Source organism: Oncorhynchus nerka, linkage group LG9b, assembly GCF_034236695.1.
Source record: "Oncorhynchus nerka isolate Pitt River linkage group LG9b, Oner_Uvic_2.0, whole genome shotgun sequence".
Classification (NCBI taxonomy): domain Eukaryota; kingdom Metazoa; phylum Chordata; class Actinopteri; order Salmoniformes; family Salmonidae; genus Oncorhynchus; species Oncorhynchus nerka.
In genome coordinates, this window is record NC_088424.1 from 1,643,973 (window position 1) to 1,788,151 (window position 144,179).

The following is a 144,179-nucleotide window of genomic DNA, read 5'->3' on the forward strand; positions in this document are numbered from 1 at the left end:
AGTGAATCCATGTATCCATGTATTGCAATCGTCTATTTGCATATAGGCCTACTGCAGCTCTGATTTGGTTATGGCAGACCCGTCTGTGTAGAGTTCAGGCCTGAGTCGTGCCTATCAATGCAATATAATTGTACTTCGATGGGTTCTGCCTTCATAGTTCATAGTCTTGCATAGGTAGTTTTGCATACTCAGTCTTGGATAGTTTGTTTTGTTTTGGTATGTTGCATTGAAAGTGGCAAATATTGCATTTTTTAATGTATATGTTATTTAGCCTTTAACTAGGCAAGTCAGTTAAGAACAAATTCTTATTCGACCACAATTCTCACAGTGAAGGGAAACATTGATAGTATTAACTAATGGTGAAAACTCTAGAAAGTTGAGTAAAGTTCAATATTGTGCTTCTCTGCACGGGCTGATATTTCTTCTGTGCATCAGTCCCGGGGGAGCTGTGTGCCAGTGCATATGCACAGTTTAGAGGGAACATTGACTATGACCCAGTAGGGGCTCCAGACGCACCCTCTAAACCACACCTCCAATATAATTTCCCAGTGTGCCTTACCTTTTCGAATGAATTGTAGAGTTACCACCTATGATTTTATTTGTTAGTGACCGAGACATAATTGTTGAAATTGTATATTTTCTGTCCTGTGGCCTTCGCTAAGTGAATATTCCTAGGCGAATATTATCATTATAGTTAAACTTTTTATGACAATACATCACACATCTCATAAGGCCTTTATTTTTAGGTTTAACTTTACCCTAATACAGTGGCCTGAAACTCATGGTTTTACAGGCCACTTCAGGCCTGCAAGTAGGGTAATTGTGTTAACTTTCCCAAAATTACCAGATAGAAAACCAAAAATTGTTTGGAGGATTTCCAGCAATCTTCCAACCATGATTCCTGGGAAAACCTGGAAAAAACAGAAGTTTGCAACGCTACCTTATGCTGGCTTGCAAATATAATTTATTTTGGAATCCAGACAGTTAGGATATCTAACAGTTGGAATTTTTATTTAACCGCATAATAACTGAAAGGATTAGGTACAGTAGTCTCATCTAGAACCATGTTTCCCTCAAACCGGAAGCCTGGGGATGTTCATGCCTCCTCGAACATGTTAACTTTCATGTGCCTTAATAACAAACTTGTAAACCATATGGAAATACAATAAAATTGTTAAATTACGAGCCTTGTTGGTTAAGCCACAGAAAAGTCAACAACCTTCCCACTAGCCATGATTGGCTGAGATAATGAGTGGGCAGGACATGCCGAGAGATCAGTTTGGATTGGTCTGCCATATAGAGGGCTTCTGTCTATTTGAGCTCATCAGTCTATGTTGGTAATCCTGTAGAACGCTGCTTTAAAAAATATATATATATATTTTGAAGTGTTGCTCTCCACTTTCTGGAGGATCAAGTTTTGAAATCAGTGTAATTAGAGTATGATAGCTAAAGAGATGGAGAAAACACCTGACTCTGGGTTACATCTTCAAACTAAGGGCAACTGTGGTATGGCATTCCTGACAGGGAGACACGTCCATCATGAATGAGGATGTATACAGGTAAGATAGTCTAGCGTTAGCTAGCTACATTTTCAGATATTACATGTTTCACATTTTGACAAAGTGATTTCATTTCAAGCTAAATTGTACTGTTAGCTAGCTAGATAACATTAGCTGGCTGGCTCCCTTGCTGACATTATTATTCATATCCCAGAGTTGTATTAATGCAGGTTAGTAACGACATTATTTGGCTCTGTGTTCATAGTTGTTTAACGTTAGCTGACTGGCTCGTTAGCTGACGTTACGTGACGTGTGTGATCTTAAACGTTGTTTACCTAGCTAGCTAGCTACATTTCTGAAGCTAAAGTGTACTGTTAGCTAGCTTCCCAGAGATGTTTTCTTTTCTAGTTAGAGCCTAATGTTAGTCAACTAACATTGAACTTAGTTGGTTAGCTCCCAGCTCTGTGGCATTGTTGGCACTGTTCATTGTTGATCAACTAGCTAACGTTAGCTTGCTTGCTCGTTAGCTAAAGTGTGTACAACACCCATTGAATATGGCTGGTGTCAGTAAATGTCTGCAAAAAAGCGTAATGAAATTGTTGCCAGCAGAGCTGATTACCGTAATTGCTGGACTATTAAGCGCACCCGAATATAAACCGCACCCACTGAATTATAAAAAAATATGTATTTTGTACATAAATAAGCCGCACATGTCTATAAGCCGCAGGTGCCTACCGGTACATTGAAACAAATTAACTTTACACAGCCTTTAAACGAAACATGGCTTGTAACAAAAATAAGTAGGCTTTAACGAAACACGGCTTGTAACAAAAATAAATAGGCTTTAACGAAACACGGCTTGTAACAAAAATAAATAGGCTTTAACGAAACACGGCTTGTAACAAAAATTAAACAGTGGCCTACCAGTAAAGTCATTGGTCACTATCTTCCTCCTCCTGTGCACTGAAACCACTGAAGTCATCTCCTTCGGTGTCGGAGTTGAATAGCCTCAGAATTGCTTCATCCGATGTTGGATCGTTTTCATTGTCGCTCTCGTCACTTTCATCCGGAGGCAAATACCCCGCTGAGCTCATGCTGCCCCTTCAACACGCAGCAGCCCAGCCTTTCGAAACCCGTTGATGATAGTGGATTTTTTAACAATGCTCCACGCTGTCAGCACCCACTGGCAGACTTGACCATAAGTTTCTCTTCGCATGCGGCCGTTTTAGTGAAGGATTTCTCCCCACTTGTCATCCAAGCCTCCCACTGAACATGGAGCGCCACCTTAAATGCACGATTTACACTGATGTCGAGTGGCTGCAAATACTTTGGGCCATCTGCTTTTCTTCCCTCTGAAAGGTTGGTTGTCTTTTTGCACTGAGTCAGTTCCTCACGCTGCTGTTTACAAAGTCTAATAATCGACTCATTAAGGCCAAGCTCCCATGCAGCAGCTCTATTTACTTTTCCAACAGCCAGATCGATCGCCTTCAACTTGAAAGCTGCATCATATGCATTTCTCCGTGTCTTTGCCATGGTGAGGGTGACAAAATTACTACCGTAATCAGAATGATGGGAAGTTTGAGCGCGCTCGATTTACGTCACATTATGTGACGGTGCTCAGTTTTTTGGCGGCATGAATCTTGTGAAAGCGGGAAAAATCCATAAATTAGCCGCGTCATTGTATAAACCGCGAGGTTCAAAGTGTGGGAATAAAGTAGCGGCTTATAGTCCGGAAATTACGGTAGGCTGTTTTCATGTTATCCAGAGGTAAACAAATCATCGGCCAGAGCGTCAAGTGTCCGCTCTGAGAGTGAAACGAGGGTGGGGCTAAAGCTTAATTAAGAGGGTGTGAACGATGCTGAATGGGTGTAGACAAAGAAGAGCTCTTCACTAGATACCAAAACATTCAAAGGCAATTTTCTCAAAACTGAGTTTACAAGTTGAATAACCTCTAGCGACGAGCGTAATCATAGCCTCAAGCGCATTACCATAACGCAACGTTTCCTATTCATGAAAATCGCAAATGAAATTAAATAAATATATTCAAACACAAGCTTAGCCTTTTGTTAACCTCTTGGTGCCACCCGACACGCTAGCGTCCCACCTTGCCAACAAGAAATGCAAATGCGCCACGCCAAATGCTAATAGCACTCGTTAAAACGCAAACTTTCATTAAAACACACATGCAAGGTACTCAATTAAAGCTACACTCGTTGTGAATCTAGCCAATAAGTCAGATTTTTAAAATGCTTTTCGGCGAAAGCATGAGAAGCTATTATCTGATAGCATGCAACACCCCGAAATACCTCAAGAGGACGTAAACAAAAGAATTAGCGTAGCTACACAAAACGCAGAAATAAAATATAAAACATTCATATTCAAACATCACTATTGGGTCTTTTTTCCCGATTTAAATCGGTCCATATATACCCAAAATGTCCATTTATGAAGACTGTGTGATCCAGGAAAAAACACAGTTTCAAAGCGCAACGTCATTTTTTTAAATTAAAAAAGTTGCCTAATAAACTTTGACAAAACACTTCAAACTACTTTTGTAATCCAACTTTAGGTATTAGTAAACGTTAATAATCTATCAAATTGATCACGGGGCGATGTGTATTCAATAGCTCCACGTCTTCAAATGATGGTCGAAAATCTGTCTTCCAAAACATCCTGTCGTGTACCGGATGACATTCATTTGACCAAGGATCAACCTCAAGGCAATTGTCAAGACTGGCGACATCGTGTGGAAGCTGTAGGACTTGTAAACTGGGAGCTATCTATTTTGCCTTGCCATAGACAATACAGGCAACTGGCGCATCAATATTTTTTTTCCTTTTTGGTGATCAGTTTTCCTTGGGCTTTTTCATGAAACACACGTTCTGTTATAATCACAGCCGTGATTTAACCAGTTTTAGAAACGTCAGAGTGTTTTCTATCCACACATACTAATCATATGCATATACTATATTCCTGGCATGAGTAGCAGGACGTTGAAATGTTGCGCGATTTTTAACAAAATGTTCAAAAAAGTAGGCCTAATGCTTAAGAGGTTTTAACAACAGTGTCATCTCAGATTTTCAAGATATGCTTTTCAACCAAAGCTACACAAGCATTTGTGTAAGAGTATTGATAGCCTAGCATAGCATTAAGCCTAGCATTCAGCAGGCAACATTTTCACAAAAACAAGAAAAGCATTCAAATAAAATAATTTACCTTTGAAGAACTTCGGATCTTTTCAATGAGGAGACTCAGTTAGATAGCAAATGTTCAGTTTTTCCAAAAATATTATTTGTGTCGGAACTTTTTTCCAAATTAACTCCATAATATCGACAGAAACATGGCAAACGTTGTTTAGATTCATCCTCAAGGTGTTTTTCACATATCTATTCGATGATAAGTCATTCGTGGCAGTTGGGTTTCTCCTCAGTAGCAAACGGAAAAGTACTGCAGCTGGAGATTACGCAATAATTGCAACGGAGGACACCAAGCGACCACCTGGTAAATGTAGTTTCTTATGGTCAATCTTCCAATGATATGCCTACAAATACGTCACAATGCTGCAGACACCTGGAAACGTGGAAAAGGTAAGCTGACTCCTAGCTCCTCCACAGCCATATAAGGAGTCATTGGCATGAGGCTGTTTCAAAAAATGCGGCACTTCCTGATTGGATCTTTATCTGGGTTTCGCCTGTAACATCAGTTCTGTGGCACTCACAGACAATATCTTTGCAGTTTTGGAAACGTCAGAGTGTTTTCTTTCCAAAGCTGTCAATTATATGCATAGTCGAGCATCTTTTCATGACAAAATATCTTGTTTAAAATGGGAACGTTTTTCATCCAAAAATTAAAATAGCGCCCCCTATATCCAAGAAGTTAACCAACACTGCAGTTCAAGAAAGAGTTAAGAAAATATTTACCGAATAAACTAGGAAGATGGTTTACGTTTCAACATGACAATGGCACAAAGCACACTGCCAATGCAACCGTGCAGTGACTGAAGGACAAGAAGGTCCTTGAGTGGCCTAGTCAGAGCCCTGACCTAAATCCCATCAAGAGTCTGTGGAATGACTTGAAGAGTGCAGTCCATGAGCGGTCACCATGCAATTTGACTGAGCTTGAACAATTCTGCAAGGAAGAATGGGCAAATATTGCACAATATAGGTACGCAAATATTGCAAAGTTAGTAGAGTTATATTCAAAGAGACTCATGGCTGTAATTAAGACAAAAGGTTGTTCCACCAAGTATTAACTCGGGGGTGGTCACTTATCCAAATAGGGTATTCTACTGTTTTTACTTTGAATACATTTTCAGATTTTATAAACATTTTTCACTTGGATATTTTGGGTTACTGTGTGTAAATAAAGCCGGAAAAAGTCACATTTTTATGTGTTTTCATTTTAGGCTGTAAGGCAACAAAAGGTGAACATTTTCAAAGGGGGTGGTGATGTTCTATACCCACTGTACATACAAGACATGTTTTTAGGATGTTCTTGGGATGATGTGTCATGGTCCCCTGGAGGTTTTGTTTAGTTCCCGGTTTGTCCCAGGGACATCCCAAAGGACATTTTTAGGACATAAGATCAGCATACCCCAAATCCAGATGTTGTGAGTTTAATCTCAGGTGGGGTCATATTGACAAGTCAGTTAGTGGTCATGCCAAATGTAATCATATTGCCATTGATTTAAGAGTTATACACTATATTTTAGCTGAACAGCGTACCACTTACCAATTACTTTACTTTATAATGGTTTGGCACACCTGGGACCATGAAGTGACAAAAACCTCCGGGGACCATGACACAACGTCTTAAAAACGTCTTTGGGGACGTTATTACACAAGGTCCTGATCACTTTAGGGGACCATTTCGTGACATTCCTGGGACGTCCTAACAACAAATGTTTGTTTGCAGAGACATTCCCTTGGGACCATCATGCAACATCCTAATGACTAGTAAAAATGAAAGTTCTGAGAACGTCCTACAATGGTCCGGACATAGTCCTCAGTGACGTTCTGGTAACTTAAAGGGCACTACTTACAGGGCACTAGACACTCCGACCAAACAGGGACCTGTATTGAATGTCCTCTTATGGTCCTGAGGTTGACTTTGTGTTTTAATGTTCCTAGAGTGGGATAACGTCTCGCCGAAACCTTTAAAGGGACCTAATGGGAACGTCATCCAATGTCCTTAGGACATCCTGTTTGCTGGGAACCCAGTTTTAGACTGAACTGAAACTTACCAGAGAGAGGGAGGCAATGCAAGAGTCATATCTTTGCCCTAAATCTGTCCGTGTTAAGCAGAGCCTTAATTATGAAGATGGTGAGATTTTTTTGTCAAGATTAACACAAATTACTATATGTGAGGCTTATTTGATCTAATATAAGTTGTGTAATACCTAGGTTGTGTACTAATATACGTGTGAGGCATGTGACATACTGGCAACTTTTTAAAAAACTAAACACTATCCCTGTTGAAATTCAAGACGGGCTATACATATCACGTCGATGAATTTAAAATGCCTTCGCCATATAATTCCTTATCAAATATTCAACACCCCCCTCATCTTTATATCAGAGTTGTGCCTGTTGTTCACATGCGTATCTATCCCCTCATTGTGGGAGGGGGGTGTTGACATGAGTCTGGTTCCATCTCCACTCTGTAAGGCAATGTGGTCTTAAAGAAAGGCCTTTTGAATATATTTGTGATCATTAATTAATCAATCATCAAATGTATCATTTGCAGTTATTACAATACTAGTTGTGACAGGGTTTACAGTGTGTAGAGGGTGAGGGAAAGGGAGATAAAGGGGAGGGCAGGGGAGGTAGCGAGACAGGGGTTAGAGGGAAAGGGAGATGGGCAGAGATTGAAAGGGAAAGAGAGCGAGGGAAGGAGAGAATAGCAGGGAGAGCGGGAATACCAGGAATTACCAAACTGTCAGCACCAGCCATCCAGCAAGAGAAAAAGTAGAGAGTGAGGAGAGAGCCAGAGCGACACAGAAGGACCAGCTCATCCTTCCACTGCACACACACACTAACGTGCATACATACACACAAACACATTAATGTGCTCCACAAACAAATAAATACACAAATTCACTCACTTAAACAACTTACCACACATACACACACTTTAAACAACTTACCACACATAAACACACTCTGAGTCAAACGCTCCGCTGCTCCACACTTTCCTTTTCTCTCTTCTGCAGCTGGCTGCTCTGAGTGAACTGAGACCAGGTCGCTACTATTTTTAGCCCCACGATGGAGGGGATGGATAAACGAATGGGTGGAGAAGAGTGGGGGTAGGAGAGAGGGACTTGTTTTTTAGAAGTTTTGCTACAGAGACCTTGCTGCTTTGCATGGGAGACTGTCAGAGTACTCTTACAAACTCGACATAAGCTGACATACCTTGGCTACTGGACAGTATTGAGATAGTTCTCAGCCAACCTCGGAATGCTGCCAGACAAACTAACAGTCCCTCAAAGCGCTTTCGTCTGGATTTATCCCTCTGATTCGACCATTGTGTAGGTTTCTTTTGATTTTTTTCCCTGTGTTGTGTCGAGGAACTAAAGGAGCTTATGTGGATTGCCCCGCGATGGAATGTAGCCTGGCTACAAAAGCTCACAAAGTTGACCTTTTCCTTTCCCGGGATTGGGATTCGGATCGGTGGACGCACAATGTTCCCCCTCCGGTGGTAGACCTGGGACTCCCGCTGCTCTGATACTGTCAGGCCACAGGAGAAGGCGCCTCTGAGGATTTAAAAACAGACATTCATACACGGAATTCGGGATGCGGCGTTTCGACAAGCTCAAAAAGTCGTTCCCTTTCCTGGCACACTTCCATGTGTACGGAGTAAGTCTACTTGTTTCCTCTCGTTGGCAAGTTGTTTTGATATTGGTGATATGGTAATGAAATTAATGGGTATAATCGTGGCTGGTCTGGTAATAGAATTGTGAGTGTATCCAAGGCATTTCTACCAAGGTGGAGGAAGTTGGGTGAAGATAAGGTTCCTCAAATGAAAGATTTTTGGGTCACCTATGCTTGTACTGGTCTATCCTATGTCAAAGTGTACGCACCTGACACAAACACATGCGTTCAGTGACATGTCTCAACATTGATATATGCAGTGGTAGGCTGAACCTGTTCACATCCAATGTATTTTGATATGTAAGATAAATTAACATTACTAAGCCTGGTTTCAGTGGCAATCATGTTTTAGTTAGAAGCCAGACAATTATTGGTTTCCTCCTGGAATTGCTAGAGCTGTGTTTGAAAACCGATACTAACATACTCTATACTACAAACTTAATGAGTATATACCACATACTATATACTATTAGTTAATTTTAGTATATTGTAAGCAAACGGTATCCTTTCAGTTGTGCGTACTATGGCTTTGCATGTCTACAGGAAGTTGATGCTGTTGCTATGCAACCTCTTGCTAGCTTGAAGCATAGCAAATTACTAACTAGACTTTGGGTGTGTTTGTCAATTCAATAAGGAGTGTCCTAGTGCGCCCTGGGCGTTCGTAAATTCAGGGCGTTGTCAGATTGTCAGTTGAAAAATTCGGAGCATTTTGCTCTCGGAGCATTCAGAGCGCACACTGGACGCTCTGGACAAGGAGTAGGAGGGTTGATCCGAGAGTTCTGACTGGCAGTCAAGCACCCAAGCTAACTTGCTAGCTACTTTCAGACACAAATGAGAGAACATCTCACTGACCATTTTACTCATCCTAACAGAGCTAGTTAGACTGTTTTTGTTATCCAGAGGGTATGGTTATTAACTGTTGTGTTTGTCAATAATTTAAATGTTTAAAAAATTCAGACGTTTACTGACACCGGCCACATTCAATGGGTGTTGAGCATTCGTAAATTCATCAGTTATTCTGCGCTCTGCCTCTGGCAGTCAGACGAGAGTGCTCTGAAATTGGAGTAGATAGCCAGAGCGAATTTATGAACGGGCCCGAACGACTAGACCACTTAGCTAAGCTATGAATGACGTGAATAATCTAGTCAATAAACATTGGGTAGGTAGTTAGCATAAAGTAAATATACTGGAAAGTTCAATGTACTAGTAACCAACTAACACCGTTACTGTAAGTAGGTGGCTAGCATACCCGGTACATACTGCTGCTGTAATGATATGCTGTGCAGTTCGTAAGGATAGCGTAGCTAACAAATTGTCAGCCAACGTGTAATTTACTTTATTACTTTATTCCATTGCTCAACAATTTCTTAACATTTGTCATAATTAGTTAAAGCAAAGAATTTGTATCCCTTCTCGTCAGACTTCGGCTGCATATTTTCCGCCATTTTCTTAAAAATCTGAAAACGTTGTGAAGCCAGAATTGCATTATGTGCCCTAAAAGCACGGAAATAGTGTCCACTGCGTGTATACTTCGTATTTTAATTAATTTAGTACTACATCCGGGAAATTTTGGCATACTAACTATATCCATACTATGAGCAATAAGCATACTATATACTTAATTTATGTCACAAATAGTACGGTTAGTGTGGTTAGTACACTATTCGTACACAGCTTAGATCTTTTGAACGTAGGCAAATCTCACTGTAGTTCTAGTGTATGGTTAATGTTGGCAGGGCTGGACAATATGGCCTTAAAATAATTTTTACTTATGGGCAATTTCACGATATACAAAATTATACAAAACATTAAGGACACCTGCTCTTTCCATGACGCATACTGATCAGGTGAATCCAGGTAATCCAGCTATGATCCCTTATGGATGGCACTTGTTAAATCCACTTCAATCAGTGTAGTTGAAGGGGAGGTGACTGCCTCTAATGACTCTCCATCCCGCATGAGGGAGCATAATCATTGCCTGACACTAATTAGCATAACGCAACGGACATAAATATTCCTAGAAAATATTCCTATTCATGAAAATCACAAATAAAATATATTGAGACACAGCTTAGCTGTTTGTTAATCACCCTGTCATCTTTTCAAAATATGCTTTACAGCCAAAGCTAGACAAGCATGTAAGTTTATCGATAGCCTAGCATAGCATTTGTCCAGCTAGCAGCAGGTAACTTGGTCACGGAAATCAGAAAAGCAATCAAATTAAATCGTTTACCTTTTGAGCTTCGGATGTTTTCACTCACGAGACTCCCAGTTAGATAGCAAATGTTCCTTTTTTCCCAAAATATTATTTTTGTAGGCGAAATAGCTCCGTTTGTTCTTCACGTTTGGCTGAGAAATCGCCCGGAAATTGCAGTCAGGAAAACGGCGAAAAATATTCCAAATTAGCTCCATAATATCGACAGAAACATGGCAAACGTTGTTTATAATCATTCCTCAAGGTGTTTTTCAAATATCTATTCGATAATATATCCATCGGGACAATTAGTTTTTCAGGAGGACCGATTGGAGTAATGGCTACCTCCTGTATTTTACGCGAGAATCTCTCTGGGAGCATCAGGTGACCACTTACCTTCGGGAATACGGAGAAAGAGTCATCTTTTTGATAGCCCATTCACTGCTCAATAGGGACGCAAAGGAACGCAGCGCTTTCAAAACATGAGGCACTTCCGGATTGGATTTTTCTCAGGCTTTCGCCTGCAACATCAGTTCTGTTATACTCACAGACAATATGTTTACAGTTTTGGAAACTTTAGTGTTTTCTATCCTAAGCTGTCAATTATTATGCATATTCTAGCATCTTGTCCTGACAAAATATACCTTTTACTACGGGAATGTTTTTTTTCCCAAAAATGAAAATACTGCCCCCTAGTCACAGGTTATTAAATAAGGATTTTTAAGCCTTGTTACAACTTGGACATGGATTGTTTATGTGCCATTCAAAGGTTGAATGGGCAAGACAAACAATATTTAAGTGTCTATGTAACTGGGTATGGTAGTAGGTGCCAGGTGCACCGGTTTGTGTCAAGAATTGCACTGCTGCTGGATTTTTCCACACTCAAGTTTCCCTTGTGTATCAAGAATGAAGGACATACCACCAACTTGACACAACTGTGGAAAGTATTGGAGTCAAAATGGGCCAGCATCCCTGTGGAACGCTTTTGACACCTTGTTACGTCCATGCCCCAACGAATTGAGGCTTTTCTGAGGGCAAAAGGGAGTGGTGCAAATCAATATTAGGAAGGTGGTGTTCCTAATGTTTGGTATGCTCAGTGTATATCTCGATTAAACACAAAAATATATTTTTCTTCTCTAAATAGGCTTTGTTTTATTTTTGCAATCACTGATCTGGGTTTTGAATTTTGTAGCAGGCATTATAGAAAATTAACACAGGTCTCATAAACAATCTCTCAAACCCAAGCCCACGTGCTAGTGAGTAGCCAGCTAATCTTTTTATATTTAAAATCCAGCCGTCTATTTGCTAGCTAACAAGGTAGAACAGTTTAATTTTTTTTTTTGGATTGCATAAATCCCTGACCCAAAGATGGTTTATTGCCAATGAAAACTCAAGTAACTTCTGCAGCTGGGTATTTTTGAAGCAACAGAGACACTCTGAGACAGACAACAGGTCATGGTGTTCATTGCTTCACTTTGCCAAATGTCAAAGCCCTTCCACATGACGTTCATTGTTTCACATTGCGAGGCCAATGCTAAATGCCTTTACCCAGTTATGAACTGCAATGATGAGTCAAAAAAACTTGCTTAATAATTTTCTCTGGCTTGACCAAACCTCACCACAACAGCTGTGCTTGCTCTTCTTGAGCTTAGGACGACATACTAACACAATCTTCCCACTAAATGTATTCTACTAAACACACAAATGAATACACTATATATACAAAAGTATGTGGACACAATTCAAATTAGTTGATTCATCTATTTCAGCCACACCCGTTGCTTCACAATCTGGCAGTCTGACGAACGAATCTGGGTTTGGTGGATGCCAGGAGAACGCTACCTGCCCGAATGCATAGTGCAAACTGTAAAGGTTGGTAGAGGAGGATTAATGGTCTGGGGCTGTTTTTCATGGTTCAGTCTAGGCCCCTTAGTTCCAGTGAAGGAAATCTTAACGCTAAGGCATACAATGACATTCTAGACGATTATGTGCTTCCAACTTTGTGGCAACAGTTTGGGTAAGGCCCTTTCCTGTTTCAGAATGACAATGTCCCCATGCACAAAGTGAGGTCCATACAGAAATGGTTTGTCATCGGTGTGGAAGAACTTGACTGGCCTGCACAGAGCCCTGAACTCAACCCCATCGAACACCTTTGGGATTAATTGTAACTCCAACTGCGAGCCAGGCCTAATCACCCAACATCAGTGCCCAACCTCACCAATGCTCTTGTGGCTGAATGGAAGCAAGTCCCCGCAGCATTGTTCCAACATCTAGTAGAAAGCCTTCCCAGAAGAGTGGAAGCTGTTATAGCAGCAATGCCAATGATTTTGGAAAGAGATGTTTTGAAGAGCAGGTGTCCACATACTTTTGGGTATGTAGTGTACAAGTCTAGACATCCTAAACAGTCTCCATGTCTCGATTAATTCTTGAGACGCTCTGACTTTAAGGCTAATGTTACAAGTGGTTGAAGTAGGCATCCACAGATCCAGTTGAGGAAAGCACTGCTTGCTTTTGCCTGGCTCTGTCTCTTTTTGTTGCCTGACTCATTTTGACTCAGGAACACTGAGACAAATTCCTCTGGGCTGACTTGTGGAGACTACAGGGAGGGTTTTTGCGCAGCATGTCTTGAGAGCAGTCCAGGACCTTTTGCATTTCTTCATTCCGACTAGGGGAATGAGTTCTGGCCAGAAGCATTTTTTTACCAGGGACTTCTTGTAGCTCTTCCAACTCCATTCCATTACTCCAAACCCTCACTCCTTTCTCCCTCCACTTGGAGGTGAAAGTTAGTGAGCTCAATCCTCAAGGAAAAGACAGCATTCTGAAAACTTGTGGTGGATTTGACATTATACTGCACTTCATATCCAATTGTTTCAGACCAGAAGGTGCAGATGAAAGAAAGGTGACAGAGACCTGACCAGTTTTTTTCATACCAGACACTGCAAGTCAAGGGAAGGAGACGAGCAGAGAAAGCCACTTTAGACCATTGAGATGCAGCCTTTTCTGTTGGCCAGCATTCCCCACCGCCCCGTGACAAGTGACACCTAGCAGCGGAACACCTCGTCCAGCTTCCACCCCTCGTGCCTCCTAAGCGCCAAATCCGTGTACACAACGTCAATATTTCTCTTTCTACTGCCAACTGCCTTGCTCCAAAAAGGTCCGTGGAAACTTTCTACCAGGGCACAAGACTGATACCATTTAGTGGCATTTTGCGACCCTTTGACTTGACTGTGTGACTTGCGATCGGTGTGAGTTGCACATTCTACATAGTCACCTCACTCAAATTGTCCTATTTTTAGGAGGCTAATGACATGATTTGGTCAAACAGTAAAGTGCATTATCCTCATGATTCCTGTAATGAAAGTGTCTGTCCTGAGTCAGATGCTGTGCCTGTTTCACTGGGGCCTGCTGCTGTGATGAGTGCGCTGCTCTCACTGCCTCTCCCATTGCGCTCCAGGAGAAAAAGAAAAGTGTCCTGATTTGTATAACATTTCAAAATCCAATAGTGGGAAAACACAACTTGTTTAATATTGGTTTGTTTAATGAAGAGATGTTCCTGAGTGTGGATGTTTGTGTGTGCGTGCTGACAGCTTCATGGAAGAGAGGAGGTTCTCAGCGTTCTGTAGGTATACCTTTGAGCTCTATTGCACCTATTTTACAACCAATCAATTTGATATGGCTTTGAGATACAGAGCATGCAAAATGCACGTTGGCTATTGTGTGTGTATGGGCCTCATTGGGTAGTATGCTACAACTGCAAAGTTTATTTTTAGGACATTACATTTACTGTTAGATTATTACATAGTTTATACCAGTGGGTATTACATTTAGTATGCAATCTAGCTAGTGTGTTTTGAGTTTCCGCTTACTCGGGTGGTGAATTAGGCCCAAATAAATTAGCCTATGATGAAAGATCTAGGCAAATTAATCTTGATTGAACAAAAGTCTGTAGTCCTATTTTTAACAGTAAAATATAACAAAAGCCTAATTGCCAACCCAAAATTCATGACAATCACTGGATTAGGTTGCACATCAATATATCTCGAGTCATGCATTCTTGCTTGAACTTGTTAGATGAAACGTATTTATTGAATACCATCTCTGTAGTCTATTACACTTTTTAAAGCACCGTGAATGACATAAAATGATTAGGCCTACTAATTCGTTCTATTCCCTGACGCCGTGAAAAAACTGAAAAGGTTAGTGGCACCAAGGGAATATGTTAGTCTGGAGCCCCAACAGTCTCCCCTCTTTCCTTTGACTCCTGCTTGTTCTCGTGTTGGACTGGACAGATGCTAAGATTGTTTAAACGTTTCAACCCCGACATTTAACCTCTTTAGGTATCAGCTCTGACAAGCCTGGCTGCCAGGCAAGGGATGTCTTAGGCACTGCCACGAGAGGTGACACTTTGGTTTCAACAGCTAAGCAGGGAAGTTTCAGCATCGTGACCAAAAGGAAGATTTACAGAAGTTAATGCATGAATAAAGTACCTTGTAGAGCAATTCTCATCTATTTATTTTTCCGTTTTCCACAATACAGCTTAGCATAGTGGCTTTTATTCAAACACCTGACTTCAGCGAATTAATTATCTGAGGATAGCACCCCAGTAAACAAAGAGAGAAAAGCATATTTAAACCCTGCAGGCGCGACACAAAACGTAGAAATAAAAATATAATTCATGCTTTACCTTTGACAAGCTTCTTCTGTTTGCTCTCTACTATGTCCCATAAACATCACAAATGGTCCTTTTGTTCGATTAATTCTGTCGATATATATATACAAAATGTCCTTTTATTTGGTGTGTTTGATCCAGAAAAACACCTGTACCAACTTGCGCAACGTGACTACAAAATATCTCAAAAGTTACCTGTAAGCATTGTCCAAACATTTCAAACTACTTTTGTAATAGGTATTTTTTTAACGTAAATAATCGATAAAATTGAAGACTGCATATACTGTGTTCAATACCGGAGGAAAACCAAAGCGGAGCGTGCTTTCAGGTCACGCGCCTCTAACAAAGAGTACACTTGCCTCGAGCCTCATTCTGAACAGTGTTACTTCTTCATTTCTCAAAGGAAACACCTCAACCAATTTCTAAAGACTGTTGACATCCAGTGGAAGCGATAGGACATGCAGGAAAGTCGATTAGAAATCTGGATTCTCAATGAAAACCCATTGAAAAGAGTGTCCTCAAAACAAAACAAAAAATCTGAATGGTTTCTCTTCGGGGGTTTCACCTGCCAAAGTTCTGTTATACTCACAGACATGATTTAAACAGTTTTAGAAACTTCAGTGTTTTCTATCCAAATATACTAATATGCATATCTTAGCTTCTGGGTCTGAGTAGCAGGCCGTTTACTTTGGACACGCTTTTCATCCGGACGTGAAAATACTGCCCCCTGTCCCAAAGACTACTTTCTACTTGGGTTTTGTCGAAGTGGATAAAGCCCTGTTGCCAGACAACTAAGAGGTGTGAAATTCCAAAGTGCTGCTTGGAACATTGAGACAGGAATATTACTGCATGTGACCTTGTAGTGGATTCGTATCAGGATGCAAACATCTGCTGTAACCATTTTGAAACACATTTGAATCAAAATAGAAGTAATCTCTTCTCATGTCACTCATTTGAGTGATGTGTCTATGTCTTGCTAGTTAGTGAAAGGTTTTTGGACTTGGTCATAAAGACCTGTGTGTGTACATGAGGGCATCCACACTTATGCACCATCAGGTGTGTGTCTGCAAAAATTATGAGTTGAGATTGTACTTTATTGTCTGCTTGACTGACTAATCGTAGACTCATTTTAACTATGAAACTAAAAGAAGCGACACTCCAGTCTCCAACCCAAACCCATTAACAGTTGAACTGGGAAAGAGGAAGCCATGACCCCCTTTGCTCCTTAACCTATGACCCTGCCTTGGTCAATACCGGAATCCCATCAGTCACAAAAGGCTGATTGAGTCCTCTGACCTAAATGACATACAACTTAATTAAAAACCTGGGTGACATCATATCATTTTGCAATGTCTAACTTTTTTGGTTAGTTTTGGAGATCTTAACTGCAAAGCTAGGGAAGTTGGTTTCATGTATGCTCGTGAGAATTGTTGTGAAGTTGCAATTTTATAGATCCGTTTCAGTACAACGGTTTTTGGGAAACCAATCAGATGCTACCAATGCGTGTGACATCAAGGAGTTGTCAACTTGTCATTGAGGAAACTTCCAGGCTTTTCACATAGCATTAGAAGTTTAAACAGTATAGCACAGGAGCTACTGTAGCATGATGTTGGTTTTTCTGCAGTAGACCACACACACACACCACACTTATGAGGCACTCACTGAGGCACTTAAAGACTTCCTGACACCCAGGTGACCCCTTGCTTGTCTTCTTATGGGGTCAGGTCTAGATGGGATACAGCTTTTGTCAAAAGCTGATTTTAAAAAATTAAAATGTATTCATTTATTTATTTTCTAAATTTTAGCTAAGCCTAACCCTTTTCCTAACCTTAACCTAATTCTCCTAACCTGCTGCGTCCCCCTCACTATCATCTCCGTTTCTGTCTGCCTGCCTGCCTGCCTGCCTCCCTCCCTCCCTCCCTCCCTCCCTCCCTCCCTCCCTCCCTCCCTCTGGCTAGATTGTCTGTTTGGATAGATTGACGGGGACTTTTTACTTTTTAGGGGTGTAATGTAGGCAGGCCTACAGTACATCATGGTACAATCTGATGAGCGGTGCACAGTAGGGTACGTGAAGCCTGTTGCGTATCATCTGGACAGCAGATGCTCGTTTTCTTTTCCTGTATCTATGTGTACTGATGTGTCTGTCTACCAATCCATGACAGTGCTAGTGTATTCTTGGGGAGGGACAACGGACGGACGACGACTGGTGTGGTAAATTGCTGTATCTGTGTCTGACTGTGAAGAAGTTGTGTAGTCTTCTAGTTTTGAGTGTTTGTTTTTTTGTACAGGTAATGTGTGCATGCGTGTGAGGAGGGCACATAATGGCTCAATGTTTAAACCCGGTTTCTCCTCCATTTTTCGTGTGTGTTATCCAGAAGCTAGGCAGTAATATGCAGTCGGAGGAGGGCACAGAATGGCTCCTGGAGCTGCTGATGGAGGTGCAGCTGCAGCAGTACTTCCTGCGTATCCGCGACGACCTCAACGTGACGCGACTCTCCCACTTCGACTACGTCAAGAACGAGGACCTGGAGAAGGTCGGCATGGGGCGGCCCGGTGAGTTTTATAGTGGGGGTGGATTGTGTGTGCATTCATGCTGTGCATTTTTCGTCCAAGTGCATTAATGTAGTATTTGTTTGTGTATATAAGGTGAGGACTCAACCAAGTGTGTGTGTGTGTGTGTCCACATTTTTCTTTTAGATACCCCTACCCGAAGTGTAACAAAACACAACCATGTTTTTCCATATGTCTAAGGTCTCCTATATATTAAATGGATGTTCTTTTTTTTTCTTTTTTTACTGCAAAAGTTGTAACATTTATATATATTGTGACACACCCCCTTAACTCAAACAGCACAGAATAATACCTGGCCGGAAGGGGAGTGGGCCACATAAGCTCACGTTACCTAATATCGCAAGCTCTGATATGGCAAAATGTTTAGTACACGTAGTCAATTGGCTGCTCTACATACAGAAATAAACAACATTATAGTATCTTAAAGCATTTTGGAAATATAAACCTGTAAACACACAGATACAATAAGCAGAAATATGAACTATAAATATTTATGGTGAATGTTAACTTCTCTTTTTGGTAGATGTTCAATTGACCACTTTCCAAGTCAATTTTGCTGTCATTCACTGCTGAATGCATACAGTTGCACGTTTAAAAAATATTTTGTGGCTATTGTTATTGGTTCCAAGGTACCCAAGTGGGCTCAGACATCGAAATCCAATTTTGGGGTCCAGGTTTCATTAAAGGGTTTTGTGTATGTAGCCCCTAAATACAGGGGCAATCACAGATATTTTATATTTTTTCTCAAATCCAATATGGTGTCCAAAGTCAAATATTTCTGCCATAATAACATTTGATGGAGGTTAAATGTGTGTGTGAGCCAGTGTGTGTGTGTGAGCCAGTGTGTGTGTGTGTGAGCCAGTGTGTGTGTGTGTGAGCCAGTGTGTGTGTGTGTGAGCCAGTGTGTGTGTGTGTGTGAGCCAGTGTGTGTGTGTGTGTGAGCCAGTGTGTGTGTGTGTGAGCCAGTGTGTGTGTGTGTGAGCCAGTGTGTGTGTGTGTGCCAGTGTGTGTGTGTGTGCCAGTGTGTGTGTGTGCCAGTGTGTGTGTGTGCCAGTGTGTGTGTGTGCCAGTGTGTGTGTGTGCCAGTGTGTGTGTGCCAGTGTGTGTGTGTGTGAGCCTGTGTGTGTGTGAGCCTGTGTGTGTGTGCCAGTGTGTGTGTGCCAGTGTGTGTGAGCCAGTGTGTGTGTGAGCCAGTGTGTGTGTGAGCCAGTGTGTGTGTGAGCCAGTGTGTGTGAGCCAGTGTGTGTGTGAGCCAGTGTGTGTGTGAGCCAGTGTGTGTGTGTGCCAGTGTGTGTGTGAGCCAGTGTGTGTGTGTGCCAGTGTGTGTGTGTGCCAGTGTGTGTGTGTGCCAGTGTGTGTGTGTGCCAGTGTGTGTGTGTGCCAGTGTGTGTGTGTGAGCCAGTGTGTGTGTGTGCCAGTGTGTGTGTGTGTGTGCCAGTGTGTGTGTGTGTGAGCCAGTGTGTGTGTGTGTGTGTGTGTGCCAGTGTGTGTGTGTGCCAGTGTGTGTGTGTGCCAGTGTGTGTGTGTGTGAGCCAGTGTGTGTGTGAGCCAGTGTGTGTGTGTGCCAGTGTGTGTGTGTGCCAGTGTGTGTGTGTGTGAGCCAGTGTGTGAGCCAGTGTGTGTGTGTGTGTGTGAGCCAGTGTGTGTGTGAGCCAGTGTGTGTGTGTGAGCCAGTGTGTGTGTGAGCCAGTGTGTGTGTGAGCCAGTGTGTGTGTGTGAGCCAGTGTGTGTGTGTGAGCCAGTGTGTGTGTGTGAGCCAGTGTGTGTGTGTGAGCCAGTGTGTGTGTGTGAGCCAGTGTGTGTGTGTGAGCCAGTGTGTGTGTGTGAGCCAGTGTGTGTGTGAGCCAGTGTGTGTGTGAGCCAGTGTGTGTGTGAGCCAGTGTGTGTGTGAGCCAGTGTGTGTGTGAGCCAGTGTGTGTGTGAGCCAGTGTGTGTGTGAGCCTGTGTGTGTGTGTGTGTGTGTGTGTGAGCCTGTGTGTGTGTGTGTGTGTGAGCCTGTGTGTGTGTGTGTGTGTGAGCCTGTGTGTGTGTGTGTGTGTGAGCCTGTGTGTGTGTGTGTGTGAGCCTGTGTGTGTGTGTGTGTGTGTGTGTGTGAGCCTATGTGTGTGTGTGTGTGTGTGAGCATGTTTGTGTGTGTGTGAGCCTGTCCGTGTGTGAGCCTGTCCGTGTGTGTGAGCATGTCCGTGTGTGTGTGAGCCTGTCCGTGTGTGAGCCTGTCCGTGTGTGTGAGCCTGTCCGTGTGTGTGAGCCTGTCCGTGTGTGTGAGCCTGTCCGTGTGTGTGAGCCTGTCCGTGTGTGTGAGCCTGTCCGTGTGTGTGAGCCTGTCCGTGTGTGTGAGCCTGTCCGTGTGTGTGAGCCTGTCCGTGTGTGAGCCTGTCCGTGTGTGTGAGCCTGTCCGTGTGTGTGTGAGCCTGTCCGTGTGTGTGAGCCTGTCCGTGTGTGAGCCTGTCCGTGTGTGAGCCTGTCCGTGTGTGAGCCTGTCCGTGTGTGAGCCTGTCCGTGTGTGAGCCTGTGAGTGTGAGCCTGTGTGTGTGTGTGTGTGTGTGCGTGTGAGCCTGTGTGTGTGTGTTAGCCAGTGTGTGAGCCTGTGTGTGTGTGAGCCAGTGTGTGTGTGTGTGAGCCTGTGTGTGTGTGTGTGAGCCTGTGTGTGTGTTAGCCAGTGTGTGTGTGTGTGAGCCTGTCCGTGTGTGAGCCTGTCCGTGTGTGAGCCTGTCCGTGTGTGAGCCTGTCCGTGTGTGAGCCTGTCCGTGTGTGTGAGCCTGTCCGTGTGTGTGAGCCTGTCCGTGTGTGAGCCTGTCCGTGTGTGAGCCTGTCCGTGTGTGAGCCTGTCCGTGTGTGAGCCTGTCCGTGTGTGAGCCTGTCCGTGTGTGAGCCTGTCCGTGTGTGTGAGCCTGTCCGTGTGTGTGAGCCTGTCCGTGTGTGTGAGCCTGTCCGTGTGAGTGTGAGCCTGTCCGTGTGAGTGTGAGCCTGTCCGTGTGAGTGTGAGCCTGTCCGTGTGAGTGTGAGCCTGTCCGTGTGAGTGTGAGCCTGTCCGTGTGAGTGTGAGCCTGTCCGTGTGAGTGTGAGCCTGTGCGTGTGTGTGTGTGTGAGCCTGTGCGTGTGTGTGTGTGAGCCTGTGCGTGTGTGTGTGTGAGCCTGTGCGTGTGTGTGTGTGAGCCTGTGCGTGAGTGTGTGTGTGAGCCTGTGCGTGTGTGTGTGTGTGTGAGAGCCTGTGTGTGTGTGTGTGTGTGTGTTAGCCTCTGTGTGTGTGAGAGCCTGTGTGTGTGTGTGTGTGTGTGTGTGTGTGTTAGCCTGTGTGTGTGTGAGAGCCTCTGTGTGTGTGAGAGCCTGTGTGTGTGTGTGTGAGCCTGTGTGTGTGTGTGTGTGTGTGTGTGTGAGCCTGTGTGTTTGTGTAAAGGGAAGGGGCCCGACCATAGCCTTCCAAAAAGCCACCACCAGTAAAACAAAAGGCCATATGCTGGTGTTAATCTCTGGGTTATACCAGTGTGTTAGGGCCTTTTGCCTCCAGTACGTGCCAGGCACACAACCAACCAAGGGAATGAATGGCAGCCTCAGGAAGAAGTAGAGAAATGCCAGGCAGGGGAAACTACACTAAACAAAAATATAAACGCAACATGTAAAGTGCTGGTCCTATGTTTAATTTGCTTAAGTAAAAGTTCACATACATTTTCCATACACACAAAAATATTATTTCTCTCACATTTTGTGCATGAATTTGTTACTTCCCTGTTAGTGAGCATTTTATCCTTTGGCAAGATAATCCCTTCACCTAACCGGTGTTCATATCAATAAGCTAATTAAACTGCACGATCATTACACAACTGCACCTTGTGCTGGGGACAATAAAAGGCCACTCTAAAATGTGCAGTTTTGTCACACAACACAATGCAACAGATGTCTCAAGTTTTGAGTGCAATTATTATGCTGAATGCAGGAATGTCCATCAGAGCTGTTTCCAGAAAATGTAATGTTAATTTCTCTACCAATAGCCGCCTCCAACATTGTTTTAGAGAATTTGACAATAATCCAACCGGTCTCACAACTGCACACCATGTGTAACCACACCAGCCCAGGACCTCCACATCCGGCTTCTGCACCTGCGGGATCGTCAGATGGTGGAGGACGGGGTGCTGAGGAGTATTTCTGTCTGTAATAAGGCCCTTTTGTGGGGAAATCTTTGAAATTGTTGCATGTTACTTTTTATATTTTTGTTATCAGTATTAAACAATGGCTAGCAGAGTACCATAATGAGTCAATCTTAAGACTAAAGCTTTTTTGTACGTTTAAATCTAAGGATACTTCAGCTAGTATAAGGGACTGCAGATTACATTTGGCTATGTAGCTAAAACTGGTGCAATGTTTGTACATGGTCCCTGTCGAATAAACAAATAAAACAAATAACTTCTCCCTCTAGTTAGCATTCGAATGGTAACAATATTTTATGGTTATTTATCTGATGCCTTCATCCAAAGCAGCAGTCAGTCAACAGAAGTGCCATGCATTATTACAATAACATTTGGGAGGCAAACAACAAATCTATAAACCATATTGTGATATCTCAAGGAGCCCTGCTGCCAAAGAGAAGCTTTGTCTTCAGTAGGCCACTCTCTTTCTGTCCTCTCTCTGCTTTGTCATATAATATTTTGTATTTGTCACATGCTTCATAAACAACAGGTGTAGACAGTGAATTGCTTACTTACGGGCCCTTCCCAACAATGCAGAGAGAAAAAATATAAAAACAATAACACAAGGAATAAATACACAACAAGTAACATAACTTGGCTATATACACAGGGTACCAGTACCAAGTCGATGTTCAGGGGTACAATGTAATTGAGATAGATACACTATATATACAAACGTATGTGGACAGGTGTATAAAATCGAGCACACAGCCATGCAATCTCCATAGACAAACATTGGCAGTAGAATGGCCTGACCGAAGAGCTCAGTGACTTTCAACGTGGCACCGTCATAAGATGCCACCTTTCAAATCAAATCTAACTTTATTTGTCACATGCGCCTAATACAACAAGTGTAGACCTTAACATGAAATGCTTACTTACAAGCCTTTAACCAACATTGCAGTTTAAGAAGAGTTGACAATATTTACCAAATAAACTAAAGTAAAAAATATATATTTTAAAGTAACAAAATAACATAACAATAACGAGGCTATATACAGGGGGTACTGGTACCGAGTGTGTGGGTTGGTACAGGTTATTTGAGGTAATTTTTATGTATGTAGGGGTGAAGTGACTGTGCATAGATAATGAACAGCAAGTAGCAGCAGTGTAATGTTCGTTAGCCATTTGACTAATTGTTCAGCAGTCTTTTGGCTTTGGGGTAGAAGCTGTTTAAGGAGCCTTTTGGTCCTATACTTGGCGCTCCGGTACTGCTTGCCGCGCGGTAGGTGAGAAAACAGTCTATGACTTGGGTGACTGGAGTCTCTGATAATTTTATGGCCTTTCCTCTGACACTGCCTATTATATAGGTCCTGGATTACAGGAGGCTTGGCCCCGGTGATGTACTGGGCCATACGCACTACCCTCTGTAGCGCCTTGCGGTCAGATGCCGAGCAGTTGCCATACCAGGCGGGGATGCAACCTGTCAGGATGCTCTCGATGGTGCCGCTGTATGAAGATCTGGGGACCCATCCAAATCTTTTCAGTCTCCTGAGGAAGAAAAGGTTTTGTTGTGCCCTCTTCACGACTGTCTTGGTGTGGAGGAGGAATAATGGTAATGGGGAATTTTTTCATGGTTCAGGCTAGGCCCCTTTGTTCCAGTGAAGGAAATCTTAACGCTACAGCGTACAATGACATTCTAGAAAATTCTGTGCTTTCAACTTTGTGGCAACAGTTTGGGGAAGGCCCTTTCTTGTTTCAGCATTACAATGCCTCCTTGCACAAAGTGTTGTCCATACAGAGATGCTTTGTCGAAATCGGTGTGGCCTGCACAGAGTCCTGACCTCAACCCCATTGAACACCTTTGGGATGAATTGGAACGCCGGCTGCGAGCCAGGCCTAATTGCGCGACATCAATGCCTGACCTCACTAATGCTATTGTGGCTGAATGGAAGCAGGTCCCCACAGCAATGTTCCAATATCTAGTTGACAGCCTTCCCAGAAGAGTGGAGGCTGTTATAGCAACAACCAAGGGACCAACTCCATATTAATGCCCATGATTTTGGAATGAGATGTTCGACGAGCAGGTGTCCACATACTTTAGGTCATGCAGTGTACATATGGGTAGGTATAAAGTGACTAGGCAACAGGCTAGATAATAAACAGTAACAGCAGCGTGTCTGAAGAGTGAAAAGATTTGATGCCAAAAGGGTCAACGCAGAGTCTGGGTAGCTATTGGTTAACGATTTAACTAACTATGTAGCAGTCTTATGGCTTGGGGGTAGAAGCTGTTCATTGTCCTGTTTGTTACAGACTTGATGTATCGGTACCGCTTGCCGTGCGGTAGGAGAGAGAACGGTCTATGACTTGGGTGGCTGGAGTCTTTTCACCGTTTTTAGGGACTTCCTTTGACACCGCCTGGTATAGAGCTCCTGGATGGCAGGGAGCTCGACCGCAGTGATGTACTGGGCCGTACGCACTACCCTCTGTAGTTCCTTGCAGTCGGATGCCAAGCAGTTGCCAAGCAGCGGTGTTGCAGCCAGTCAAGATGCTGTCAATGGTGCAGCTGTAGAACTGTTTGAGGATCTGAAGATCCATGCCGAATATTTTCAGGCTCCTGAGGGGGAAGAGGTGTTGTCGTGCCCACTTCACTCTGTTGTTGGTATGTGTAGACCAATATTAATTCCTTAGAGATTTGGACACCAAGGAACTTGAAGCTCTCGACCTGCTCCACTACAGCCCAGTCAATGTGGATGGGGGTGTGCTCTGTTTCCTGTTCCTTGCTAACGTTGAGGTTGTTATCCAGGCAACACAGTGCCAGGTCTCTGACCTCCCTATAGACTGTCTCATCATGGTCGGTAATCAGGCCTACCACTGTTGTTGTTTACAAACTTAATGATGGTGTTTGAGTCGTGCAGTTGTGGGTGAACAGGGAGTAGAGGGGACTAATGCACCCCTGACCCGCCCCCCGTGTTGAGGGTCAGCGTGGCGGTTGTGTTTTTGCCTACCCTCACCACCGGTGGTGACCTGCCGGGAAGTCCAGAACCCAGTTGCAGAGGGAGGTGTTTAATTTTAGGGTCCTTAGCTTAGAAATGAGCTTGGAGTGCACTATGTTGTTGAACGCTGAGCTGTAGTCAATTAACAGCCTTCTTTCATAGGTGTTATTTTTGTCCAGGTGGGAAAGGGCAGTGTGGAGTGCAATAGAGATTGCGTCATCTATGGATCTGTTGGGGCGGTATGCAAATTAGAGTGGGTCCATGGTATCTGGGATGATGTTGTGAGCCATGACCAACCGTTTCAAAGCATTTCATGGCTGCAGATGTGATTGCTACAGATAGTCATTTAGACCGATTATCTTGGTATTCTTGGGCACAGAGACTATGGTGGTCTGCTTGAAACGTAGGTATTAGAGACTGGGTAAGGGAGAAGTTGAAAATGTCAGTGAGGACAGTTGCCAGCTGGTCAGCGCATGCTCTGAGTATGCGTGCTGGTAATCTGCCCGTCCTAGTGAATGTTAACCTGTTTAAAGGTGTTAACCTCTCTACACACCGCTACATAAATAGTCATATTAAACATGAATGAAAATACAAGTGTCTCACATGTTTCCAAAGCCTAGAATCTTGCTAATCCAACTGTGTTGTCAGATTTTTAAAAAAGGATTTACTGCGAAAGAATACGACGCGATTATCTGAGGACAGAGCCCCATACCAAAATACTATTTCAACCAGCACAGGCGTAACATAATCACAAATTGCAATAAAATAAATAGTTTACCTTTGACGATCTTCCTCTGTTTGCAATTCCAATGCTCATTGTTACACAATGAATGATCTTTTGTTTGATACATTTTTTATAGCCTCACATGAAACATTTTGTGAACCGCCTGTGCCATGAATTCCGTCTCCATTAAATTTTCGACGACACATTCGATGTAAATACACACACTAAACGTGACTTTTCCAGTCATGTTTGGTTTCATTGCAATCAACTGGTTGTTTGTAACACAACCAAACGTGATGGGTCATTTCGCGGGACGTATTGACTGGAAGAAACCGATTTGAAGACGACAAGTAATGACATTGTGCTCCAATGATATGACCGCAGTTTCGTTGATTTGACTGTATTTTAACCCAATGACCACTGATTGTCTTGAAATCTAGCTAGGTCAATAGCCAATGAGCTGAGGTAAACGGCAATATGTAATGGTTATGTGTTGGAAGACCAACCCATGTAGTAAACTCCGGCGTAAAGAGGGTCATTCGCCATTGAAGATTCATTTCTGGAAGGAGCATGTTACGCACAGCACTATGTTGGAAAAGCGCATCTTCAGCTGTTTATATATCAATCAGTATGGCGACTAAGTCAGGGAAAGCTAAATCTAAGTCTAGATATACAGATGTACACACAATTTTAGAAGAAATTGATCGGGAAAGTGAGACAGATTGTTGGAGGACGATTAATTTAGCTAGCATAGCTTTGATTCCCAAATGGTGGAATATTTTTTGAACGGAGAGGACATCGTTTTGGACTGGTAAGTTCTTCTCATGCTAATGCCGTTGTTTGAAATTAATAATCTAAAATATTATTTGTGATTTTTTAAATGTTTAGTAGCAATATATAAAAGTGTAATCAAATGTGTAAAGTACACGTTGGCTATACATTGTGGGTGGGGGTATGTTTGTATGTATGTGTATGACTCATAGCCTATATTTGTGTGTGTGTATATATATATATACATATCGTGGATTAGAGGGAGCATGGCCGAGATGCGTGTGTCTGCCGCTCCACCCCACCCCACCCCTACATGAAATAGCCTATTTGAGGCTGTTGAGAGGAGGGCAGGCCCACAACAATGGCCAAAGTGAAATGGAGACAGTAAATACAGCTGGTCTGTTGTAAAATAATAAAGACAGTAGATGTAGCTGGTCTGTCATAATATAATAGAGACAGATCTAGCAGGTCTATAATAATATATTCAACCTTATGTTCCAAAAAAGTATTTAGTCAGCCACCAATTGTGCAAGTTCTCCCATTTAAAAAGATGAGAGGCCTGTAATTTTCATCATAGGTACACTTCAACTATGACAGACAAAGTGAGAAAAAAAATCCAGAAAATCACATTGTAGGATTTTTTTTTTTTTTTTTTTGCAAATTATGGTGGAAAATAAGTATTTGGTCAATAACAAAAGTTTATCTCAATACTTTGTTATATAACCTTTGTTGGCAATGACAGAGGTCAAACGTTTTCTGTAAGTCTCCACAAGGTCTTCACACACTGTTGCTGGTATTTTGGCCCATTCCTCCATGCAGATCTCCTCTAGAGCAGTGATGTTTTGGGGCTGTTGCTGGGCAACATGGACTTTCAACTCCCTCCAAAGATTTTCTATGGGGTTGAGATCTGGAGACTGGCTAGGCCAGTCGAAGCCACTCCTTCGTTGCCCGGGCGGTGTGTTTGGGATCATTGTCATGCTGAAAGACCCAGCCACGTTTCATCTTCAATGCCCTTGCTGATGGAAGGAGGTTTTCACTCAAAATCTCACGATACATGGCCCCATTCATTCTTTCCTTTACACGGATCAGTCGTCCTGGTCCCTTTGCAGAAAAACAGCCCCAAAGCATGATGTTTCCACCCCCATGCTTCACAGTAGGTATGGTGTTCTTTGGATGCAACTCAGCATTCTTTGTCCTCCAAACACGACGAGTTGAGTTTTTACCAAAAAGTTATATTTTGGTTTCATCTGACCATATGACATTCTCCCAATCTTCTTCTGGATCATCCAAATGCTCTCTAGCAAACTTCAGACGGGCCTGGACATATACTGGCTTAAGCAGGGGGACACGTCTGGCAATGCAGGATTTGAGTCCCTGGCGGCGTAGTGTGTTACTGATGGTAGGCTTTGTTACTTTGGTCCCAGCTCTCTGCAGGTCATTCACTACGTCCCCCCGTGTGGGATTTTTGCTCACCGTTCTTGAGATCATTTTGACCTCACGGGGTGAGATCTTGCGTGGAGCCCTAGATCGAGGGAGATTATCAGTGGTCTTGTATGTCTTCCATTTCCTAATAATTGCTCCCACAGTTGACTTCTTCAAACCAATCTGCTTACCTATTGCAGATTCAGTCTTCCCAGCCTGGTGCAGGTCTACAATTTTGTTTCTGGTGTCCTTTGACAGTTCTTTGGTCTTGGCCATAGTGGAGTTTGGAGTGTGACTGTTTGAGGTTGTGGACAGGTGTGTTTTATACTGATAACAAGTTCAAACAGGTGCCATTAATACAGGTAACGAGTGGAGGACAGTGGAGCCTCTTTAAAAAAAAAGGTTACAGGTCTGTGAGAGCCAGAAATCTTGTTTGTTTGTATGTGACCAAATACTTATTTTCCTCCATAATTTGCAAATAAATTCATTAAAAATTCTACAATGTGATTTTCTGGATTTTTTTTCTCATTTTGTCTGTCATAGTTGAAGTGTACCTATGATGAAAATTACAGGCCTCATCTTTTTAAGTGGGAGAACTTGCACAATTGGTGTCTGACTAAATACTTTTTTGCCCCACTGTATATCTGTTTATTATACCTGTTGATACGGGGCTCATATGTGAAACTATTCTAACTGAACATTTTCTTTCACAGTGACACTGACTCCGAATGGGAGCCCCAGTGCCAAGGTGTCCATCCCCACTGAAGCTGATTCATCCAGCCGGACACCTGTTGTCTCAGCGCTACTGGGGCATGGACCGCAAAAAATGTCCCCATTCCAACTGCAATAAAGGACTACATCAAGAGTATGGGAGGTGTGGACCTGTCAGATGTGCTGATAGGCTATTACAATGTTCTCCATAAGACGATGAAATGGTACAAGACCTTCTATAATTTCATTGACATTGCTGTGGTGAATGCATTCATCCTACACAAGGAAATGACTAAGAGCTGTGGAAAGCCCCCCATCTCACAGCTAGCCTTCAGAGAGCTGCTCATCAAGGAGCTACTGCACCACGTTCAGCTGCCCAAATGTATTTCTGCAGGCATGGATGTCTCTCAGGGCCAAAAGGGCACAGCATGGAGGCGTCGCTGTGTCCTTTGCAAAATGAAGTCCCCCATCACCTGCACCACATGCTTGGTGACCCTCTGCTTTACAGCAGAAAGAGACTGCTATGGCACCTGGCATCAGCAGCACAATATTGTGTAGTGGACTGAGGTTCTTCCAAATATTGAAAGTTTTATTTTGTAAATGTATATATATATTTTTTCATGTTTTTTCTCCATTATTTGGGGGGGTGTGTTAGAATACCATTTTGTTATTTTGTACATAGTTATTCCATTCAAAATGTATAACTTCACCAATTTGGCCACTTGGGTACATTTGGGCTACTTGTGTGGTACACCTGGGTGACTTCGTGATAAATGTAATGTAGCACACTCATTTTGGAAGTTATCATTCTGAAACTTTGCACATGTACTGTTGCCCTCTTATGTTTTTCACTGAAGTTGTCCCCATCATCCTATCTGAATGTTTGTTTTGTCTTGTTCATTTGAAAGATGATGATACAACAATAAAAATGAAACTACTTATGTTTTTTTCATTGTATTATCTAAACCAGATCTATTGTGTTATTCAATTCACATTTACACAAACTTCAGAGTGTTTTCTTTCAAATGAAACCAAGAATATGCATATCCTTGGTTCTGGGCCTGAGCTACAGGCAGTTAGATTTGGGTGTGTCTTCAGGCGGAAATTGAAAAAAGTAGGGGGGTAGGTGTAAGAGGTTAATAGGGAAGTGCTTCCCCTGTGGGAATCGAATTTGCGGAAATTTCAAGTGCACCACGCATAGTTTATGATAAAAATCAAAATTTCATAAAAATTGACATGCAATATACCAAATTAAAGCTACACTCGTTGTGAATCTATCCACCAAGTCAGATTTGTAAAATGCTTTTCGGGGAAAGCATGAGACGCTATTATCTGTACCATGCAGCCTCACATACTGCAACGTCACAAAACGACAGATTTTTCGTTAGTGCTCGCAAACAAAAAGGCTGAAATAAAATATAAAACATTCCTTACCTTTGACGAGCTTCATTCTTGGCACTCCTAGATGTCCCATAAACATCATTTAGGGTCTTTTTTCGATTAAAGCCGTCCATATATAGCCTAGATATCGAGCTAGGAATACCTTGGAATTAGAGGAAAAAATTAGCATTTCATAACGTAACGTCATTTTTTAAAATGCCAAAAGTCGACGATAAACTTTCACAAAACACTTCGAAATACTTTTGTAATGCAACTTTAGGTATTAGTACACGTTACTAAGCGATAAAATACCTCAGAAGGCGGTGTGAAAGCTTGTCCGTGGAGAAAAAGATGTTTGGAAATGGTCGTCCCAAAATCTGGCCGGTGCCAGTAGGAAAGTAGTTCCCTTGTTTCGGTTACACCAAGAATATATTGCGCAATAAATGACGTGACTTTAGACAAGCTGGGGACGCCGTAGCCAATGAAAACTCGTCTCTATGTAATTCTGTTCTCTTTAAACAATTGCCTGCCGGCGCGGAAGAATATGTTTTTACATTTTCAGTGAACAGATTTTCATGCACTATTCGACGGAAACGCACGTTCTGTAAATGGCACAGGCGTGATTTAAACAGTTTTGGAAACGTCTGAGTGTTTCCTATCCACACACACTAACCATATGAATGTACTATATTCCTGGCATGAATAGCAGGGCGCTGAAATGTTGCGCAATTTTTTTTTTAAACTCGCAAGATCCATCGACTACAAAGAGAGCGATCACACAATCGTCTGGAACAGCTGGTGCTCTCATGCATGGTTCAGTGTTGCTAGCCTCAAAATGAGCATAGAAGGCATTTTGCTCGTCTGGTAGGCTCGCATCACTGATGTCCAACGAGTGTCAGAGCCTGTGTAGGAAGATTCGATCTTGGTCCTGTATTGACACTGTCTGGTTTGATGGTTCGTCTGAGTGCGTTGAAGCACCTTTGGCAGTGATTACAGCATTGAGTTTTCTAGGATATGACATTACACTTTTGGCACACCTGTATTTGGGGAGATTCTCCCATTCTTCTTTGCAGATCCTCTCAAGCTCTGTCAGGTTGGATGGGGAGCGTTGCTGCACAGCTATTTTCAGGTCTCTCCAGAGATGTTCGATCGGGTTCAAGTCCGGGCTCTGGCTGGGCCACTCAAGGGCATTCAGAGACTTGTCCCGAAGCCAATCCTGCTTTGTCTTGGCTGTGTGCTTAGTGCGTTCTCCTGTTGGAAGGTGAACCTTCACCCCAATCTGAGGTCGTGAGCGCTCTAGAGCAGGTTTTCACAAGGGATCTCTCTCTACTTTGCTCCGTTCATCTTTCCCTCAATCCTAACTAGTTTCCCAGTCCCTGCCGCTGAAAAACATTCTCACCGCATGATGCTGCCACCACCGCGCATCCTCGTAGGGATGGTGTCAGGTTTCCTCCAGACGTGACGCTTGGCTTTCAGGCTAAAGAGTTCAATCTTGGTTTCATCAGACCAGAGAATCTTATTTCTCATGGTCTGGGAGTCTTTAGGTGCCTTTGGGCAAACTCCAAGCAGGCATTCATGTGCCTTTTACTGAGGATTGGCTTCCGTCTGGCCACTGCCATAAAGGCCTGATTGGTGGAATGCAGCAGAGATGCTTGTCCTTCTGGAAGGTTCTCCCATCTCCACAGAGGAACTCTCGAGCTCTGTCAGTGACCATCAGGTTCTTGGTCACCTCCCTGACCTAGGACCTTCTCCCCCAATTGCTCAGTTTGGCTGGGCGGCCAGCTCTAGGAAGAGTCTTGGGGGTTCCAACTAACTGTATTCTGTTAGGCTAGATTCCACTCTTTTGTCGTGGAGTTACGCAAACTTGGAAGTGAAACAGAATATCAATAGAGCAGATATTTTCTTTCCATCACAAATGCCCTTAATATCTTTTCACAATTCACATTTAACCGGTAATTACACCCTTAAAATGTAATTTCCCCTAACACGGGCGTGCGTCCTTAAGCACATTAGTGGGAGAGCAAAAAAAGTTGTCTTCCTCTCCATTTGTCACTCTCTAAGCCCCCCTCTCAATGCCTCTCTACTCACTCGGATTTCCATTGTCCTCCTTTTTCTCTCTTTTTTTCTGGTTTCACTCCTTTCATTTACATTGTCTGTAGCTGAGCTCAGAGTTGCAACCTGTGAGTTGATTCTTTAAAAAAAAGTTGTAAATCATGCATATACAGTGCCTTGCGAAATATTCAGCCCCCTTGAACTTTGCGACCTTTTGCCACATTTAAGGCTTCAAACATAAAGATATAAAACTGTATTTTTTTGTGAAGAATCAACAACAAGTGGGACACAATCATGAAGTGGAACGACATTTATTGGATATTTCAAACTTTTTTAACAAATCAAAAACTGAAAAATTGGACGTGCAAAATTATGCTCCCTCAAAACTTGAGACATCTGTGGCATTGTGTTGTGACAAAACTGCACATTTTAGAGTTGCCTTTTATTGGCCCTAGCACATATTGCACCTGGGTAATGATCATGCTGTTTAATCAGCTTCTTGATATGGCACACCTGTCAGGTGGATAGATTATCTTGGCAAAGGATAAATGCTCACTAACAGGGATGTAAACAAATTTGTAGACACAATATGAGAGAAATTAGCTTTTTCTAGGATCTTTTACTTTAACATTTCTGGGATCTTTTATTTCAGCTCATGAAACATGGGACCAACACTTGACCTTGGCATTTATATTTTTGTTCAGCATAGAATAGGATATTCACATATGAACAGGTACAGAGAGTTTAGCATTAGCATAACACTGATTGTTATGTAAGCAACTCAATGTTTGGTTTAGAACACTCTGCTTCCCATACATTTATGAATGATGATGAATTGAATATGACTATCACTATCACATGCCATAGTGATATCACTGTAGTTTGGGAGAAGTAGTTTCTGATTCTTGGTCTACATAGTCAGTGACATTATCCTTCTCGCCTCCTCCCTCTCTCTGTCGTGGGTGTCGCTACAGGGCAGAGACGGCTGTGGGAGGCGGTCAAGAGGAGGAAAGCCATGTGCAAGCGGAAGTCCTGGATGAGCAAGGTACAGTACACAAACGCATACATGCAGATACCCTACATACAAATATAATACATACAGTACACTCACTCTACAGTACAAACTATCTGTCTCGCACATGCACAATGACCCTAACATATTAACATGTGATCGTGTGTATATGTTCGTTTGCTCATACTGTGTCTTGATCCATCCTCTCGCACATTGTCAATATCTGTTCCTTGTGGACAATAGGACGTGTTATCTTTGGTCTGAATTAACTGTTCCCATAGCTTGGTTTTACATACGGAGTTCAATTGAGCTGAGCAGTTGTGTATACAATGGAGTTGTATGGGGAGGTTAGATGTCTGATTCATTTGTGTGAGCGCGCACATGTACAGGTAACTGCCAAAATAAAGGAAACACCAACAAAGTGTCTTTAAAGTGTCACACTGATCCTCAACATGGGGGAGCCCTTAGTCCCCTCCTGTACTCCCTGTTCACCCACGAATGCGTGGCCAAGCACGACGCCAACACCACCATTAAGTTTTCTGACGACACGACAATGGTAGGCCTGATCACCGACAACGATTAGACAGCCTATACGGAGGAGGTCGGAGACCTGGCAGTGTTCAAATCCCATTCATTTATATAGCCCTTCTTATATCAGCTGATATCTCAAAGTGCTGTACAGAAACCCAGCCTAAAACCCCAAACAGCAAGCAATATAGGTGTAGAAGCACGGTGGCTAGGAAAAACTCCCTAGAAAGGCCAAAACCTAGGAAGAAACCTAGAGAGGAACCAGGCTATGAGGGGTGGCCAGTCCTCTTCTTTCTGTACCAGGTGGAGATTATAACAGAACATGGCCAAGATGTTCAAATGTTCATAAATGTCAAATAATAACAACCACAGTAGTTGTCGAGGGTGCAGCAAGTCAGCACCTCAGGAGTAAATGTCAGTTGGCTTTTCATAGCCGATCATTAAGAGTATCTCTACCGCTCCTGCTGTCTCTAGAGAGTTGAAAACAGCAGGTCTGGGACAGGTAGCACATCTGGTGAAGAGGTCAGGTTTCCATAGCCGCAGGCAACACAGTTGAAACTGGAGCAGCAGCACGGCCAGGTGGACTGGGGACAGCAAGGAGTCATCATGCCAGGTAGTCTGAGGCATGGTCCTAGGGCTCAGCTCCTCCGAGAGAGAGAAAGAAAGAGAGAATTAGAGAGAGCATACTTAAATTCACACAGGACACCGGATAAGACAGGAGAAGTTCTCCAGATATAACTGACTGACCCTAGCTCCCCGACACATAAACTACTGCAGCATAAATACTGGAGGCTGAGATGGGAAGGGTCAGGAGACACTGTGGCCCCATCTGATGATACCCCCGGACAGGGCCAAACAGGTAGGATATAACCCCACCCACTTTACCAAAGCACAGCCCCCACACCACTAGAGGGATATCTTCAACCACCAACTTACCATCCTGAGACAAGGCTGAGTATAGCCCACAAAGATCTTCGCCACGGCACAACCCAAGGGGGGGGGGCAACCCAGACAGGAAGATCACGTCAGTGACTCAACCCACTCAAGTGATGTAAGCCAGTGACTCAGCCCCTGTAAAAGGGGCTGAGTCACTGTGGAGAGAGGGGAACCGGCCAGGCAGAGACAGCAAGGGCGGTTCGTTGCTCCAGAGCCTTTCCGTTCACCTTCACACTCCTGGGCCAGACCCACTGAAGAGATGAGTCTTCAGTAAACACTTAAAGGTTGAGACCGAGTCTGCGTCTCTCACATGGGTAGGCAGACCATTCCATAAAAAGTTAGCTCTATAGGAGAAAGCCCTGCCCTGTTTTTTTAGAAATTCTAGGGACAATTAGGAGGCCTGCGTCTTGTGACCGTAGCGTACGTGTAGGTATTTACGGCAGGACCAAATCGGAAAGATGGGTAGGAGCAAGCCCATGTAATGTTTTGTAGGTTAGCAGTAAAACCTTGAAATCAGCCCTTGCCTTAACAGTAAGCCAGTGTAGGGAGGCTAGCACTGGAGTAAAGGATCACAGTTTTTGGTTCTAGTCAGGATTTTAGCAGCCGTAGTTAGCACTAACTGAAGTTTATTTAGTGCTTTATCCGGGTAGCCGGAAAGTAGATCATTGCAGTAGTCTAACCTAGAAGTAACAAAAGGATGGATTAATTTTTCTGCATCATTTTTGGACAGAAAGTTTCTGATTTTTGCAATGTTACGTAGATGGAAAATAGCTGTCCTTGAAACAGTCTTGATATGTTTGTCAAAAGAGAGATCAGGGTCCAGAGTAACGCCAAGGTCCTTCAGTTTTATTTGAGACGACTGTACAACCGTCAAGATTAATTGTCAGATTCAACAGACGATCTCTTTGTTTCTTGGGACCTAGAACAAGCATCTCTGTTTTGTCCGAGTTTAAAAGTAAAAAGTTTGCTGCCATCCACTTCCTTATGTCTGAAACACAGGCTTCTAGTGAGGGCAATTTTGGGGCTTCACCATGTTTCATTGAAATGGACAGCCTTGTGTCATCCGCATAGCAATGAAAGTTAACATTATGTTTTCGAATGACATCCCCAAGAGGGAAAAATATATAGTGAAAACAATAGTGTTCCTAAAACAGAACCTTGAGGAACACCCACATTTACAGTTGGTTTGTCAGAGGACAAACCATTCACAGAGACAAACTGATATCTTTCTGACAGATAAGATCTAAACCAGGCCAGAACTTGTCCGTGTAGACCAATTTGGGTTTCCAATCTCTCCAAAAGAATGTGGTGATCGATGGTATCAAAAGCAGCACAAAGGTCTAGGAGCACGAGGACAGATGCAGAGCCTCGGTCTGACACCATTAAAAGGTCATTTACCACATTCACAAGTGCAGTCTCAGTGCTATGATGGGGTCTAAAACCAGACGGAAGCATTTCATATACATTGTTTGTCTTCAGGAAGGAAGTGAGTTGCTGTGCAACAGCTTTTTCTAAAATCTTTGAGAGGAATGGAAGATTAAATATAAGCTTGTTATAGTTTCTGGGTCAAGGTTTGGCTTTTTCAAGAGAGGCTTTATTACTGCCAATTTTAGTGAGTTTGGTACACATCTGGTGGATAGAGAGCCGTTTATTATGTTCAAGTGTTTTAGTACTATATCTCTTGACAATGATGAAAATAATCATGACCTCTAAACCAAGCACAGGAAGCAGCTATTTCAGTAGTTTAGTTGGAATAGGGTCCAGTATGCAGCTTGAAGGTTTAGAGGTCATGATTATTTTCATCATTGTGTCAAGAAAATATAGTACTAAAACACTTGAGCTTCTCTCTTGATCCTAGGTCCTGGCAGAGTTGTGCAGACTCAGGACAACTGAGCTTTGGAGGAATACGCAGATTTAAAGAAGAGACCGTAATTTGCTTTCTAATAATCATGATCTTTTCCTCAAAGAATTTAATGAATTTATTACTGCTGAAGTGAACTCCATCCTCTCTTGTGGAATGCTGCTTTTCAGTTAGCTTTGCGACAGTATCAAAAATGCATTTCGGATTGTTCTCATTTTCCTCAATTGGAAAAATAGGATGATCGAGCAGCAATGAGGGCTCTTCGATACTGCACGGTACTGTCTTTCCAAGCTAGTTGGAAGACTTCCAGTTTGGTGTGGCGCCATTTCCGTTGCAATTTTCTGGAAGCTTGCTTCAGAGCTCGGGTATTTTCTATATACCAGGGAGCTAGTTCATTATGACAAATGTTTTTGGTTTTTAGGGGTGCAACTGCATCTAGGGTATTGCGCAAGGTTAAATTGATTTCCCCAGTTAGGTGGTTAACTGATTTTTGTTCTCTGACGTCCTTGGGTAGGCAGAGGGAGTCTGGAAGGGCATCAAGGAATCTTTGGGTTGTCTGAGAATTTATAGCACAACTTTTGATGCTCCTTGGTTGGGGTCTGAGCAGATTATTTGTTGCGATTGCAAATGTAATAAAATGGTGGTCCGATAGTCCAGGATTATGAGGAAAAACATTAAGATCCACAACATTTATTCCATGGGACAAAACTAGGTCCAGAGTATGACTGTGACAGTGAGTAGGTCCAGAGACATGTTGGACCAAACCCAATGAGTCGATGATGACTCCAAAAGCCTTTGGAGTGGGTCTGTGGACTTTTCCATGTGAATATTAAAATTACCAAATATTAGAAAATGATCTGCTATGACTAGAAGGTCCGATAGGAATTCAGGGAACTCAGTGAGGAATGCTGTATATGGCCCAGGAGGCCTGTAACAGTAGCTATAAAAAGTGATTGAGTAGGCAGCATACGTTTCATTACTAGAAGCTCAAAAGACGAAAACGTCTTGAAATTCGCTATCGTAAAAATCCGCCTTTGCGGGATGCACGCGGGGTATGGTCACTAGTGTAACCAGGAGGTGAGGCCTCATTTAACACAATAAATTCATCAGGCTTAAGCCATGTTTCAGTCAGGCCAATCACATCAAGATTATGATCAGTGATTAGTTCATTGACTTTAGCTGCCTTTGAAGTGAGGGATCTAACATTAAGTAGCCCTATTTTGAGATGTGAGGTATCACAATCTCTTTCAATAATGGCAGGAATGGAGGAGGTCTTTATCCTAGTGAGATTTCTAAGGCGAACACCGCCATGTTTAGTTTTGCCTATCCTAGGTCGAGGCACAGACACGGTCTCAATGGGGATAGCTGAGCTGACTACACTGACTGTGCTAGTGGCAGGCTGGCTAACAGCCTGCTGCCTGGCCTGCACCCTATTTCATTGTGGAGCTAGAGGAGTTAGAGCCCTGTCTATGTTGGTAGATAAGATGAGAGCACCCCACCAGGGTTGCCAGGACAACAACTAAATGTGAGCAAGACAAAGTAGCTGATTGTGTACTACAGGAAAAGGAGGGCCGGATATGCCCGCATTCACATCGACGGGGCTATAGTGGAGCGGGTCGAGAGTTTCAAGTTCCTTGGTGTCCACATCACCAACAAACTATCATGGTCCAAACACACCAAGACACTAGTGATGAAGGCTTGACAATGCCATTTCCCCCTCAGGAGACTAAAAGGATTTGGCATGGGATCCTCAAAAAGTTATACAACTGCTCCATCCAGAGCATCCTGACCGGTTGCATCACCACCTGGTATGGTAGCTGCTCGACATCCGACCGTAAGGTGTTACAGAGGGTAGTACATACGGCCCAATACATCACTGGGGCCAAGCTTCCTGCCATCCAGGACCTATATACCAGGCGGTGTCAGAGGATACCATGTTCGAGACACTTAAATATTTTAAAGGGCACACATACACAATCCATGTCTCAATTGTCTCAATGCTTAAACATCCTTATTTAACCTGTCTCCTCCCCTTCATCTACACTGATTGAAACAGATTTAAAAGTGACATCAATAAGGGATCATCGCTTTCACATGGATTCACCTGGTCATTCTATGTCTTGGAAAGAGCACGTGTTCTTAATGTGTTGTACACTCAGTGTACACAGAACGCATAGAGACAGACTCTAGTATGCTCACAAACTTACAGTGCACATATACTAATGCATGCACACATACAGCTTGGCTGACTCTATCGTTGTCAATTGAGTTTGCATATGACCCCTGAGTCGGCTATAACTCTGAACTGTACCCCAAACTGTCTGCTGAATAACCACACACACACACACACACACTTACTCACTGCCATGTCACTCTCTGATGTCTAGTAGTAGGGAGCTGCAGGCCTCTGGGATGCAGACTGCAGTGTTGGCCGCTCCAGCCAGAATGCAGTGTTGGCCGCTCCAGCCAGACTGCAGTGTTGGCCGCTCCAGCCAGACTGCAGTGTTGGCCGCTCCAGCCAGACTGCAGTGTTGGCCGCTCCAGCCAGACTGCAGTGTTGGCCGCTCCAGCCAGACTGCAGTGTTGGCCGCTCCAGCCAGACTGCAGTGTTGCTCCAGCCAGACTGCTCCAGCCAGACTGCAGTGTTGGCCGCTCCAGCCAGACTGCAGTGTTGGCCGCTCCAGCCAGACTGCAGTGTTGGCCGCTCCAGCCAGACTGCAGTGTTGGCCGCTCCAGCCAGAATGCAGTGTTGGCCGCTCCAGCCAGAATGCAGTGTTGGCCGCTCCAGCCAGACTGCAGTGTTGGCCAGCCTGCCAGCCAGACTGCAGTGTTGGCCGCTCCAGCCAGACTGCAGTGTGTCCAGCCAGACTGCAGTGTTGGCCGCTCCAGCCAGAATGCAGTGTTCCAGCCCGCTCCAGCCAGAATGCAGTGTTGGCCGCTCCAGCCAGAATGCAGTGTTGGCCGCTCCAGCCAGAATGCAGTGTTGGCCGCTCCAGCCAGAATGCAGTGTTGGCCGCTCCAGCCAGAATGCAGTGTTGGCCGCTCCAGCCAGAATGCAGTGTTGGCCGCTCCAGCCAGACTGCAGTGTTGGCCGCTCCAGCCAGAATGCAGTGTTGGCCGCTCCAGCCAGAATGCAGTGTTGGCCGCTCCAGCCAGACTGCAGTGTTGGCCGCTCCAGCCAGAATGCAGCCAGGCTGAGGAGATGATAGCTTTCTAAAATTACACGTGTTTGTTTCCGCTTCTGGCACCAACCACCCGTCCAAATAATCTGCCTCCTCAGCCACTGACTGTGTTTGTGTGTGTGTGTGGGGGGGAGCTCGGAGTGTTTGTTTGTGTGTACGGCTATCTGTGTGCGTGGTTAGTTTAGGGTTTGGATGGTTTGCTGGTCTTCCATCTTCACTATTTAAAAAACTGTCCCATCCCCTATTTAGAACACCAGACTCACCACCGAGACATACACGCACACACTGAAAAAGACTCATTGAAATACACACCACACCACAGACATGTGGAGCTGTAAAAATCCCCTCAGCCAGTAATATCCAATTCCAGCTTTAGACACGGAGGAAAGGGGCTTGATTTTTGTTCCTACTCACTGACACTGGGCCTCCCTGCTACCTAAGACTTCAGCCCCTGCCTCCACTTTAACCAAGTCCAAGGCTTTAATCTAATAGGGTGCTCTAACGAATGCTCTTCCGATCGGCAGTCTAATTCTTGCCTTGTTCAATCAATCAAATGTATTTATCATCAGCTGATGTCACAAAGTGCTGTACAGAAACCCAGCCTAAAACCCCAAACAGCAAGCAATGCAGGTGTAGAAGTACGGTGGCTAGGAAAAACTCCCTAGAAAGGCCAGAACCTAGAAAGAAACCTAGAGGAACCAGGCTTAATAATGTTGCCTGTTGCTTGCTCTTAAGCCAGTTTTCAAGTTTCCTTCTTCCTCTCATAAAGATAATGGAACATTGTGGAGTTATTGGGGAATATAGCATTTTGTGTGTGCATGTGTGTTTGTTAATTCTGTGTTAACTAATGTGTGTCTGAGTTTTGATTTCATCCATGTGTCTTGCGTGCACGCTCGTGTATTTGTGTTAATGCGTGTGTAGTAATTGTGTGTTGGTTCATGTTTGTGGCAGTATTGTTTGTGGATGTGTTTAACTATTCTCCACAAGAATAGTAAACAAACAAAATCAAAAATGTGACTAACTGGGGACATTTTATTTGTCAAATGCTATTTCTAGGTTTTTTTGTAGGGTTAACGTTTGAATTAGTGTTAGGGTTAGAATTACAATAAGGGTTAGGAGGGTCAGTTTTAGGGTTAGTGTTAGGGTTAAAGGTTAGGTTTTTGGGTTAAGGTTAGGGTAAGAGTACGGGTTAGGTTTAGTGTTAGGGGTTAGGGAATATAGGATTTTGAATGGGACTGAATTGGGTGTCCCCACAAGGTTAGTTGTACAAGTGTGTGTGTGTGGATATGCATACACCCCTGCCCACACCACCCCCCATATAACGATAACAGGCTAGGGATCACTCTGCACCCTCCCTGCTGTGGCACCCCTGGCCAAGTGAGCCGACCGCGGGGCGCTGGACATAATTGAGCCCTGGCACTCCTCAACACACACCTGCTACAGCACACACACATTGGCTGGCAGGGGGAAGAAGGGGAGGGAGTGAAGAGAGAAAAGAGAGTGAGGAGAATAACCCTTCACACAACTGGGGCTGGGGAGAGGGCTAGGGAGAGGAAGAAACGAGATAGACGGAGATGGGTGGGGGGATCGTGATACAGAGACAGAAATGGGGGAGACGGAAAGAGGGAAGGCAATATCAGGCCCACTTCCCCCTCTACACAGCACAAGCCCGTGTCTCCCCTTTACAAAGTGCCTCAGCAGATAGCATGTCTTTCAACTCTAACGTTCATTGAGCTATCTCAACAACTAGGTGATGCGGTCCTACCACCCTGCCTCCACACAGACAACCAATGTTACTCTCCTTCTTTGAATACTGTACAACTAAATCAAACCAAATCATATTTTATTGGTCACGTACACATGGTTAGCAGATGTTAATGCGAGTGTAGCGAAATGCTTGTTCTTCTAGTTCCGACCGTGCAGTAATATCTATCAAGTAATCTACCAATTTCACAACAACTACCTTATACACACAAGTGTAAAGGAATGAATAAGAATATGTACATATAAATATATGGATGAGCGATGGCCGAACGGCATAGGCAAGATGCAGTAGATGTTATAGAGTACAGTATATACATATGAGATGAGTAATGTAGGTTATCTAAACATTATATAAACGTGGCATTGTTTAAAGTGACTAGTGATACATTTATTACATCCAATTTTTTATTATTAAAGTGGCTAGAGATTTGAGTCAGTATGTTGGCAGCAGCCACTCAATGTTAGTGATGGCCTTGAGATATGAGTTTTTCAGTCTCTCAGTCCCAGTTTTGATGCACCTGTACTGACCTCCCCTTCTGGATGATAGCGGGGTGAACAGGCAGTGGCTCGAGTGGTTGTTGTCCTTGATGATCTTTTTGGCCTTCCTGTGACATCGGGTGGTGTAGGTGTCCTGGAGGGCAGGTAGTTTGCCCCCGGTGATGCGTTGTACAGACCTCACAACCCTCTGCAGAGCCTTGCGGTTGTGGGCGGAGCAGTTGCCGTACCAGGCGGTGATACAGCCCGACAGGATGCTCTCGATTGTGTATCTGTAAAAGTTTGTCAGGGTTTCGGGTTTCGGTGACTAGCCAAATTTCTTCATCCTCCTGAGGTTGAAGAGGCGCTGTTGCATCTTCTTTACCACGCTGTCTGTGTGGGTGGACCATTTCAGTTTGTTTGTGATGTGTACGCCAAGGAACTTAAAACTTTCCACCTTCTCCACTACTGTCACATCGATGTGGATAGGGGGCTGCTCCCTCTGCTGTTTCCTGAAGTCCACGATCATCTCCTTTGTTTTGTTGACGTTTAGTGTGAGGTTATTTTCCTGACACCACACTCCGAGGGCCCTCACCTCCTGCCTGTAGGCCGTCTAGTCGTTGTTGGTAATCAAGCCTACCACTGTCGTTTCGTCTGCAAACTTGATGATTGAGTTGGAGGCGTGCATGGCCACGCAGTCATGGGTGAACAGGGAGTACAGGAGAGGGCTGAGCATGGGTGTTTCCTGTTTTAGTTTCTGTCTATAGGCTGGGAGCAACAAAATGGAGTCGTGGTCATATTTGCCGAAGGAGGGCGAGGGAGGGCTTTGTATGCATCGTGGAAGTTAGAGTAACAATGATCCAGAATCTTTCCATCTCGGGTCGCGCTTTCGATATGCTGATAAAAATTTAGGGAGCCTTGTTTTCAGATTAGCCTTGTTAAAATCCCCAACTACAATAAATGCAGCCTCAGGATATGTGGTTTCCACTTTACTTAGAGTCCAATGAAGTTCTTTCAGGGCCGTCGAGGTGTCTGCTTGGGGGAGGATATACAAGACTGTGATTATAATCGAAGAGAATTCTCTTGGTAGATAATGAGGTCGGCATTTTGTTGTAAGGAATTCTAGTTCAGGTGAACAAAAAGACCTGAGTTCCTTTATGTTGTTATGATCACACCATGTCTCGTTAATCATAAGGCATACACCCGCCCTTCTTCTTACCAGAGAGATGTTTGTTTCAGTCAGCGCGATGCGTGAAGAAACCAGGTGGCTGTACAGACACTGACAACTTATCCTGAGCGAGCCATGTTTTCCTGAAACAGAGAATGTTACAATCTCTGATGTCTCTCTGGAAGGCAACCATTGCTCGGTTTTCGTCTACCTTGTTGTCAAGAGACTGGACATTGGCGAGTAGTATACCTGGGAGAGGTGGACGATGTGTCCGTCTACGGAGCCTGAGCAGAAGACCACTCCGTCTGCCCCTTCTACGGCGCCATTGTTTTGGGGTTGCCTTCTGGGATCTGATCCATTGTCCTGGGTGGTGGACCAAACAGAGGATCCTCTTCGGGAAAGTCGTATTCCTGGTTGTAATGTTGGTAAGTTGACTTATTTCCAATAGTTCCTCCCAGCTGTATGTAATAAGACTTAAGATTTCCTGGGGTAACAGTCTAAGAAATAATACATTAAAAAACAAAATACTGCATTGTTTCCTAAGAACGCGAAGTGAGGCGGCCATCGCTGTCGGCGCTGGATGGTCAAAGGTCAAAGTGCAGGGCTGCCTTGGAAAAAAATAAGTTGTTCTCAATGGGACTCCCTGCTTTAATAATAAAATACAAATAAAGTAATACCTTGGCTGTCCACTAAAGTTAAACCTGCTCTTGTCTTTTGTGACTGTTCCATATGGATATACACTAGATACATCTAGTACCAGGCCGGACCCCCCTTTTCCTCCAGAACAGCCAGATTTCATCAGGGCATTCTACAAGGTGTCGGATGGCCTCAGCTAATTCTGTAGATTGGACAGCGGTACATTTACGCTACGAACAGCCCATTCCATCTCATCCCATAGATACTTTATTGGGTTGAGGTCTGGGGACTGCGCAGGCCACTCAGGTAAACTGAACTTGCTGTCATGTTCCAGAAAATATTTTTCCACTTCTCAGTTGTCCAGTGTCGGCCCACTGGAGCCCCTTCTTGTTTTTATCTGATAGGAGTGGAACCCGTCTGCTGCAATAGCCCGTCTGTGACAAGGATTGACGAGTTGTGTGTTCCGAGATTCCATTCTGCACGTCACTGTTTTACTGTGTCCCTCCTGTTAGCTTGCACGATTCTTGCCATTCTCCTTCGACCTCTCTCACGATCTGTTTTCACCCACTGGACTGCCGCTGACTGGATGTTTTTTGTTTGTTGCTCCATTCCCTGTAAATGCTAGATAGACACTGTTGCACTTGAAAAGCCCAGGAGGGCAGCTGTTTCTGAGATAATGGATCCGGTGCGCCAGGCACTGACGATCATACCACACTCAAAGTTGCTTAGGTCACTCATTTTGCCCATTCTAACGTTCAATCGACCAGTAACTAAATGCCTCAATGCATGTCTGCCTGCTTTATATAGCAAGCCACGGCTACAGACTCACTGTCTGTAGTAGCCATCAATTTTCGCGAACTCTGGCTGGTGAGTGTATATCTTAATGGTGAACAACAAATTATTCTCACTTGGAAAAGATGGCCAGCACTGCTAAATCAGATTAGGGCTTGTGTAAAAGTTGTCCACAAACAGTTTGTAGCCCATCCCCCGCAGTGTAAAATCCAATATTTCCATAATGGAATCATAACAAAGTCCATTACCCGTGGCTGAGATGAATTTCCCATCGTAAACAAGGACATTCCAAGTGTAGGCACACAGAATTCGGCCAAAACAGTTTGTAACCCCATATTGTTGGCTTGTTACGCATATATTGTTTCAGACCAATTCTAGCCTTTAAGACTACCATCCTCATCTATGGACAGGTTCTGGGCGGGCTGAAAATGGGTCTTGCAGGCCTCAACAATGCTGGAGTAGAGAGGTTTGATTTTGCAGAGCCTATCAAAGCTGGCTGTGCCTCTCTTTTTCTCATTGTTACTGTCAGCTTGTGAGTCCCCGATATGAAGTTCCCATGAAACAGTCAGAAACCTGTTAGAAGACATGACAGTGGTGGGGAAAGGCAGTTAGAGTCTTCAGCTTCTCCAGTAGTCGCCCCATGTAAATGACCAGTGAGATGTGGCAGTATAGTAATTGAATGGAAATGGGCTTCCATGCCTCTTTCTTGCCTACTTGCTTCTTAGCCCCATACTTGTTGGTGTTAGACACCAGCGAACCAAGAACTGACAAGGATAAAAACATCTGGAAAAGATGAAGGAAGGGGGCTGTACTTTCCAGTCATGTCCAGCTGAGGTCCTGGCTGCCTTTTAGGTCAAAATGTTGGTAGAAATGGCTCCACAGCATCCTCTAGCACAGTGTGCCAACAGTCCTCTCTTTTGGTGATAGTCACTGCTGTTGTACTGGCCCTCCTCCACTTCTGGGTTGGTCTCTTCCCACCTCTAGATGGCTGGGCGGGGTGGATGTGGAGCCTGAGACAGCAGCAGGGATCAGACTGGAGGAACCAGTTCCTATGTTTGAATGAGTGGGGGATGGAGGACTTGAATGTGGTCTCTTTGGAGTTGGCTCCCAGAGGTCATCTGAGTCAGTCTCTACCACTATTGAAGATTTTTATAATTCAGTTAGAACTATTACTTATTTTATTTAACCTTTTGCGTGTAGGGGGCAGTATTTTTGTTTTTGGCTAAAGAACGTACCAATTTGAAACTGCCTATTTCTCAGCCCCAGAAACTAGAATATGCATATAATTGTCAGATTAGGATAGAAAACACTCTAAAGTTTTCAAAACTGTAAAAATATTGTACATTTACATTTACATTTAAGTCATTTAGCAGACGCTCTTATCCAGAGCGACTTACAAATTGGTGCGTTCACCTTAAGACATCCAGTGGAACAGCCACTTTACAATAGTGCATCTAAATCTTTTAAGGGGGGGGGTGAGAAGGATTACTTTATCCTATCCTAGGTATTCCTGAAAGAGGTGGGGTTTCAGGTGTCTCCGGAAGGTGGTGATTGACTCCGCTGTCCTGGCGTCGTGAGGGAGTTTGTTCCATCATTGGGGGGCCAGAGCAGCGAACAGTTTTGACTGGGCTGCGCGGGAACTGTACTTCCTCAGTGGTAGGGAGGCGAGCAGGCCAGAGGTGGATGAACGCAGTGCCCTTGTTTGGGTGTAGGGCCTGATCAGAGCCTGGAGGTACTGAGGTGCCGTTCCCCTCACAGCTCCGTAGGCAAGCACCATGGTCTTGTAGCGGATACGAGCTTCAACTGGAAGCCAGTGGAGAGAGCGGAGGAGCGGGGTGACGTGAGAGAACTTGGGAAGGTTGAACACCAGACGGGCTGCGGCGTTCTGGATGAGTTGTAGGGGTTTAATGGCACAGGCAGGGAGCCCAGCCAACAGCGAGTTGCAGTAATCCAGACGGGAGATGACAAGTGCCTGGATTAGGACCTGCGCTGCTTCCTGTGTGAGGCAGGGTCGTACTCTGCGGATGTTGTAGAGCATGAACCTACAAGAACGGGCCACCGCCTTGATGTTAGTTGAGAACGACAGGGTGTTGTCCAGGATCACGCCAAGGTTCTTAGTGCTCTGGGAGGAGGATTGTATAACATTGTATAACAGAACTGATATTGCAGGCGAAAACCTGAGGAAAATCCAATCAGGAAGTGCCTCTTATTTTGAAACCCTTCTTTTCCTATGCATGCCTATCCTCCATTTAAAGGGATATCAACCAGATTCCTTTTTCTATGGCTTCCCTAAGGTGTCAACAGTCTTTAGACATAGTTTCAGGCTTTTATTTTGATGTAGGTAGCTACACATATTGGTAGCTACACAAGGTAAACATCTGTCATTCTGCCCCTGAACAAGGCCGTCATTGAAAATAAGAATGTGTTCTTAACTGACTTGCCTAGTTAAACTGGGAGGGCATTCTGATGAAGATCATCAAAGGTAAGTGAATATTTATAATGCTATTTCTGACTAATGTTGACTCCACAACATGGCGGATATTTCTTTGGCTGGTTTGGTCTCTGAGCGCCGTACTCAGATTATTGCATGGTGTGCTTTTTCCATAAAGTTTTTAAAAAATCTGACACAGCGGTTGCATTAAGGAGAAGTCTATCCTTAATTCTGTGAATAACACTTGTATCTTTTATCAATGTTTATTATGAGTATTTCTGGAAATTCATGTGGCTCTCTGCAAAATCACTGGATGTTTTGGAAGCAAAACATTACTGAACGTAATGCGCCAATGTAAACTGAGATTTTTGGATATAAATATGCACTTGTATTGTGTAACATGATGTCCTATGAGTGTCATCTGATGAAGATCATCAAAGGTTAGTGACTCATTTTATCTATATTTCTGCTTTTTGTGACTCCTCGCTTTGGCTGGGAAAATGGCTCTGTGTGTTTTTGTGACTTGACTCTGACCTAACATAATCATATAATGTGCTTTCGCTGTAAAGCCTTTTTGAAACCGGACACAATGGGTAGTTTAACTTGTAACTCCCATCCCGTGAACAGGGTCATTGTCATCATCTGACACTAATTAGCATAACTCAACGGACATAAATATTACTAGAAAATATTCCTATTCATGAAAATCACAAGTGAAATATATTGAAACACAGCTTAGCCTTTTGTTAATCACCCTGTCATCTCAGATTTTCAAAATATGCTTTACAGCCAAAGCAAGCATTTGTGTAAGTTTATCGATAGCCTAGCATAGCATTATGTCCAGCTAGCAGCAGGTAACTTGGTCACGAAAATCAGAAAAGCAATCAAATTAAATCGTTTACCTTTGATGAGCTTCGGATGTTTTCACTCACGAGACTCCCAGTTAGATAGCAAATGTTCCTTTTTTCCAAAAATATTATTTTTGTAGGCGAAATAGCTCCGTTTGTTCTTCACGTTTGGCTGAGAAATCGACCGTAAACGATCACGACAACGCCGAAAAATATTCCAAATTAGCTCCATAATATCGACAGAAACATGGCAAACGTTGCTTATAATCAATCCTCAAGGTGTTTTTCAACTATCTATTCGATAATATATCCACCGGGACAATTGGTTTTTCAGTAGGAGCGAGAGGAAAAATGGCTACCTCTGTATTTTACGCAAGAATCACTCTGAGAGCCATCAGGTGACCACTTGCGCAATGTAGCCGCTTACAGGTATTCTTCAACATAAAGGTGTGAAACTACGTCACAATGCTGTAGACACCTTGGGGAATACGCAGAAAAAGGAATCTGGTTGATAGCCCATTCACTGCTCAATAGGGAGTCATCGGAACGCAGAGCACTCAAAACATGAGTCACTTCCGGATTGGATTTTTCTCAGGCCTGCAATATCAGCAATATCAGTTCTGTTAAACTCACAGACAATATTTTTACAGTTTTGGAAACTTTAGAGTGTTGTCTATCCTAAGCTGTCAATTATATGCATATATGCATCTTGTCCTGACAAAATATCCCGTTTACTTTGGGAACGTTATTTTTCCAAAAATGAAAATACTGCCCCCTAGTCACAACAGGTTAACAATAATTGTATCTTTCATTTGGTGTATTGCACTTGTTAATGTGTGAAAGTTACATATTTCTAAAAAAATATTTTTGAATTTCTCGCGCTGCCTATGTTGTCGAGCCTAGCCATAAGAAGTTTTAAGAGAAAACAGCATGTGTTTGATAAAAGACTGTGCCTATTTAAATGGAGATATCAGGGAGGGCAGCTATTACACCTTGAGGAATTACAGACAAGAAATCCTCAACAGTTTTGGAGCCAAATAGATAAGTTAGGACCAAAACGACATAAGAAAATTCCAATGGAAGTCAGGGAAGAGCAGGGGGGGCTGAGTTCTGATTTTACACAGGTACTTAAGGAGTGGGAGAAGGGGTGTGCTAGTTTGTTCTCATTTGATAAAGTTCCCTGAGGACTAAACTGGAAAATACAATGTTAGAACCCTCTTATATATGTAACCCATACTTAAATGAGGAGCTGTCTGTGGCAGAATTTAAGAAGGTGATTGACCCTGCAAAAAATGGGGAATCATTTCATATTGATATTGATATTGATGAGGTTTTAAAATCCCCTAAATTAATTGACGTCCTATATAATTTGCTCCAAATATGTTTTGAGTACAGTATACTGCCATCCACTTGGTATAAGTTTATAGTGAATCCCATTCCCAAATCTTCAAAAAATGATCCGAGAGTGCCACTGAACTATAGTGGCATAAGTTTATTAAGTACAGTTTATAAATTATATTTATCCATCCTCAACAATAGGCTAATTACAATTTCATTACACCAAAACATTCTGGTGGAAGATAGATTACATGAAGAGAAGCCTATTTTGCATGTTTCATTGATTTCCAGAAAGCTTTTGATTTTGTAAATAGGGATCTTTTAGCCTATAGTTTGTTAAAGATGGGTTGATGAGAAATGTTATCAAGCAATCCAGTCTCTTTACAAAGTACCAGTTGCTTGTGTGCGTGTTAATGAATATTGTACAGATTGGTTTCCCACACCCTCGGGTGTAAAACAAGGAGACGCCTTATCACCGATTTTTGTTTGCTTTGTTTATAAATGATTTGGCAAAATAAATTAAACAGTTAAATATTGGAGTAAGATATGATGATGAAATGCTAAGTTTTCTTTTATTTGCTGATTATATTATTTTGATGGCAGACCCTGAACAAGACCTGCAGAACATGTTATTACGTGCAGTCAATTGGTGTAAAAGATGGAGACTCATGATTAACAGACAAAACACAGATAATGCATTTTTAGAAAACCAGCTACTAAGAGAAGTATTTTTCAGTTTTGTTTTGGTGAAGATAGCATTTATAAATATTTGGGTATTTTTATTGATGAACATACTACCTTTCTATACGGACCATCTGCCCTGGCCGACTCAGCAAGTAGAGCTCTTGGGGGAGTTATAGGAAAAACAAAAACACTCAAAGATATAGGTTATGCTGCGTATTCCAAACTTTATCAGACATGCGTGTGTCCCGTTCTGGACTATTCAGCACGAGTGTGGGGTGCCAAGAGGTATTTTAAAAACAAACATGTTCATGCAGAGCAGTAAGTTACTTTTTAGGTGTCCACAAGTTTGCACCTATACTTGCAATAACAGTGGGCATGGGCTGGGAATCCTGTGAGGTGAGATGGAAGGCGTGTATGGTGAGACGTTGAAATAGACTGTTGGATATGCCAACTGCCAGAATAGCTAGTGAAGTTTTGGATTTATCCATAGGGGAGCCTGGGCAACAGTCTGACTGTGAACATCTGTATGAAAACCAAATTAAGGGAGACAGAGATATGATTAAAAAACAACTGTTGATGCAATATGGGGGAAAAAATGGGTGGAGGAGATTAATCATAAACCCAAATTGAGAACATTTTGTTTGATTAAGGGTGAATAAGTGTGTGAGAGATATATTATGTATAACCTACCTAAAAACAAGGGATCGTTATGTGCACAAGTAAGATCAGGGATATTGCACAATAATGAAAAATATCTCAAATGAATATGAAACCATTAAATTAACTGCATTAGCATGAGAAGCAAAAACTTATTTTACTTGCTGATCTAAAAGTGGACCTTTTCCTTCCAAAAACATTTATTCCGCACTGGAATCAAAACTGTGCTCACTAATTCGTTCTCATCCATTCAGTTTCTGCAATAATCTCATCCAAATGTGTATATTTAGACTTCGATCGAGCTTTTCCACTAGTAGTAGCCATTTTGAACTTTTTCAGTTTTGAGAAAAGTTTGTAGAAGAGAACGAACAGCTGAACTACCATGCGTCCTGTTTGCTTTCACATGAAAATGAAACTGTTGCGCACAGCTCTAGCATGATGGATGTTTGTCGAACAAAGGGTGTTTACATACTTCTGGAAATCCCAGATCATTGGCTATCTAGCTAGCTATGTTTCAAAACGATAGGTGGTCATTGGACCAAGTGAACACTGTCAATCAAGTGAACACCACTCGACTCATTGGTGCGTAATAATGGCTGACCTTCATGGGCTAATTTGAAGTGTTGTGTAGCCAATACGTAATGTAGAATGATTAAACAAGTTTGGTTGGTCCTTTCTAGGGAGTTTTTCCTAGCCACCGTGCTTCTACACCTGCATTGCTTGCTGTTTGGGGTTTTAGCCTGGGTTTCTGTACAGCACTTTGAGATATCAGCTGATGTACGAAGGGCTATATAAATACATTTGATTTGATTTGATTTGGTTGCCTTCTAGAGTGTCTGAGGATTGCACAGAAACCGAACATAACCGGGTTAAACAACGTTTTGCCAATTTTTAGATTTAATTTTGTTGGAATTCACTCAAAACGCTGTATACAACATGGATCGGGTTAGGATATAAAAATGTATTTTATCAAACTAATCTATGCTACATTATATCTCTGGGACCCTCAGGATGACAAATCAGAGCAAGATTACTGAATATAAGTAGATTATTTACTGTCAGAGGTGAATGTATCGAACCAGTTGCCTTGATAAGTGTTTTGTTGTGCATTATCTTCAAACAATGGCATGGTATTTCTTCGCTGTAATAGCGACTGTAAATTGGACACTGCAGTTAGATGAACAGTAATTTTAAGCTTTCTGACGATATAAGACATGTCTATCCTGTCTATTTTGGGACACTGATCCTGTGGAGGATAACTCCTGAGCTAGAGCACCCAAAGACTCATTTACAGAATTTAGTAAGAGTGGAGCACATATTTTTGTTCATGTTGTATTAACACTCTCTTTCCCTCTCTTCTCTTTCTCCAGGTGTTCAGTGGGAAGCGTCCGGATGGCGGGGACTTCCAGCAGGCTGCGCCCACCTCCTCCTTCCGCAAGCTGTCCCCCATGCCACCCCCAGCGGTTGAGGGGGGTCCTCAGTCCCTGTACCAGCCCCCCCAGCACCAGGCCCTCACCTGTCTGATCAGCGAGAAGGACCTTGCTCTCTTCGAGAAGCTCGGCGACGGCTCCTTCGGGGTGGTCAAGAGGGGCGAGTGGTTCACGCCCGCCGGGAAAGTGGTGAGAGGGACTGGGGTGTGGGAGTGTAGTGTGTGGGTACTATATTGTTTGTGTGTGTATGTGTGTTGGAAAGGCCGGTAGTGGGAGAGGTATTGGTCTGCATCGTACCCCTATAGGCCCCCGTTTAGAAAACAGGGTCCCATCTAGACACACCTAATAACACACGTGCTTCTGGAACACTTCTGGAACGCTTGAGGTATACAGTAGTAGGGATCAGGATAGAAAGACAGAGGAAGAGAGGGAATAGGATATAAAAGTCCCTCACGATCACCCTGGGAAACAAAGTATCAGTGGGTTCAAAGTTCAAACCATGACAGCGTGTGAAAAAATGACCAAAACACCCTCCCTTCAACATCTGTTCTGGTCAAACCCTTATAACCCCTATAGATTTGACCTTGAGAGAGGGAAGGAGCAAGGGAGTGATGAAGAGAGAATCTTGTCCAAACACTCTCCAGCAGTTGACCACAACATGGCCAGATGGAAATAGTAAAGCCAGGTGCAGTGTCGCAACAGAACGGTATCCAAGGGAATAGTTTACAAAACATTTAAGAACAGGGTTATTCAAATCTTACCCTCTGAGGTCCGGAGCCTGCTTATTTTCTGTTCTATCTGATAATTAATTGCACCTACATGGTGACCCAGGTCTCAATCACTCCCTGATTTTGAAATGAATGAAAATAAGCAGTGGAACTGGCTTTGAGGTCCAGATTTGAATTTGAGGGCCATAGAACATCTAGTCCAGTGGCTAACCACCGATCTAATGGGAATAAGATCAGCTGATCTCCTATGTTATGCTGTAGTAGGACCTCCATTCCCGTCTTTTTTATCCTACTGCATAATTTAGAATAATTTACCTCATAATTTCAGCAAGTTGCCGCTGTCCTTAACAGCATTTAGATTAGCGTGTAGGGCAGGCCAACTTGTACAACAAACAATAAAATAAAAAATCATCTTGTTCAGGAAGTGCAACCTGGTGCTCTATTGAACAAGGAGACTGTTCTGCGGCCTCCAGACTGTTAGTAAGTGCAACTGGCTATCAATAGCTTTTCCTTTGGAATTTGATTTCGCATTTTGCTTAACATGGTCTCCCATCTTTCTCTCCAGTTGACTGTAGCGGTCAAGTGTCTGAAGACAGACATGCTGAGCCAGCCGGAGGCGTTGGACGACTTCATCTGCGAGGTCAATGCCATGCACTCCCTGGACCACCAGAACCTCATCAGGCTGTACGGAGTGGTGCTCACACAACCCATGAAGATGGTATGGACGGGCACACACAACACATGTTAAATACTTAATTTGAGTCCCCAAATCAGATTACATTTGCAAAGGATCATGGATACAAAATGCACCTTCCTCACCCATGGCAGCTGACACGGGGCGGTATCTTTCCAGCTGCTTTGTTTTTCTTTGTTTTGCTTTTTGTACATGCTTGTGTACATACCTAAATAGCAGCACCACCAGCTTACACTCAAAACCTATACTGTTCATAAGTGCAGACAATGTCACGTTTACAAACTGTGTGAACCCTTTAAATAATATCAAGGGCAGAATCTCAAGGCCTCCGGTCCACACCCGACAGAGCGATTGAGACAAAGGACAAAAATAAGGGCTGATGACGCTCTGTTCTTTTCATCTCTGCGTCATTACCTCCCAGTACTTCCTCAGTATTATTTTGTATTGATGTGGAGTACATTGTGTTTGGAGTCGACCAATAATGTTATTGTTGTCACCTCCTTACCCCTCCCCCGGCACTCTCCTCAGCACCACTCCCTGTAAAGCAGGGTTTCCCAAACCTCTCTTAAAGTACCACCAGCTGTTCTACTTATTTTGCGTATTGCCAGACTGGTAGCAGATTCAATCAGTCAACAAGCTCTTCATTAGTTGAATTTTGTGTGTTAGTTTAGGAATAAATCAAATACCTGGAGGTACTCGAGAAGAGGTTTGGGAAACACTGCTCTAAACTCTTGGAAGCTCACAGACATTACAGTTTTGTTCCAGCCCAGCACTAACAACACACCCTCCTTCTCCAGGTGACCGAACTAGCCCCGCTTGGCTCCCTCCTGGAGCGCCTGCGCTGCGTTCGGCCACAGGGCCCCATCCTCATCCACATGCTCTGCCAGTACGCCGTGCAGGTGGCGTGCGGCATGGCCTACCTGGAGCAGCGGCGCTTCATCCACCGTGACCTGGCCGCCCGCAACATCCTGCTGGCGTCGGCCCAGAGGGTAAAGATTGGCGACTTCGGTCTGATGCGGGCGCTGCCCAACAACCACGAACACTACGTCATGCAGGAGCACCGCAAGGTGCCGTTCGCGTGGTGAGTGGGATGGGGAAAGGGGGTGGTGGTTGAGGGGGAGAGTGCAGTGGGAAAGGGAGTGTGTGTGTTGCCACCGGAGGAGGAAAGGTTGGTGTGTATTTGTGTGTCGGTGTTATCAGGGCCACATTCAGTAGGCAAACGTTGTCTGACGTTGCAGATAGAATGCCACGAATAGAGTGGACATGATTCTGTTATTTTACATGCATGAGACATGTTTGTTCTAAGTAAAGTCTTTTTTATCTGAACATTCTACAACATTGTGCCCTGGGGAATAAGCCCCTGATGTGGCTATGCATAGTGTGTGTGTTTTTTCCACTTTCTCATCACCTTCTTAAGGTGTGTTTGCTGTGTGTGTCCTCTACCTCCAGGTGTGCCCCGGAGAGCCTGAAGACGCGGACATTCTCCCACGCCACAGACACCTGGATGTTCGGGGTGACGCTGTGGGAGATGTATACCCACGGACAGGAGCCCTGGCTGGGCCTCAATGGCAGCCAGGTACACGCATAAACACACACAAAATAAAAAATACTCATATTTTAGGGTTTTATGTCAATGGTTCAATTGAAGTATTTTGTGTATGTGTTTCAGATCTTACACAAGATTGACAAGGAGGGTGAGCGTCTACCCAAGCCAGAGGACTGTCCCCAGGACATCTACAACGTCATGCTGCAGTGCTGGGCCCAGAAACCTGATGACAGGCCCACCTTTGTCGCCCTCAGGGAGTTCCTGCTCGAGGTACCCATTTCCCTGTTTGTGTGTGTTGTTTTTTGTTTTGTTTTTTAACTAGGCAAGTCAGAAAATTATTATTTTCAGTGAACTGCCTGTTCAGGGGCAGAACGACCGATTTGTACCTTGTCAGCTCAGGGATTTGAACTTGCAACCTTTCGGTTACTAGTACAATGCTCTAACCACTAGGCTACCCTGCCGTGTGGGGGGTACATCAGTGTAGATATGTAGATTTTGGGCCCACATTTTGGGCCTACATTTTTATGTCTTGTGCCCCACTGTTGGGGTGTAGTGTTAGTTAAACGTACTCAAACTTGGTGTTTGTGTGCGTATGTATGTGTGTGTCCATTCCATTCCAGACCATGCCAACAGACATGTGCGCGCTGCAGGACTTTGAAGAGTCCGACAAGCTTCAGATTCAGGTCAATGACGTGATCACCATCATCGAGGGCAGGTATGTGTGATCAACTAATGAACTGTAAATCAATATTCTGTCATTGTGTTTTTCTATGCATGCTTGTGTATGTGCAGGTGTCTGCAACTTCTTGCATGCCTTTGGGAGTGTGTCTGTGTTAGTGGGTGTATGAGTGTGTGAAAGAGAAGAAGAAGAGAGCGAGAGATTGAAATAAATAAAGTACAACCACGGAGACGGACAAACAAATAAAAAGCAAAAAGGGACGAGTACAAGTCAGATTGGACTCATTGTGTAAACAAGTTTAGAAAAGACAGAATAAGAGGGAGCTCAACCACAAAAAAGATAAACCACAAAAGACAATACTTTAGCATAGTAGGTTGTTTAGGAATGGGACACTCACTTTTAGCTCTCCTGGTAGTGGAGTAGGCCAGGCAGCGTTGAGGTCCAACCCCAAGACATCTGGTGGGTCCATGGGGTTCCCTAGGTACAGGCTAGAAAGAGAGGAGGAGGGAAAGAGGGAGAGAGAGAAAGTGGGAGATAGTGGAAGAGAAAGGATGAGAGGAATAGCGGATGAGATCAATAGAGGGGGTAGAAAGGAAAGAGAGAGAGGGGACATTTATTGACTTACCTTACCAAGAGGTTCTCTACCCGAGTCTAGCCATAAATCAGGTGTACAGTGGTTCGCACCAGGTTTCACAACTGCTTATCCAACCTGCCTGTGTGTATAATATTAATATTTTATTAGGATCACCATCAGCTGTTGCTGAAGTAGCAACTGCTTTTCCTGGGGTCCACACAAAGCATAACACATGATATAATACAGAACATTAAAGGGGCAAACAGCAGTTGCTACATACTTTTTTCCCATACATTTTTAGTTCAACAGTCGTACCCCATCAGAACCCAAAATATAAGCTTGTTTATCTCCAATGTTTGTAAACAAAGTAAATGTAAACAAACACTATATAGCCTCAAAACATGGTTAAAACTATAATTGTGATATCATGGATGGTCAGTCCTTGCATCCATAGCTCCCTCTATTAATCCGAGAGTGGTTACGTTTCCCCAGCCCCATTCCTCAGCTTTTTACCAAAAAGAGTGGGGAGAAGCGTTTTGTTATAGTTTGTTATTGCCTATTTTTATGTCTATATGATTATATGACTGCTTGTGGTGGATGCGTGCGTGCCATGCGTATATATCTGCACCCACTTGTGTGTGTCTGTCTGTACCTGAATGTTTTCTCACATTCACCTGTACGTCGACCCACCTCCCTCTCTTTCTCAGAGCGGAGAACTACTGGTGGCGGGGCCAGAACAAGCGCACGCTGAAGTTGGGCCAGTTCCCCAGGAACGTGGTGACCTCGGTTGCAGGCCTGTCGGCCCATGACATCAGCAGACCCCTCAAACACAGCTTCATCCACACAGGCCATGGAGACACAGACCCACACCGCTGCTGGGGATTCCCGGACCGCATCGACGAGTAAGATATATCCTCAGAACTTGTGCTTCTATCTACTTGTAGCGATATGTGCCGCTTTACAGTGCACATTTTTTTGTAATTGTTTGTTATACTTGCAGGACCCACAGCCTTGGCAAAAAAAAGTAGAGTTGTTTTTTTACCACTAGAGGACAGTAGACTATTGTTCATATTACTGTCTATTCATGAAATTTCTATCTGCAACGTTCGACAACTGAACATGGCCCAGGGTTGGATAAGCAGATGTGAAACCTGGGGCGAGCCTCTGTACACCTGATTTATGGCTAGCCCCGGGTAGAGAACCTCTTGGTATGGTAAGTCAATAAATGTCCCCTCTCTCTCTCTCTGACTCGCTTGCTGCATCTCTCTCTCTCTTTCCTTTCTACCCCTTCTCTTGCTGTCATCCGCCATCTCTCTCATCCTCTCTCTCTATCACCCACTTTCTCTCTTTCCCTCCTCCTCTTTTTCTCTCTCGCTCTCATCCCCTCTCTCTTTCTAGTCTGTACCTAGGGAACCCCATGGACCCACCAGATGTCTTGGGGTTGGACCTCAATGCTGCCCGGCCTACTCAGCTACCAGGACGAGCAAAAAGTGAGTGGCCCATTCCTAAACAACCTACCATGCTAACTTTTTGTCGGTGACTCAAGCAATTATCGTCACAACGGCATGTTTTTCTTCGTGGTTTATCTTTTTTGGGGTTGATATTTTTTGGTTGAGCTGTTCTGAACTTGACTATTTACACAATGAGTCCAATCTGACTTGTACTCGTCCCTTTTTGCTTTTTATTTGATTGTCCATCTCCGTGGTTGTACTTTATTTACTCCATTCTCCCGCCCTCTCTTTTTCTCTTTCACACACTTTTGTGATCTCCCTCTATCGCTCTCTCCTGTACCCCTCTCCTTCTCTCTCTGGGGGTGGCATTTTCAGAGGAAGCACCTACTTGTCCCCCCCAGCCGTTGGTGCTTGTCAAGAGTAAGTGTAGTGTCTCACTCCAGCTCACCCATTGCTCCTGCCCTCTCTGTTATCTCCTAGCTCCAGTCTTCAAAGGTACACCATGTGCAATTGCTCCTCTCATCTCTCTCTCTCTCTCCCTCTTCTCCCCATCCCTCCCTTTTTCTCTTCCCTTCTCTTCCCAGTTACTCAATTCCTTTTCTTCCTCCCTAACCTTATTGTTTCTCCACCTCTCTCACTAACAGGTGTGCAGTCTGGGTTTCTGTGCATTGAGTGGTTAACACCTAACCAGAGAGTTGAGGAATTAAGCGTGTGTGGACCAACTTGTTGTGTATTGTAGCCTGGCTTAAAATCAATGTTATGGTTGTTTTTAAATGTTTGTGTATGATTCCATCACCAAAAATATTCTAATCTTCTCTGTAAGATGTTGTTTGTTTCCGTTCATGTACAATGTATGAAATGGAAACAATTTATTGATATCCACACATTACAAATAGACACACTGAGGATTATTACCTTTTCATTTCAGGGACAACTACAGAGTCATTCATTATGTACATAAATAAATATTGCATCAAAGGCAGGCATAAGGTTGATCACTCAAGGTAGACCGTTGGGGCATTGTGGATGGACTACAGTGCTACATGAGTAATGAGCAGTTACGGCGTAGAAGTATTGTAAAGTTGCCAAAGTCATTAGTTGCCAAAGTCTTTAAGTTGCATTTGTCTGTTTGTTTTTCCAGAGCCGTGCTACGACTTGGTGACTGAGGACGAGGAGCTGACCGCCTCAGGCCTCAAGGGGCTGTCGCTACTGAAAGTGGGCTCCATCAAAGGCCTCAAGCTGAAACCCGCCACATGTGTCTCCGCCTCCAAACAGGGGGGCCGTACTATGGGCTCAGGCCACACCCCCAGTGATGTGTCACTCATCGACTTTGGGGAGGAGGTTCCCCCGGCCGCATCCTCTCCCTCCCCGGTGGTGGAGCTCCAGGTGCCCTCGTTGGCCAAGCTGGCCCTGGACGCAGAGTTTATTCTGGATCGTACTCCTACCCAGAGCCCGTGGCGCTCGCTGCCCCGCCCCTTACACCCCACGCCAGTGGTGGACTGGGACGCCCGGCCCTTACCTCCACCTCCTGCATACGATGACGTGGCGCAGGACGAGGAGGACATGGAGGTGAGCTCCATCAACTGCCTGAATCAGCAGCAGGGGGGGGTGGGTGAGAGCCACAGCCCCACAGAGACCTTGCCGGCTGGTGAGGAGAAGGCCATGGCCGGTGCAGCCAACAAACCCCTGGAGGACAACCTCTTCCTGCCCTCTAAGCAGGGCCTGGCCTCCACATCCTTCTCTCAGTCAGCTGAGATCTTTCAGGAGCTCCAGCAGGAGTGCATGAGGAGGCTCAATGTGCCCACGGGAGGAGGTCCCCAGCCCCCTTGCTGTCCCCAATCTCCGGCCTCCAGTCAATGGACGTCCACCGCCAGATCATCTTGTTCTTCTCTGAGGACAAGCCCCAGATCCCTCCACGTGTACCCATCCCGCCTCGCCCTGTCAAAAGGGGGGACTACACCCGCTGGTCCGGTGACCTCTCCCTGTCCCTGACTCCAGCTTCTGAGGAAGTCCAGGACCGCCCCCCTCAGATCCCCCCACGGGACCCCCTGTCCCAGCCGGGCTCGCGCACCCCCAGTCCCATGGGCCAACAGGTGGGCTCCCCCCAGCAAAGGGCAATGGTTTTCCCCAGTGCACCTCCTCCGCCCACATACGGATCCTACCTCTCCACGTCCCCGGGGAAACTCATGCCCACCACACATAGCTTTGCCTTGGACCCCAAATATGCCGCACCCAAGGTCATCCAAGCACAAGCCCAGGGTAAGGACCTGGCCAAGGGGCCCTGCATCCTGCCCATTGTCCGCAACGGCCGCAAAATCAGTAACACGCACTACTACCTCCTGCCCGAGAGGCCGCCTTACCTGGACCGCTACGACCGCTTCTTCAGGGAAGCGGAAAATGTGCCGACTGGTGGCAGCGGTGGGATATGCGAGGAGAGGCGGCAGGCCAACACGGCCACGGTCAGGCCCATGATGGTGAACCAGCAGCCGCAGAACCAGGGGGGAGACCTCAAGCCCAACTTTTCCTCCAACAACAACACTAGCCTGGGCTTTCGGCTGGGCATGAAGTCCTCCCTCAGCCTGCCCAGGGTCAGCTCTGACGGGTCAGCCGGCAGGGCAGAGGGGGGAACCACAGCAGACGGGGTCAAGATGGTGAGTAGTACCAAAGGCTCCAGCCTCAGATTATTTATTTTTTAATCAGTAATCAGTTGATTTGATTTTCAATAACAAACGAACACAGGAAAGAACATGGCCTAATACACAAAATCAAAGGGGGGAGAAAACCACTACTGTTATATTACAAAAACTAGAATGAGTAATGAAGAACACAAGAAAAGGTATACAAAAAAAGTAGAAATAAATAAGAAATTGAGGATTTTTTTGCAGTATTTGTTTGTGCTGCGTTTGTAATTTTGTTCTGTGATGCCAAATCAAAGCGTTGGCTGTAGGGACTTTTATGATGTAAATAAACCACAGCAGGGCAGTGTATTCAAGTACTGAGATGTGGTCCGCAGACACGCCTTAACTTTTTGCAACAATGGGCAAAACTTTCTAACCAATCAATCTAAATCAACACTCTCAACCAATCAAGTATCCATCAAAGCTGATTTAAAAGATTACACTCTGGAATGACATTCTGAAAAATATTTGTTCTTTTTTAAAATTCAGGGAATATCCATTGAGACCAGGGTTTAATTCACAAGGGTGAATTAATCACAGTGAGACAACAATCAAATACAATCTGAAACCAAACAGCGATCAATACAATGTCAAATCAATTAAAAATACAGAACACAATGTAAGAATAGCATTCCTCAGCTACTATGTCCTCAATAGTTTTAAATTGGGTTCCCTAGGTACAGACTAGAAAGAAAGAGAATGAGAGAGAGAGTAAGAGAGTGGATGGAAAGGAACGAGAGAGATATACAGCATTCGGGTCAGAGAGAGAGAGAGAGAGGGGACATTTATTGACATACCATACCAAGAGGTTCTCTACCTGGGGCTAGCCATAAATCAGGTGTGGAGTGTACAATTGCGAGCGGCACTAATACAGTACATCTTTGCCCCCAACCCATGTCATTGGCACAGTCTTAAGGTAAGCTCTAGGAATACCACTCCTAAAGGCAAGTCTGTGGGTTAAGTTGCAATAAACACCTAAATTGAATATAATATTGTTGTGCTCTTGATCAATTGATGAAAGTATGACTGTGTCTGAAATGGCACCCCATCCCCAAAAGTAGGGCATTATATAGGGAAGAAGGTGTCATTTCAGACACCAATCCCAATCTGCCTTCAGAACGTGCCTTCAGAACGTGCCTTCAGAAAGTATTCACACGCCATTCACTTTTTCCACATTGTGTTACAGCCTGAATTTAAAATGTATGACATTTAAAAAAAAATGTAACTGGCCTACACACAATACACCATAATGTCAAAGTGTAATTATATATATATTTTTTTATACAAATGTAATAAAAATGTAAAGCTGAAATGTCTTTACTCAATAAGTATCCGACCCCTTTGTCATGGCAAGCCTTAATATAAGTTTAGGAGTAAAAATTAGCTGCATGGACTCAAGCTCACAGAACGGGGCCGCTGAAGCGCGTAGCGCCTAAAAATAATTCTGTGCTTGGTTGAAACACTCACTACCGAGTTCCAAACTGCCTCTGGAAGCAACATCAGCAGAAGCACTGTTCGTAGGGAGCGTCATGAAATGGGTTTCCATGACCAACCAGCTTCACACAAGACTGAGATCACCATGCGCAATGCCAAGCGTCGGCTGGAGTCGTGTAAAGCTCGCCGCCATTGGACTCTGGAGCAGTGGAAACGTGTTCTCTGAAGTGATGAATCATGTTTCACCATCTGGCAGTCCGATGGACAAATCTGGGTTTGGCTACTTGCCCGAATGCATAGTGCCCAACTGTAAAGTTTTGTGGAGGAGGAATAATGGTCTGGAGCTGTTTTTCATGGTTTGGGCTAGGCCCCTTAGTTCCAGTGAAGGGAAATCTTAATGCTACAGCATACAATGACATTCTTGACAATTCTGTGCTTCCACCATTGTGGCAACAGTTTGGGGAAGGCCCTATCTTGTTTCAGCATTACAATTCCCCCGTGCACAAAGCAAGGACAATACAGAAATGGTTTGTCGAGATCTGTGCGGAAGAACTTGACTGGCCTGCACAGAACCCTGACCTCAACCCCATTTGAACACTTATGGGATGATTTGGAACACTGACTGCGAGCCAGCCCTAATCGCCCAACCTCACTAATGTTCTTGTGGCTGAATGGAAGCAAGGCCCCGCAGCAATGTTCCAACATCTGGTGGAAAGCCTTCCCAGAAGAGTGGAGGCTGTTATAGCAGCAAAAGGGGGACCAACTCCTCCATATTAATGCCCGTGAATTTGGAATGAGATATTCGACAAGCAGGTGTCCACATACTTTTGGTCATGTAGTGTACCTCCCTGAAATCTCTGTACCTCTGTACCCCATAAGGTCCCTCAGTCGAGCAGTGAATTTCAAACACAGATTCCAGGGAGGTTTTCCAATGCCTCTCAAAGAAGGGCTCCTATTGGTAGATGGAGAAGGGAAAAAAAGACTATCCCTTTGAGCATGGTGAAGATATACAGTGCCTTGCGAAAGTATTCGGCCCCCTTGAACTTTGCATGGTTGGATGGAGAGCACTTGTGAACAGCAGTTTTCAGTTCTTTCCACAGATTCTCGATTGGATTCAGGTCTGGACTTTGACTTGGCCATTCTAACACCTGGATATGTTTATTTTTGAACCATTCCATTGTAGATTTTGCTTTATGTTTTGGATCATTGTCTTGTTGGAAGACAAATCTCCGTCCCAGTCTCAGGTCTTTTGCAGACTCCATCAGGTTTTCTTCCAGAATGGTCCTGTATTTGGCTCCATCCATCTTCCCATCAATTTTAACCATCTTCCCTGTCCCTGCTGAAGAAAAGCAGGCCCAAACCATGATGCTGCCACCAACATGTTTGGCAGTGGGGATGGTGTGTTCAGGGTGATGAGCTGTGTTGCTTTTTCGCCAAACATAACGTTTTGCATTGTTGCCAAAAAGTTCAATTTTGGTTTTATCTGACCAGAGCACCTTCTTCCACATGTTTGGTGTGTCTCCCAGGTGGCTTGTGGCAAACTTTAAACAACACTTTTTATGGATATCTTTAAGAAATGGCTTTCTTCTTGCCACTCTTCCATAAAGGCCAGATTTGTGCAATATATGACTGATTGTTGTCCTATGGACAGAGTCTCCCACCTCAGCTGTAGATCTCTGCAGTTCATGCAGAGTGATCATGGGCCTCTTGGCTGCATCTCTGATCAGTCTTCTCCTTGTATGAGCTGAAAGTTTAGAGGGACGGCCAGGTCTTGGTAGATTTGCAGTGGTCTGATACTCCTTCCATTTCAATATTATCGCTTGAACAGTGCTCCTTGGGATGTTTAAAGCTTGGGAAATATTTTTGTATACAAATCCGGCTTTAAACTTCTTCACAACAGTATCTCGGACCTGCCTGGTGTGTTCCTTGTTCTTCATGAGGCTCTCTGCGCTTTTAACGGACCTCTGAGACTATCACAGTGCAGGTGCATTTATACGGAGACTTGATTACACACAGGTGGAATGTATTTATCAGGTCAACATTGGATCATTCAGAGATCCTCACTGAACTTCCGGAGAGAGTTTGCTGCACTGAAAGTAAAGGGGCTGAATAATTTTGCACGCCCAATTTTGCAGTTTTTGATTTGTTAAAAAAGTTTGAAATATCCAATAAATGTCGTTCCACTTCATGATTGTGTCCCACTTGTTATTGATTCTTCGCAAAAAAATACAGTTTTATATCTTTGTTTGAAGCCTGAAATGTGGCAAAAGGTCGAAAAGTTCAAGGGGGCCGAATACTTTCGCAAGGCACTGTATAAATGACACTTTGGATGGTTTATCAATACACCCAGTCAATACAAAGATACAGCATCCTTCCTTACTCAGTTGCCGGAGAGGAAGGAAACCACTTGGGATTTCACCATGAGGCCAATGGGGACTTAAAACAGTTACATAAGTTTAGTGGCTGTGATAGGAGAACTGAGGATGAACAACATTGTAGTTACTCCACAATACTAAGGGACAGATAGGAATTTACAGAATGACTACCTGGAGGAAAATGGGGGAGGGTCCTGCTTTTTCAATTTCAGTCAAGGGGAAGGTTTAGTATTTAAATCTAGTCCAGGGGAGGGTCATGTAATTGAATTGATAAAATGTCAATATTTGTCAGTGTTAGTATTAGTTGCTTATTAGGCTATATATTGATGTGTGCCCGATACCGCCCCTCATCTCTGATTCTCCACTGGGCGCGTAATATCAATTGTTTAGTGTGGTCTCGATCAAATGATCCATAGAGTATGAAATACATGCTCAGAGAAGCATAGCGCAAAGTTATATTTCTAAGATAGCTGCTGGGAAGGTGTAAATAAAACTAGGTTGCATTACACACCAACCCTTAGCCCCCGGCCTTCTCTGTTCTTGCTGATCAAATACTTGTTTTGTGTGCTGCTTAACCAGGAGCAGAGTCAAACGTTTATTCTGATTTCATTTTTTTTGTTGATTAGGCCTAGTCCAAAAAATGCACCATCTTGCTCATGGACTAGCCTATGTTCTGTTCAATTTGACAAGGAGTGTGCGAAGATGAGAAGGTGGACCGGTGTTCAACTTTGATAGCTGCCTACTACTATAAATGAATTTATTAAAGACAATATGTTTTTTGCCCATTCATGTATTTATCAGAGTTATTGACCTTACAATAAGCCAGATTTGAGTAACTTGAAGCAGCAGCCGCAGCACAATCTATCGGAAAAGGACAGCTCATATATACTGAAAGTAGGCAAATTCAAGTAGGCATAATTCATTTCAACCATTCATTTTAATTAGACTTTACTAACAGCAAGTTGGCTTTGTGTTGGAGCATATTTCCTTCTATTTAAGAAATGAAAGGTATTCCTACCTGTTTGACAGATGAAATTAGGCTAATAGTCTAATAGCTCGGCTAGGGGTGAAAAATCCCCCAATTTGTGCCACAGTTTAGACTACCGATAGATGCTGCGGTCAGTCAGAGTTGAGTGTAGCCTAATGGCCAAAAAGGGCAAAGGTGCAATTTATTCAAGGTTTAAGTCATCTAAAGTTGTATATGTCTAACTCAATATCACAAACCTGATTTGCCCTAACAAAAAAAGCATCCCTACAAATATATAAATGTATTATAATCCACATAATTCAAACAAAATGAGCTGTAGCAAGAGGAGAGAGACACAATCAGAAAGAATGTGTCTTTAACCCTACATTATAATATAACTTATTTTGAACAAAAGCCAGGAATGAGTGAGTCACTCAGCCCCATGTTTCTGTTCCTGCATCTGCTGCCTATTTGAGTGTTTGTTTTTAATATCCTAGTGAATCTGTGATCACCAAGCCTCATGCAACTTCAAAATGTTGGATAAAGCAATTTCACAAGTCCATTTTTTTAATTTGTTGCTATTCTGTATTAAAGTTTTCTCATTAGAACAGACTCTCTGGTATTATTTCAGTTATTTAGTGTTGTTTACACTGTTCCAAATGGGCAGAAAAATAATATTGTAATCTAACAGCACCTAACAACACCATAATATTAATCAATTTAATTAAGCAGAATTTCTAACAGTATAAACAACAAAACAATACAATAATAATTTGCAAACAAATGGATAATCGATCCCATATGGTCTGTTCTAACAAAAAAAGTTTTTTAAAAGTCTCGTACAGCCAATATACAAACAGTCAAATGCATTTGTGAATTCATTCGCTTTACCCGACGTTGTGGTTTATTCAAAGCTCCCTTTATTATTTTATTTTATAACTAAAATGCTTGACTGTATTTAAAGACATGGATGACTGGTGTGCTGTGCAACGACGTGCCCAAATGAATGATTTGATTGATATACTGTATATTGTAGTAGGCCTTTATGCCAATAAGTAAGTTACGTTAAAACAGCTACAGTAAACAGGACTCTTAGGCCTACAGCTCCATGTAATTTCAATAACTTAACTTTAATAAAAACCTTGAACCCACCTGTCCCTGACATTTCCTAAATATTTATATGTTCCACTCTAGCAGTAGGCCTACATAGAGATAAATATGGTAAAACACTAAAACTTCCTGAGCATTTCATCCTCCAAGCACCATGAAGGTCTACTGCGCAATGTGGATATTAACAGTAGAATAGATGGGACTCGATGAGTAGCCTACCAATAGCCACCAGTATAATAAATTATTTAATATACACAATCACAAAGAAATCTTTTTTTTTTGTATAAGGAGGTCATAAAAAAAATGGTACTAAGACAATTTATTTCAAAATAACAGAATAGCATGTATGTATATGTGCTATAGTAGCTGAGTCTATGGCTACGCAATGTCAATGAAATGAACTTGTTAATTTAGCAGACATCACATGCTTATATTCCCCAGCCCGTTACAATATGAACATGATGGAATATAACAATTGTAACAGATTGTAATCAGTAGGCATGTAGCTGTGATTATTCGATGAAAACATTGTATTTTGAAAGAGAGACAATCTGTAAAACAATTTGTGTTTGGCAAAACTAGGTTAATTAAAAACCTTGGCATATGCTCTTTCGGATAGGGTATAGCAATCAAAGCATCTGACCAGCATGGACCTCTGTTGGATTATTTGGAAAAGTAAGCAAGCACCAACACGCTTCATGAAGACGCCCTCCAAGATCCCCCCTGGTGGTCGAACTAGCATTAATGGCAACAATGCTGACCGTAAAATACTATGACGTCACGCACGCCAACATACCATAACATTCCGCAGCATCCCGCAAGCTGTGCTGCTGTATGATGCAACTTTTAAATGAGGACCCACTGTATAAGCACAAGCAAAATCCTAGAGGAAAACCTGATTCACCAGACACTGGGAGATGATTCATCTTTCAGTAGGACAATAACCTAAAACACAAGGCCAAATCTACAGGAGTTTCTTACCAAGAGTTCAAGTGGGCTGAGTTACAGTTTTGACATAAATCTACTTGAAAATCTATGGCAAGACCTGAAAATGTATAGCAATGATCAACAACCAATTTGACAGATCTTGAAGGATTTTGAAAGGAATAATAGGAAAATGTTGCACAATCCAGGTGTTGGTTCTACTAAGTATTGACTCCGGGGTGTGAATACTTAAATTTGCAAACATTTCTAAAATCATGTTTTCACTTTGTATTGTATGTAGATGGGTGAGAAAAAATCTATTTAAGCAATTTTGAATTTAGGCTGTAACACAACAAAATGTGGAATAAGTCAAGGCGTATGAATACTGTATATTATAGGGAATAGAGTGCCATTTCAGACGCAGACGTTGTTTTGTTGTTGCATGTGCCATCATTGAACAGGAGGGGGCAACAGAAGGCAATTCTTGACCAGTCTTTACATAACATTAACTCCTGTTTAGGCACTGTTTTTGTGCTTACTGTTTTGTTTGCTGGCTTGCATCTACTCCTTACTGGTGGATTGATTGCTTCCTGACTAAACTGAAATTCAATATTACAAACTGTAACCAAATTGCAATTGATGTATAACAATATAATTTGTGCACAGAGACAACTTGGGTGATGGATATATACTGCGCAAAAGGCCTTGGAAAAGGATCAATAGGGAGTCTTGATTAAAGCAGTCTGTCAGTCACACAATCTCACTCATTAAAGATAGTGATGCACCGCTATGGCCAATGCCGATATCCAATATTTTCCTTGCCCCCCAAAAAACGATACCAATAATGATAACCGATATTTTTAAAAATGCGGCATTTTAAGCATTCTAGTACAGTTAAATAGTTAACACACACACACACGCGCACATGGACGCAGTGGTCTAAGGCACTGCATCTCAGTACAAGAGGCGTCAATACAGTCCCTAGTTCGAATCCAGGCTGTATCACATCCGGCCGTGATTGGAAGTCCCATAGGGCGACGCACAATTGGCCCAGTGTCGTCCGGGTTTGGCCGTGGTAGGCCGTCATTGTAAATAATAATTTGTTCCTAACTGACTTGCCTAGTTAAATAAAGGTTACACACACACCACACTGACCAAAACGTTATTTTGTTAATAACATAATAATTTAATGTGTTAATGCGTTCATACATTTTTTTATATAGTTATTACACATTGATTACACTATCACTCGTATTTCAAATTCACAACGATTCGTCGATAAGTATGCTGATACTGGTAAAGTTGTCTCGTGCACCTATAGTGCTGGTCATTAAAAAAGCTAGCTAGTTCATGGATGCCAATGTTCTTCCTCAAAAACATAGCAAAACGAAATTACTGTTCCAGTAGCTATATTTAGCGAGCTAAATATATAGCTAGGTGTCATCATCTAAAATAACCCTAATTTATAACATGGTTCTTATTTGATTAATGGTGGTCGCACCCATCTATGTGAAGCTAGCCATAATAAGGATTAGCCACAATAGCGGACTTTGCGGTTAGCTTTCAAAATAAAAGTGGGTCTTTGACAGTGATGTAAATGAATACAAATAGTAGAATTATCCCATAATTGAATAGATCATGCTAAATGAGGTTGGAATGTTTCTATATAAAATCAACAAGACAATTTATTAATTTGACACAATTATTTTGAAATCACACTGGATGTATTATACTTTAGAATTGCATTAGGGGCATACTTATTTCATTGTACAGCCTTACCCCATGTCATTGATCCACAATCCATAGGTATCAGTCTACTCCGTGACACCCAGAGAACATTAGCGTTGTAGCTCTTATTGCGGGACTCTGAAACAACTGTGAATTGAGCCACATTTATTGGCAACCTTTGTGTATTGAACACTATTCCCGAGGAAAAGCAATACTGCGTGGATGTTTTGGAGACTGATAACTCTGAGGACGTTGGGGGAAAAAATATATTGGGTATTGAGTAGACTGATACCCCATTTCTTCCCCAATCCTTAGGTAAAGCTGTACAGCGCAATATGAATGTAAATACACACAATATGTGTTATTTGATGTGTCACATTAAAAGCTTATTTAACGTGTCAAATAGTGTTATTGTAAAATAGTGTTATTGTAAAATAGTGTTATTTGACGTGTATCTTTTTTGACACGCAAAGTCCCAAACGCCGATATGTTCATTTAACAGCATTGGATTGGTGCAAGGATGGCTGCAGACACTTTCCACCATATTCCTCACACCAGTCTGTCTATTCCTTTTAAATCCATGAAGGGGAGTGTATGAGTGCACACTTCGGGATAAGGGTAGAGAAACATAATGTAGCCAATCACTCACACCAAAAGAATGACAAGACACTCAAAACTACATAATTGAATTACTCTTGATAAGTTTTTGTTTGTTGTTTTGATTGACAGCAGAGGTCTGCCGAGCTGATTGGTCAGTGTAGCAGCAACATTGACCTAATTTGTTGATTGTGTGGCATCCACAGGTGCAGGAGGCGGTCCATGGCGTGACTATAGAGGAGTGTCAGACAGCCCTCCAGAACCACAACTGGAACGTGCAGAAAGCTGTGCACTACCTCAAGGTAGGGGCCCTTGGCGGTAGTACCTTGCCACACTATTGAGCTGTACTTTGTTGGCCTGGTTACACATCCACTTTAATTGCTGAAACCGTACTGGAAAGGATCGTGCAGATGCAAAAAATCTGATCACGGCACAGTTTGAGTGGGCACAATAGTGTATAAAGGGTATGTTATACCAGTGATCACAACAGCCCTAGTAAACCTTCTACAAGTCAAGAGTAAATAATTAGATCTGAGCCTTAGGAAGTTGTGTGTAAAAAGCATGAGTTTGATCCACAATTGGAGAGTTGCTGAGTAAAGGAATAGTAAACTTATGAAAAAATATTCACATGCAAAAAAATCTCTCAATGATTTGTAAACAGGCAGTTGTAGATGTAGATTGTGTAACTTCATTTTTCATTAGGACCTTGTGCAAATAGAACAGCACTAGCTTAAAAACGGTATTGAAATATCTGATGATGGATACATAAGTTCTGATGGTGAGTTGTAACTGATCCTGTTGCTCTCAGGTTGAGCAGCTTTTCTGTCTTGGCCTGAAGACCAGGACGGAGTGTCTCAAGGTGCTGGAGATGTATGACTGGAACCTGGAGGTGGCCAGCACTCAGCTCCTGGACTCCTACGGCTCCATCCGGCAAAGGTAAAATAGGGACCCCATGGAACTTAGAGAATTTAGGAGAACCTAACCCTGCTGGGCAGGCTTTTGCTCCAGACAAGCAGGCATGTTCAGTAGGGCACACTCACTGTTACAAAATGTTTTTAAATTAAAAATGTAAATGAACTTTTCTTATTGGACACGTCAAGGTAGTCCCCATCTCAGTCAGTTTTATTCAGTTTGGTACAAGACACTGATTCTACTAATCAAGAATCAGTTAGTTGTGTGTTGCTGCTTGGTCCAGCCCTATGACCTCTGATATACTCTGTCTATCCACAACTTCAACTGTATTGACTCACGTTAATCTAGCACCAAATAAACTAGATGGAATTATGAATTTACTTTGATTTGTTTTCGAAACATCAATATAAACCTCTCCTCCGATTGCAGGCGGTGACCGATGTCACAAGGAGCAACGGCTGAGTCCGTTCAGAACTCTTTTCATTCATCAGCGGTCTTTGAAGGGGCGGAGTCTGCTCCCGTCTCTCCGTTACGATTTGCCAGATGCATCCAATATGCAGTCTTGCCCACACTGAGGACCTGGAAGCTAACCCGCACTAACACCGAATAGGAGCGGAAGTCTGCTTAGAACGCAAGGAGTGGAACCATACTCTTGAAGGGACCATGTTGTCTGCTGGTCCCTTACCTATAGCTCAGCACTGAAGGAAAAATGTCCTCTTTCGGTGCTGGTCTACCCAATTCAGTTATATCACTGCCACAATAGACCAACTTAGATTACCCCTTTGTGTTATTACTAACTTATATGAATCAGGGTCGTAATTGCATCCCTTTGAAAATCAACAGAAACGGCAGTACCATAGTAAAAGAGTAGACCTCTCCTCTACCAAAGCACTCCCCTACACCCCTACTGTATGTGTGCTGTGTTAGGCTCCTCAGTTTGGATAGGGACTTTGTTTTCGGGTTGTCAGCATCCTTCTGCTGCAATGCCCGCCTTCCCAGGCCTCCCAAGGTGCTCTACTGCGTTTCAGCAGAGGTCAAAGTTCAAAAAGCCCACCTGGAAGGAGAGAACGAACATTAAAGAGAACTAAACAATATGCATCTGGTCCACGTTTAAGTGGACTCCTTCTTTTATGTTCTGTTCTACAGAATTCTATTTGATTTATATTAAGGAGAGGAATTACATTTTTATGCACACATACAGTATATTATATATAAGAAGAGTTCAGATGTTTTGAGTTTATATATTTTCAGCGAATATGCGCTGAAATGTGGTGTTTTTTCTTTTTAGTTTTCTGTTCTTTCATATATTTTGCTTTTGAACCGGTCGTTTGAAAAGGGGGACATATTGAAAATGTTCAACTCTCTTGAGATGTTTTATTTTCATTTGATCAGTTTATGTCGTTTATGTTAGAATGTGCTCCCCCTGAATTGAGTTCACTTGTGGCTCTAAGTGCTATTAATTTGATCCACTCCAAATGTCCATTTAATCGTGCCCTACTGGTGAACAGAACGATTTGACACCTGACTCTTTTTTTGTGCTCCCTTACTATCTACTCTAAGCACTTTTCCCACACAAAACTACTGTTGAAAATGGCCCACTGGCTTGCTTATTTTCAAAGCACATTGATACTTAAATAATTCATTAAGAATGTTGCCAGTGCTCCAGGACAAAGATTTCCCCGAGTAGAGACAATACCCCCTAGTAACTTGTCTTTACCTCAACTATTAGGAGCTAAAACCTTTAGTCAGCACCAATAGGTTGCAGAGAATTTTGAGGGGAAGAAATGTCAGTACTGGCCCTAGTTGGTTACTCACATAAAGCACATGCAAGATCCAAAATGTCACAATACTGGATTAGACTCGGCCAATAAAGTATGCAGACCTCTCAAAACCTAGAACAAACTGTAATGTAAAATGTGAGTGTCTGTTTTCAATGTATTTTCTATACTGTGCTATCCTCTATATTCATCATAGACCAGTGGAGCAGAGATTCTGTAATGGTTGCACGCAACCTGCTGTTTTCCGTGTGTTATGATTCAAATTATGTTTTTGAACATTAAGATCTTTTATAGTTGATTCCAATTTGTAAATAAGTCTTACCTGAGAAGGCCTGAAAACTGACCTCAAATCAGTTAAAATTCCAGCACAGACCAACACGGTTAAACTGGCAGACTCCAAGTAGACCACTCCTACCAGTGTAGCGGGCTTGCAGGCTGGTCTTTCCCCAGTCTTTCTGTAGTCACTGTACCAATTTGGACGTTTGACTGGGTTTGTGCCTGTCTCTGTGTGTGAAACAGACTGTCTAGACATTCTCCAGTGTCTGTGAACAGTGTACTGTCTCATAAACACTTTGCTCATGTTACAAACTCAAACTTTGATTCGTTGCCCTGTTCTTTCAGTCGTTTGCCCTCGCAGATACGGTCTGGATGTGTTAAATCAATTTGACAGTACGCCACATAGCCTATTGCAGGATTTAATAGATTGAGGCGATCTGTCTTACCTATCCTCCCGTAAAGATTTATGCAAGCCAATCCTCAAAGGGCTGCGGTAAAGGGTACACGTTTTTGGTTTGGAACACAGCCATTGTAGAACTTTCTGTACGCAATAATAATTATCCTCTTCCAAACAGTCAAGGCCATCCAGCCGTGACAAAAAGAGAATGATTCCATTGCTGTGAACTCCTTGATATACATCAAAATCCATGTTGTAGTTCCATGTCCCCATGTCTTACACCGTTGATATATTTGATACCAAGCTGCTGTAGTTGTAGAAGGACTGAAGCGACCTTGTGGTATTATTACCCAAATTAATGTTCTCCTGTTCATGTTTTTAAATGTTTTATGGTTGTATTACCTTTTTGTTGGTTTGTTAGTTCAATCCGACGTACCTGTACCAATTTACTTTCCCAGAAAGTGTTTTATTTTCACATGGCTGTACAGTAGATTTCCCCCCTGGGTGTTCGGAATTGTGCAAGAGGGCAAATGCAAATTAATGCTGACGATCTCAAATGTATAAATGTATTTTTTATTAAAGAATTAACTTTTTTTTTTATACCTTGCTCTCATTATGTCTGATTCTTTCTCTTGGAACATCTTGATGACTGTTGACTGGGTAGCATTTAATGTACAGCGAGGAAAGTGCCAATTATCACGCTCTTAGTTTGAAGTCAGAAAAGCATCTTACACAACACTTAGAAGAATGTGCAGCTAATTACTCACCTAGGACTAATTAGCAATAACGAGCTAAAGGGTAGCCTGACAGCTCTGTATGCTCTTAATTTAGCTGAAAGAGATTCTGTAACTACATATTTTTATTAAAGCCTCAAATGAAATGCACTTAGCTATCATTGGGGCATCTTACTCAAGTCCCCTATGACATGTGCATCGTTTGTATGCACCTAAAGGACCAAATGGCCAAATCGATGGTTACGGTTTAATTTCAGTCTGCGTGCATGAAATGTGTGTACAGTAAAGTCCACCTTCTGTGTGTCTTGTTTGTGCGCGTATCCACCCTTTAATGGCCTTGGTTTGTGAGTGATCAATCTGAATCAATTAGGTTGATTGACTCAACCTCTTGACAGATGGCTTTGCTCTCTACAAGGACCCAGACCTTGATTTATATTGATCCTAGTTTTCCCATTATAAATTAGTATTTTTCTTATTATAAAATGATGCCACTTGTGTGAGTACATAAAGTGATCTTCCTTTATACAACTGATATGAAAATGTCCCATTTGTGTTTTATGATACAGTGGGATTCCTGATGATGATTTAAAATGACTCGCAGTCAATAAAAAGGAAAATGTAACTTTATTATGCAATAAATGTCAGTTATGTAGCTATGGAGTCTCTTGTTATAAATATTGGAGGTTGGCATTTCCAAAATAGAGGGCCTGAACATACTCTTTCTCATACACACGCACTGCCACTTTCTGGGCTGCTGAACTTTTGCTTACTAATGAAAAGTGCATGTCCTCCATTCGTCTTTGTGATGTCTGCACAGTATGGTTGCCGTTCCCAGGCAAAATTATTAATATCTGTCATCCCAATCATTATGGACTAGAGGAGGCATCGGTGTCAGAAGATTCCCCAGAGAAATTATTTTGTTTCTCGCAAATAAAAAGGGAGAAAAGGTAAGGATGGAGAGGAAAGATGTAGAAATAAATTGAATGCTTAGAAAAAAACTGGTGTAGATGAACAGTGAAATGCTTACTTGCAGACCCCTTCCCAACAATGCAGAGAAAAAAAGAGAAATAATAGAAAAATAATAACACGAGGAATAGCTAAATGCACAATGAGTAACGCTAACTTGGCTATTTTCATGGGCTACCAGTACTGAGTTGATGTGCAGGGGTATGAGGTAATTGAGCTAGATACAATGGGGCAAAAAAGTATTTAGTCAGCCACCAATTGTGCAAGTTCTCCCACTTAAAAAGATGAGAGGCCTGTAATTTTCATCACAGGTACACTTCAACTATGACAGACAAAATAAGAAAAAAATCCAGAAAATCACATTGTAGGATTTTTTAATGAATTTATTTGCAAATTATGGTGGAAAATAAGTATTTGGTCACCTACAAACAAGCAAGATTTCTGGCTCTCACAGACCTGTAACTTCTTCTTTAAGAGGCTCTTCTGTCCTCCACTCGTTACCTGTATTAATGGCACCTGTTTAAACTTGTTATCAGTATAAAAGACACCTGTCCACAACCTCAAACAGTCACACTCCAAACTCCACTATGGCCAAGACCAAAGAGCTGTCAAAGGACACCAGAAACAAACATGTAGACCTGCACCAGACTGGGACGTATTGAGACTTATTTTCCTCCATAATTTGCAAATAAATTCATTAAAAATCCTACAATGTGATTTTCTGGATTTTTTTTCTTCTCATTTTGTCTGTCATAGTTGAAGTGTACCTATGATGAAAATAACAGGCCTCTCTCATCTTCTTAAGTGGGAGAACTTGCACAATTGGTGGCTGACTAAATACTTTTTTGCCCCACTGTATGTACATATAGGTAGGGATAAAATGACTAGGCAACAAGATAGATATAATCAGCGTATGTGATGAGTTAGTGCAAAAAGAGTCAATGCAGATTGTCCCGGTAGCTATTGGTTAACTATTAAACTACCTATTTAGCAGTCTAATGGCTTGGGGGTACAGTAGAAGCTCTACATCGTCCTGTTGATTCCAGACTTGGAGCATCGCTACCGCTTGCCATGTGGTAGCAGAGGGAGAAATGTCTATGACTTGGGTGGTTGGAGTCTTTAACAATTTCTAGGGCCTTCCTCTGACACTGCTTGGTATAGAGGTCCTTGATGGCAGGGAGCTCGGCCCCAGTGATGTACTGAGCCGTACGCACCACCCTCTGTGGCGTCTTGCTTGGGTGCCAAGCATTTGCCATACCAAGCGTTGAAGCCACCAGTCAAGATGGTGTCAATGTTGCAGCTGTAGAACTTTTTGAAGATCTGAGGGCCCATGCCGAATATTTTTGATCTCCTGATTGGAAAGAAGCGTTGTCGTGCCTTCTTCACAACTGTGTTGGTGTGTGTTGACCATGATAATTCCTTAGTGATGTTAATTTGAGTGATGACCAGCTTTTAAAGCATTTTATGGCTACAGATGGGAGTGCTACAGGGCGGTGGTCATTTGGACAGGTTACCTTGACCTTCTTGGGCACATGGACTATGGTGGTCTGCTTGAAACATGTAGGTATTACAGACTGGGTCAGTGAGGTTGAAACAGTAACAAAATAAATCTCTCAAATCTTATTGTTCTCTTCTTTCCTCTCTATCTAATCCTGCGGATTTCTCATCTCCCCAAATGGTTGATTCAGTAATTCAGTCATCTGATCAAATCAAAGTTTATTTGTCACGTGCACCGAATACAACAGGTGTAGACCTTACAGTGAAATGCTTACTTACAGGCTCTAACCAATAGTGCAAAAAGGTATTAGGTGAATAGGTAGGTAAAGAAATAAAACAACAGTAAAAAGACAGGCTATATATAGTAGCGAGGCTATAAAAGTAGCGATGCTACACAGACACCAGTTAGTCAGGCTGATTGAGGTAGCATGTACATGTAGATATGGTTAAAGTGACTATGCATATATGATGAACAGAGCGTAGCAGTAGCGTAAAAGAGGGGTTGGCGTGTGGTGGGTGGGACACAATGCAGATAGCCCGGTTAGCCAATGTGCGGGAGCACTGGTTGGTCGGCCCAATTGAGGTAGTATGTACATCAGAACGCAAACCTGTGTGTAAAGCCATCATTGACATCATAAATGCATGGTTTGTGTGAAAATGTACGTGAAATGTACATACAGTGCCTTGCGAAAGTATTCGGCCCCCTTGAACTTTGCGACCTTTTGCCACATTTCAGGCTTCAAACATAAAGATATAAAACTGCGCCACCTGACATCAAGCCATCATATTGCTCTAAAAACAATGCCATCACTACCTAATGCTGGCAAAATAATGACAGACTGCTCTTGGGAATGGTTAGCTAAAATGTTGCGGTTGTCCCCAACGCTACTCAAACACTCAACCTTGTGATTGCTAGACAGTCACGGTATACGCTCAGCCATCCTCCCTGACCAACCACCCTACTTTATTTTCTGTCTAAAGTAACCAGACCATTACTACATACATTGATATTATCATAATCTTGGAGTTGCACAAAAATATGTATAATGTCCTTCACATGGCTCTGAAGCGGCAGCGTAGACTAGTGGTTAGAGCGTTGGACTAGTAACCGGAAGGTTGCAAGTTCAAACCCCTGAGCTGACAAGATACAAAACTGTCGTTCTGCCCCTGAACAGGCAGTTAACACACTGTTCCTAGGCCGTCTTTGAAAATAAGAATTTGTTCTTAACTGACTTGCCTAGTTAAATAAAGGTAAAATAAACATGGCTCTGAGGCCAGGCTGTTTATCTGGGAATGATCTGTCGATATTATTTAATGTAAATTACACTTTCAGTTCCTAATATCAGTCAAGTATGCATTCGTTGTATTTCAATTTACCTTGTCCCATTTAGATTACATTTACTTTGCAGACTCAAATACTTTTTTCAATACTTTTTTATTTAACCTTTATTTAACTATGCAAGTCAAATTGTTATTTACAATGACGGCCTACCCTGGTCAAACCAGGATAACGCTGGGCCAATTGTGCGCCAACCTATGGGACTCCCAATCACAGCCAGATGTGATACAGCCTGGATTCAAACCAGGGACTGTAGTGACACCTCTTGCACTGAGATGCAGTGCCTTATACCGCTGTTCCACTCAGGAGCGAGTTTACTGTTGGAGGCTCTCTCTCTTTATCTGTTTGTTTTGGTCTCTCACTCTCCTTTTCCCTCACTCTCTGTGCCTCTCCTCCTTTCATTTCTCTTTCCCTTGAAGCGCAGCCCTTCCGTAAAGAATCACCTTGTGACGTAGCCCCATGATCACTAGGCTGAGGATAGGAGGAGAGAGAGGCAGTTAGCTGTGAAATGGAACTAGTAGTCGACAGTGCTCAAAAACAATATTTTTTTTATATAGGCAGAGCAGATGATTTAGTGAGCGCAGTCACTACTTGCCAGCGCCACTTCCCCTCTTTATGATCCCTTTCTTATAACTCACAAAGTTCAGTCACCGGGCAGTCCCATGTGTCTTGCCGCTTGCTCTCTCTCTCTCCCTCACTGGCTATTTCTCTTTCTCTCCCTCTCCCTCTGTCATTTGCTATCTTTTGAGTAAAGTGTGTACAGTTCCTAAATGAACAATGGGATTGACTGTGGTGAAATTCTGTACACATCAGTAAACATCAGCATAGTCTACCGACTTTGTGGAGGAGTGGGTCTGCATGCATGTGTGTTTGTTTGTGATGTATACATGCAATCATTGCCTTTATTTGAGTGTGACAGGTGTGTGCGTGTGTGCAAGAAAATGTGTTATGGTCTGTGTGTGTCCGCCTGTCTGTGTGTGATTTGTCTGTTGTATTGTCTGGTGTGGGTGGCGGTAGGTAGTTGGGTGCACATACTCTTTCTAGCTTTCCACACAGTGACAGGCCACTACTGTGAGAACACACTTAGCGGAACGCTTAGACCACTTGGCCATCACCTACAGCATAATAGCATGATAAGTGAGGAAGTACTAATATAATGGACTGCCAGATCCAATCTCAAAATGTACTAAACATCAAGGTCAGAGGTACATTCAGTGGTCTTGAGGCCAGGTGGCTGTCTTCCAGCCATTACCCATTTAGTGCCAATGAAATGCCCGATTTAGCACTGGTATCGATCGCTCTCTCCGCTCCTCTTTCACACTCTCTCTTCCTCACTCTCCTCTCTTTCTCTACACCCCATTAAGGTTCTAAGATCCACAGTGAGTTCTCATCAGAGAGGCCCCAGGCTGGGAGCTGAACCGAAGAACTCACTGACAGAGGGAGAGATCCGAGAGAAGGAGGGATAAAGGAGGAGGAGGGAGGGAAATTTGATAAGCTTCATATGAGCACAGAGTAACTTTTCTCAATCCACAGACAGTGAGACACACAAACAAGCACAAACATATATTACATGACCAAAAGTATGTGGACACCTGCTCGTCGAACATCTCATTCCAAAATAATGGGCATTAATATGGAGTTGGTCCTGTGGGGACTTGCTTCCATTCAGTCACGAGCATTAGTGAGGTCGGGCACTGATGTTGAGCAATTAGGCCTGGCTCGCAGTCAGTGTTCAAATTCATCCCAATGGTTTTCGATAAGGTTGAGGTCAGGGCTCTGTGCAGGCCAGTCAAGTTCTTCCACACCGATCTCGACAAGCCATTTCTGTACGGACCTCACTTTGTGCATGGGGACATTGTCATCCTGAAACAGGAAAGGGCCTTCCCTATACTGTTGCCACAAAGTTGAACGCACAGAATGATCTAGAATGTCATTGTATGCAGTAGCGTTAAGGTTTACCTTCACTGGAACTAAGGGGCCTAACCCGAACTATGAAAAACAGCCTCAGACCATAATTCCTTCTCAAACAACCTTTACAGTTGGCACTATGCATTGGGGCAGGTAGTGTTCTCCTGGCATCCACCAAACCCAGAATCGTCCGCCAGACAGCCAGATGGTGAAGCGTGTTTCATCACTCCAGAGAACGCGTTTCCACTGCTCCATTGCGCATAGCAGTTACTCGGCCAAGGAAACCAATTTCATGAAGCTCCCAACGAACAGTTCTTGCGCTGACATTGCTTCCAGAGGAAGTTTGAAACTCGGTAGTGAGGGTTGATTTTTACGCGCTTCAGCACATTGGTAGACATAATGTGAGTAACCTAATTTATGTCCCCCTAAATGCCTCTGCTGATGCTACAGCTATTGTATGCAGTAATCATGTGCCTATAAACCAGAGTTATACTGTTAGCACTGAGGCAGTGTGCCCTAGAAGGAAGTCCACTGTGTGCAGCTCACCCTGCACTAACATAACATGAGCAAGTCAAGCATACCAGAAAAGTGCTAAAATAGCCCATGTTAAAATATGTAGCTTAAGAAACAAGGTTCATGAAATCAGTAACTTACTACTAACAGATTACATTCCTATTCTGACAATCAATCTCAAATTCTCTTTGATAATACAATGGTAGCATTACATGGTTATAACATCTACAGAAAATACAAAACTCCCAATGCTAGAGGTGTTGCTGTCTATATTCAGAACCACATTCCTGAAAGCTTAGAGAGGATCTTGTGTTAAATACTGTTGAAGTAATATGGCTACAGGTTCATCTGCCTCACCTAAAAGCCATTATTGTGGGAAGCTGCTATAGACCACCAAGTGCTAACAGTCAGTATTTGTATAACATGTATGAAATGCTTGATAATGTATGTGATATCAACAGAGAACTATATCTTCTGGGTGATTTAAATATTAACTGGCTCTCATCAAGCTGCCCACACAAGAAAAACCTTCAAACTGTAACCAGTGGCTGCAACCTGGTTTAGGTTATCAGTCAACCTACCAGGGTTACAAATAGCACAGGAATGAACTCATCAACACGTATTGATCACATCTTTTCTGATGCTGCAATTAATTTGCTTTAAAGCAGTATCTATATCCATCAGATGTCGTGATCACAATATAGTAGCCATGTCTAGGAAAACAAAAGTTCCAAATCCTGGGCCTGATATAATGTATGAGGTCATACAAGAGGTTCTGTAGTGATTCCTATGCTGTTGATGCAAATAATATTTGTTGGTCTGTGGTGTGTAATGCGGAGCAACTAGACGCTGCACTTGACGCGTTTATGAAATTGCATATTCCAGTTATTATTAAGCATGCACCCATTAAGGAAGTGACTGTAAAAACTGTTAAAATAAAAAAAATTGTATGGTTGAGAGGGATGAGGCAAAAAGAATGGCAAATAAAGTCTGGCTGCACAACCCATTGGCAAACGCACTGTGACTAAACTGAATAAAAAATAAACTATATTATGAAACAAAGATAAATTATATATGTATTGATAGAAAAAAGCTTTTTATCAATTTATAAATGAAACAATTTATAAAATTTCACCTCATTCAATGAATCGGATAGCTCATTCATCACAAAACCAACTCATATTGCCAATTACTTTATAATGATTTTTTCATTTGCAAGATTAGCACATTTAGGCATGACATGCCAGCAATAACCGCTGACACTACACATCAAATTATGAGACAAGCATTGTAATTTTGAATTCTGTAAAGTGAGTGTGGAAGAGGTGAAAAAGTTGTCTCTCAACAATGACAAGCCTCCGGCATCTGACAACTTGGATGGAAAATTACTGAGGATACTAGCGGATGATATTGTCACTCCTATTTGCCATATCTTCAATCTAAGCCTACTAGAACGTGTGTGCCCGCAGGCCCGGAGGGAAGCAAAAGTAATTCCGCTACCCAAGAATAGTAGAATCCCCTTTACTGGCTCAAATAGCCGACTAATCAGCCTGTTACCAACCCTTAGTAAACTTTTGGAAAAATGGTGTTTGACCAGATACAATGCTATTTTACTGTAAACAAATTGACAACAGACTTTCAGCATGCTTATTGGAAAGGACATTCAACAAGCACTGCACTTACACAAATGACTGATGATTGGCTGAGAGAAATTAATGATAAAAAAAAAGATTGTGGGAGCTATTTTGTTAGACTTCAATGCGGGTTTTGACATTATCGATCATAGTACGTCGCTGGAAAAAAGCATGTGTTATGGCTTTACATGCCTTTCTATATTGTGGATGAAGACCTGTCTAGCAGAACACAGAGGGTGTTCTTTAATGGAAGCCTCTGAAATAATCCAGGTGGAATCAGGAATTCCCCAGGGCAGCTGCCTAGGCCCCTTACTTTTTTTCAAACTTTACTAATGAAATGCAATTGGCTTTGAGTTAAGCCAGTGTGTCTATGTTTGCGGATGACTCAACACTATACATGTCAGCTACTACAACACTTAACCTCTTCCCTCTACTTTTTTGAACATTCTGTTAAAAATCGCGCAACATTTCAGCGCCCTGCTACTCATGCCAGGAATATAGTATATGCATTTGCTTAGTCTGTGTGGATAGAAAACACTCAGACGTTTATAAAACTGGTTAAATCACTGCTGTGGCTTTACCAGAACGGCATTTACATCGAAAAGCACAGGAAAAACTGATCACTGAAAATGGAAAAATATATCCATGCGCTACTTGAACCAATTGATAAAGGTGAACCACAATTAATTGACTGAGGTTGCAGTACCTACAGCTTCCACACGGTGTCTAGAGTCTTGTCATTTGCCTTCGAGTTTTTTCTTGGTCAAACACATGCAAGGCACCGTATTTCTTCAGGTCTAGGACCGGATATTTTGGTTGAGTTTCTAGCCGGACATTTTTCCAGATGGACAGCTAATGATTTTAACATCGCCTCCTGATGAATTTTATCGCTTATTAACGTTTACTAATACCTAAAGTTGCATTACAAAAGTATTTCGAAGTGTTTTGTGAAAGTTTATCGTCGACTTTTTGAATTTTAAAAAATGACGTTACGTTTTGAAACGATGTTTTTTTCGTTTATCACACAGTCTACATATAACGATATCTAGGCTTTATATGGACCGATTTAATCGAAATAAAGACCCAATAGTGTTTATGGGACATCTAGGAGTGCCAACAAAGAAGATGGTGAAAGGTAATGAATGTTTTCTATTTTATTGTGCGGTTTGTGTAACGCCGAAATGCTAATTATTTTGTTTACGTCCCCTGCGGGTCTTATGTGTTGTAGTGTATTGTTTCATGCTATCAGATAATAGCTTCTCATGCTTTCGCCGAAAAGCATTTTAAAAATCTGACTTGTTGCCTGGATTCACAACGAGTGTAGCTTTAATTCGATACCCTGCATGTGTATTTTAATGAACGTTTGAGTTTTAACTAATACTATTAGCATTTAGCGTAGCACATTTGCATTTCCAGAGCTCTAGTTGGGACGCAAGCGTCCCGAGTAGAGGGAAGAGGTTTTAACAAGGAACTGCAGTTAGTTTCAGAATGGGTCCTAAATAATTAAAAAACTAAAATTATTGTATTTGGGACTAATCATTCACTAAACCCTAAACCTCTAAATCAATTAACAATGTACAAATTGAGCTAGTTGAGATGACTCTGCTGCTTTTAGTAACCCTGAACTGTCATGGTCAAAACATGTTGATACAACAGTAGCTAAGCTGGGGAGAAGTCTGTCCATAATAAAGCGCTGCTGTGCCTTTTTAATCACACTATCAACATGGCAGGTACAACAGGTGTAGACCATTATAGTGAAATGCTTACTTACAAGCCCTTAATTAACCAACAATGCAGTTAAGAAAATACAAAAAAAGTAAGAAATAAAAGTAACACATAATTAAAATAACAATAGTGAGGCTATATACAGGGGGTACCGGTACAGTCAATGTGCGGGAGCACCGGTTAGTCGAGGTGATTGATATAATATATACATGTAGTTATTAAAGTGACTATGCATAGATAATAACAGAGAGTAGATGCAGTGTAAAAGGGGGTAGCAATGCAAATAGTCTAGGTAGCCATTGATTAGATGTTCAGGAGTCTTATGGCTTGCGGGTAGAAGCTTTTTAGAATCCTCTTGGACCTAGACTTGGCGCTCCGGTACCGCTTGCCCTGCGGTAGCAGAGAGAACAGTCTATGACTAGGGTGGCTGGAGTCTTTGACAATTTTTAGGGCCTTCCTCTGACAGCGCCTGGTATAGAGGTCCTGGGTGGCAGGAAGCTTGGCCCCAGTGATGTACTGGGACGTTCGCCTTGCAGTCTGAAGCCGAGCAGTTGCCATACAGTGATGCCACCAGTCAGGATGCTCTCGATGGTGCTGCTGTAGAACCTTTTGATGATCTGAGGACCCATGCCAAATCTTTTCAGTCTCCTGAGTGGGAATAGGTTTTGTCTTGCCCTGTTCACGACTGTCTTGGTGTGCTAGGACCATGTTAGTTTGTTGGTGATATGGACTCCAAGGAACTTGAAGCTCTCAACCTGCTCCACTACAGCCCGTCGATGAGAATGGGAGCATGCTCGATCCTACATGGAGAGCTAACATTAATAATATGCATGTAATTCTCTCATGGCTCAAGTGGAGGAGAGATTGACTTCATCACTACTCGTTTTTGTAAGAAGTGTTGACATGCTGAATGCGCTGAGGTGTCTGTTTGTTTAAACTACTAGCACACAGCTCATACACCCATGCATACCCCACAAGATATGCCACCAGAGGTCTCTTCACAATCCCCAAGTCAAGAGCAGGCTATGGGAGGCGCACAGTACTACACAGAGCCATGGCTACATGGTAATTCTATTCCACATCAGGTAACTGATGCAAGCAGTAGAATCAGATTTAAAAAGCAGATAAAAATACAATTTATGGAACAGCAAGGACTGTGAAGAGACGCAGACACGCTTACATATATACATGATAAGACGTACTACACACGTACACATGCATTTTGTATTGTAGATACATGTGTTAGTAGAGTAGTGTCCTGAAGGAGCACACTTAATGTGTTGTGAAAAGTGTTATGGAATGTAATGTAATATTTTAAATGATATAACTGCCTTAATGTTGCTGGACCCTGTCATGAAGGTAAAGGGCTACTACTTTGAAGAATCTCAAATATAAAATATATTTTGATTTGTTTAAAAAAAAATGGTTTACTATATGTGGCTTCCTTTCCTCTTGACCATAGCCACTGCCCTAGCCTGAAAGCGGGGTTGTTTTGTACACACACAGTCCACATTCAAAGTTTCCAAACGGCCAAAACTTTCAATGAGATCCAGGGATATGGTGCAACAAAAACGTTTATTCTCCTTATATCTAACAAAAAAATTATTCTCCAGTCAACTTAAGGCCCAACTACCTGCCTTTATCCTAACACACTTACCACAGTACAATGAATGGGCAAGAGGGGGGGGGGGGGCAAAAACTAAGTTACACTAATAACAAATTAATATATTTCAAACAGGTAAATATAAATCATAAAGGTACGTACCTAAAATTTCATCATATACATGCATATTTAATATATTTACACAAACGTACATGGGGCTCTGTATGTTCTGTCTTTTATACAAATATGTCCAAATCGGCTCTAACAGCATGATTCCGTGTGTGTTATTTCATAGTTTTGATGTCTTCACTATTATTCTACAATGTTGAAAATAGTAAAAAATAAAGAAAAACCCTTGAATGAGTAGGTGTGTCCAAACTTTTCGCTTATGAGAGACACCAAGGTGCCGATTCTGACCCAAGTTAAGCGTGTGTAAATGGAACACAATTCCCCTTTTATGTACTTTTCTCTCTGTATTCTGACTCTGCATTTAAGCATGAGAATATCAGTCTTCCGCTATTTCATCAGGGTTTAAGATCGAATAAATGAGGTGTTGCAGAGGTGTGTCTGCAGATATGCAGTATTCTGACCTTGGCGTAATTCCCAAATAATTACACCACCTTTACGCGTGAGGAAACCATGAATAAGGTCTAGCGAACCTACTGGTTCCAAGTGGAATAAGCATCTACTTATTTTTTTCTGATAGAAATAACACATTCTCCATGCACTGTAATTTACAACTTGCTATTGAAAAGCGCTAGGTAAATGAGTAATCCATTTGGATAAGGAAATAGAAATTACACTTGTTTTCAATCTATTTTGCCTTATAATCGCTGGAGACATGTGAAACCAGTCATATGGAAGCAAACTGAAAATCATATTAACATGACATGTATTGCGACACCTTTTCCACAGTGAAGTAGGCTAAAAATAGCTGTGCCGTTATTCAGAAGAAAAAAATGTGCACCCTCATAATTTGCCTGTAGACCCAATCTATAGGCTTCCGTAGGACTGAATCTGCCAAGTTGATGTATGCACTTCAGAATGTTTCAATTATATACCCGGCCCACTGGGCACACACTGGTTGAATCAACGTTGTTTACACATAATTTCAACAAAATTATGTTGAAATGACGTCTATGCCCATTGGGGGGCTTTTCTCCATTTTATTTTAAAAAATTGTATCACGTTAAATATTACCCACCTTCCGGAGCCACCGTCAGTAATACCCACATACATTTATAACCGTCACTTTAGTGTTCACTTACTTCAATTTCTAGCTTAGATTTGGCATCATTCCATTCCATTTATCTTTCTTTCCTCTGTCAAGTCTGTGCAGTTGTTCCTGAGGGTCGCTAGCATTAGTGGATCATATTAGGCTAGCATTGTGCAATAATTTGGGACATGTAGCCTATTTAAATCATTATGAAACTCAGACCACACATAGCAGGTTAAACATTACGTTATGACTATAACTACTGTTCCCTGAAGGAGGGAAATGTGGTACCGCATACTATGTGCCTACAAGGATCTACAATCATGCCTGTCAAGGCCAATGAAATCCACGCCTCGCTGGATGCCCCGCCTTCCACAGGTTATAAGCGTGAGGCTCGTATTAATTCCTTCAATTTAGTACCACTCTTCACCGAGCGCAGGAACGGACGGTGTGGGGCCAAACAGGTGTTGTACCTCTTGTCCCTCCTTAAGGGAACAGTAGTTATAGTAATACTGTTATGTTCCCTTTAGGCCAGTACAACATACTATGGGGAAATATAATCACCCTCCAAGCGGACCCCAACAGAAACTAAATGAAACGACCCATGGCAGACCACCTGCCAGATGTGGCAGTCTGGGTATTGTGCACACGGTGCGCTGCCTAGTGACTTTCGCCTTTCCCAGATGTAAGCACACTGTGTGCTATACTGCGAGCAGTGATAATCAAGCAATAAACCTCACAAAAGCGGCCCCACTCACCGCAGCACTAACATCTCATATAGTCAACATTTTAAACAACACCCAAGGCTCTACCAGACCGCTGGTGGAATGGATATGTACACTGCTAAGTAACCTTTGCCCCTTGCTGCTATATGCCAGGGAGATCTCTGCTCTCTCTGCTTAGAGAGTGCCCTGTCATGGAGCTGGATTAGCAAAACAGACAAAAGTTTGGTCACATTTGTCACACCCTGACCATAGTTTGCTTTGTATGTTTCTATGTTTTGGTTGGTCAGGGTGTGATCTGAGTGGGCATTCTATGTTGGTTGTCTTGTTTGTCTATTTCTATGTCTGGCCTGATATGGTTCTCAATCAGAGGCAGGTGTTAGTCATTGCCTCTGATTGGGAACCATATTTAGGTAGCCTGGGTTTCACTGTGTGTTTGTGGGTGATTGTTCCTGTCTCTGTGTTTTGCACCAGATAGGGCTGTTTTTGGGTTTCCATGTTTATTGTTTTTGTTAGTTTATTCATGTCTAGTGTCTTTATTAAAAAACATGAATAACCACCACGCTGCGATTTGATCCGCCTCTACTTCACCTAAGGAAAACCCTTACAACATTGTAGCAGTATTTATTAGAGAGGGGTAAAGAAAGATTTTGTTCGGGCGCCAGGCAGTTATTAACCATGCCGAAAGGAAAATAGAGAGAGTACAACTACCAGACCCACACACATCAGCAGAAGAGACTGCCTAGAGTGTAGCCTGTTTACCAAATAGCCAGTGGAGAGAAAAGAGAATACACACCATATAAACCCACATCACAGCACAGGGGTAACCCCAACAAGAATCCCTCATATAATAATAATAATAATAATAATGGCAGAGCAATTTAACAGCAACTTCATACAAGAAAGAACCCAGTCATCAACAGAGGATTTGCAATAATCTGTATCTTCCAGTGGATGAGTGCAGAGGGTATGAATGTGGGGGGTGTTCATAGTGGATGAGTGCAGAGGGTATGAATGTGGGGGCTGTTCATAGTGGAGGAGTGCAGAGGGTATGAATGTGGGGGCTGTTCATAGTGGAGGAGTGCAGAGGGTATGAATGTGGGGGCTGTTCATAGTGGAGGAGTGCAGAGGGTATGAATGTGGGGGTGTTCATAGTGGAGGAGTGCAGAGGGTATGAATGTGGGGGTGTTCATAGTGGAGGAGTGCAGAGGATATGAATGTGGGGGTGTTCATAGTGGAGGAGTGCAGAGGGTATGAATGTGGGGGCTGTTCATAGTGGAGGAGTGCAGAGGGTATGAATGTGGGGGCTGTTCATAGTGGAGGAGTGCAGAGGATATGAATGTGGGGGCTGTTCATAGTGGAGGAGTGCAGAGGGTATGAATGTGGGGGTGTTCATAGTGGAGGAGTGCAGAGGATATGAATGTGGGGGTATTCATAGTGGAGGAGTGCAGAGGGTATGAATGTGGGGGCTGTTCATAGTGGAGGAGTGCAGAGGATATGAATGTGGGGCTGTTCATAGTGGAGGAGTGCAGAGGGTATGAATGTGGGGGCTGTTCATAGTGGAGGAGTGCAGAGGGTATGAATGTGGGGGCTGTTCATAGTGGAGGAGTGCAGAGGGTATGAATGTGGGGGCTGTTCATAGTGGAGGAGTGCAGAGGGTATGAATGTGGGGGTGTTCATAGTGGAGGAGTGCAGAGGGTATGAATGTGGGGGTGTTCATAGTGGAGTGCAGAGGGTATGAATGTGGGGGGTGTTCATAGTGGATGAGTGCAGAGGGTATGAATGTGGGGGTGTTCATAGTGGAGGAGTGCAGAGGGTATGAATGTGGGGGTGTTCATAGTGGAGGAGTGCAGAGGGTATGAATGTGGGGGTGTTCATAGTGGAGGAGTGCAGAGGGTATGAATGTGGGGGTGTTCATAGTGGAGGAGTGCAGAGGGTATGAATGTGGGGGGTGTTCATAGTGGATGAGTGCAGAGGGTATGAATGTGGGGGTGTTCATAGTGGAGGAGTGCAGAGGGTATGAATGTGGGGGCTGTTCATAGTGGAGGAGTGCAGAGGGTATGAATGTGGGGGTGTTCATAGTGGAGGAGTGCAGAGGGTATGAATGTGGGGGCTGTTCATAGTGGAGGAGTGCAGAGGGTATGAATGTGGGGGGGTGTTCATAGTGGAGGAGTGCAGAGGGTATGAATGTGGGGGGTGTTCATAGTGGAGGAGTGCAGAGGGTATGAATGTGGGGGCTGTTCATAGTGGATGAGTGCAGAGGGTATGAATGTGGGGGGTGTTCATAGTGGAGGAGTGCAGAGGGTATGAATGTGGGGGCTGTTCATAGACACAACAAAGGCCTTAAAAATGTCCACAATCTTCTCGGCCACATGTCATTAGTACACCTCACCTCAATACAGTTCACATAACAATACACAACTTGCAAGCAACCTCCCTTTTAGCTACAATGTCCACCCAAATACTTCTGGCAGGGCAATAATAGTCCAGCTCTAATGAACTTCAATGGGAAGTGCATTTGAAAGATAGAGTCTGTTGCAGGGTAAAGCACTGGAACGATAGAGGGAAGAGAAAGAGAACAAGAGAGATATTAGCTGTGGTCTTCAGGCGTGCTGGTGTACTGTATGTTAAAGCTTCGCAAAAGGTTGCTACTAATCCATGCGATCCATAACAGGCGCGGTCCCAAATGAAAACAACCACGACCTAGAGCGATCACACCGATGATCGAGTTAAATACTTCATAAACTACACACGCTGAAAACAAACAAAACTTCTGCAGCACAGCACACACAATCAAACTGTCGCGCCACCCAAGAGCCCCTCCCCAAAGAGTTGAACGAGCTCTCTTTATTTCCTCCTTCTTTACTGCTCATGAACTCTTACAGTGGCAGCGCATGGTGAAGGCGCCGTGCAGATTTCGCCACAACATAACTGGATATCGTGGGCCCATTCTCTGTACTGCATAAAACTCACACCGGACACAGGGCATGTAACCACTGTTGCTCTTCAGAAGCAAAAGGAAGAGGCAAAAATGGAAAAAGCTCAAAAGCTAAGGACCAGTAGGACAAAGGACTTTCTGGGCGAAAGCCACATTTGGACACAATGTCACCTTAGAGTCGCCTGGAGCGATGTGAGTACAGGAAGGGTATACGGATAACGCTTGGAGGTCCCCAACACGTTTAGCCAAGGCCAAAGCCATGAGCAGGGAGGTTTTGTAGGAGAAGATCTTCAGATCCACCAACTACAGAGGCACACAGTGCCTACTAGACCAGTGCCAAGTCCCATGTGGGCACAATAGGTTAAAAGACTGGCCTGAGATGATGTATACATTTCAGAAACCGCACCACCAGGGAGTGAGCTTCCGTCAATTCCTACATGACACCCACATACAGTGGCCATGTACACTTTTAAAGTAGAGAATGCTTGAAAAGCTGCCGTAGGAACATAAGGATGTCCCTCACAGAGCACTGAAAAGAAACAAGTACTTTATCTTGGCACCAAACGCTTGCCACTTGTACGCATACAGCCTTCTCATGAAGGGTCCCCTTGCAGACTGAATGGTAGCAATAACATTCAGAGGTAAACCTCTAGCTATTGACTCTCTTAGGGGCCAGGTCCATAGGATCCAAATCTCTGGTGCGCCTGGGACAACAGGTCCCTGCGCAACTGAAGCTTCCATGGGTCCCCGCCTAAAAGGCAAATGATCTCCGTGAACCAAGGCTGCCTGGGTCAACGGGGAGTCACAAGAATCAACGGTAAGCCCTCCCGGTGCACCCACTCCAACGTGGGCTGAATCAGAACCACGGGACGGAAACATGCAAAGGAGGGTCTGAGGCCACTGGTGCACCAGTGCGTCCATTCCCAAAGGTGCACTCTCGTCCCTCATGAGAAAAATAGATGACACTGCTTGTTTTCTTGCGATGCGTAAATATCTACATTGGCCCTGCCGAAAATATCCCATACCTGGGAGAGCTTCCACTCGTGAGAGAGAGGGTCCCACCTGGATTAAAGATCTGCCCCCAAGTTGAAGCAACCGGGGAGATGCTTTGCCCAAAACGCACTGCTCCCCAACAATAGGGCACGAGCCAATGTTAGGAGACAGTCTCTCCCCATCTCTTGATGCACGCCACCACTGACATATTGTCGGTTCTTACTAGCACAAGCAAGCCTGCCAAAAACAGGGGAAAGCACCTGAGTGCCAGATTTCAAAAATGCTTTTCTGCGAAAGCAAACCAAGCGTTTATGTAAGGACATCTCTCTCAGCAGACAAAACATTACAAACAGCTAGCAGCAAAGTAGATTGGTCACGAAAGTCAGAAAAGCAATAAAATGAATCGCTTACCTTTGATGATCTTCGGATGTTTACACTCAAGAGACTCCCAGTTACACAATAAATGTTCCTTTTGTTCCATAAAGATTATTTTTATATCCAAAATACCTCTATTTGGTTGGTGCGTTATGTTCAGAAATCCACACGCTCGAGTGGTCACGCCTGGGCAGACAAAATTCCAAATAGTATCCGTAAAGTTCGTAGAAACATGTCAAACGTTTTTTATAATCAATACTCAGGTTGTTTTTACAATAAATAATCGATAATATTTCAACCGGACCGTAGCTTTTTCAATAGGAGAGAGAGAGAAAATGTCTGCTCCAAGCTGCTCGCGAATAAAAGGCTGAAACTATGTCTAAAGACTGTTCAGACCATGTGGAAGCCATATGGAAAGGAATCTGGTTGATATCCCTTTAAATGGAGGGAAGGCATGCAATGGAGCAGGGAGCTTTCAAAATAGAGGGCACTTCCTCTTTGGATTTTTGCATGCAATATTAGTTCTGTTATACTCACAGACAATGTTTTGGTAACTTTAGAGTGTTTTCTATCCTAATCTGACAATTATATGCATATTCTAGTTTCTGGGCCTGAGAAATAGGCAGTTTCATTTGGGTACTTTTTTCAACCAAACATCAAAATACTGCCCCTTACACTCAACAGGTTAACGGGATTGATATGACAATAGCCAGTGAAAGTGCAGAGCGCCAAATTCAAACAACAAAAATCTCATAATTAAAATTCCTCAAACATACATGTGTCTTATACAATTTTAAAGGTAATCTTGTTGTTAATCCAACCAAAGTGTCCGATTTCAAATAGGCTTTACAGCGAAAGCACCACAAACAATTATTTTAGGTCACCGCCAAGTCACAGAAATATTCAGCCATTTTTCCAGCCAAAGAGAGGAGTCACAAAAAGCACAAATAAAGATAAAATGAATCACTAACCTTTGATGATCTTCATCTGATGACACTCATAGGACTTCATGTTACACAATACATATACGTTTTGTTCAATAAAGTGCATGTTTATATAAAAAAATCTCAGTATACATTGGCGCGTCAAAAAGTTCTGTTACTGTTCGTAGAAACATGTCAAACGATGTATGGAATCAATCTGTAGGTTGTTTTTAACATAAAACTTAATTAATATTCCAACCGGAGAATTCCTTTGTCTTCAGAAAAGCAAAGGAACGGGAGATACCTCTCATGTGAAATGCGCGTGACCAGCGCGTGACTGCTGGCAGACCTCTGACTCAATTCCTCTCTCATTCGGTCCCACTTCACAGTAGAATCCTCAAACAAGTTTCTAAAGATGGTTGACATCTAGTGGAAGCCTTAGGAAGTGCAACATAACCAATATCCCACTGTGTATTCAATAGGGGCTGGGTTGAAAATCGACCTGCAGCCATAAGAAGTTATCGACTCGTGTTTTTTTCTTATGATTCATACTTTCCTAACCCTAAATGTGCCCAACTAATCTACAAGGTAAGAGTATTGTAAATCTACCAGTTAGTGCTGTAATAGAGACGAATATGCATATATTTAGATGGCTTTCTTTCATTGATCCTTGTATTATAATTCGTTTTGGAATGATTTTTTGTTTAATTTATTTTGGGGAAAAAACATACAACATGCACAATGCATTCCTAGAAAATAGCTCTTAAGAGTATTAAAACACTTGTTTTCATAGTGGTCCACGATGGAAGAATATTCTGTGACTGTTGAGGGACCCAGATAAGCGTTTTAAAATGGCCTTGCTTATTTGTTAGGAGGACTATATTCTTGTTTGCTAAATGTGCCGTGATTAGAGTTGGCTATCGGCTATGGTGGATCATTTTATATTCCATACAGTTAGATGATTTTGGGCTGTAAATATTGTTGTGAATAAATTACCACACTCCCATATATCACTCAAGTAAACACATGCTGTACAGTATGTCCAGATCTCTATGCTGTCAACATACCTGTAGATTGAAAATTATTTCTGAGATGTTGAAACATACTATAAGCTATGAGGAAAGTCTGATTGTGAAACATATTTTTGAATGCCATGTGATCTTGATTGTTTTTTAACTAAATACAAAATCCAGATGTATTTTACTGTGCTGTGTGTTGCACATGCTATTAGTGTAGTGGTACTGGTAATATTTCTGAACAGTGTCACGCCCTGACCATAGAGAGGCTTTTATTCTCTATTTTGGTTAGGCCAGGGTGTGACTAGGGTGGGCATTCTATGTTCAGTTTCTATGTTTTGTATTTCTTTGTTGTTTGGCCGGTGTGGTTCTCAATCAGAGGCAGCTGTCTATCATTGTCTCTGATTGAGAACCATACTTAGGTAGCTTTTTCCCACATGGGTTTTGTGGGTAGTTGTTTTCTGTTTTGTGTGTCTACACCAGATAGAACTGTTCTGTTTGTGCCGCTTTGAAAATGTTTGTTCTAGTGTTCGGTTATAATAAAAATCATGGAGCCGTTACAAACAGCTGCAAGTGGTCATTGTTTACATGTCTTGATCCCTAGACTCTGAACCCGGTTCTCTCAATGTATTCTAGTGAGTCTGTTGACAAAATTCAATTTAAAGGTACACAGTATTTAAAGGATGGCTTAAGATAAATGTACTGAAAACCCTATTGAATGAAAACTCCACAAGGAAATCTGTTGGTCAGCAAGTGGGAGGGTTTTCAGTGGTTGAATTGAATGTATTCAGCGCGTTCAAGAGAACCACCCTTGCAAAGACTGGTAAATCTGAATACCAACTACTGAGAAGTACGTAGAAAAGGCATGCATAGGAAAGTCAGAATCGGCCCCCAAGTCAGTAGATCTTAAGACCTTGAAAAGATCCAGCTGGTGGGGGAAAAAGATGTCAGTAATTTAAAGATCTGACTCAACTGTTACTTTTCTCCAAAACCTTCATAGCTAATGTGGCAAATCAGTTCTCTCGCACAGGAGAGAGAAAAGTAATGATTCTTAAATCCATGTTTGACGGTCAATCTTCTGTTCATGAATGAACAAGTGTCGTGGGCCCAAGGCATACAACTGTATTGCAACAACTGTCAAAATTTCACTTCTACTCTTTTTATTGCATGGCACAGGAAAAATGTAATTCCTGGAAAAACACACAACACCTGGAAAAGTTTAATTATTGGAAAACGAAATGCAGTGAAAAATGTATCTCTGTCGCGCGAGTGCAGTGTGCATTGGCCTTAAATCAATGGAAGTCTTTTGCTTTAAGACACTTCCTAAATCCAATACTCAATTCAGTAACCTGTCTTTCACTCTGGAAATAAGGGAAGCTACAAGTGTGTGCGTGTATGTGTGTGTGTGCATGTGCTCATATTTGTGCATATGCTTGTGTGCCTATGCATGTGTGTGTACACGTGAATGTGTGTGAGAGGTTTCCAGGGAAATATTTCTCTCCTGCTGCTTTCTGTGGCGCTAAATCGAACAGTCAATGTCCAAACACCAGTGCCTCTCGCTCTGCTGCACCTGTCCATGGTGTGACCAAAGAACTGGGATTAAAGCCGGTAGAGGATGCAGAGTGCCAGGTGAAAAAAGAAAGAAAGAAAAGTGTCATTGATGAATGCCTCAGGGAGTCGCATGTTTTCCTGCATCGAATGTTGGAAGACTCTGCCTTCAAGAGAAACAGTTTGAGCGATCTAAAGAAATCCTGCGTGCTTGTTCGTGTATCTTCTGAGGATGATGATGATTATGGTCAAGGTAGTGATGAGTATGTTATCGATGAGTACATTGATGATGACGATGAGGATGACATTGTTGTTACTGGTGATGAAGATGATATTTTCCACAATCCACATCTCTTCTTCCTGTTCCTCAGTCCTCACCTTTCATTTTAAGGGGTCCTTATTACAGTCTAATTAATTGTAATAATTCATAGTTACCCTGTACTAGTGGTAAGGACCCCTTACAACTAATACAGGGTAACTAGTGGTAATTACAGTCTGTAATTACAGAGGTGTAACAATGAATGCTTGTTACCATGCCTGTTACAAATGTTCAAGTTTCCAAAAGCATTCGAACACACCATCTTTCAGTCTGCACAAACCATGTTATAAGTTTTAGCCAGTTCAAAACCAACCAACTAACGTCATTCACACAACTCTGCTATAATGGACTCTGGAGTCTAATGCCCAGGTCCAGTTTCCATTTTAAATGCATGGAAGCTTGAGCACTATGGCAAAAACAGGTTTACATCTCCAATCCAAAATTAAAACCTAGAAATGGCTTCCTATTTTGCAACAAAGCCTCCTTCACGCATGCGGCCAAACACACCCTCGTAAAACTGACTATCCTACCGATCCTTGACTTCAGCGATGTCATTTACAAAATAGCCTCCAACACTCTACTCAGCAAATTGGATGTAGTCTATCACAGTGCCATCCATTTTGTCACCAAAGCCCCATATACTACTCACCACTGCGACCTGTATGCTCTCGTTGGCTGGCCCTTGCTTCATATCCGTCGCCAAACCCACTGGCTCCAGGTCATCTATAAGTCGTTGCTAGGTAAAGCCCCACCTTATCTCAGCTCACTGGTCACCATAGCAGCACCCACCCGCAGCACGTGCTCCAGCAGGTATATTTCACTGGTCACCCCCAAAGCCAATTCCTCCTTCGGCCGCCTTTCCTTCCAGTTCTCTGCTGCCAATGACTGGAACGAACTGTAAAAATCACTGAAGCTGGAGACTCATATCTCCCTCACTAGCTTAAATTAAGTACCAGCTGTCAGAGCAGCTCACATATCACTGCTCCTGTATATAGGCAATCTGTAAATAGCCCGTCCAACTACCTCATCACCATATTGTTATTTATTTTGCTCCTTTGCACCCCAGTATTGCTACTTGCACACTCATCTTCTGCACATCTATCACCCCAGTGTTTAATTTGCCATACTGTAATTATTTTGCCACTATGGCCTATTTATTGCCTCACCCCCTTATCCTACCTCATTTGCAAACACAGTATATAGACTTTCTCTATTGTATTATTGACTGTATGTTTGTTTATTCCATGTGTAACTCTTGTGTTGTTTGTGTCTCACTGCTTTGCTTTATCTTGGCCAGGTCGCAATTGTAAATGAGAACTTGTTCTCAACTAGTCTACAGTGCCTTGCGAAAGTATTCGGCCCCCTTGAACTTTGCGGCCTTTTGTCACATTTCAGGCTTCAAACATAAAGATATAAAACTGTATTTTTTTGTGAAGAATCAACAACAAGTGGGACACAATCATGAAGTTGAACGACATTTATTGGATATTTCAAACTTTTTTAACAAATCAAAAACTGAAAAATTGGGCGTGCAAAATTATTCGAGTTTGGAGGGTACTATGGTGTTAAATGCTGAGCTGTAGTCGATGAACAGCATTCTCACATAGGTATTCCTCTTGTCCAGATGGGTTAGGGCAGTGTGCAGTGTGGTTGCGATTGTGTTGTCTGTGGACCTATTTGGGCGGTAAGCAAATTGGAGTGGATCTAGGGTGTCAGGTAGGGTGGAGGTGATATGGTCCTTGACTAGTCTCTCAAAGCACTTCATGATGACGGAAGTGAGTGCTACGGGGCGGTAGTCAATTAGCTCAGTTACCTTAGCTTTCTTGGGAACAGGGACAATGGTGGCCTTCTTGAAGCATGTGGGAACAGCAGACTGGGATAAGGATTGATTGAATATGTCCGTAAACACACCAGCCAACCTTTTCTGCGCATGCTCTGAGGACTCGGCTGGGGATGCTGTCTGGGCATGCAGCCTTGCGAGGGTTAACACGTTTAATGTTTTACTCACGTCGGCTGCAGTGAAGGAGAGTTCGCAGGTTTTGGTAGAGGGCCATGTCAGTGGCACCTTATTGTTCTCAAAGCGGGCAAAAAAGTTATTTAGTCTGTCTGGGAGCAAGACATCCTGGTCCGCGGCGGGGCTGGTTTTCTTTTTGTAATCCGTGATTGACTGTAGACTCTGCCACATACCTCTTGTGTCTGAGCCGTTGAATTGCGACTCTACTTTGTCTCTATACTGACGCTTAGCTTGTTTGATTGCCTTGCGGAGGGAATAGCTACACTGTTTGCATTTCGGTCATGTTTCCGGTCACCTTGCCCTGGTTAAAAGCAGTGGTTCGCGCTTTAGGTTTCACGTGAATGCTGCCATCAATCCACGGTTTCTGGTTTGGGAATGTTTTAATCGTCGCTATGGGTATGACATCATCAATGCACTTTCTAATGAACTCGCTCACCGAATCAGCATATTCGTCAATGTTGTTGTTGACGCAATGCGGAACATATCCCAGTCCACGTGATCGAAGCAGGATTGAAGAGTGGAATCAGATTGGTCGGACCAGCGTTGAACAGACCTGAGCTTCCTGTTTTAGTCTCTGTCTGTAGGCTGGGAGCAACAAAATGGAGTCGTGGTCAGCTTTTTCCGAAAGGAGGGTGGGGGAGGTTCTTATATGCGTCACGGAAGTTAGAATAACAATGATCCAGGGTTTTGCCAGTCCGGGTCGTGCATTCAATATGCTGATAATATTTAGGGAGCCTGGTTTTCAGATTAGCCCTGTTAAAATCCCCAGCTACAATATATGCAGCCTCAGGATATGTGGTTTCCAGTTTACATAGATTTCAATTAAGTTCACAGTAAGCTAGTGTCACAAGCATGGTCTAGACGGCTAACATTAGTTAGCTGTACTGGTTTTCAATGGTTTTTATGACAGTGGCTAGCTAAAGTTACCACAGCCAGAGACAGTCGTTAGCTAGGACAACCTATTTAACCTGAATGAACATCAAATTCATAATGTTTGTTACATACCATTTTCATGGTTTTCAGTCAGCCAAAACACCCTTAGTCTGTCAAGATAACGTTAGCCGTTTTCCAGTCACTCAGTCGCACTAGAATGATAATACTTGCAAGTATGCTATTCATTGACTACAGCTCAGTGTTCAACACCATAGTTCCCTAAAAGCTCATCAATAAGCTAAGGACCCTGGGACTAAACAATGGACCCTGGGACTAAACACCTCCCTCTGCAACTGGATCCTGGACTTCCTGACGGGCTGCCCCCAGGTGGTAAGGGTAGGTAACAACACATCCGCCACGCTGATCCTCAACACAGGGGCCCCTCAGGGGTGCGTGCTCAGCCTCCTCCTGTACTCCCTGTTCACTCATGGCTGCATGGCCAGGCACAACTCAAACACCATCATTAAATTTGCTGATGACACAATAGTAGGAGGTCAGAGACCTGGCTGTGTGGTGCCAGGACAACAACCTCTCCCTCAACATGATCAAGACAAAGGAGATGATTGTGTACTAAAGGAAAAAGAGGACCGAGCACGCCCCCATTCTCATCAACAGGGCTGCAGTGAAGCAGGTTGAGAGCTTCAAGTTCCTTGGTGTCCACAACAACAAACTAACATGGTCCAAACACACCAAGACAGTCGTGAAGCAGGCACGACAAAACCTATTCCTCCTCAGGAGTGAAAAGATTTGGCATGAGTCCTCAGATCCTCAAAAGGTTCTACAGCTGCACCATCAAGAGCCGGTTGCATTACTGCCTGGTATGGCAACTGATCGGCCTCCGACCGCAAGGCACTACAGAGGGTAGTGCGAACGGGCCAAGCTTCCTGACATCCAGGACCTCTATACCAGGCGGTGTCAGAGGAAGGCCCTAAAAATTAAAAATGGCTACCCAAAAGTCTAATGGCTGCCCAGTCAAATGGCTACCCAGACTATTTGCATTGCACCCCCCTAACTCTGTACATACTGTACATGTACATACTACCTCAACTAACCGATGCCGCCGCACATCGACCCTGTACTGTATATATTGTTACTTTTTACTGCTGCTCTTTGATTATTTGTTACTTTTATCTCTTATTATTTTCTGTATTTTTTTTGTTGTATAAATTGCACTGTTGGTTAGAGGCTCATAAGTAAGCATTTCACTGTAAGATCTACACCTGTTGTATTCGGAGCATGTGACATTTGATTTGATTTAGGTGGACTTCACACGCTGGTGGCAGGAGAATTAACCCACTGGCTGGGGGAAATATCCATAGCCCAACCTTAATAACCCAGCACCAACAACCCAACCTCGCTGAATTTATAGAAAACAACCAGAAAACTACGACTATTGACCCAGTGCCTGCAACCCAGCAATTGTGTCATCCAAACACACCAACAATAATTTTGAGTGTAACTTGCATCTCAAAGCCATGCATAAAAGAAGCCTTGACCTGTCTGGTGTGCACATATTTCTCTGTCCTCAGTTTGATTGTATCAAACAATACTCAATCTGTATTTTTGCCTTGCAACTGATTGCTTCTAGAAAGAGAGAGGAACAACACATGCTCAAGATGAGCTAGCTACTAGTTTAAAGCAATGAAATATCTAATTGTTACAAATAATTAATGTATGGGCTACATTTATGAAGACAATACACTAATTTATCACTCAAAAGTGTTATGAGTAAGTGCACCACAAACATATTTCCATATTTCCAATACATCCTCTTCCAACACCATGGGTAGGTGAAGGGTATCCATCTGCAAAGTGAACTTTTGCTCTGATGTCAAATCAACTCATATAATTGCTAACAAGCTACTTTAGCTGTTGTGCTAGCTAACATGCTAATGGAACCGTGACACTAGCATCTTGACATGCATATTCGTATTAAAAGACAGCAATGTATTCACCTAAAAATGTAAGTGTTTAGACAAATCATTAGTTAGCTAGCTAACTAGCACATGAATTGTGCAAACGTTAGCTAACTACAGCAAGCACTAGCCAGTCAGTCGGTGGCACTGACAGAATGAAACTGGTATCAACAAAATGTGTTTCACTCTATCCTATAACACATGACATTGCTAACTAGGCGTCATTTAGCTAATAAAATGTTAAAGTTTATTAGGAAGTTTAAAACAAGTTAGACACTCACCGGACAACTTTGGTACTGTAAAAGAAATGCGTTCTCCCAAACCCAGAATAATCCGTCGGACTGACAGATGGTGAAGTGTGATTCATCACTCCAGAGAATGCATTTCCCACCTCTCCAGAGTCCAATGGCGGCGAGCTTTACACCACTCCAGCCGAAGCTTGGCATTACACATTGTGATCTTAGGCATGTGGGCTGCTGCTCGGCCACAGAAACCCATTTCTTGAAGCTCCCGACTAACAGTTATTGTGCTGATGTTACTTCCAGAAGCAGTTTGGATGTGATGTTTACCAACCAAGTTTATGCAGTAACTTCATGGCCATACGGTGATGAATATGACACAGCATGTTTTAACTTAGTGAATTGAAAGCAAAATGGCACTTCATTTTATCTAACTAGACAAGTCAGTTAAGAATGAATTCTTATTTTCAATGACAGCCTAGAAGCAGTGGGTTAATTGCCTTGTTCAGGGGCAGAACAACAGATTTTTACCTGGTCAGCTCGGGGATTCGATCTTGCAACTTTATGGTTTTTAGTCCAACGCTCTAACCACAAGGCTACCTGCCATATTGTATTCAGGTATGCAATTAAATCTACCACAAAGTGTAAAGTCACTATTTATTTAAAGCACATTTCAAAGTGTCTCAACACAATTTATAGTGCACTTTATTAAAGGCAATATTCCAGTTTGTACCCTAGCTTATCAGCACACTACTGTATTTGACCCCATCCTGGTACCACCAAGAACCAGAGTGGACATACTCATGAGTCCTTTTCCATGGGTACCCTGTGACATCATGATGAATGGCTTTGCATTAGGTTGAGGCGGGTAGGAGGTGGCCTCCTCACCGCCCGAGAAAAACATGATGATCCCAGAGCAGGTCCTTATAATTAAACTAATCTTTTGAGCAGTGGTAGGGGTGTTTTTTTCTTTCCGCCGATGAAAAGAAATAACAGTGGGGACAAGGTTTCTGCCGTGCAAGGCACATTTTATGCAGTGCACTCAGTTAATGGAATGATTATAGAGGCAGGGTACACACCTCTGTGTACTGTGTTTGTGTGCATGGTTATGTAAAAACAAGTGAACATAGGAGTCTGCTCTTCTTTTGTGTGTGTGCGTGTGTAACTCTTTTATAGTTCTTCTCCAATAATAAAGGGATCTGCTATCTCTGACACAGTACTCACACAAGGCATTATAAAATATAGAAAAAGTTTTTTAAAGAATACCGAGCCAAAGGTTTCGCCAGAGTATGTCTGAATGTGGGAACAGCGGTGTTCATGAAGCCTGTTTTAATAATTATTTTAATGAATTAGCCACACTGTCCAACCTTTCCCCAAAACATGTTGAAGGAATGACAGAGCAGCAGACATGTTTGTATATTATGATAAGAACACACAATCCTGACTACCTTAAATTCCATACCAATACCCATGAGTTAACGTAATAGAGGCTACCAAACACCTGCCCAACACAGATTCAGATTATACAAAGATTATAGCACTACATATCCTCTGTTCATAAGGGACGGCTGTACATCTTAAACAGTATGTTTACGTGCCTTAGTGAGTTGATGCCTTGTGTTTTAATGTATGGACATCCTTGTGAATTATTACAGAGGCATAGGGAAGACACAACCTCCTTAGGGATGAGCCAACTAATTAAACAAGGTTTTGTATGGAAGTGGAAGCGAGTTGAACAGCATAGTTTTTACCCTGTGACAGATAGACACAGAGTCCCATGGTGGGCTTCTATCACAGTGTGGTTGATGCACTGATGCAAGGCGGCCAGATGTTTGTAGAAATTAAGGGTGGAGAAGCACAAAATGGGACATTGCTGACTTGACGTTTATTGGGATGAGTCTTGTCCTGGAGGCAGAAGTGAGCAATTCCTGCTAGATCAGGTATATTCAACTCTTACCCTACGAGGTCTAGAGCCTGCTGATTTTCTGTTCTACCTGATAAGTAATTGCACACACCTGGTGTCCCATGTCTAAATCAGTCCCTGATTAGAGGGGAACAATTAAAAAGATGGAGTGAAACTGGTGTTGAGTTGAGTTTGAAGGTGCTAGATGTGCCCGCTGCAAAGTCAAAATTGTCTATATTGCTTTTTGGTCTTAATTTGAGGGTAGGGTTAGGCATTAGGGTTAGCAGTGTGGTTAGGTTTAAAATCTGATTTTAGGATTTTGTGGCTGTGCTAGCTAGTGACCACTCTGTAGCGCTTCCTCCAGTACACGAGTCATCCCAATAAATGCTAACCTGTGACTTAACCCCCCCCCGTCGGCATTATTTATATATTGCTGTGTAATGTTTTTGTGGCTGATGTATCTGTCATTTGTAAAGTGACAGTGAGTAATGGGTTTCACCTTTGCATTTCATTCGTCTGGTTCGTACAGTGCCTTCAGAAAGTATTCACACCCTTTGACTTTTCCACATTTTGTTGTGTTACTGTCTGAATTTAAAATGGATTAAATTGTGAGTTTTTGTCACTGGCCTACACACAATACCCCGAGGCGGCAGGGTAGCCTAGTGATTAGAGCGTTAGACTAGCAGCTGAAAGGTTTCAAGTTCAAATCCCTGACCTGGCAAGGTACAAATTTGTCATTCTGCCCCTGAACTGGCAGTTAACCCACAGTTCCTAGTCTGTCATTGAAAAAAAATCATTTGTTCTTAACATGCCTAGTTACATAAATATAAATAAATACCCCATAATGTCAAAGTGGAATTATGTTTATCGAAACTTTTACAGATTAATAAAAATAAACTACTTGTCTAACTGACTACTTGTCTTCAGTAAATAAGTCACCCCCTATTTTTATGACAAGCCTAAATAAGTTCAGGAGTAGAAATTTGCTTAACAAGTCACAAAAGTTTCATGGACTCACTCTGTGTGCAATTATGGTGTTTAGCATGATTTGAATGACTACTACTCTGTACCCCACATATACAATTATCTGTAAGGTCCCTCAGTTGAGCAGTGAATTTCAAACACAGATTCAACCATAAAGACCAAGGAGGTTTTCCAATTCCTCGCAAAGAATGCATCATGTTACGGGTATGCTTGTAATCGTTAAGGACTGGGGAGTTTTTCAGAATAAAAATAAATGGAATGGAGCTAAGCACAGGCAAAATCCTAGGGGAAAACCGGGTTCAGTCTGCTTTCAACCAGATACCAGATTGTATTTTATTTTTTACCTTTATTTAACTAGGCAAGTCAGTTGAGAACAAATTCTTATTTTCAATAACGGCCTAGGAACAGTGGGTTAAACTGCCTTTCCAGGTGTGGAAAGCTCTTAGAGAGTTAACCAAAAAGATTCACAGCTGTAATCACTTATTTTTCTAAAGTATTGACTAAGTATTCACACTTATGAAAATTAGTTATTTCTGTATTTAATTTTCAGTACATTTGAAAAAAAATCAGTACATTTGAAAAAATTTTTTTTTAGAATGTTTACACTTTGTCATAATTCGTCATACTTTGTCATATTTTGTGTAGATGGGTGAGCATTTTTTGAGATATAATCAATTTTAAATTCAGGATGAAACACAACAAAATGTGGAATAAGTCAACAGGTATGAATACTTTCTGAAGGCACTGTATCTGCGTGTTCTGTATACCCATTTCAAACCCAAAGAGCCATGCTCAGCTCACACGTACACTCCTAGATTTGAAATGGAGATGTGAATAAAACATGCATACATGAAGCCTTCACTATTCCCTTTAACTAGCCTGAGTAATTTGCTCTTCTCAGCTAGCTGATATTGGCGAGTTGCAATGAAGCGTTCAATTTGGTCCTCACTGTCAATAGACATGGATATTCATGGAACTGAAACGTGAAACGTGCGGCCCATGGGTCTTCCAATGTGATCTGTACAAATGTCTTCCATGAATACTACATGTCAATTGTTGCAGCTTGATTAATCTTTTGTGAATAGCTGTGGGTTTCAATGCTGACCCTTGGCCACAATTGGTTTCCTGATTTCTACCTCGAAATTCTTCACATTTGCAATCAACACCTCTAATTTTGGAGGCTAAAGCCTGTTGCTTGCTTTCCAGTCAAAACCGGTTGGCTGTTCCCACACAACATTTTTTCTTGAGGCAAGTCGAAGTTTGGTAGCCGAGGTCTGTGCCCGTTTGTTGGTGATTGGTCAACAGTACTACTCCTACAGTGGTTCTACCTTTAAAAATAGCGTCGTACTGCAGCACACCTTACGGGCTGCCGCAGAATTCTATGGCACGTTATTTAAGTGTCAGCCACTGTTGCCATTAATGCTAGTTAGTGCTAGTTTGACCACCAGAGGACATCTTTGAGAAGCATTTGACAGTTTTTTTTATATTGGCTATATACGAGATAATTATTATATATTTTTTTGTAAGAACAGTATATGGTATTGATTTTAAGATATGTATCTTAATTAATTAGATTAATATTACGATATTTCTATTCCAAGAAAAATGAAAACCCTCAGGGTTTCCATTAGGAAAATATGACGCTGTACAACTTCACCGGTCGGGAGTAGGCTACTACTGTAAGTGACTGCGAGTGAAGAGAAAAATAATCCTAACATTTCCACACCCTAATTGAGGCCAACCAATACCCAAACGGAGATTCAGTGAAAATAAAAAATCGAATTCATTTATCAAGACCAGGCCCCATGCCTGTCTCAGAGCAGCACAAAACGGTGCTGAAATAGTTGACCATATGTGGGTAGGCTATTGCTTCAAATCCTATTATAACAATTGGATGACTGGGAGTTTCAGTAAGCAACAATTTGTTACCTTCATTAGCCTTCATTATTACATTTTTTTCTGTTATTCAGTGGTATTTATTCCCATAGTAATTCGTTATGGATCCATCCAGATGTGGTTAGAAAACAGTGCGTTTGGTGGACTTGGTAAGAGTCTATCGTCCTCCTGATAGACCATCAAGGTTGGAAGGCTTATTTTGTAAAATACTGTTAGACTTGGGGATTATGGTCACGGACAGTGCTATTCGCAAACACTTTCATCAGATGCCTGTGTTACGCCGAACGCCCAGGGAAATGATCAGGGACAGTAGGCTACAATACTGTACTGTAGGCCTAATACTGTAAAAAATTATGCTTAAATAAATCTACTGCTGGTCTTTACTGTCTGCTGCACATTTTCTATTTCCAGCAAGACTATTCAAGCGATTGGCTCACTGATGGATGAAGATGACGAGTGATCGGCAAAGGCCTTCTGGCGTCCCAAGTATTCCCTCAAACTCTATGTGTCGGGGGCAATTTCTCACCAGGGATAAGGCCCATATTTGTTTTTGATGGTAAGTTTAGCTATTTACAAAGCAAAAGGTACATAAAATATTGTAGGCTACACCTCATGGATTGCTATGTGTTCCACAATAATTCACCACATCGTTTCTTTCAAGGTAGGATTATAGCAGTATTTTGTTATCTTTAGGCCTATTTACATGTATATTTCTAGTGTTGTACCTTATGTTGGCGGTTAGGCTAAAGGTCTTTTTTTCTTCTCCAAATGCAGACATTGACCCAAAACACATTGCCACCTGGGTTTGCATTGCAAATGAGGGCATAAACTGGGTCAAGACGCCAGCAGAGTAAGTAGACCTTCTATGTAGTAAAATAAAGGTCAAATAAAAATAATTAAATAAAAGACCAACACTTTTAACTGCCCATTACTCAACACTAGTGAGACTCATGTCATCTATGGTAAGCTTACAGTATATGTAAAAATATATGTTTTTTAACCCCCTTTTCTCTTCAATTTCGTAGTATCCAATTGGTAATAAGGGGCTTTAATTGTCTCAAAGCTGCAACTCCTGTATGGACTCCGGATAGGCGAAGGTTGAGAACCCAACCAAGCCGCACTGCTTCTTGACACAATGCCCACTTAACCCGGAAGCCAGCCGCACCAATGTGTCAGAGGAAACACCCAGCCTGCTACAGGAGTAGCTAGTGTGCAATGGGACATGGACATCCCTGCTGGCCAAACCCTCCCCTAACCCAGACAATTTTGCACCACCCCATGGGTCTCTCGGTCGTGGCCTGCTGCAACAGGACCTGGACTTGAACCCAGAATCTCTAGTGGCACAGCTAGCCTTAAACCACTGTGCCACTCGGGATGCCCTAAAAATAAATTTTTCTCTACATGTAGGTCTCTTGACCCGATCGCACTTTTTGGCATCAAATGAAAACATTCATCCGTAACTCTGCCAAGCCTACAAGCAAAGATGAACTGGTGAAGGCCATCAAGACATTTTGGCTTGAGAAATTGACAATACAACACATACATTGAACATCTTAGCAAGGTTTTACCTGTGGTTGTGGAGCTGGGGGGAAGTGCAACTAAAAGGTAGTTGAAATAAACATCTGCATTTTGAAAGTCTTTTTCTCTTTAGACTACTTCACTTCTTATGGTATTTGTTGCCTGTAAAAAAGTTGCCTGTAACCTTTCCCAAAACTACTTTTGTAATAAAACTTTAGGTATTTTTAAACGTTAATAATCGATCAAATTGAAGACGGGTCTATCTGTGTTCAATCCAGGAAGACAACAAACCAAGCTACTTTTCAAGTCTTGCGCAACTCTCAACAGTGTTACGCAGTTCCTAGATGGCCGTACTTCTTCATTGCACAAATGAATAACCTCAACCAAAATCCAAGGACTGTTGACATCCAGTGGAATCGGTAGGAACTGAGAACAAGTTCCTAAGAAATATCATTTCCCAATGAGAACTCAGTGAACAGACAGAGACCTCAACAAAAAAAACATCTGAACGATAGTCCTTGGTGTTTTGCCTGCTACATAAGTTATGTTATACTCACAGACATGATTCAAACAGTTTAAGAAACTTCAGAGGGTTTTCTATCCAAATCTATTAATAATATGCATATCTTATATTCTTGGCATGAGTAGCATGAAGTTGAAATTGGGCACGCTATTTATCCAAAAGTGAAAATGCTGCCCCCTATACCTTAAGATGTTAAGCATGGAATACATTGTAAGTTGGGGGGATTTTCACACCTACAGTAGCCGGACTATGAAGAGTCTATTGTCCTGCTAACAGCCCATCATGGAAACATTAATGGACTATTACTCTCCGCCTCATGACCTCAAACTACAACATTTTGTTTCTCTCCGTCGCCCACACGCACCTCAAACATTTGGATAATAAGGCATTTGAAGCATATTGAAGCCGGAAGCTTCCAAGAGCCGATCTGTTAGCGAACGATTATTTGTATTATTATTATTAACCATGCATTATAGTTCAATTAAAGCCCCTTAGATATTCTCACAGACCAGATTTGCCCTAATGAAAAATGCCCCTTGGATTTTAATTTAGAATCATCCAATCCTGGAAACATTGTTTGCAGAATTCACAGCACGCTATGCTTGTGAAAAACAAAATGCCCCAGCTGTCCATCACTACTGTAAATAAAAACACAGAATATCGAAGGGGATTTTATATAATTATAAAGCAGGGTTAATAATAATAATAATAATAATAATAATAATAAAACATTATAATCGTTGGAAAACAGATCGGCTCTCAGAACTCATTAACTTCTTGGTGACGGGGGCTGTATTGAGTATCTTGAATGAATAAGGTGCCCAGAGTAAACTGCCTGATACTCTGTCCCAGATGCTAATATATGCATGTTATTCGTAGTATTGGATAGAAAACACTCTGAAGTTTATAATACTGTTTGAATGATGTCTGTGAGTATAACATAACTCATATGGCAGGAGAAAACCTGAGACAAATCTAACCAGCAAGTGAGAAATCTGAGGTTTGTAGTTTCATTTAAGTGATTGCCTATCCAATATGCTGTGTCTATGGGGCCAGATTGCACTTCCCAAGGCTTCCAGCAGATGTCAACAGTCTTTAGAAAGTTGTTTGAGGCTTCTATTGTGGAAGGTGTCGAATAAGAGCTGTTTCAACAAGTGGACTAGGCTGTTTCCAATCAGTTGTTTACTGCGCGGTCACGCGGGCACACCTTTCCTTCTTTTTCCTCTGTAATGAATACGCTATTGTCCGGTTGGAATATTATTGTAGATTTATTATAAAAAGACCCTAAGGATTGATTGTGAACATCATTTGACATGTTTCTACAAACTGTAATGGAACTCTTTTGACTTTTAGTCTGGATTCTGCTCTCGCGCATTGTGCATTTGGAATAGGCACGCGAACAAAACGGAGGTATTTGGACAAAAATACGGACGTAATCGAACAAAACAAACATTTCTTGTGGAAGTGGGAGTCCTGGGAGTGCATTCCAATGAAGATCAGCAAAGGTAAGTGAAGCTGTATAATGCTATTTATGACTTTTGTTGACTCCACAATTTGACGGGTAACTGTATGGCTTGCTTTTGTGGCTGAACGCTGTTCGTAAAGCTTTTTTGAAATCTGACACAGCGGTTGCATTGAAAACAGGTTTATCTTTAATTCTATGTAAAATATGTATCTTTCATCAAAGATTATGATGAGTATTTCTATAATTTGATGTGGCTCTCTGCAATTTCTCCGGATGTTTTGGAGGCATTTCTGAACATGGTGCCAATGTAAACTGAGGTTTTTGGATATAAATATGAACTTGATCAAATAAAACATACATGTATTGTGTAACATTGAGTCCTGGGAGATCAATCTTTTTATGGGTGGACTTTCACTAATTAGCGGAGGAGTGGTGACGACCTCTGATAGCTTACACATTATTAGAAAAATTTAGAGGAAAATGTTCCTATTTTTTTTCAAAGTTTGGGTTTGGAATTCGTTGGAAGCTGCAAAGACATGTTTAATCTATTTATAGAAGTTTAATCTATTTATAGATGTACTGTACCAGTAATGTGGGAGTTGGACGTGAATGAATTTGCAAAAGCAAATTGAATTCATTAATCAATGATAATGATTAATCATACCTGGATAGGCTATCTGGGAATTAAACTTTAATTAACCTGAGAAGTTGGTTTATCCAGGTTAATATGGGAAGTTTAAAAATGTTTCATTTAATTGCAAGAACCTTAAGGTATGCTCAACAATTTAACTTAATAAATTGAATGAAACGATGATAATCCATACAATCTCCATTGATTGATTGGATATCATAAGTGTAAACAATAGTTCATTTGTTAGGGTACATTCACCACTAGGTTCACTTCTCCATAAGGCCGAAGCCACATGGGATTCCCACTGGAGGCGGGACTTCAATCAGTACTGGGTTACTGAATGTGTTTTGCAAAAACAAAATTTTACTGATTGATCAATTTCAATGATAAATCAAACCTGTATAGGCTATTTGGGAATTAAACTGTAATTAACCTGAGAGGTTGCTTCATCTAGGTTAATGTGGGAAAAAAAACACTTGAGTGTCACCTGAATAATTATTCTTGAAGGAATGTACTGGCGATTTTTCAAAGGTCACTGATAGCACACGCTGAAATCAAACGGAAGTACAAAGGGCGGGACTTCCATTGCGCAAGGCGAAGGAATTTCAACTTGACACAGGAAAAACTAAATGGCTGTTTTCACCTTTGTTAGCTTAGCATCTAGTGCAAGCTAATCCTACTTTGTACACTTTCAGGAATAACATAGGATCCCCTTCAGCAAGGTAAGGTTTTAGTTATAACGTATTATGTTCAAACCCTTTTCGGCGTTATTTTGACAATGTTTTAAACCGGAACACACGGCAAACAACGAAATGCACCGTTGTCTACTCACGTGGAAACGCGAGGGAGAGACATAATTATTGCTGCTCAAGCTAATATCTACTCAATTTCAATCGGCTGGCTCTTTGTCCTCGCTCGAGAAATGAATAATAACCGAACCTACCCGGGTCTGAAACGCTGGAGGCACAAATAGCCCTGCGTTTGTCCAAATGATAATTAGCTTTATCAGCCCTAGTACTAGAATTGTGTAGCTTACGCTACCCACTAGCTATGTCAGAGAACAACACAGAGGCAGTCTTCAGAAAACACACACACCACCAATAATTCCTATCTACAACTCCAATAATATGTATAATAAACTGGGTGTAGTATGTAATCTGCGTTTACATTTTATATAGGCTGAATCAAAATGAAAGCGTCATCAAATTGTAGATTCCTCGCAGGGTGCGTCATTAATGTTCTGTCTTTGCTATGCCAGATTAAGTATTATGACATGCTATTTTATAAAATAATTTCTCTGTAATTAATATTACCTGATTAAACTAATCATGTAAATGTAATTACTAGAAAGTCGGGGCACCACGGAAGAATGTTTATAGAGCTGTTGTCTTCCAAATAAACTCTTAAAGACCTGGTAATCTCGTATATCAGTAGCAGTCAATTATTAATTGTCACCTTACTCAGTCTCATCTGAACGTCGTACGATTCTTGACAAACCCTGGGCAACAAGTTGAATCAGCAATAAAACATTTGGTTTAATGATTTATTTACTATAAATAACTAAATAATCACACAGAATTACATATACACAAGATGGATCATACATTGATTACTAATTATGTCATACAAGAAAACGAAAACACAAAGACGGGGTTGGGTTTGATTGAAAGTGCGGGAAGAGTAAGGAACAAAAGGATTGGGTCTCTCTCAGGCCTCATGAAGCTATGCTATCATAAATTCAGAATCTTATGCATTCTAAATAACCGCCCATTTGGAAGAGGAAAATGCAAGAAATATTTACTCTGAGCTGCGCTTCGATAGATTGGTCATAGATGGAAGGCTGGGTTGCCCAGCAAAAATATCCTTTGTCCTTTGAAGAATATGTCTTGTGGTACGACGGATACGTTGTAGTACCGTCTTTGTGCGATAGAACGTATACTTTGAAGTACCCTGTCTTTCTGAAATAATTGTCCGTCCTCCTCGTTTACAGTTGCTGCTGCTAACTCAATGTCTAGGATGTATCACTTCTTGTCACAAGAATTTTCATCCCAATGGTTGAACTCAACTATCACTATAGCTTTGACCAATTCCCAGAAGTTTGTAAGACCCTGGGTAATGAAGAATTAGACAAAGCCCCCAGTCTGCAATAGGTTAGTTCTTTATTCAGAGAGCTCTGAAGTCAAAAATACAAAACCACACACACACACAGTTTTATCACTTTTCTACCAGCCTTCGCAGTTTATCGCCATTCCTCTCCTCCCTAGATTAGAGGGGCCTTGGAAGGGCCCTCTTTCCTGTTGTTTTGTTTCAGAGTTATCCCAAGTCGACAGTTCCGTTGGCCTTGAATGTCTCAACTCTACCCAGCTCATATTGCGAAATAGTAACATAATGGTCTAGTCACACACACTATTAAATGATGACTAACACATTTCATACAATTATATGATTTCAGGGTGGAATACTTTAATCATTACTTTACACATATACATTCCTTTATCAATTCTTCAGTGAATAAGAGTTCAAAGTTCATAACAAGTTGCCATACTGTAAGCTCATGCTATATTCTGGCTGGTATAGTCGAAATTCATCCTTCCAGCATGTCGATCGTCACCTCCACATTGAAATCAGCCCTTCTAAACGTATGGACATCAGTCACAATGTTAATTTCGTTAGGTTGTAGTCGTTCAACCATTCGCAACCAGAGCTCACGCTGAGGTTGGCTTAGTTCTGTAGTTGATTTTAGCCCTTTTAAACGTATGGACAGCAGTCCTCACGTCATCGGGAACACAAACAAGGTTGACTTTCATCAATGGGCTTTTGTAGTGGTGGAGAGAAGGGCGTGTTTTATAGTTCACAACCAATGTCTGTTCACTTGGTGGGGCCACTGAGTGAGCATAGTTCACTTATGAAAACATTTCTCTCATTTATAAGCTAAAATTACATTTAATCTTTTCACAAATAGTTTCATATTTAAACATTTAAATTGCATGACAATTCCATGTGAATCTGATAACTAGAATATGTAGACTTTCCAAAATACAGTTTATGTCATCCTATCATCAGTAATAATGTCTCAGACGAGAACTGATCTGACATCATATTCTTTAAGTGCTAACGGATATTTTCAACTGGTTGGATTACCGAAATATGGTTCCGTTCCCAACCTGTTACCAGACTCTCTCTATGTTAACAAAGGGCGTTTCAAGATTAAAATCTGTAGAGTAGAGAAAGAAAAGGGGGAAAGGTATTTATGGGAGTCATGAACCTCACCAACAGGGCAACGTCATGACACCATCAACAATTTGTCAATTCCTGATAGAAAATGGTGTGTGGTAAAAAGCAAGACGGAATAATCAATTAAGGACTTACTATTTTTAGATTCAGTCCAATTGTAAAAGGTGATTCTGAGAATGAAAAGCCTGTATCAATAGTTCATATTCCAACTGATTATGTTGATTTCATCATGGTAAACACACAGATCCTAAATGGACCAGGACACTGTCTTGTGTGGCAGAAAACTTTTACAGTTTGATAAAGGACAGGGACCAAATACCAAAATCACGCAACAAAAACACTGTGTTAAATAGGAAACTGCAACCGTGGCACTCATTCAAGATGTCAGTTTGCCCAGTTTGTCTCACTGGGAAGGTGGTGACTGTATGTTGTCATCACCCACTCCACAGAATATGTCACCCCTCCACAGAATGTCACCCCTCTACAGAATATGTCACCCCTCCACAGAATATGCCAACTTGAATTTAAGTGAGGAAGGTCTCCTATTAATACTTCATCATCCTTTTACCCCCCACTCCCCATCCTGTTCTATCTGTCAGGAGGATAATGATTGAACGCTGGTATGGAATGGTGAGCATTCTGGCACAAAGTGCCTCAGGCCATCCTGCTTACGGAAAATGAACATTGCTTACTATTTTGTTGTAATATATTGCCGGAATCACCCATTTTGGGCTTTTCGTTGGAATTGCATACAAAACAGCACATTGGCTGGTAAAAAGCACAGTGGTAAAGCTTCCTAGCTATATGTTCCCACTTCCCTCCCTTGTTTGGTTAACATTGAAAAGTTGTGCTGCTGATCAGACTTTAAACTTTCTCATCTCTGGTCGTAAAGTGTCAAATATCAATGTCAAATTGCTTCCTCAGTTTCTCCTTCAGTTTCCTCCTAGGGGAGGACAGACAATCTCTTCAGAAAGACAGGGTACTACAAAGTATACATTCTATCGCACAAAGACGGTACTACAACGTATCCGTCATACCACAAGACATATTCTTCAAAGGAAAAAGGATATTTTTGCTGGGCAATAGTTGGAACCATCATAGGAGCATTGTTAAATCTCCGAGCTGTTTTGCAAAATCAAAATTACTCAAGTTGCCTCGGGACATTCATAAAATGGTATGTGCGTCGTTAGATGCTTTTTTCCCCTTCCCCGCCACTTTATTCACAGAATATCTCCGCTAAACTTACGATCAAGATGTTTATCTCTCTGACTGTGACCAAACAATAACTTCAGAAAAAAGTTTTTTCAATTGTTACAATCAAGTAAAGGATTATAATTCATTCTGAGATGACTGCATTAAGGTCAAATAGGCTAGATGTATGTACATTTCTTTTATCATATTGAAATAAATATAATCAATCAATCAATTGAGTTCTATTTTGCCAATAGGCTACTGTCTCTAATTTTTGCCTCAATAAATGTAATAATGTTTAGTCACCATGTTTGTTAATCATGTTGTTAATCTGTGATTTAATGCATAATAAGCCGCCTCAATATTTGCAGCCACCGTTGGTAATATCGCTCTAGGAGCTGATCCGTCATGACTATTGTGGAGTGATTATAATGTTATGGTAAGATTTGAATGGAGAGTGCTGATCCAAGGGCAGCGCTGCTTTTCTTTTGATCCTATTGCTATCAACACACGGTCTAACGACATACTTAGCGAACGTTTTTCTCTGCGTGGTATTTTGGGAAATCCACATTACTTCAGCCATTTTAGGAATGATGCATCGTTAAAACACTTGTGAGGCCCCGTTTACATCGTGATGCATTTCATTACGCCGTGGGTCATCTTCACTGAGCCTTGCCCTATTTCTGAATGGATAAGTGTAGTGTTTGTAATGCAAGATGGAGGACAGCCTGTCTCTCGTCAGAAAGCGCATTTTATTTGGGGAGATTTGAAAATATGACCTTTTTAATCAAGACAGAATAAATATATTGTTTCAGGTGATAATAAAACATGTTTTGTTTAGTTACATTTTTATCAACTTGTTTTTCTAACTTTATAGCACATCAAGCTAGTTTGCACTGCAGAGTAACTCGCTAGCTAACTAAAAGCTGTGCAAGGTTGATGATACCATTGTAGCTAGCAACCTCCACCTAATAATTATCAGCAAAAATAATTGTTATTACCATCACAATAAACTTAAATGGGAGGTAACAGTCATAAAATATAATTGGCTTAACAGCAATGGTGTATTATTTAACATTACTATTTAAATACTAATTGTTTACAAGTTGTTTGCTATCCCATAAAGCGATCATTGGAAACCAAATATTTTCATCTTCTTCTGTGCTTTGGTAACTTCCTGTTCTTCGACAGACTCTGGCTGGACTGAGACGACCTTCTGTCTCGCAATGGAGCCTTCAACTGCAAGGTGGTGTTGCGTTTCCCTTATGGATGTCCCCATTGAAATGCATGACATCCCGTACAACGTAACAGAGTGCTTTTGGGTAAGGTGAACGAGCCTTAAGCCTAAATTCCATCGCTTTTGGGAAATGCAGGTGAACATAACTTAACTTAAAGCCCTTTCGCAACTGGTAACCATGGATTTTCAAGTAAGGCTAAAATATATTTGAACCACACAAGATGGCTTGTTTGAATATGTATCAAGTTGACTTTTGACTCTGCATACACTGTGCTATTGATTCAATGAATCCGAACTTGCATCACTGCAGCTTAAGTAGTGTTGTTTTCTCGTACTCCAGAAATAGCTGTTTATCAATTTTTAACAAATATTTCCAGGGTGGTACAGTTTGGTTGTAACTGTAATGCACACAAAATGTATGGTCACATTTGTGTTTATGTATTGTTCTTTGTATTGGGAAGAATGTTTTGACTGAAATGTCAGTACTACAAGGTTTCGCCAGCCTAGTGGTGCGGCAGGGTAGCCTAGTGGTTAGAGTGTTGGACTAGTAACCGGAAGGTTGCAAGTTCAAACCCCCGAGCTGACATGGTACAAATCTGTCGTTCTGCCCCTGAACAGGCAGTTAACCCATCATTGAAAATAAGAATTTGTTCTTAACTGACTTGCCTAGTTAATTAAATAAAGGTAAATAAAAATACTACTGTTGTTCAGTAGGGGGCAGTGAGACATGTTTGCTTTTCACTGAGACTATATGTGATCCTGCACCTGTGTGTTCTCATAATTGAGAGAACCTTTGAAAGAGAAGCCGCATTCTCCTATTTCATAATTTATCCTGTGTTACAGTAAAGTGCATAAATACACTGAATACCACAACATAGTAATTGTATAACTTCGTACTAGACAGAAAACGCATGTCTAGTGTAAAATGATGACCAATGATGGTGGTGCATTCCTTTGATCTAGAAAAAAACTAATTGTTAACTCCTGAACGTTTCGATTTGGAAAATGACACTCCTGACAATAAGTGAAACCCCTAGGGTTTCAAGAATTGAATGTTGTAACTGATGTTTAAGAACTTTGTAATTGTTGTACTGAAAATATTAGAAAAGCGTTTAGCTTTTGGAAAGCTCGGGTTAGCTGTTTGCTAGCTCTGGTCAGTTGGTTGCTAGCTTCGGTTAGCGCTATGCTAGTTTGTTCAGTCATTTTCCAATAATTAGCATTAATGCCAGTTGCAATAGTCTTTCTATTAGCCCTTCTTACACAGGGTCAATGTATTTTGAGCATGGGTATGAAGTAACTTCTAATGAGTTATACCAGTTTTAATAGGCTTTCATGTTTTAGAGTTTCCTATTGGACTATAGTGGGCAACGGTCAACTACATAATTATAACCTAAACAGGTTAATTAAATTTAAGAGTAAATGTGTTTCAGGTATAAATGTAAAGAATTTTAGGATGTGAATTGGAAAGATGTATATAATATAATAATATGTCAGGGATTTATGAGACAAATTATTACATACACTGAAATACAATGAAAAGACAGAAAATGACGATTCGCACTTGAGAGAATGTTGAATAATATAATTGAGAGAACCTTTGAAAGAGAAGCCACTTTCTCCTATTTCATCATTTATCCTGTGTTACATGAATTTTTAGCTGCTGCACCAGTCCCAAAACTGGGATCTGTAACATAACCCATGTCTTTTCAGTGATTGAGTGATGTTCTCTTACTTGCACACCCTGACATTTCTATGCCTTATTTTGCCTTCCTGACAGATGCAACCAAAAACTTTTGTATAACTTTCTATGCTAGGATAGTTTCTGGCCTTCGGTGTTTGAACAAAATAAATTACATCTAAGACCAAGAGTGTGCTATGTCAAATAACAAATGTTAGAGTTTCTTAGGAAGAAGTAAGGCACCTATCTACACTGTTTTTATGTGGACTTTCATTTGGCTTTGGGTGATGGTGAGGGAGGAAGGAGAAGAGCGGCTGAAGGGTGAGAAGGAGGGTGGGTTATGAACTAAGCTTGATGAAAAAGATTATTCCACATAATTTCCCACTCTTTGTCATTCGGGACATTGTCACAGTCAGTGAAGTTCTGTCTTGCAGTGGGCCTGGGCAAACATTGTAAAGCATGCCAATATTCTGCGGAGGGGGAATTAATTTATCCCAAAAGTACACACATCTCATCTCCTGTGGGTGGGGGCCTGTTCCATATGCATGGTGCAAGATGCCAAAATTCTGTGGCATCTATGGTGTTGTCAGCACCTTTCATTGTGCCCGTGTCCTCGCTAATACTGTAGCGCTAAATCATTCCCTGTTGAAATGACCCTCTTACTCCCAGACACACACCAGAGAGATGCATTAGTCTTGTTTGAGTCTGTCATTGTAGAGCGAGTGCATTAGTGGGAGACGTAATTACAGAATTTGATCGTGGGTCCGGTGGGGACGAGTGGAGGCTCAGTGTAGGCGGAGGACAAACTCATGTGGATGGTCTTGTTCGTAAGAAAACAGAGGTAATCCATGAAGGCTCTGTCATTAAAAAAATTGTATTCTCTCTCCCCTTCTTTCTCTGTCCTATTTCTCCCTCTTGCCCTTTTGCCCCAGTCCCTTGGTGAAAAGAAATGGCCTTTGCTGCAGTCATATCAGACCTCACTTCATGGGCCAATGAACCATGCATTCCCTCCAGCACTCTGGCTAAAGCTAGTGTGGACAATGTAGTATTCCCAGTTGCACTTTGGCTGGTGTTCAAGCCAATGGACCATGCGTTCCCTGCAGCGTTTGTGCTAAATCTGATGTCTATCTCCTTTGGGAATGCCTATAGATGCATACAAATGGCCTGTGAGTTATGTAGGCCGACAAAATATACAACAGCATATTCTCTAATAGCACATTTCCCAATGTCTGTATTGGGCTTGACTAATATTTCATAATCACGGATGTACTGTCCTGGGCAGATTGAACTCTGTTTCCGTCCAATGTCAACAGTTTTGATGGACATTGACATGCACAATAGAAGGTCTTAGAACGCTCCAGTTTCCTGGACATAGATCCAATCAATCAAACAGTAAGCAATGCAGATGTAGAAGCATGGTGGCTAGGAAAAACTCCCTAGAAAGGCAGGAACCTAGGAAGAAACCTAGAGAGGAACCAGGCTCTTCTGGCTGTGATGGGTGGAGATTACAAAAGTGCATGGCCGTTAAGGCCAGATTGTTCTTCAAGCTTTTCAAACTTTCAGACATGACCTGCAGGGTCAAATAATTATCACAGTGGTTGTAGAGGATGCAACAGGTCAGTACCTCAGGAGTAAATGTCAGTTGGCTTTTCATATCAGAGCATTCAGAGGTCGAGACAGCAGGTGCGGTAGAGAGAGAGTTGAAAACAGCAGGTCCGGGACAAGGTAGCCCGTCCGGTGAACAGGTCAGGGTTCCATAGCCGCAGGCAGAACAGTTGAAACTGGAGTAGCAGCACAACCATGTGGACTGGGGACAGCCAGGAGCCCTCAGGCCAGGTAGTCCTGAGGCATGGTCCGAGGGCTCAGGTCCTCCGGGAGGGGAAGGAGAGAATTAAAGGGAGCATACTTAAATTCATACAGGACACCAGATAAGATAGAAGAATAACACCAGATATAACAGACTGACTCTATACCCCGGCACGTAAAACATTGCAGCATAGATACCTGACAGCTGTGATTTTAGCATGTAAATCTTGGCAAAAAATTATAATTGTGGGATGCATGCCAGCAAAGCCACTACACTAAACAATACATGAATTGCACTATAATGGTGACAAACGGTGACAACAAAATGTTAGGGCCTACATAAGTCCCAACGGCAGTCCCAACTGTAACGTTCGTCGTAGGTGGAAGAAAAAGGGGACCAATGCGCAGCGTGGTAAGTGTCCATTTTCTTTAATAAAGTAATTGAACACTGAAACAAAACAAAAAAAACGACAAACGAACAGTCCTGTATGGTGCTGAAAAAACACTGAACAGAAAATAATCACCCACACCACACAGGTGGGAAAAGGCTACCTAAGTATGATCTCAATCAGAGACAACTAACGACACCTGCCTCGGATTGAGAACCATACCAGGCCAAACACGAAAACACCACATAGAAAAAGGAACATAGACAACCCACCCAACTCACGCTCTGACCATACTAAAACAAAGACATAACAAAAGAACTAAGGTCAGAACGTGACAACAACACCTTAGCACTGCTACACCTGGCTATCAGTGGAGCCTTGTCTAGCAGCGAAACAGTTAATTCAGCTTAATTTACTGCCTTTTAAAAAACATATCTGATATGGCTGACTTGCTTAAACCAATGTGGTTTCTACTGACAATTGAGTTGTACCAACTATGGTATAAGGGGACGACAAGCGGATGAGAGACAATCCGTAATTTCGATTAAGACATTAATTAGCGAGCTAGGACGGATGTAGTCAATATAACTATTTGTTCAGCACTTTTGAAATGTACAGCGATAGAATTCAGAACATGTGTCATTCTTACAGTGTTCTCCCTGTACACCAAGTCAGAACCGTAGGAAAAAATAAAGGGAGGCATATAAGCAGAAAATGAAAGCTCTTAAAATATTCGATGATTATATTTCTTAAAAACAGATTAAAGGCTACATGTGCACACCACGTCAGAAACGTTGGAGAAATTAATTAAGAGGTGAAAATAGACCAAATTGTTAAGGTGAGGGCTACTAACAGCTTACTACACAACATACACAACAAACACTTAGTATTACTTTCTTATCTACAGTATACATATCTCCTGGCATATTACATCATGTATGCAGCAGCACAGAATACCTTTTTGGACTCCCCTTGTTGTGCTGTGCTCACTTGAACAGGAAGGTGGCGCGGCAGTCCTTCGTGGGCAAATTTTGTCATCAAACTTAGTCATCAAAGTCTGTAATTCTATGGAGTTATGGTGCTTTCAAGGCAACTGGGAACTCTGAGAAGAAGAAAAAAGTTTGAATCGTGATGACATTAGTGATCATCAGGTCGTAGCTCTAGAAAGAGGCCCGAGTTCTAAACCCACAATTCCAGGTTGAATGAAAGTTCAAAACGTATTTTCCCAGTCATAGCTCGTTTTCCAGAGTTCCCAGTTGTCTTGAACTCACTAAAGTCAGATTTTGCAGTTCCGAGTTAACAGTTGTTTTGAGCGTGGCACAAATCATGCTTCATTGACAGCATGGTCAATGTTGAATGTTTATCATTTTAAACTAGGAAAAGAGACTCTCAATCTTAGTCTTGGCCATGACTAGACACAGCCACTCCACTGAATGATTGCTTTGCATTGCTTGCAGTTAGCCACTGATTCCTCCTAAACCACTCATTGTTGAATTTGCGATTTCCAACTTGTTGTGTAATGTTTATGTCCAATGGCAGATGAGCACCGATACGTTTTATCTATCATTTCTCTTCATTATTTCTCTTCATATAACAAGGTTAAAAAAGGATTTGCCAGTAGATTGTCGACCTGATTCATGATGATGACTGCTAGCTAAGATTTTGAAAGTTCAGTATGATGTTGACATGATCAGTCCAATCAGAGCTACTGTAGATATAACGTGATTTGACGTTGTTTTATCTGTGGCCAATGACCTTGAGCCTTCTTGGATGGGCACTTCTAATGTAACTCTATGGCAGCACCCAAGGGGCTAGAATTTTCCACTGATAGTGGATGCTGATTACACCTAGTCCTGGACTAAAAACCTATTTCAATGGAAATTCTCAATTCAATTACATTTGTTATCTTGACTAGGGCTGTTACGGTGATCGTATTACCAACTCCCCGGCGGTCACGAGTCATGAAGACAGTCAAATTCCACGTGACCGTTAAGTCACTGTAATTAGGCTTTTCCATGCTGCTGATGGTCATTAGTAGCCTACCAAACTTGCTAACTACTTGGTACTCAGCACTATTGTCCCTCTAATCACTCTGACATCAATGCAAATGTATTTGAAAATTGAATTAAACACTTCATGAGAGCCCATGAGCTCATGTTTGTGTAACATTTCTATAGGCTATGCAATTACGTGAGAAAATAGAGTGATGGCTTCTACTAAAAAGAGGAGGATCCCAACAGCTTTCTATAGGCTAGGCCTATGATATATATTTCTCAATTTTCCTAATTTTAAGCTTGTTGCCTCTTTTTACAGCAGACGTAGAGCCTACCTGGCTGGCATGAAAATGAAAAGGAAGGCCGCACACTCAGCTCATATGCCATAATTTAATAACCTAATAACCAACGTTTCGACAGACAAGCTGTCTTCATCAGGGTATAATAAACACTGCAGGTCACTAGTTTAAATAGTTTTAAAGGACACACACAAGTGTCTGTAATCATGGCCGGGTGTGGTTTGATATCATTGGTTAATTTATAGATATAAATACAACATGTAAAAACAAATGGATGGCATACAATCACTGATACAATTTGGCTGCATAGACCTACAAACATTTACAGTGAATAGCAAAATCACAATCACAAGACTGGCTTCAGATCAAAGTTTACGTTGAGACTGAAGGGAGCAAAGGATTTTAATTCAAAGATCCAGGCAGCCTTTAGTTTTAACACTAAATTGTCTCCTAGGGGAGGATGATGTGTTCGATGCCGAAATAACATAGGGACGAAATCGAGTGGTTTGCTTCCAAAAAGTGGGCTTCAACTGGGTACGTCAAGTTTTTACACCAGACGGTGCTCCGAGATTCGTACTTTTAATTCGCACTTTGTTTTACCCACAATTGTTGCCACAAGGACAAGTTAGAAGAAATATAACTGGCTTAGTGGAGCACGTGATAACACCTTGATTAGGATCTGTTTCCCTGTTTGGCGGTGTTTGAAGGATCTACATTTGTATGTACCATTGCATTGAGCGCAGCCATTACACATGTAGTTTCCATCTGGGAGAGGCACAAATAGACATTGTGTAGGTGTATTTTGGAGTGGTAAATCATAGAGACAGGTGCATGATAATGGTCCATTCTAAATCAAAACAAATTTCACACATATTGTATATTAGTAGTATATGTAAAGACAAGATTAAATAAAGAAAATAAATATTAGTCTATCATTTGTGAATGATATATTATCACCTGTCAATGATGCCCAGCGTAAGGCAAGAAACAATACAGACCTTTTTTTGTCGACTTTTTCAAATCATAGTCGCACACCACATGTAGCCTAGTCCATAGGCCTATATGTTTGAAAGGTTAAGGTTTGTATCACAACTAAAGTTAAGCACATTAATCCGCTTTACAACGGGTGTAGAGCTTAACTGGCATACATACGCAGCGCGTGAGTTTGAAGTGTGGGGAAGATAATTTTCGCCATAAAAATGCACCTTTAGAATAAAAGCATTACATGCATAATCGCATTTGTGGTCAATTTTGATAATGTTTTTTTTTTCCGCTAATGGAACATTCACGCTTATAACCCATAATGTGAAGAAATAGCCTAATAGTTGATCAACATTTTATCTAAACATTCTGATTTGTTTTTTTTAATGCTAGTGGTTGTATTCATTTGGGATCTATCGCATCCCACAACTGTCCCAGACTCTGTTTGGAATGTTTATTTATTGCACAGAATAGGTCAGCTTTTGTACAATGGGGAAACGTAAATTGACGTATGCTTTTACTGTTCGTTAGGCCTACTCATCTTGTTGGCCGATTTAAAAAGTAGATGTGGACAGTTCTTCCAATATCTTCAATATGCGCCTCGGAATTAGATAAGAATGTGCGCATTTGCGTCCCCGATGTGTCTGTTTTAACTTGTAACCTGTGAGAAATACCCTATCACATGAAGGAGATCCATGTGAGTGAGAGGTGCATCAGAGCAAGCAGCATGCAGGGGGGAAGGGAATTATAATTATTGTATTCAGCCCAAGGGCACAACAGCCACTGGCCGCAAAAGGCATAGAATTTTTAAGGTGGCATTACGGCCACACAAAGGGGATGCTGCCAGGAAATTCAAGGCATTATCAAGTGCTTGTCAAATTGAGAAATTGTGAACGACAGACTGATGAAGTGTGTGTGTACAGCCTACACAAAAAAACTAAGCATAGCTCATGCCTTTCATGCAACTTTTTCAAATCATCATTAGAGTCATGTCATACAGCCTTAGAATCTATTAAAAATCAAAACATATAGCCCAACGTTTGTATCACAACTAAAGTTATATACCTCTAAATTGAGCATATATGAGTACCTGTTTCTTTGTCAACCACTCAACACAGAATAGCCCCATGTGTGCAATTGCTCAAATGTTTGGAGAAAATATCCTTTCTATTTTTTCAATTGTATCCTTCCAACTATAAAATACTATAAAATAATGCCACAGAATTCTAAGCAAATCATGTCTGCGAAATGAAGTAGTATAGCCCACAGCCATATGGCATAGCCAGATCAGTACCTAACATAAGGACAACTGAGTATGTATTCTGTTCTTCTGAAATAGATTTTCTTCATATCATGTTTCTTTAGACCTGTCTAAAATAAATCATGGATTTATTGTGAAGGTGTAGGCTATACACCATGGATTTATTACACCTTTTAAAATGTAGTTGTTCCAAAGGTCTGCATCAGTGGCTTGTAGGCTGTGTGTGGAGCCAGAAGATGCTATTGTAAATGTGTTTAAGTTAATTATCGGTCAATTACCATGAGACCGACAGTTATCTGTTTGACAATCACAGGCTGACGAAATGTTGTGTCCGCCACAGACCTAATCTGGACCTTCCAAGGGAACCTATTACACCACACGTAGTCTACAGAAGTATATTAGACATTTGTTTGGGGCTAAATTATGGGATACTTTTACATCATCTGCCACAGGGCCTTAGGCAATTGCCTCGGTTGCCTGCCCTTAAACTGTTGACAGCCCCTCTCTGCGCACTCAAGAAAGATATGAAGGAGAGACAAGAGGAAATGGAAATGCACAGTGGTGAGATATCCTGTAGCTAAAGGTAATGTGTCAGCCTATTAATTATGAAAATATTTTTAAAAAACACCCTGTTACTATGATATTCAAAATCAAATACAAATGTTCTATAATTGTAGGCTAACTGTAAGCCACCCTGCACAATCAATGAACCAACAGCATCGCCTAGTTCAGTTTTTTGACATGCTTATCTGCAGTGCATAATATGGGGTAGGCTATCTATTGTATAACACCACAATCAATCATTATTTTAATACAGGTATTTTTTTCGGGCTTATGCTCATATCAGGTGCATATAGAAATTATTCAGACCCCTTGACTTTTTCTACATTTTGTTACGTTACAGCCTTATTCTAAAATGGATTAAATAGTTTTTTCCCCTCTTCAATCTGCACACAATACCCCATAATCCCAAAGCAAGGTTTTTAGAAATATCACATTTGCCTAAGTATTCAGACCCTTTACTCAGACCTTTGTTTAAGCACTTTTGGCAGTGATTACAGCCTTGAATCTTCTTGGGTATGACGCTACAAGCTTGGCACACCTGTATTTGGGGAGTTTCTCACATTCTTCTCTGCAGATCCTCTCAGGCTTTGTCAGGTAGGATGGGGAGCATTGCTGCACAGCTAATTTCAAATCTCTCCAGAGATTTTCGATCGGGTTCAAGTTCGGGCTCTGGCTGGGCCACTCAAGGACATTCAGAGACTTGTCCCGAAGCCACTCCTGCGTTGTCTTGGCTGTGTTCTTAGGGTCGTTGTCCTGTTGGAAGGTGAAGCTTCACCCCAGTCTAAGGTCCTGAGGTCTGCTTTGGAGCAGGTTTACATCAAGGATCTCTATACTCAGCTCCATTCATCTTTCCCTTGATCCTGACTAGTTTCCCAGTCCCTGCTGCTGAAAAACATCCCCACATCATGATGCTGCTACCACCATGCTTCACTGTAGCAATATTGCCAGGTTTCCCCCAGACGTGACACTTGGCATTCAGGCCAAAGAGTTCAGTCTTGGTTTCATCAAATCAGATAATCTTGTATCTCATGGTCTGAGTCCTTTAGATGCCTTTTGGCAAACTCCAAGCGGGCTGTCTTGTGCCTTTTTACTGATGAGTGGCTTCCGTATGGACACACTACCAAAAAAACCTGATTGGTGGTGCTGCAGAGATGGTTGTCCTTCTGAAAGGTTTTCCCATCTGCACAGAGGAACTCTGGAGCTTTGTCAGAGTGACCATCGGGTTCGTGCTCACCTCCCTGACCAAGGCTCTTCTCCCCCAATTGCTCCGTTTGGCTGGGCGGCCAGCTCTAGGAAGTCTTGGTGGTTCCAAACTTCTTCCATTTAAGAATGATAGAAACCATTGTGTTCTTGGGGACCTTAAATGCTACATAAATGTTTTGGTACCCTTCCCCTGATCTGTGCCTCAATCCTGTCTCAGAGCTCTACGGACAATTTATTCGACCTCATGGCTTGGTTTATGCTCTGACATGCACTGTCAACTGTGGGACCATATATTGGCAGGTGTGTGCTTTCCTAATCATGTCCAATCAATTAAATTTACCACAGGTGGACTCCAATCAAGTTGTAGAAACATCTCAAGGATGATCAATGAAAAAAGGATGCACTTGAGCTCAATTTCGAGTCTCACAGTAAAGAGTCTGAATACCTATGCAAATAAGGTATTTCTGCTTTTCATTTCTAATAAATTTGGAAACATTTCTAAATACCTGTTTTTGCTTTGTCATTATGGGGTATTGTGCATAGATTGCTGAGGAAAACATTTATTTAATCAATTTTAGAATAAGGCTGGGGGTCTGAATACTTTCCGAATGCACTGTATAGGCCTATGCGTATGCATAAGCTCTATGTGTATTGGTGTCTACACACAATACCACTTTAGAAAGCGCTGTCCATTTCGTTGAGTTAGGCTTTAAAAACATCAACCATGTTTTGCACTCAGTTTCAACCTGTTGTTCAAATTCTTTGTTCACATTCATAAATCACAGTGAGGTGTGTTTTAAAAGCATGATACTGCTTTGATAAGTGTTTGATGTCATTTGCGTTGTATTTGCATTGACGTCAGAGTGGTTAGAGGGACAAGAGAGCCCTTAGTACCAGACCATTAGCGACCTGATGGTCATTATCTAATTGGGTACTACCAACGCATGTCCAGAGTGCATAAAAGGAGATTACTGTGATTCAACGGTCGCTTGGAATTATACTGTGGTCATGACTTATGACTGCCGGTGTGGCTTTTATATGGTCACCACAACAGCCCTATGGCACGCGAATATAATGAACAAACCACTGTTCATGATTCCACTCGTTCGAAAAGTGGAAGGCGCAATTAGAACCTCACTCAAATCAAGAATATAAGCGTGCTGTGCTTTGATCAACGCTGGGAGAAATATTTACATGTTGACCCATAATTGATTTGATTAATTGTGTACAAAATACATATAAAAATCACATTAGAAAATTAGAAGTGTAGTTATGGCCCTGCCAGGGCAATTAGCTCCCAGGAGCTAGTGACGATGAATTGAGTGAGTAGGAGTTTTCAGCCCCCCCCCCCCCCCCCTTGACAGTATTTTCCAAAAAAACGCGAAATGAATACAAATTAATTGTTTCAAAGCATAATCATTTTACATTTTTGTGTCTAATCTTCCCCTCCATTGTCTTTGATCTGTAGTCATGCTAAACCAATTGTGAGTCATCTCTGGTCTGAAAAAGATGGTCATGATTGCATTGCATTTAAACAGTGTCTGGCTGTTTTTGAAGCTCAGGATTTTGTATTCAACGAATACTATTCACTATCGATTCATTGCCTTTTGTTTTCCCCTCAATCTAATTTCATCCTTTGGTTCATGTTTGTGAAGTTAGTCTTGATAGACATGACAAAGACGAGACATGGCTAATGTCTTCAAGCTCTAAGAATGATTTGCGGCAAACAATGTTGTATAAAAAACATCTCATCCTTATCGGAACTGAAACAATAATACTAACAGTTGACCCCCGAAAAATGATTGTCTCCGAAACATGACACGGCCATTATTGATCCTCAAAACAAAAATGCCCACAGGGTCCATTAGCATCGAAAGTGTCCAGGGGCCAATAGATTATGATTTATCCTTTTGCCCTTTGCTATATCCCATTTTGTGTTTCCTTGTGTTTCTCATTAGACGCAGTGATAGATTGCTGTGAACTGCTGATCCACTATCTGTACCTGGTCTTGCTGGGTGTCAGCACCTTGTCTACCGATGGTCCATCAGGAGAGTACAGAAGTCTATACACTTTCTATGGCCTTTGGTGAGTTTAGATATGGTAAGATTAATGTTTGATTAATGTCTGTGTGGTAGTCTGATGACCTAGGGAGATGTCTGCAACGCCTGTTATGGCCCATATATATTTCAAGCAGAGCAGAAGTATGTCTGGGGCTGGAGTCCCAGGAGATACAATGCGGGTACTCTCTCCAAGTTGAGGAAAGAAGGAATAAACGGGGATACATTTTCACGTTGTTCATTCAGATAATGGACAGTTTTTTACTCTTAGAATGTGTGTCCACACACGTGTTATGTATCTTATTTGAATAAGATGTATTTGAATATGTCTCTTGATTTAACATGTATGGTGAATTAAACTAGGGGTCTGTAATTCCAGTTATCCATGGCTTCAGTTTCTGTTGGTTTTCCCTTCTCCTTGCTACGTAATTGATCATTTTATTTCACTGATCGGACAGAAAATCTACTCATTAAATTTCCCACATTATATCAGTCATTCTCTAAAGGAAACTACAGAATGATACATTTCTGTGCCCCTGTATTAGACAATAGCAGAAAGTAAGCATTAACTAACTCACGGTAAAAAATTATCAAATGGGACAGAGGAACCCAATGATAAGTGATAACAAGTGACGTATCCAACTCTCCAGATAACAGCAGCCATTATATACACTACCATTCAAAAGTTTGTGGTCACTTAGAAATGTCCTTGTTTTTGAAAGAAAATCACATTTTTTGTCCATTAAAATAACATAATATTAATCAGAAATACATTGTAGACATCGTTAATGTTGTAAATGACTATTGTAGCTGGAAACGGCTTATTTTTTTGTGTGGAATATCTACATAGGCATACAGAGATCCATTATCAGCAACCATCATTCCTGTGTTCAAATGGCACGTTGTGTTAGCTAACCCAAGTTTATAATTTTAAAGGCTAATTAATCATTAGAAAACCCTTTTGCAATTATGTTAGCACAGCTGAAAACTGTTGTTCTGATTAAAGAAGCAATACAACTGGCCTTCTTTAGACTATTTGCGTATCTGGAGCATCAGCATTTGTGGGTTCGATTACAGGCTCAAAATGGCCAGAACTTTGTTCTGAAACTCCTCAGTCTATTCTTGTTCTGAGAAATGAAGGCTATTTATTGCAAGAAAATGCCAAGAAACTGAAGATCTCGTACAACGATGTGTACTACTGGCTCTAACCAGAGTAGAAAGTGGGAGGCCCAACTCAGCAAGAGGACAAGCACATTAGAGTGTTATTTCAGTTTTTTATTTTAATACATTTGAAAATATTTTTTAAACCTGTTTTCTCTTCGTCATTATGGGGTATTGTGTGTAGATTGATGAGGAAATGTTTTTATTTAATCAGTTTTAGAATAAGGTTGTAACGTAACAAAATGTGGAAAAAGTCAAGGGGCCTGAATACTTTCCGAATGCACTGTATTACGTGGTTATAAGAGCAATGAAATTAATGGTGACCATGAATTTAATGAATACATCGCCAAATTAATGAATATATAATTATACCACAGAATTACACTGTTACGGATACAGTTATCCTGTGTATGTGTGTATCCTGTGTGTGTGTTTCTTTTCTCTCCTTCTCCCCTCACAGGTGAAAATCATCACTCCCCAATCAGTCAACAATCAATCATCAATCAGAAGACACACCTCCTCCTATTTCCTACCCTATCACAGTTCCTTCCCCATGGTTTAAAAACCCCATCATTTGTTTGCTCTAGCAATCTCTAGCTCAATCTCTCTGTAAATGCCATGTCTGTAGGTCTCTGTGTTTCACTCTCGCTTTGTGTCTTAACCTCTCTTTTGTTTTAAGCACCTCCATAGCACTTTGTCATCACCTGTGAGTATTGTTTTTGGTTATGGTGTTTGTGTGTTGCTGGTGGGAAAAGGGGGAAACCAAGACAAGTCTCCCATGGGCATACACTACCCGTAGGTGAACTTTGTTAAATACACTAGTTAGAAATGGGCGGACCACCCACTGTATTTTTGGTTAGTTAGTTAGCTGTTGTTAAAGTAGGCTAGTCTAGCTTAGGGGTGTTTTGGATGCTTATTGTTTCTTTCCTTGGGTCCAGCTCAGCCCCTTTTCCTGCTCCCCCCATTACCGTGTGTTTATAAATAAACCTAGAGTTTGACGGTAGATTTCTGTTGTCGTGGTTATTTCGTGCACACTTTTACTTTGTCACAATAATAATTTGCATGAGTTATGTTACGGGTCTCATTACCATCCCCCCTAGACTGTCGGGCCAAAAGGGATTCGTAACATACACAAGGTTTCACATGTGCTCACAAAAATAATCAGATTCCACTGACAAAATTACTGAACTGATGGCCTGTGTCAATTTGAATGCAGACAATTTCCTCTGAGCCAAGATAAAAATTTATAAAAACCTATTTTCACTTTGTCATTATGGGGTATTGTGTGTAGATTGATGAGAAAAATCTAGAATTTAATCAGTTTTAGAATAAGGCTGTAACGTATCGAAATGTGGAAAAAGTCTAGGGGTCCAAATACTTTCTGAATGTACTGTATATGTCAAATCAAATGTTATTGGGGGTGTAGCGAAATGCTTGTGTTTCAGACCCTTTCAGAGACTTGTCCTGAAGCCACTCCTGCGTTGTCTTGGCTGTGTGCTTAGGGTTGTTGTCCTGTTGGAAGGTATTGGCTCAATCGGATATTACCTTTACATTTCAAGCACGACACAGCGCTGAACACTGCAATATGAATTGAATCCAGCCCTAAAAACCTTTTCACTTCCTATAGCTGTTATGGCTTATTTACCAGAAAATGATAAAGTAGACGAGCTGTTGCGCTAAAAATCTTCTGTCTGCCATAAGAGAATTCAGCTCATGCTCAAAGTAGAAGCATAATGAACCGAACCAGGTCTTGCACTCTTCCATTCCCTTCCTTAGGACAACATGCGGAGGCGTAATGTAGATGTGAACTAGGTTGACAGGGGAGGTTGTATCACCTCTCAATCATACCTCTGCACCTTACTGACTCCTCCCCCATTATTTTTGTCATCACGCAGGTGTCATTCCTATACAGCTGTTAGATTATCTATAAAAAATGTGAAGTTCATAACCAAGCACTCAAATGAATAAATAACAAATAAAATAGAAAAAAAGTATATTTCAACAAATGTCACAGAGGACTTATATACATTCAATTATACACATAAAATCAGGCTGCAATGAGCTTCAGGGTACGTTTGTTTTGAACAAATCTTAAAGATTGCACAAAAAATAACAAGCTCTCTTTCAAAAACTAATAATAAGGGGGTAGTCTTGAAAAATCTGCATTTGTATGTAAAGAATTTGGCTAATACAATTAAATTATTGACCAGGAAATTGAAATCATTAGCATCTTGGAATAAATCAAATTTGACGTCATTGTATGTGGAATTGGCAATATTAATAGTCTTTGAAAACAATAAATCATGTAACTTCAGAAAGTGCTAATATGATCACAGTAAATAAAATACTTTCAGTAGTTTCAATGTCATTCTCACAAAATGTACAGTCAATGGAAGGATCAATATCATTTAGAATTTTAAGAAGTTTCTATTTGGCCTTGGCTTGTGTCATGACGTGGCCCTTTCTGGGTATAGATTGTGGCTCCCCCCTCTCTCAATCTCTCCTACACCCAGGTTCTGTTATCTCAGGTTGTAAATTCCTGGCGGAGACTCTCTCTCCCTTTTCATGCAGAGAGTGAAAGACTGAACAAAGGATTTCACGTGGCCGAACTCCTAAATCCCCAAAATGAGAAAATAAAACAATATGTCCACTTGTGGGAATGGTCCGTGGACACTTAAGGGACGGGTATGACGAATGTGTTTCATTTGGTGACCTAACGAAGTACAGGAAATACACATAACTATATCTTTGAATGTGTACATTTGTATAAAATGAATGAGTAAAGATGAATCTATTTGGGAAATGATGTAATGTGATGTTAAACCTTTAATGTGAGAGAATTGTATTCCCTTTAAAGTTTAACTATGTCGTTGGCCTGCTCCCGTGAGAACAGACATCATCAGGCGTCATAGAACCACCTTTTCTACTGTTACGAATAAAAGCCCCTCCTAAGAAAATCCTCTTTATACTACCAATCCCTACAGAATAAGAGCATATCTTAGATACTAATTACTAGTCTGCAGCTAGAAATGATGTAAACCTGGGACGAGAATACCGACAACAGCCGAAACATCTATTCTATGAGAACATTTCTGATTGGTTCTCTGAAGTAACCATTCTAATCATTAAAGACTTTGATCTTCAGGGAAACAGGAAGAGAGAGAGACTCGGATGAACTCTCGAGCAGACGGACCGGATTCCAACAGAGAAGATCACAACGACACATGGGCATAAGTATATCTTGATTGCATTTATTCCCAAATGAGTGAGCGTTTATGTGCAAAGGATTAGCATTTGAATTAATATAATTATCAACTGTGTGTAGTGATCCCTTTTGTCTTTCCCCCTTTCTCAGTTCACACCTACTTCCCTTTGTCCACCAAGCCATCATATCAGCTTAGCCCACTGGGGAATCTTCCCTATCCTTGTTAGTAACCAATATCTACTGTTTATGCACTTCTGTGATTATTTATTTAGTTAGTTATGAAATAAATGATTAAGATAATTGGCAATTGGATGATTTATAGTAAAGGCTGGGTTCATGCAGATAACCAACCATTTACGACGTTTGGAAGGAGACTGTCGTGAGGTAAAGAATAATTAATTAATAGAAATGAATTGATCAGATATTAAAATAGCTGAAGAGTTATATTCGGAAAAATATAACTTTGTAATCTGAAGATTTTCCGTGGTGCCTCGACTTCCTAGTTGATCAAATTTACATGATTAGTTTAATCACGCAAAAATAATGACAGATTTGATAAAATAACACCTTTAATGATGCCAAAGACACAACAATTGTATAGGGAAAGACACCTATTTTGTTATTTTCTTGGTTATAGATACATAAAAAATGTGATGGATATACACTAATTCCTTTTTAACTGTTCTGGGAAAACATTTTTGGAACTAAGTTGTCTGACATGTATATTGTTACACTTCTTATCCTGTAAATAACAACCATCTACAGTATGTATAAAAATGGTTCTACCTGGAACCAAAAAGTGGTCTTCAAAGGGTTATCCTATGGGGACAGCTGAAGAACCCTTTATGGTTCTACATAGCACTTTGTCTGTAGACAAACTTTCCATTTTTGTCAGTACAATTCTTCTAAATATCAAATAAAATGTTATTGGTCACATGCGCAACAGGTGTAGACTTTAATGCCCACATGAAGCCATACACACTGTCTGCCATCTGCCCGGTACAGTTGAAACCGGGATTCACCCGTGAAGCGCACACTTCTCCAGCGTGCCAGTGACCATCGAAGGTGAGTATTTGCCCACTGAAGTCGTTTACGATGCCGAAATGCAGACAGGTCAACATCCTGGTGAGGATGACAAGCACACAGATGAGCTTCCCTGAGACAATTCCTGACAGTTTATGCAGAAATTATTTGGTTGTACAATCCCACAGTTTCCTCAGCTGTTCATCAGTTTCATCCCACAGTTTCATCAGGTGGCTGGTCTCAGACATCCCTCAGGTAAAGAAGCCGAATTTGGAGGTCCTGGGCTGGCGTGGTTACACGTGGTCTGCGTTTGTGAGGCCCGGTTGGACATACTGCCAAATTCTCTGAACATTCAATTATCTGGCAACAGTTCTGATGGACATTCCTGCAGTCAGCATGCCAATTGCACACTCAGTTAAAACTTGAGACAATCTGTGGCATTATGTTGTGTGACAAATCTGAACATTTTAGAGTGGCCTTTTATTGTCCCTAGCACAAGGTGCACCTATGTAATGGTCATGCTGTAATAATCAGATTCTTGATATGCCACACCTGTCAGGTGGATGAATTATCTTGGTAAAGGAGAAATGCTCACTAATAGGGTTGTAAACAAATTGTGCACAAAATCTGAGAGAAAAACGGTTTTTGTGCATATGGAACATTTCTGGGATCTTTTATTTCAGATCATGAAACATGACTGTGTTTATATTTTTGTTCAGTGTAGTTAATGATAGAAGTTATAGGACTACTGCGGCATTTCTCTGAGTTCCATGTGCTAATTTCTTTAGCTGCCAATGGAACCCAGTGTAGGCTATCAATGTGTCCATATGGCAAAGGATGGTGCTCTTGCATTAGATGAATTTTAACTTTGAGATTTTTACCATTTCATTCTTATATGTATGATTAACCATGTGACAATCATTTTGAGAAACAAATTCCAAATATTATTTCTGAATATCAGGAAGGCCCAGGCCACTTCTATTTCTATCCATTGATCATTTTGACCGGCTTACTCAGAGGTTTCTCCCTCAAGGAACTTCCTGAACAAATGATTTAACTTCTTGAATCAGTATCCCGAAAGGAGGAGATAGATTGCACTTTATGTTATACATTTTTATTGCGTCTATTTTACCCCAACGTGAGAGAGGGAAGTCTTTCCATCGTTCAAGGGGATCAGATGTATTTTCAATTAGAATGTTAAAGGGAGGGAATTTCATGTCTTTTGGGTTTTAGTGTTACTCCAAGGTATTTAACTCCTTCTGGAGACCATTTGAATGGAAGGGAGGCAATACTGTCTTTGTGACAGTGTATTTTTAAAGGTTTTGCCTCCGATTTGCCCCAATTGATCTTATAGCTAGATAGCTTGCTGGGCATTAAGTACTGTTAGCAGTGTGTCATCTTCTCAGAGGCTTGGTTTGACGGTCTCTTTACCTTTATTAATTCCTTGTATCCTTTTATCATCTCTCAGTAAGCAGGCGAAGGGTTATGAAGACAGAATGAAGAGCAAAGGTGAGAGAACGCACCCTTAGTGTGTTCCTCTGTGGAGGGTGAAGGCATCTGATATCAGACTATTAGAGCAGATTTGGGCTGTTGGTTACTTGTATAAAAGTGATATATTCTTAATAATGTTTGGCCATAAACCAAACTCTGATTGTGTTCTAAACAAGTGTGACCATTCTATGTGTTCCAATGCCCTTCTCTGTGTCCAAGGAAACAGCCATTGTTGGGAAATAGGACTCTGGTGTTTGGGACTCTCTGGCATAAAAAAAGACTGTGCATGAGTTTTGCATGTTGTCTGCTTTTTGTCTATTTTTTACAAAGTCAATTTGGTCTTTGTGGATTAGTTTGTGTAACTTATCTAAGCTAATATCTTACCAAATATTTTATTATCCACGTTGAATTGGTCTGTAATTGCTGAAATCTACCGAGTATTTATTTTGTTTGGGCAATAGGGTTATTATCAAGTTCAATGGTTTTGGAAAGGTGCTTTGAGAATTGTTTTTAAAACATTTTAACAATTTCGATGATCGTTGCTAATCAAACACTCCAATTTGTGAAAATCACATTCTAAAGATTACAACAGCTGTGATACAGTACGTCCTGTTACCCTAACTAACCAAATTAATGCCCCAGTTCTATTGCTATTCAGGCTTTGCACTGACTGTTCATCTAATGAGATGGTTCCCTCTCTCTGTTTCACTATCTGTCTGTTATTCCATTTCTCTTTGTCTCCTTCGTTCCCTCCCTCTGTCCCTGAGGATATGATTAAAAGTGTAGGCCGTCCCAGCGGGAAATCGGTCATGTCACTGCATGGTGTGTCCATGGTGGACTGTTTTTCCTGCTCACCACATGCTAAATTACTGTGCAGACTGGGGTGGAGGAGGAGGACAGATGCTATTTTAAAGAGACTAGAGAACTGCACTAAACACTTAACACCACTCTGTTCCATCTCTCCACCATGTCCTCTCCAAGTGGCTTTTATGGAACACTTTTAACAGTGCTTCTAAACTTGAATTCCTGGAGGTCTTTGTGTGCATGTCTGTGACCACTGTAGTACATTCCTAAGGCAAATCTTCACTCAACGGGAAATTGGGCAGATTTATTTAGACCAATTAAAACGTTGCTCTTATTGCCAAACACCTATGAAACAGAATAGACTTAGGCCGGGATTCAATCCGAACTGTGTTATAACTTGCTTGAAATTTAAAGGTAAATTCCAATTAAACCGTCAACTTGCTCTGTTAATGAAAGAACATTACCTGAAAGAACATGCCCAATGCAGCAGTTTTTAATATCAATATCAAATCATTTCTGGGTAACAATTAAGTTCCTTACTGTAATAGATCTCTGATAAAATTGGCAAAAATGGCTTATAAGCAAAAAACTATTTCTCAAACAAGAATTTTGCAGGGACTGTCTAGAGTGGTCTGAGCAGAGAGGAGGAAACTGAAAACCAGCTGTTATTGGCAGAGTGGTTTGGAACTCCTTTTGTTATTGTTCTATTAACCAATTTATCGCATGGTGATGTCACCATGGAAATCTGAATCTCACGCCTATGCAAACCTTATGATTAGAAGGTCCTGTGTAAATTGTATTTTCAACCAGCAACTATTAGGAAATAACACTGATCCATTGGGAAAAACATAATAGTTGGACTATTGGTCTGCCCTTACAAAAATACATTTGTTGCGGCAAACTTCCGGCAAGTTTGTGACAAATTTGCTACAAACTAAATAGTGTGGTGAATTTGCAGCAAACCTTTGGCAACAATAGCATTTATTGCCACAGGCAAACAATTCTCTCAATAGTATGTTTGAATCTGTGGCAAACCTACAATACATCCCAAGAAGGTATGTGGACACCTGCTCGTCGAACATCTCATTTCAAAATCATAGGCATTAATATGGAGTTGGTCCCCCTTGTGCTGCTATAACAGCCTCCACTCATCTGGGAAGGCTTTCCACTAAATGTTGGAACATTGCTGCGGGGACTTGCTTCCATTCAGCCACGAGCATTAGTAAGGTTGGGCACTGAGGTTGGACACTGATGTTGGGCATTTAGGCATAGCTCGTAGTAGATGTTCCAATTAATCCCAAAGGTGTTCGATGGGGCTGAGGTCAGGGTTCTGTGCAGGCCAGTCGAGTTCTTCCACACCGACCTCAACAAACCATTTCGGTATGGACCTTGCTTTGCGCATGGGGGCATTGTCATGCTGAAACAGACTTCCCCAAACTGTTGCCACAAAGTTGGAAGCACAGAATCATCTAGAATGCCATTGTATGCTGTAGAGTTAATATTTACCGTCATTGGAACTAAGGCGGCTAGCCCGAACAATGAAAAATAACCCCAGACCATTATTTCTCATCCACCAAACTTTACAGTTGGCACTATGCATTGGGGCAGGGTTAATCTGCCAGATAGTGAAGCGTGATTCATCACTCCAGAGAATGCATTTCCACTCCTCCAGATCCAATGGTGGCGAGCTTTACACCACTCCAGTCAACGCTTGGCATTGACATGGTTATCTTAGGCTTGTATACGGCTGCTCGGCCATGGAACTCAATGTCATGAAGCTCCTGATGAACAGTTATTGTGCTGCCATTTCTTCCAGAGTCAGTTTGGAACTTGGTAGTAAGTGTTGCAACCGAGGACAGCACTCGGTGGTCCCATTCTGTGAGCTTGTGTGGCCTATCACTTTGAGGCGCAGCAGTTGTTGCTCCTAGACGTTTCCACTTCACAATAACAGAACTTAGAGTTGGGGCAGCTCTAGCAGGGCAGAAATTTGATGAACTGACTTGTTGGAAAGGTGGAATTCTATGAAAAAACAAAATATCACAATGCCCCAGGGCAGTGATTGGGGACACTGCCCTGTGTAGGGTGCCATCTTTCAGATGGGATGTTAAACGGGTGTCCTGACTCTCTGTGGTCACTAAAGATCCCATGGCACTTATCGTAACAGTAGGGGTGTTAACCCCGGTGTCCTGGCTAAATTCCCAAGCTGTCCCTCATACTATCACGGTCATCTAATCATCCCCAGCTTACAATTGGCTCATTCATCCCCCTCCTCTCCCCTGTAACTATTCCCCAGGTTGTTGCTGTCAATGAGAATGTGTTCTCAGTCAACTTAGCTGGTAAAATAAAAATAAAAAATACAAATTAATGACGGTGCAACGTTGAAAGTCACTGAGCTCTTCAGTAAGGCCATTCTACTGCCAATGTTTGTCTATTGAGATTTTTATGGCGGTGTGCTTGATTTCATACACCGGTCAGCAACGGATGTGGCTGGAATGGCCAAATCGACTAATTTGAAGTGGTGTCCGCATACTTTTGCATTCAGTATACAATACAGTGTACAGTGCATTCGGAAAGTATTCAGAACCCTTGACTTTTCCACATTATGTTACAGACTTATTCAAAAATGTAATAAATTGTTTTTTCCCTCATTCCCTCGAGCAACTTCCGGGTTGGAGCGAGCGGTCACATCTGCACTCGGTCCGCAGGTAGTATTACATTTCATTACATTTCATTATAGTACAACGGTTTGATTTGTCTAATCTTAGCAATTTTTCTTCTTAGCTAGCTACATAGCCGCCTTTGTATCATAGATAATTGCGTAATTATCGTATTTCGTCATCCTAACGCAGTCTACACCGCCCTGCAGCTAGCTAGCTAACGTCTACCGTTAGCTAGTCCACCGTCTACCGATTAGCAGCACAACTTACACTCAACTGAACGACTTGATTAGTGTAGTGTTAGCTAGCTACATAGTTGTCTTTGCTGTCTTCGTATCCAAGATAATTGTGTAGTTGAGTGTGTAGTTTTAGAGTGATTATCTTAATTTACCGAGGTTAGCTAGCCAGCTATTCGTCGTCCTTAACGTAACAGAACTTCCGCACTCAACAATCCGGTCGCATTTCGCTTCGCTCCACAGGTAGTATCACATTTTTCATTTCATCACAGTACAACGGCTTGATTTGTTTGATCGTAGCTAGCTACATAGCTAGCTACATAGCAGTCTTTGTATCAAAGATAATTGTGTAGTCTTGAGCGATTTCCTAGGTCAGCTAGCCAGCTATTGTCGTTCTTTTAACGCAACGTAACGTAAATCAACACTGCTAGCTAGCCAGCTAGCCCCGAATAGCAGCACAGTAGCACAGTAGAAACCATTACACTCAACGGAACGACTTGATTAGTGTAGTGTCAACAACGCAGACACTGCCAGCTAGCCTACATAGTCAACAACGCAGCCTCTGCCAGCTAGCCTACTTCAGCAGTACTGTATCATTTAATCATTTTAGTCAATAAGATTCTTGCTACGTAAGCTTAACTTTCTGAACACTCGAGACGTGTAGTCCACTTGTCATTCCAATCTCCTTTGCATTAGCGTAGCCTCTTGTGTAGCCTGTCAACTATGTGTCTGTCTATCCCTGTTCTCTCCTCTCTGCACAGACCATACAAACGCTCCACACCGCGTGGCCGCGGCCACCCTATTCTGGTGGTCCCAGCGCGCACGACCCACGTGGAGTTCCAGGTCTCCGGTAGCCTCGAACTGCCGATCTGCGGCCAACAAGGCAGAGTTCATCTCAGCCTATGCCGCCCTCCAGTCCCTCGACTTCTTGGCACTGACGGAAACATGGATCACCACAGACAACACTGCTACTCCTACTGCTCTCTCTTCGTCTGCCTACGTGTTCTCGCACACCCAGAGAGCTTCTGGTCAGCGGGGTGGTGGCACCGGGATCCTCATCTCTCCCAAGTGGTCATTCTCTCTTTCTCCCCTTACCCATTTGTCTATCGCCTCCTTTGAATTCCATGCTGTCACAGTTACCAGCCCTTTCAAGCTTAACATCCTTATCATTTATCGCCCTCCAGGTTCCCTCGGAGAGTTCATCAATGAGCTTGATGCCTTGATAAGCTCCTTTCCTGAGGACGGCTCACCTCTCACAGTTCTGGGCGACTTTAACCTCCCCACGTCTACCTTTGACTCATTCCTCTCTGCCTCCTTTCCACTCCTCTCCTCTTTTGACCTCACCCTCTCACCTTCCCCCCCTACTCACAAGGCAGGAAATACGCTCGACCTCATCTTTACTAGATGCTGTTCTTCCACTAACCTCATTGCAACTCCCCTCCAAGTCTCCGACCACTACCTTGTATCCTTCTCCCTCTCGCTCTCATCCAACACTTCCCACACTGCCCCTACTCGGATGGTATCGCGCCGTCCCAACCTTCGCTCTCTCTCCCCCGCTACTCTCTCCTCTTCCATCCTATCATCTCTTCCCTCTGCTCAAACCTTCTCCAACCTATCTCCTGATTCTGCCTCCTCAACCCTCTCCTTCCTTTCTGCATCCTTTGACTCTCTATGTCCCCTATCCTCCAGGCCGGCTCGGTCCTCCCCTCCCGCTCCGTGGCTCAACGACTCATTGCGAGCTCACAGAACAGGGCTCCGGGCAGCCGAGCGGAAATGGAGGAAAACTCGCCTCCCTGCGGACCTGACATCCTTTCACTCCCTCCTCTCTACATTTTCCTCTTCTCTCTCTGCTGCTAAAGCCTCTTTCTACCACTCTAAATTCCAAGCATCTGCCTCTAACCCTAGGAAGCTCTTTGCAACCTTCTCCTCCCTCCTGAATCCTCCTCCCCCTCCCCTCCTCCCTCTCTGCAGATGACTTCGTCAACCATTTTGAAAAGAAGGTCGACGACATCCGATCCTCGTTTGCTAAGTCAAACGACACCGCTGGTTCTGCTCACACTGCCCTACCCTGTGCTCTGACCTCTTTCTCCCCTCTCTCCAGATGAAATCTCGCGTCTTGTGACGGCCGGCCGCCCAACAACCTGCCCGCTTGACCCTATCCCCTCTCTTCTCCAGACCATTTCCGGAGACCTTCTCCCTTACCTCACCTCGCTCATCAACTCATCCCTGACCGCTGGCTACGTCCCTTCCGTCTTCAAGAGAGCGAGAGTTGCACCCCTTCTGAAAAAACCTACACTCGATCCCTCCGTTGTCAACAACTACAGACCAGTATCCCTTCTTTCTTTTCTCTCCAAAACTCTTGAACGTGCCGTCCTTGGCCAGCTCTCCCGCTATCTCTCTCAGAATGACCTTCTTGATCCAAATCAGTCAGGTTAAGACTAGTCATTCAACTGAGACTGCTCTTCTCTGTATCACGGAGGCGCTCCGCACTGCTAAAGCTAACTCTCTCTCCTCTGCTCTCATCCTTCTAGACCTATCGGCTGCCTTCGATACTGTGAACCATCAGATCCTCCTCTCCACCCTCTCAGAGTTGGGCATCTCCGGCGCGGCGCACGCTTGGATTGCGTCCTACCTGACAGGTCGCTCCTACCAGGTGGCGTGGCGAGAATCCGTCTCCACACCACGTGCTCTCACCACTGGTGTCCCCCAGGGCTCTGTTCTAGGCCCTCTCCTATTCTCGCTATACACCAAGTCACTTGGCTCTGTCATAACCTCACATGGTCTCTCCTATCATTGCTATGCAGACGACACACAATTAATCTTCTCCTTTCCCCCTTCTGATGATCAGGTGGCGAATCGCATCTCTGCATGTCTGGCAGACATATCAGTGTGGATGACGGATCACCACCTCAAGCTGAACCTCGGCAAGACGGAGCTGCTCTTCCTCCCGGGAAGGACTGCCCGTTCCATGATCTCGCCATCACGGTTGACAACTCCATTGTGTCCTCCTCCCAGAGCGCTAAGAACCTTGGCGTGATCCTGGACAACACCCTGTCGTTCTCAACTAACATCAAGGCGGTGGCCCGTTCCTGTAGGTTCATGCTCTACAACATCCGCAGAGTACGACCCTGCCTCACACAGGAAGCGGCGCAGGTCCTAATCCAGGCACTCGTCATCTCCCGGCTGGATTACTGCAACTCGCTGTTGGCTGGGCTCCCTGCCTGTGCCATTAAACCCCTACAACTCATCCAGAACGCCGCAGCCCGTCTGGTGTTCAACCTTCCCAAGTTCTCTCACGTCACCCCGCTCCTCCGCTCTCTCCACTGGCTTCCAGTTGAAGCTCGCATCCGCTACAAGACCATGGTGCTTGCCTACGGAGCTGTGAGGGGAACGGCACCTCAGTACCTCCAGGCTCTGATCAGGCCCTACACCCAAACAAGGGCTCTGCGTTCATCCACCTCTGGCCTGCTCGCCTCCCTACCACTGAGGAAGTACAGTTCCCGCTCAGCCCAGTCAAAACTGTTCGCTGCTCTGGCCCCCAATGGTGGAACAAACTCCCTCACGACGCCAGGACAGCGGAGTCAATCACCACCTTCCGGAGACACCTGAAACCCCACCTCTTTCAGGAATACCTAGGATAGGATAAAGTAATCCTCTCACCCACCCCCCTTAAAAGATTTAGATGCACTATTGTTCCACTGGATTCCACTAATGTCTTAAGGTGAACGCACCAATTTGTAAGTCGCTCTGGATAAGAGCGTCTGCTAAATGACAAATGTAAATGTAATAAATGTTGTCCTGTTGGAAGGTGAATCTTTGCCCCAGTCTGAGTTCGAGTGCTCTGGAGCAGGTATTCATCAAGGATCTCTCTGTACTTTGCTCCTTTCATCGCGCCCTCGATCATGCCTAGTCTCCCAATCCCTGTCGCTGAAAAACGTCCCCACAGCATGATGCTGCCACCACCGTGCTTCACCGTAGGGATGATGCCATATTTCCTCCTGATGTGATGCTTGGCATTCAGATCAAAGAGTTCAATCTTGGTTTCTATAGACCAGAGAATCTTGTTTCTCATGGTCTGAGAGTCTTTAGGTGCATTTTGGCAAACTCCAAGCGGGCTGTCATGTGCCTTTTACTGAGGAGTGGTTTCCGTCTGGCCACTCTACCATAAAGGCCTGATTGGTGGAGTGCTGCAGAAATGGTTTTCCTTCTGGAAGGGTCTTCCATCTCCACAGAATAACTCTGGAGCTCTGACAGCGTGAACATCGGGTTCTTGGTAACCTCCCTGACCAAGGCTCTTCTCACCCGATTGCTCAGTTTGGCCGGGCGGCCAGCTCTAGGAAGAATGATGGCATGATGGAGGCCACTGTGTTCTTGGGAACCTTCAATACTGCAGACATTTTTTGGTACCTTTCCCCAGATCTGTGCCTCGACACAATCCTGTCTCGGAGCTCTATGGACAATTCCTTCAACCTCATGGCTTGGGTTTTGCTCTGACATGCACTGTTAACTGTGGGACCTTGTATAAACAAGTGTGTTCCTTTCCAAATCATGTACAATCAATGTCATTTAATACAAGTGGACTCCAATCACGTTGTAGAAACATCTCAAGGATGATCAATGGAAACAGGATGCACCTGAGCTCAATTTCGCGTCTCACAGCAAATGGTCTGAATACTTATGTAAATAAGGTATTTCTAAAAACCTGTTTTTGCATTGTCATTATGGGGTATTGTCGGAAGAGTGACGAGGAAAATGTCTTATTTCCTCCATTTTAGAAAGTGGCTGTAATGTAACAAAATGTGGAATAAGTGAAGGGGTGTAACGATCTGAGTGTAGTGGGTGAGGAGTCAAGCGCAGGAAGCAGAGAGTTCAGGTGAGTGCCATTTTAATGCACCGACAAACGGCGAACATAAGCCAACCCACACGAACACACACGGCGTAATGAACAAACAGGAGGACTAAACGGTCCTGGGAAAACCCACAAAATGGGAAACACAAAAACCCATAGACGTGCACACAAGTACACTAAAACAGATGGTCACAATAATTAATCCCGCACAAGAAACTCTGCGGGCCGGCTGACTAATAAAGCCTACTACCTAATTCAAAACAGGTGCACTCAATCAACACATAAGGAGGGGGAGGAAATAATCAGTAGTAGCTAGTAGGCCAGCGACGACGACCGCCGAGCGCCACCCGAACGGGAAGGGGAGTGTCCTTCGGTCGGAGTCGTGACAGGGGGTCTGAATGCATGGCTTTGAGATTTAAGTTATCAATCATTTGTTTTCGTAAAAATGATATGAATTGCCATATTAGGCATTCTATTTTATGCTTTTCTTTCACTCAAGCCTAATACAATTGTCAGGAAGAAGAGACAACTAGAAGACAACTGATTCTTAATGTCTAGATTAAATATTATAATTAGTTGATTACTTTTAATCAATAGTGTTGAGGCTTGGATGGAGAAAAATGTTGTATTATGTGGTTCTCTAGGAACAGTTGGCCACACATTAAACGTTGATTTGTAGGTCTAGGTCTTATGACTTCTGGCGCCGACAGAGATGGCCGCCTCGCTTCGCATTCCTAGGAAACTATGCAGTATTTTGATTTTGTATGTGTTATGTGTTATTTCTTACATTGTTACCCCAGGAAATCTTAGATTTTATTACATACAGTCGGGAGGAACTATTGGATATAAGAGCAACGTCAACTCACCAACATTACGACCAGGAATACGACTTTCCCAAAGCGGATCCTCTGATTGGCCCACCATCCAGGACAATGGATCGGAGCCCAGCCAGCGGCTGGGATCCGAAGGAAGGGGCCGACGGAGCGGTCTTCTGGTCAGGCTCCGTAGACGGGCACATCGCGCACCGCTCCCGAGCATACTACTCGCCAATGTCCAGTCTCTTGACAACAAGGTAGATGAAATCCGAGCAAGAGTTGCCTTCCAGAGAGACATCAGAGACCGTAACGTTCTTTGGTTCACGGAAACATGGCTCACTCGAGACACGCTATCGGAGTCGGTACAGCCACCTGGTTTCTTCACGCTTCGCGCTGACAGAAACAAGCATCTCTCTCTCGTAAGAAGAAGTGCGGGGGTGTATGCCTTATGATTAACGAGACGTGGTGTGATCATAACAACATACAGGAACTCAAGTCCTTTTGTTCACCTGACTTAGAATTCCTCACAATCAAATGCCGACCGCATTATCTACCAAGAGAATTCTCTTCGATCATAATTACAGTCGTGTATATTCCCCCCAAGCAGACACATTGACGGCCTTGAAAGAACTTCATTTGACTCTATGTAAACTGGAAACCGCATATCCTGAGGCTGCATTTATTGTAGCTGGGGATTTTAACAAGTCTAATCTGAAAACAAGGCCCCCTAAATTCTATCAGCATATCGATTGCGCGACCCGGGCTGGCAAAACGCTAGATCATTGTTATTCTAACTTCCGTGATGCATATAAGGCCCTCCCCCGCCCTCCTTTCAGAAAAGCTGACCACGACTCCATTTTGTTGCTCCCAGCCTATAGACAAAAACTAAAACAGGAAACACCCGCGCTCAGGTTTGTTCAACGCTGGTCAGACCATCGGATTACACTCTTCAAGATTGCTTTGATCACGTGGACTGGGATATTTTCCGCATAGCTGATTCGGTGAGCGAGTTTATTAGCAAGTGCATCGGTGATGTTGTACCCACAGCATCTATTAAAACATTCCCCAACCAGAAACCATGGATTGATGGCAGAATTCGCACAAAACTGAAAGCGTGAAACACTGCTTTTAATCAGGGCAAGGTGACCGTAAACAAGACCGAATACAAACAGTTTAGCTATTCTCTCCGCAAGGCAATCAAACAAGCTAAGCATCAGTATAGAGACAAAGTAGAGTCGCAATTCAACGGCTCAGACACGAGAGGTCTGAGCAGGGAATACAGTCAATCAGGGAATACAAAAGAAAAACCAGCCCCATCGCGGACCAATGTCTTGCTCCCAGACAGACTAAACAACTTCTTTGTTCGCTTTGAGGACAATACAGTGCCACTGACATGGCCCGCTAACAAAACCTGCGGGATCTTCTTCACTGCAGCCAACGTGAGTAAAGCATTTAAACGTGTTAACCCTCGCAAGGCTGCAG

At 42.4% G+C, this 144,179-nt stretch overlaps 1 protein-coding gene across 1 annotated transcript; it reads left to right on the forward strand.

Annotated features, from left to right (window-relative positions):
- The first annotated feature begins 7,518 nt into the window (after positions 1-7,518).
- Positions 7,519-73,173, forward strand: tnk2b (tyrosine kinase, non-receptor, 2b). The gene is given in 16 exon segments (XM_029642060.2): positions 7,519-8,353; positions 17,607-17,784; positions 32,957-33,027; positions 51,664-51,912; positions 53,017-53,169; positions 53,943-54,226; positions 54,595-54,721; positions 54,815-54,961; positions 55,312-55,406; positions 56,652-56,846; positions 57,343-57,434; positions 58,537-59,222; positions 59,225-60,046; positions 69,415-69,510; positions 70,017-70,144; positions 70,550-73,173. Coding segments are annotated over 16 exon segments (3,393 nt in total). The 5' UTR covers positions 7,519-8,290; the 3' UTR covers positions 70,557-73,173.
- Positions 73,174-144,179: the final 71,006 nt, after the last annotated feature.